Source organism: Diadema antillarum, unplaced genomic scaffold (genome assembly GCF_040938485.1).
Source record: "Diadema antillarum isolate AM-2024a unplaced genomic scaffold, OU_Dant_1.0 scf00000195, whole genome shotgun sequence".
NCBI classification, from domain to species: Eukaryota; Metazoa; Echinodermata; class Echinoidea; order Diadematoida; family Diadematidae; genus Diadema; species Diadema antillarum.
The window spans coordinates 62,573-184,468 of record NW_027271084.1 but is presented as its reverse complement, the minus strand read 5'-3'; the positions used below and the strand labels follow the sequence as shown (position 1 = coordinate 184,468).

General features: G+C 39.5%; 3 protein-coding genes across 3 annotated transcripts; 2 read left to right on the top strand and 1 right to left on the bottom strand.

Annotated features, from left to right (window-relative positions):
• The first annotated feature begins 8,721 nt into the window (after positions 1-8,721).
• On the top strand, positions 8,722-71,917 carry LOC139723596 (ubiquitin carboxyl-terminal hydrolase 24-like). Its single transcript, XM_071634830.1, has 51 exons — positions 8,722-9,117; positions 12,631-12,820; positions 13,948-14,159; positions 16,189-16,350; positions 17,802-17,873; positions 21,489-21,629; positions 22,096-22,254; positions 23,043-23,157; positions 23,805-23,908; positions 24,679-24,786; positions 25,219-25,314; positions 25,861-26,022; positions 28,192-28,275; positions 28,824-28,973; positions 29,641-29,772; positions 30,777-30,965; positions 31,475-31,615; positions 32,200-32,366; positions 33,445-33,625; positions 34,131-34,229; positions 35,029-35,151; positions 36,121-36,245; positions 37,040-37,124; positions 38,000-38,146; positions 38,739-38,935; positions 39,573-39,798; positions 40,432-40,600; positions 41,295-41,447; positions 43,877-44,111; positions 46,595-46,656; positions 48,254-48,445; positions 49,251-49,365; positions 51,987-52,131; positions 53,769-53,885; positions 54,635-54,945; positions 55,763-55,901; positions 57,320-57,439; positions 58,175-58,383; positions 59,438-59,580; positions 60,058-60,190; positions 60,623-60,851; positions 61,527-61,630; positions 62,312-62,425; positions 63,119-63,338; positions 64,466-64,558; positions 66,247-66,358; positions 66,984-67,108; positions 67,867-67,980; positions 68,202-68,340; positions 70,452-70,606; positions 71,558-71,917. The coding sequence occupies exons 1-51, from the start codon at positions 8,845-8,847 to the stop codon at positions 71,915-71,917; spliced, it is 7,848 nt and encodes a 2,615-aa protein (XP_071490931.1). The 5' UTR covers positions 8,722-8,844.
• Positions 71,918-81,306: 9,389 nt separating this feature from the next.
• Positions 81,307-93,031, bottom strand: LOC139723595 (glutaryl-CoA dehydrogenase, mitochondrial-like). The gene is made up of 9 exons (XM_071634829.1): positions 92,879-93,031; positions 91,380-91,550; positions 90,629-90,862; positions 90,003-90,132; positions 88,951-89,173; positions 88,368-88,471; positions 87,264-87,389; positions 83,981-84,141; positions 81,307-81,547 (listed from the first exon to the last, which is right to left on the bottom strand). The coding sequence occupies exons 1-9, from the start codon at positions 92,982-92,984 to the stop codon at positions 81,471-81,473; spliced, it is 1,332 nt and encodes a 443-aa protein (XP_071490930.1). The 5' UTR covers positions 92,985-93,031; the 3' UTR covers positions 81,307-81,470.
• Positions 93,032-110,521: 17,490 nt separating this feature from the next.
• Positions 110,522-117,988, top strand: LOC139723594 (phospholipid phosphatase-related protein type 1-like). Its single transcript, XM_071634828.1, has 7 exons — positions 110,522-110,779; positions 112,887-113,040; positions 113,894-114,026; positions 114,734-114,908; positions 115,646-115,703; positions 116,951-117,127; positions 117,531-117,988. The coding sequence occupies exons 1-7, from the start codon at positions 110,682-110,684 to the stop codon at positions 117,942-117,944; spliced, it is 1,209 nt and encodes a 402-aa protein (XP_071490929.1). The 5' UTR covers positions 110,522-110,681; the 3' UTR covers positions 117,945-117,988.
• The last annotated feature ends 3,908 nt before the right edge of the window (positions 117,989-121,896 follow it).

Sequence of the window (121,896 nt, the reverse complement as noted above, 5' to 3'; positions counted from 1 at the left end):
GTATAGAAATATTTTGGTAATAATCGTCTCTCAATTGCCCTATAATTGATTCATATAATGTTTCGAGCTTCTTCAGTTCAGTTCAATTTTAATTTAATGTTTCGTAATGATTAAAGCCATAATCTACCATTTGCATATGAAAAAAAAAACAGCATTAGTGCTTCAAAATAGTTCGAAAATGTGAGTTAAGGATAGAAACAACCAATGTAAAAATTGAAATCAATGTTAAGTATTGTTCAAGTACAAAATGTGAACAATAGTTATAATGTTTCCAGACTAAACCGTCTATCAACAGTTATGGTTTAATAAGGAAAACAATGGTATAGGATGTTTTGTGATACAATTGTACAACTGACCTACACATATGCATCATAAGTGGTATCTTGAACATTTTTTTAAATCACTGCTCCCAAAAGCAAACGGGACCTTTAAGTCCTCATCACACCTAAAGTATATTATGACTGCACGTGGTGAAAATGCAACCAAAAGTGAAACGGCAGCAGCTCACCTAACAGACCAAGACCAGACGAAACAAATCGGATGTGGCAAAAGAAAAGTATAGACCCCTATACAGAACACAAAACGGGAAATCAGTGCGACCTCCATTAGTAATGTTGAAATCATCACAATTCAATTTCCTATAGGATGTTGATAGGGCCTAAACAAAACTATCCTTGTGAATGTCCCTAAATTTCCCTTCGTGTTTCCAATACTTGCCAAAGCGGGGTGTGCTTATACCGTACGCAGCTAAAAGCACTCCGGGGCACCACTGCACCATTATACATGCTGTCACGAGGAAATCGACTAAATAACGGGGTGTCCAGTTTTACACGCTAGCTTTTATGTAGGCCACATCATGTTTCTATATGGGGTCATCCCACAAGACCGACACCCATGAGTCCTGCAGCCCACGAGTTCGACACTATAGGCAAATAAAGCCCATGAGACCGACACTAGGTAAAAACAGCCCACGAGTTCGTCAGATATCACAACACGGGGTTTAATGTGTCGGTCTCGTGGACCTTGTTTGCTTAGCGTCGAACTCATGGGCTGTATGACTCGTGGGCTGTAAAACTCGTAGGCTGTATGACTCGTGGATGTCGGTCTCGTGATGTGCACCCGTTTATATTACTTCGTTGAGACACCTTACGCCCGCCGCACACTATACGACTAACGACCATACGACTGATAGACTCGTTTGGATCCGAAATAAATCTTCATATCCTCAAAATAAACACCGCTTGTTTAATTCAGATCCAAAGTCTGTCAGTCGTAAGGTCGTGAGTCATATAGTGTGCGGCGGGCTTTATATAACATTTGTGTTCAGTTCAAGGATTCTTTATTTGATGCAATCAAAAGATATGGTTGTAAACATTTTGCATTCTCTTTTTCTTGTATCAATGTCAATGAATTTGAGAAAAATGGAAATACATGTATGAAAATTATAATCACAAGTTCTCTTTCCCCATTACTGTGTTATGTCCCTTGAATTAATCTGTAGTTTCTATCCTATAAGAAATCCCACAATGAGATCCTGCATGTACTTGTGTGTAATATCCCTAATTTAGTACCTCTCAGATCTCAGGGCTTCCCTTAAAACAACAATAATTCGCATAATTTGCATGATTTGCATAAAAACATAACGAACAAACAAAACAAACAATATGCGAGCTGATGTACTCGGACACTTTTCTTTTTTATTTTCGTAAAAGTTCCGTATCATGCTTAATAGCAGACGAAACAGCAAGCGTAACCGGGAGACGGGCTGGGGCATCCCCCCCCCCCAAAAAAAAAAAACAACCACAAAACAAAACAAAACACAAAACAAAACAAAACAAAACAAAACAAAACAAAACAAAACAAAACAAAAACAAACAAACAAACCAACAAACAACAAAACAAAATAAAACAAAAAACGCACACACACCCGATAGCTAAAAACAAAGGGAGATAGAAACAAACAATTCATTTCAACTTCAACTTCAACTTCAATAAGCCCGAAAAAAAAAAAAACACACACACACACAAATGGGGAAGAAAATATAATCGACCAAAAGAGAAAACCATATGAAGGGGCATGACTATCAAGGGTTCGACCCTCTCTCAAAATAATGTCATTAAATATAAAACCCATGTAGCAAGTGAGAGGGAAGTGAAGAAATGACACACTAAGTGGTCGATATTGGAACTAATCCAAGATATTAACTGCACACGTAGTCGATGGAATATTTAACTTTGATACCCCTCGCATGTGAAAGATTAAAACGAGATTAAAAACGAGTCAAAAAGAGAAACAAAAACAAAAAGAAAAACAAACTTTTTACAATATGTATATCAGCACACTAAGTTACTAGTACTCTCCCACCTCCCCAAAATAATTAACCGCACTTTGACCTGTTGACCCGCGGGCTCTCTCCGCGCGGTGTATTCGCGCGCTCACCCTGCGCGCTATGTCTTTCTACACACGAGAGCACAACCCGCACCGTAACTTGCTCCTGTCGGATCTCTCGCGAACCCAACCCACTGAAAATGGCGACCTACAGTGAGTTGATGTAACCACTGTCACTTATTCAGTTGTAGACCATCTTACGGAAAATCTGTTTATCGTCAGTCGTCTTCATAAAGGAGACGTTGCGGCCGTCAAACTTTGCCCATGGAGCCGAGTGAGGAAAATGTCCAAATGCTCAAAATATGGGCTTTTCGGACATGACGCACATTAAAAGGCTCTCCGTCTCGGGCAGAATGATGTTAACGAAGCCGTCGCTATTCTAACGTTGGACTCGAAGAACCACTGTCCCGCCGATAAAGTTAGGCTTGGTGCTGATGCAAATGAAGCTTCCAGTCACAAAGCTGATATCCTCGTTATCCATCGTAGTGATGATGAGGTCGATAAAGACTCAAATACGGAGATTTCGAGATCATCTATTAATGGCACCTCAGCATCGTCCATCTGCTGTGAGGATCAAAGTGAATCTGCACAAACAGACATTTCAGATGACATGGTCTTCGCTAGAGGAGGTTGCTCCTGGAACATTGGCACTTTCTGTAATGAGGAGCAGGTTGGTAGCAGCCCAAAAGACGCTAAGGAGGACATGATCTATTCCAGAGGCGGTTGCTCCTGGAATATTGACGCAGCCGACGTAGAACAGGAGGAGGACAATGACTCAAATACATCCACGTCTGACGGGAAATTATCGGTTCAAAGTGACGTCGAGATTCGAAAGGAAGTTCGAAAGCCTGTGATTAAAATCTCCTACGAAGATGAGGGCAACTTAGAGGAGGAGCTCGAGTTCTTCTGCAAAACAAGCGAAGAAGGCGATGACTTCCTGGACAACGAAAGTCTGCTGGACAGTTGCCCAAACTCCGAAGTCATGAGAAATCTCAACTCGGCACTCCAAGTATCAAAGTGCGCCACTCGCCAGCTAAAGAGGGCCCTCAAGAAGTGGTATCGAATCTCACGTGGCCCCTTCTCCCGACAGCCAGGATCTGACAAGGTCGTTGTCATCGACCAAAAGTCTACGGGTCTAAGGGAAGAATGCTCCAGGTACTTTGACAGCATGAACCAGAGCTTCTTCAACTTCTACAAAGTGACGGATCAGCTCGAAGAGGTGGAGGAGAAGCAGAGACGCTTCGTGGAATCGATGAAGAGGCGGATGGCTGCTGAGAGGTTTGAGCTCCCGAGACGGAACAAAGACTGGGCTGACTTCCTCATGGACCACCTGGATAAAAGAGGACTTAAGGAGTACAAGTTCAAGGCTCTCCTTGGTGACAGGATCCCTCCTACTATTGAGGAGGTGGACTGCTAGGGAGTGGGAGCAGATGGAACGCTGATAATGACAGTAAACCTAACTTAGCTCTATGTGTCTGAGGAACTCGACGAACTCAACATCAGCAGTGGTCAGGGAGCGCTATAATGGAGAAGATTGAGTTAAAAAAGTTACAATCCTTGTAAGAACTATGTCAATGTGGCGTACCGATGGTAGCAAATGGGACAGTTTTGCGACAGTTAAGGCCTGAAGAAGTGTCAAGCACGCTTTCTATAGTAAACAAAGCACCTTGTCTTGAAGAATAAACCGGCATATGATTGAACATGTTCAAGAATCCAAAATTTGTTTCTACGCATGGCAAGCACTACATGTACTTTTTCGTCATGAAGGAAAGGGCAGATTAGAAAAAAAAAGGGGGGGAGACCGCGGACCCCCCGCTCTTCAACGGGAAAAAGCTTCAGAAATCTTTCTGAAAGTCGTAGGATTTGTTGCGATTTTTTTTTTCTGGACTTTTCGATTTTCCTTTCCCAATATGTGTGCGGATAGATGGATAGAGGTAACAGTATTTGTGCATGCAATGTCTTAAATCGTGAAGAATGACAGGTGTTTGTATACTTTACTATTCACACTAAGAAGCATCACTGATTGAGTTTTAGTTTGGTTGCAATAAAAATGAAGCCATATTCCGTCAACACGAATCAAGGAAAGAACTGTGTTCTTTGAATCCTCATTGTGTACGTAGGCCTATGTCAGGGGAAATAGCATGATTATAAGTTTAAAAACAACGTCTGATCTGTATACTATAGAGTCATGCCAAAGTGAAACTTGTTTCATTTTGGCAAAAACAAATATTCGTTTTAACAACTCAATAACACAAGTTCATTTTCAATTCAATCGAACGTTGAATTGAAAATGAAACTTGTGTTATTGAGTTGTCAAAACAAATATTCAAATCATCTTTCTCTAAAATGGTGTCTCATATTAATTGTGCGGACTTACGTTGTCGAAAGAACTATAGTATTGATAAAATTTAAAGAGAATAAATGTAAATAGTAATGGACGCTTAATTTTCATGAAAATAATGATTATTTAGTTATAATGAGTTAACTGTTCGTGCACAGAAAACAGTGATGATTATCCATTAATTTCACTAAATGAAAGCGGTAAATATTGCAAAGTACAACATATCGCTATTGTGTATAATACATGTAGATAATGAAAAAAAAAATGTTATCTGATACGTGAAAACGTGACGTGACATTGGAAATGCCTGTATGTAAAACTGGATATCACTTAAGTTTATTTACGATTTTTCAAGCTGATAGTATACTACAAGAAACATCTTTCACTTGAAACAAAATGTTTCCTGTGAAAAAGAAGGCAAAGAAAAACAATAGCACTGCTTCATATACGGGCGGGAAAAGGATCAAGGATGTGTGAAGGCCCTACATAAGTCATATTTTTATAAATGCTCTGCAAACCTGTGCAGGACGCTCCCGATATCCAACAAACACGATAATAACGAAATGTTATTGCAGAGTGAAGTATTCAGGTCCCAACATGAGTATCACGGTATAACGTCTATGGTGCACAGTTCCTTTTGGTTATAGCGAAATTTCGATATAACGAAAGAAAACTACCCGTCCCGAGGACTTCGTTGGGGAGTCGTCTGATTCATCTAATAACGGTATTAGCATTATAAAACAATTATGTTGTCCGTAATGACAGATTGTATCCATTGCGTTATCACATGCCTTCAGAAAATGTCCTTTAATAAAAGCAACAATACGTCGACGACTTTATCATACCTTTAAATCTCAATGTTTGCCGTATATTATGCAGACGAAATAAAAGTGTCTAAGTGCTTTTATTGCAATGTGATTCATGCTGCCCAACATGCATGTTTACTATCATTGCTTTCGCTGTCACTCTTTAATAATCGTTTATACTTTCTACTGATTAGTCATTACTAACTTCCTGATGGGTTTCTGTAAAATCTGCACATTTTAGTCTCAATATTCTAACTGCTATAATGGTGAGAAAAAAAAACAAGTCAAGAAATGCATTCGTCTGCCGTTGTCCTGATAGCAAGATATACCGTATAGGTATACTTCCTTCCTACTAATTTGTATTCTTTTAACGTAATGATTTAATTTATTTATCAGTGCGGTTGGGTGCAGTTTTAAAGCCTTTCTACTCTCAGCATTATCCCTTATACGATTAACCCTTGAAGAGAATAATCGTATAGTACCGATGTTCAGTCTTGCAACAGGGGCGGATCCAGGAATTCTGTAAAGAGGGGGGGGGGGGGGCGCAACCAATATTCCTGGTGCCACTTCCGGGTTTCATTTCATTTTTTTCTTTCGTTTTTAACGAAAAATAAAGGGGGCGTGCGCCGGTTGCGCCCCCTCTGGATCCGCCACTGTGTATAGAAATATTTTGGTAATAATCGTCTCTCAATTGCCCTATAATTGATTCATATAATGTTTCGAGCTTCTTCAGTTCAGTTCAATTTTAATTTAATGTTTCGTAATGATTAAAGCCATAATCTACCATTTGCATATGAAAAAAAAAACAGCATTAGTGCTTCAAAATAGTTCGAAAATGTGAGTTAAGGATAGAAACAACCAATGTAAAAATTGAAATCAATGTTAAGTATTGTTCAAGTACAAAATGTGAACAATAGTTATAATGTTTCCAGACTAAACCGTCTATCAACAGTTATGGTTTAATAAGGAAAACAATGGTATAGGATGTTTTGTGATACAATTGTACAACTGACCTACACATATGCATCATAAGTGGTATCTTGAACATTTTTTTAAATCACTGCTCCCAAAAGCAAACGGGACCTTTAAGTCCTCATCACACCTAAAGTATATTATGACTGCACGTGGTGAAAATGCAACCAAAAGTGAAACGGCAGCAGCTCACCTAACAGACCAAGACCAGACGAAACAAATCGGATGTGGCAAAAGAAAAGTATAGACCCCTATACAGAACACAAAACGGGAAATCAGTGCGACCTCCATTAGTAATGTTGAAATCATCACAATTCAATTTCCTATAGGATGTTGATAGGGCCTAAACAAAACTATCCTTGTGAATGTCCCTAAATTTCCCTTCGTGTTTCCAATACTTGCCAAAGCGGGGTGTGCTTATACCGTACGCAGCTAAAAGCACTCCGGGGCACCACTGCACCATTATACATGCTGTCACGAGGAAATCGACTAATATAACGGGGTGTCCAGTTTTACACGCTAGCTTTTATGTAGGCCACATCATGTTTCTATATGGGGTCATCCCACAAGACCGACACCCATGAGTCCTGCAGCCCACTAGTTCGACACTATAGGCAAATAAAGCCCATGAGACCGACACTAGGTAAAAACAGCCCACGAGTTCGTCAGATATCACAACACGGGGTTTAATGTGTCGGTCTCGTGGACCTTGTTTGCTTAGCGTCGAACTCATGGGCTGTATGACTCGTGGGCTGTAAAACTCGTAGGCTGTATGACTCGTGGATGTCGGTCTCGTGATGTGCACCCGTTTATATTACTTCGTTGAGACACCTTACGCCCGCCGCACACTATACGACTAACGACCATACGACTGATAGACTCGTTTGGATCCGAAATAAATCTTCATATCCTCAAAATAAACACCGCTTGTTTAATTCAGATCCAAAGTCTGTCAGTCGTAAGGTCGTGAGTCATATAGTGTGCGGCGGGCTTTATATAACATTTGTGTTCAGTTCAAGGATTCTTTATTTGATGCAATCAAAAGATATGGTTGTAAACATTTTGCATTCTCTTTTTCTTGTATCAATGTCAATGAATTTGAGAAAAATGGAAATACATGTATGAAAATTATAATCACAAGTTCTCTTTCCCCATTACTGTGTTATGTCCCTTGAATTAATCTGTAGTTTCTATCCTATAAGAAATCCCACAATGAGATCCTGCATGTACTTGTGTGTAATATCCCTAATTTAGTACCTCTCAGATCTCAGGGCTTCCCTTAAAACAACAATAATTCGCATAATTTGCATGATTTGCATAAAAACATAACGAACAAACAAAACAAACAATATGCGAGCTGATGTACTCGGACACTTTTCTTTTTTATTTTCGTAAAAGTTCCGTATCATGCTTAATAGCAGACGAAACAGCAAGCGTAACCGGGAGACGGGCTGGGGCATCCCCCCCCCCCCAAAAAAAAAAAACAAAACAAAAACAAAACAAAACAAAACAAAACAAAACAAAACAAAACAAAACAAAACAAAACAAAACAAAAACAAACAAACAAACCAACAAACAACAAAACAAAATAAAACAAAAAACGCACACACACCCGATAGCTAAAAACAAAGGGAGATAGAAACAAACAATTCATTTCAACTTCAACTTCAACTTCAATAAGCCCGAAAAAAAAAAAAAACACACACACACACAAATGGGGAAGAAAATATAATCGACCAAAAGAGAAAACCATATGAAGGGGCATGACTATCAAGGGTTCGACCCTCTCTCAAAATAATGTCATTAAATATAAAACCCATGTAGCAAGTGAGAGGGAAGTGAAGAAATGACACACTAAGTGGTCGATATTGGAACTAATCCAAGATATTAACTGCACACGTAGTCGATGGAATATTTAACTTTGATACCCCTCGCATGTGAAAGATTAAAACGAGATTAAAAACGAGTCAAAAAGAAGACAAAAAAAAAAGAAAAACAAACTTTTTACAATATGTATATCAGCACACTAAGTTACTAGTACTCTCCCACCTCCCCAAAATAATTAACCGCACTTTGACCTGTTGACCCGCGGGCTCTCTCCGCGCGGTGTATTCGCGCGCTCACCCTGCGCGCTATGTCTTTCTACACACGAGAGCACAACCCGCACCGTAACTTGCTCCTGTCGGATCTCTCGCGAACCCAACCCACTGAAAATGGCGACCTACAGTGAGTTGATGTAACCACTGTCACTTATTCAGTTGTAGACCATCTTACGGAAAATCTGTTTATCGTCAGTCGTCTTCATAAAGGAGACGTTGCGGCCGTCAAACTTTGCCATGGAGCCGAGTGAGGAAAATGTCCAAATGCTCATAAATATGGGCTTTTCGGACATGACGCACATTAAAAAGGCTCTCCGTCTCGGGCAGAATGATGTTAACGAAGCCGTCGCTATTCTAACGCAAGAACAGCCGGGGCTGAGTTACGACACTGTTGACGAGGTAGAAATGAAAGACGCACCGGGAAGTCAGCGGCGGACTGTTGGTTCTCAGCATCGACAAGCACCTGATCCACCACCACCTTCTTACGATGAAGCTGTTGAGCCAATTGAGGTATTACTAGTACTAGACTGCTAAGTAAATAATTTACTACATTGTGTTCTTGTGGATTTATACCTCTAACGTTAGCTAGAAAATTCAGAAATTTGGTTTTGTTTTCTAACTTGTTAAATTACTTGCTAAAATAAAATGCTAACAAGTTAGACGGTAGACTGCTTCAGGCTCAGCTTCATCCTTCTCTTCACTGTTCAGTGACAAATGCATGAGAAAAATTTACTGTTTTGTAATTCTCAAAGTTTCAATTTTTTTTTTTTTTTTGTTCTTAAAGAATATTGTAGAATGTTGAGTGAATTCAGAGGATAACTGAAAGAGGTGTCCCTTGCATTGCTAATAAATTTACTTAGTTATAGGTCTAAGTTTAGTCAAGACCAATTTTGAAGATTTTTGAGCAGTCTTCAAAGAGATTGTAGACACTAACGTAGTTGCCACTACCTAAAGTCTCCAGACATTCACATTGCATGTAACACGCGCCGCAATCAGAGATCACCTGGGGCGACGATTTTCTTCGTTCTCAAAAGACATTCCCAGAGACTCCAACTCTCCCGTACGGGAGATCTCCCGCCGAAAACCTTTTTGCAAAATCTCCCGTTCTCCAGATTTAATTTCACATGGCTCTTTGTCTCCCGTTGGAAAGGATTTCTTACATATTTCTATCATAGTTACAAAAATAAGCCTTAGATAGCACCAGAGAGCATCTAGAACCCTGGGGCGCTTCGCACACATCAACTTTGAGTCTCCCGTTTGCTAGGGGTTTCAGGCGGGAGAATCTCCAGATCAGAAGGTACTTTGGGTTGGAGTCTCTGCATTCCTAATTCACCATTTTCGTCCTTAACAACACAAATAGACCTCATTGTAATCCAAATGTATTTTACCATATGTAACAGGTGACAAAACCATTTTTAATGCGAGAATGTTTTTGATTTCGAATGGATTTCAGGTGGCAGATTAACAAAGTTTTTCAAATGCGATGATGCACAATGCATCCTACATTGAAGTGTGTGTATAACACACGTACTAATAATATGTGGCGCGCTATGGGCTGCGAACTAATTCAGTGCCTAGTATCGTTAGTTCACCAACCCAGGAGTGCATAGGAAATACACGCAAGTTAGATGTTAGACATGTATGAATATTTTTGCCAAAGTGATGTAAATCCAACCCAATCACACCATTTCTTGAAGCAGCTAGAGGTGGGGAGCAAGCTTCTTTTGTTTTTTTTTTTGGACAAATCGTGGATTACGTGACATACTTGTGTACTTCTTCTTTTTGAATATACATCCGTAGGGTTTTTAAAGACATACTATGTAAATTTTTGACTTTTGACTGTCACTTTGATGTTATGAGACCCGAAACATTGTACACTAAGTACAGTACATATTGTAGCAGTGCGGCATTTCCTACATTCTTTGAAAATGAGCAAGATCATTTTATGTGAGTGGGGGAATACTTGTTTAGGGGGCAGATATTTGTGTAAGTGAAAATAAATAGGGAGTTTTCTCTGTTTACATTAACTTTTCATCTGCCCTTATATGACACTTACAAATTATTAATGGGTTGATCAAATATCATGTGGTACCAGGTAAAGTTGATATGAAATGTTTTCCAATGTAAAGAATATTATTGAATACTTTTGTATGTTCTTTCCTTTTATAATGTTTTCATGTAAATATGGCAAACCATACCATTAGTGCACAATTGTGTTATACCATATTACTGTAAAACGAGGAAAGTTTGCATGCATTTTAATTTTGCGAATTTCACGAGAGCCAAGATTCACAAAATTAAAATGCACATGAAAGGTCTTGTCTACATTATACAGGCGTATGTGACCCGCTGCAACAAAAGGATCCGAAAGTCAGGGGAGGACAATTTTCTGAAAATAACATGACATTATTCCCTTACTCTTCCACTCTAATGTCATATATAACATGACTCATAAAAGTATTCGGTTGCGGAGATATGGATGATTTTATTAGCGCATGTCGAATGGTTTAAGAAATCAGCGTTTCGAGAAAACCGCCTTCAAAGTTTTCATTCCGCCACTATCATGATCAGGGGGAAGCAAGACAGTTTTCACCGTTTGGCACTTGAAGGTATGCTCCTAGCTACCTCCGTGATGTTTATTCAAGCTTAGCGCCAGTGGTCTACGCACGACCAATCAGTAACCAGGATGCCACGCACTGACCAATGAGATCACTCCCTCGTTCGGACACGCTTCTGTTCCGTTGAAAGTCGGAAAATCATGGCCCAGAAAAATGCTATTTTCTTGCCTTTCCTTTGACCATTTAGCTTCGAAATTTCGGCAGATGATAGAAGATACATTAGACTACAAAATTATGTCAAAAACAGAAATCTGAATGTTTTGACGGATTTTGATGATCTGACTTCAAACTCGATTTTCTCGGTTCACTCGTCAGCGACTGTAGGATCATTTTGTGCATTGAATGCCAGTGGCAATTCGCAAAAAAATTTGATGCTGCGGAAAAGGCCATCGGCTCCAATTTGCGAAAATGTCATGCTGCGAATATACCGTGTTTTACAGTTTACTCATAAGGTAAACAATGTTCAAAAGTGAGCAACTAATGGGTGGCAATGCATATGAAAATGTGATTTATATCAGCAGGGCATTACTGTAATTCAAATCCAAGTTTTGGTATGCATTGCACACACGAGTCGCAAAAACTTAGGACCCCCCCCCAAAAAAAAAAAAAAAAATGCTTCTGTGGTGGTGGTCGCGATGCTGTAAAACTGGCTACAGTCTTGTAAAATTTATGTTGAAGGTTCATACGTATTTTGTATGCATTCTTAAAGTTCTATGACTTTCCTAATAAGGATAATGTTGTTGGGTATGTACATGTACATAATTTTCTAACTCCAGGGAACAGTGTGCTAGTTGTGCAGGTTATACATCTCAAGCGGAGGTCGAAATCAGAATTAGGCCAGTCATCATCATCATCGATCTTTATCGTGTTACTATCAAATAAGAAAAGAAGGGAAGAAAAGGATGATAACAATACAATGGCCAAAACATGTGATATCCAAACAAAAACAAATGATTACTGTCAGTCAGTGATGTGAACAGGTACACTGTACATACTATGTGTGTGTATGAGCATCATATTTTATGAAATTGGACAAGCAATTATGCAAGGAATATACATGATCTACATGTATACTGTACTAGTACTGAGATGACTCATTTCTTCTGCACATCAAATACATCCTATGTACTGTTTATACTCTATGTATACTCATTGTGTTAAACATGTTTGTGCATTAGAAGTAATCATTGACCTAGCAGATATTCTATTTGTGGGTGATCCTATATCTTGGTGGGATTTTGAAATTTTAGCTATTATAAATGGAGTTTTAAATGTTGAAGTAGGACAGGGTAGATTTTGCAGTCACAGAGATCTACTGGACTCGGATTTCATCTTATACTGTAAAGGACATGTTCACATTTAGCATGACAGTTTGGTGTCTATGTGTTTGGCCCCCTTTTTGCAGGATGAAGATCCAAGCTCCAGTAGTGTTGATCCTCGGGATGAGGAGAGCATGGAGGTGTCCAAAGAGTTCCCCACAGGGAACCTCTATGAGCTAGAGGGGCGGGTCTTCACCGACCAGTGGTCCATCCCGTACAAGAGGGAAGAGTCCCTTGGGAAATGCCTGCTTGCATCCATTCGATTCGCCAACGATGGTATGAACGAGTACAGTGGACTCCCGTTACAATGAAGTCCTCGGGACTGGCAGTTTTCTTTCGTTATATATCGAAATTTCGTTATAACCGAACAAATAAACAATAAAATTACATAGAGTGAATAATGTTGCGGCTTGAATTTTAAATTTGTTGTAACCGGAATTTCGTTATAACCGTGTTTGTTATAACGGGAGTGCACTGTATATGTCAACTCATTATGATGAAGGGAGGACAGAACATCAAAGTTGCTTCTGATTATCAATCTTCATGTGAAGTTGGATGCTGTGTTTGCCTGTAACATGGATTATGGACTTTTCAACATGTCTCTTGTTTTGTGGCATGAGCTTGATGACAAAAAGAAAGCTTTTACTTTTGTTTGTTTCACTCAGTTTTTGTTTCGATATTGCTTTATAGAAACCTCATAAGCGAGGGAGTGACTGATAGGTTTCTATCTTTAGCATCAAACCAAATGCCAAGGCACATCTGTATGTGTGAGCAATCCGTATTTATAATCTTCCCAGAGAAATGTGAGTGTATGTGTGTGTGTGAAAGCTGATATAAACAAAGGTGTATTCTTAGACCGTGTAACCATAGATTAAAGATTCCTAGATATATTCTTGTTATTACTATTGTCTTAATAGACACTAAGACCCTTGGTAAGAATTTTAGTCTAAAACCAGTTAAATCGTGTATTGATTTCCCTGCAGAAATATCTTGTCCTTCTTTGATGGACAACTTTGAATAATACTGCATGTCCTGTATTGGAGGGAGACTAGAAAAAAAAACTGATTAGATTTATCCCATCTTCTCAAAAGCTCATGAAAGTTACAAAAAGCCGACAATATCAGAGAGATGACTGCAATCTTCTATCGCCAATTCAATGTTTAGCCATGAATTTTGCAATTTAAAAGCTGATAAAGATTTTGCATGCAAAAAAGACAAAAAGACCAGAATGAGTTGAAATGAAAGAGAAGCTTTTATTCTATACCTTTTGAAATGTTAGCATTGAATAGTTTTAAATAAAAGGAAAGAAATCATAATAATAAGCTGTAGTACCATCAAACACAGAAGTGCAGTTTCTGGTACTTGATAGGCTAAACTGAACATGTATCTGTTCTTGAATGCAGGACAAATGGAGGCGGACGAGAACTGCATGCGCTTTGTGACGCGCTGCATGCCGGAGGCATTCCGCAAGCTGATGATGTCAAAGGCGGTCCATCGCTGGGGCGCCGAGATCCACGAGGGCATCTACAACATGCTGCAACTTCTCATGGAGCTTGTCGCCATCCGGCTCAGGTACAAGCCGGTGCCCAACGACCTGCTCGACGTCCTCAGCATGGTGGGTAGAAGCTTTGACAAACTCAATCCGCACCTTGGTTTCTTTGCTTTTATGAACCAGAAGAAAGAAATCCGTAACGTTCGTACTGCATTGAGGTGCACTGGTATGCTTCGTCAGACAGAATCACCTGAAAGAAAACATCATTTTCAGTATTCAAATTAAATGATACTAAACTTTATAGGGTTCACATAGCAAGCTCTCGGCATACTTGTTTCAGTATTTACTTTTGTTTCTGTTTGGTGTCTCTCTTTGTTTTGTGTAAGTTTTGTGTTTTCAAGAGGAAGGGAGATAAAAATGTCCACTCTCCAACAGTCAGTCTGTACACCATCATTTTAATAGGTTTAAGATTAAGCGATAATGTAGGACTTCACTATTGTCTGTGAGCAATTTCAGTCATCACACAGTTTCAAATGAGAAATCATGTTGCGTTAACCCGTCGAGGATGAGTCCCGAGTATACTTGAGCAGGTGTCTATGGGAAATGCATGTCGTAGCAAAATCAAACAGTCCTCAACGGGTTAAGTGAAAATTACTGCAAATAGCTAATCAACAAATAGCAAAGCAAGTAGGAGATCACAGTACCGAGCTGGAAAAAAGTCTTCCCCTACAATACCTACATGTATGCCTCTGCATCAATTTGACCTTTCACAACTCTCTTGAGTGCCTGAAATTTTAGTCGATGAAATTTGGAAGCAGGGATCAACAGTGAACATGGCTCATGAGCAACAACCAATCAATGTCTCACCTGTATTCAAACTAATGACAAATTCTATATCCGTCTTCTTTATACTTCGTTGTTGTCCCCGCCGAACGAATTCAAGCAGGGGACTATGAAACGGGCTCCGTACGTGTGTGTGTCCGTGTGTGTGTCCGTCCGTGTATCCGTCTGTGTGTCTGTGTGTCCTTGTGTGCATCCGTGTGTGATCAAAATCTTCAGTTTGCTACTTCTCTGTCATTTATGAGCCAATTTTGATTCTGTTTGCTTTATATGATAGCACTATGTGGGAGCTTTGAAACTGCTACACAGAATTTCAGTTGTGACCTTTGACCTTGACCTTTGACCTGTATTGTACATTTTGCTACAAAATGCTACTCCTTCGCCATTTCTAACCCGATTTCGATTCCGTTTGCTTTATGTGATGGCACTAGTTGAGGGCTTCAAAACTTGTACACAGAATTTTGACCTTTGACTTCTTTGACCTTTGACCTTGATTTGTGACCTGTATTGTACATTTTGCTACAAAACGCTACTCCTTCGCCATTTCTAACCCGATTTCGATTCCGCTTGCTTTATGTGATGGCACTAGGTGAGGGCTTCAAAACTTCTACACAGAATTTTGACCTTTGACTTCTTTGACCTTTGACCTTGATTTTTGACCTATATTGTACATTGGCTACAAAATGCTACTCCTTCACCATTTCTAACCCGATTTTGATTCTGTTTGCTTTATGTGATGGCAATAGGTAAGGGCTTCAAAACTTCTTCACAGAATTTTGACCTTTGACTTCTTTGACCTTTGACCTTGATTTTTAACCTGTATTGTACATTTTGCTACAAAATGCTACTCCTTCGCCATTTCTAATCCGATTTCGATTCCGTTTGCTTTATGTGATGGCACTAGGTGAGGACTTCAAAACTTGTACACAGAATTTTGACCTTTGACTTCTTTGACCTTTGACCTTCATTTTTGACCTATATTGTACAAAGGCTACAAAATGCTACTCCGCCATTTCTAACCCGATTTCGATTCCGTTTGCTTTATGTGATACCAGCAGGTGAGGGCTTCAAAACTTCTACACAGAATTTTGACCTTTGATTTCTTTGACCTTTGACCTTGCTTTGTGACCCGTATTGTACATTTTGCTACAAAATGCTACTTCCGGCGGGGACATATATTACGCACCGCGTAAATTCTACTTTTCCTCGTTTTACTTTGTTTTTCTTTGTTTGACATTATTTTCCTCGTGGTATTTACCTTCTGCTTCATTCTCCATATATTTTTGTTATTTGTTCATTTTCTTTGTCCCAGGCATTCAATCCAGAGTCTGAGTTCCACTACAAGAACAGGGCCAAGAAATGGGATCACATCCACTGGGAGGAGGTGTTTGGGGTCAACAGCACTTTTGCCATCAGCCCTCCCTTTGACACGTACAAGGACCCGTGTGGCTGGCTGGTCAACCTCATCAACCTTGTGAGTGAATCATTTGGTCATTATGATTATTAAAGATGATGATGATGGTGATGGTGATGGTGATGGTGATGGTGATGGTGATGGTGATGGTGATGGTGATGGTGATGGTGATGGTGATGGTGATGGTGATGGTGATGGTGATGGTGATGGTGATGGTGATGGTGATGGTGATGGTGATGGTGGTGATGGTGGTGATGGTGGTGATGGTGGTGATGGTGGTGATGGTGGTGATGGTGGTGATGGTGGTGATGGTGGTGATGGTGGTGATGGTGGTGATGGTGGTGATGGTGGTGATGGTGGTGATGGTGGTGATGGTGGTGATGGTGGTGATGGTGATGGTGATGGTGATGGTGATGGTGATGGTGATGGTGATGGTGATGGTGATGGTGATGGTGATGGTGGTGATGGTGGTGATGGTGGTGATGGTGGTGATGGTGGTGATGGTGGTGATGGTGGTGATGGTGGTGATGGTGGTGATGGTGGTGATGGTGGTGATGGTGGTGATGGTGGTGATGGTGGTGATGGTGGTGATGGTGGTGATGGTGGTGATGGTGGTGATGGTGGTGATGGTGGTGATGGTGGTGATGGTGGTGATGGTGGTGATGGTGGTGATGGTGGTGATGGTGGTGATGGTGGTGATGGTGGTGATGGTGATGGTGATGGTGATGGTGATGGTGATGGTGAAGGTGATGGTGATGGTGATGGTGAAGGTGAAGGTGAAGATGAAGATGAAGATGAAGATGAAGATGAGGGTGAGGGTGAGGATGTCTGAGGAGTAGGATGAGGATGAGGAGTAGGATGAGGATGAAGATGAAGATGAAGATGATCATGATCATGATCATGGTGATGATAATGGTGATGATCATGATTATTATTATTGTTATTCATCATTGTTGCTATTGAGTATACCATCGATGAGTTTTGATGAATTTGCGAATGCTAGTAGATATGTATGTATGTATAGTTTGGTAATTATGTGTTTTGCAGGTATTATTTTCTTTTGTTAAAAAGGCCTTCTCTTGGGCTCGATGAAATAAATACTGAATGCTCCATCATTTCAGAAAGACTGAAAAAGTGACTTGTGATATTTCCACAGCGATGCCATGACTTGTGCACTGCAGTTGGTCGTGAGTGTATGTTAGAATCACTCACAGTTGGTAGTTATCATTCTGACCTTTGTAGCATTCAATATTTGTCTTCTGAGTGAAAATATGTCATGATCTGTTTCACACAAAAGATTCAAAGTACTTGTAAATTCCGAATGTGTGTGTGCATGTTAGGTTGTATGTGTGTGTCTGTCACTGTCATCTACATGTCTCTTTGTCTGTGCTTGTCATGTTTCAGTCATTGTGCAGGAAGGTTATATGTCATGTACGTAAGGCATGATAAGTGTGACTTGAACTCGTTTGTGATTTTCATAAACACACCTTTCCCCTGTGTCATACATTTAGTTTGCCGAGCATGGCGGAATGGACCAGATCCAAAAGAGAGTTCTGGAGTCCATTGATGACCTAGACCCATCTGTAAGTATATTTGAGTTAGATAGGACTATAACAGGTTTGACTTTAAGCCGATGCAACAGAAATCTTATAATTTGATGTGATATTTTTGTAATATTTTTTAAACCAATTCAAATAGTGAATGGAAAAAGAATAAAAAGTAAGGCAAAAATATCGAATGGAGAAGAGTACCCAATGCTGAATAATGTTCATAAAAGTAGAAGTAATAACATTTTCAGAGTTCCCTGTCTTCCAGAACTTGTTATACCCCCACCCACACATAGTGTGTAGGGGGGGTATATAGGAATCATCCTGAGGTCGGGTGGCCGGTCGGTCGGTCGGTCGGTCGGTCGGTCGGTCGGTCGGTCGGGCGGGCGGGCGGGCGGTCGGGCGGTCGGGCGGTCGGTCCGTTGCAAAATCTTGTGGGTCGAACTCCTCTCTCATTTTTTGAGCAATTGACCCCAAATTTGGCATGTGTGACCGCTATCAAAGGTAGATGTGCAAGACACCTTTTTCGTTAGTATCGCATAATGCGTTGCCATGGAAACGGCATATTTTCGTAAAAACTTGTGGATCGAACTACTCTCTCATTTTTTGAGCAATTATCCCCAAATTTAGCATGTGTGACTGCTATCAAAGGGAGATGTGCAAGACACCTTTTTCGTTAGTATTGCATAATGAGTTGCCATGGCAACGGCAAATTTGTAAAAAATCTAGCAAAATGTTGTGGATCGAACTCCTCTCTCATTTTTTGAGCAATTGACCCCAAATTTGGCATGTGTGACTGCTATCAAAGGTAGATGTGCAAGACACCTTTTTCATTAGTATCGCACAATGCGTTGCCATGGCAACGGCATATTTTCATAAAAACTTGTGGATCGAACAACTTTCTCAATTTTTGAGCAATCAACTTCAAATTTGGCATGTGTGACCGCTATCACAGGCAGATGTGCAAGAGACCTTTTTCGTGAGTATTTCATAATGCGTTGCCATGGCAACGGAAGATTTTCATATAAATCTTACAAAATGTTGTGGATTGCTCTAATCTCTTAGGTTTGTAGCAATTCAGTTTGAATTTGGGATATACGATCAATGTAATGTATATTTGTGCAAAACACATGTGTGTGGTGATGAATCTGTTGCCATGGCAACAGAATTTTTTTTACCAATCATACAAAAATGTGTGGATTAGCCTAACTCCTTCAGTTTTCAAGCATTTGGCTTAAAAATTGGCACATGTGACCACTATTGTATGTAGATGTGCATACTTACTCTTTCGTCATTTTTTATCTATGTGTTGCCATGGTAACAGCATAGTTTGAATGAAAGTCATACGAAAATATTGTGGATTCAGTTAACTCCCTCAGTCTTAGAGCATTTGACTTGAAATTTGGCACACATGACCACTATAGTATAAAGATGTGCAAACTTAATCTTTCGTCAGTGATGAACAATGCGTTGCCATGGTAACAGCTTTTTTTTAACCAAAAAACATACAAAAATATTGTGGATTCAGCTAACTTTCTTTAGTCTTTAAGCGTTTAGCTAGAATTTGGCACACATTACCACTGCGGTACGTAGATGTGCAAAGGTAATCTTTCGTCAGTGGTGATCAATGCGTTGCCATGGTAACGGCATATTTTGAATGAAAATCATAAAAAAAATATTGTGGATTCAGTTAAATCCCTCACTCTTTGAGCATTTAGCTTGAAATTTGGCACATGCAACCACTGTAGTATATAGATGTGCAAACTTAATCTTTTGTCAGTGGTGAACAATGGGTTGCCATGGTAACAGCAGCTTTTCACTAAAATGCATACAAAAATATTGTGAATTCAGGTAACTACCTCAGTCTTTGAGCATTAAGCTTGAAATTTGGCATATGTGACCACTAGAGTACGTAGATGAGCATACATTGTCTTTGGTCATTGTTGATCAATGTGTTGCCATGGTAACAGTATATTTTGAATGAAAATCATGCAAAAATATTTTGGATTCAGTTAACTCCCTCAGTCTTTAAGCATTTGGCTTAAAATTTGGCACAGGTGACCACTATAGCATATAGATGTTCAAACTTAATCTGTCATTATTGTTGAACAATGCGTTGCCATGGTAACAACATTTTTCACCAAAAAGCATGTGGATTCCGCCAACTCCCTCAGTCTTTGAGCATTTAGCCTGAAATTTGGCACACCTGACCACTATGTTATGTAGATGTGCAAACTTAACCTTTCGTCATTGTTGATCATTGTGTTGCCATGGTAACAGCATAGTTTGAATGAAAATCAATATAAAATATTTTGGATTCAGGTAACTCCCTCAGTCTTTGAGCATTTGGCTTGAAATTTGGCACATGCAACCATTGTAGTACAGAGATATGCAAACTTTGTATTCCATCATTGTTGAACAATGTGTTGCCATGGTAACAGTGCATTTTGAATGAAAATCATACAAACATTTCGATTAGATCCTAACTCTCTATGTTTAGAGCATTTTGGCTTCATATTTGGCATATGTTACCTGTACATTACCTAGATGTGCAAAAACTCTTTTGTCAGTGTTGAAAATGTGTTGCCACGGTAACAGTATATTTTGAATGAAAACGATACACTAATATTGTGAATTCAACTAAGCCCCTCATCCTGTTAGCATTTGGCTTGAAATTTGGCACATGTGATGGCTATGATATATAGTTGTGCAAAACTTCATTTTTTTCTTAATATCCAACATTGTGTTGCGCCATGGTTATACAATTTTTAATAAAAACCATAGAAATCTTCAGTTTATTTATCTTGCTCACTCAGTTTTTGAGCTCTTGACTTGAGATGTGGGACATTTGACTAACAGTGAGCAATACATTTATTTACTGTTGGACAGTGCATTGCATTAGTTTTTTTTTTTTTCATTAAAAAGTAAAAAAAAAATCATGGTTGAGCTAATTTCCTCAGTTGTGGGTGGGGGTATATTAATCACAATGAGTGATAGTTCTAGTTTTGTTTCTTTTCTTCTTTTTTTCATCTTCAATCGACAATACCGTGTTTTGCACTGTTAGTGTCATTCATTATTTAGGAAATGCAAAGATATCTCTCAAAACCCTGTCACTGTCATATGGGTTGAAATGAAAGCAGTCAACAGAAAAAAAATGTCACTCTTGAGAAGTAAAAGTGTTTCTCTTTATGTTTTCAAGGAGAGACTGCGTAATTTTCATCAAAATCATTATCTATATTTTTTGATGGGAATAACAGGGGTTGTGTTTCAGCAAAATAGACAATGGCTCCATTAAAGTGGATAGAGATATGCTCTTTATTGATGGACATTCATAATATGGCTATTTCAAGTTTCTTGCTCACATTCTGTAAAAGTGGATAGCTTTGTGTGATTAATTTTTCGTGCTTGGCCCGGTAAGATGAAACTTGCATGTTTTTTAATTCTGAGGAATCAGGACAGTAATTACTGCAACATATGGCGTGCAAAAATATTGGCATGCCTTTATTTTCACACTAGCTTCTGGTTATTTGAAATGTTTGAAAATTTCCACACCGCAAAAATTTCCACTTTTACAGTATTGTGACATTTTCTCTGAGATATAGTGCATTGTATGACTCACCATGGCTTGCATGTCATGTCTGTTTGCCACAGACTCTGTCGACCTTGATGCAGCCCCTAGGACGGTGTGCCGAGTACCTGAACCCGCTGAAGTTTGCCCCATTCATGGGGCAGGTGGAGAAGCAGGTCCTGAAGTACGTCCAGGACCTCAAGGAACACGAGCTCAAGAGAAAGGTTGGTTCAGCCTTCTTTTGTTTTGTTTTGTTTTTTTCTTACTCTTTCAGACACTATCGGTGATATAGCCATTTACTGTTCAATGAATCATTGAGTCAGCCTTTAAAGCAAGACTTTCCTTTAGTTAAGATTGAGAGGCTCCTGTGGAAAATAAAACCTCTGTGTAATGACAAGAAAAAAGAAGTTATTGTCCAGTAGATGCTTCTGAGTTGCCAATTTGAGGATCATTTGAGAAACAGGACTTCTTTCATTTCAAATCCGTGGCCACCAAAATTATGGCTTTTTACCAAATTGTATGCTTTCTGTTTTGTGACATTTGCTGGTGTAGCAGTATTATAGTTGCGCCTTACCCCGGTTTTAGTGTGCCAGGGGCAAGCCACAGACAAGTAAGGCCTTAGTGATATCACAGCCAGGGAGATGAGCAGTTTCACACTTTGCTCTGTCGGTTTTAACTTTGCTGCCGCAGAAAACTGGCAACATCTCAGAGCTGCTGACCACCATGAAGCTCCTTTGCCTGCACTTCTGGGTGGACGACGTGAAGAGAGTGGACGACCTGCGGCTGAGTGTGGCCTTGCGAATGCTGAACTCGCCCCACTTCAACGCCAAAATGAACAGTCTGAAAGAGGTGGGCAGCCAGTCAGGCCTTGCTCACATTGGATGCTAGATGGGAATAAGCATTATGAATGCTACATCTTCTGTTAGACATGAATCCTTCATTCCCCACATGTTTCCCATATTTCCCTTCTCAAGACCATGCTCATTGTTCCAGTGGTACATCACATGATGATATTTTGTCACAATGAAGCAGATTGCCATTCTCATGCGCTCACAAGCTTACGGTTGTCAGGGTAGCCCAATGCAGTCTTCTTTGAGAAGAGAATGGGGGAGAGCAGTTTGGCCAACTTACAGACTTAATATATGAGCTCCATCTTCAAATGAATGCTAGAGATAATTCTGAAGTAGCATACTATGAGTCACAGTTGGCCAGTAGTCTGAAGAGGGTTCTCGTGCAACATCATTACATAAACTATGCATTATCATGTAGTCTGTGAACTGAAGAAAACGTGAACACTGTTAGGCAGGTTAATACAGATGCCGTGAAAGCTGAAATCGCATTTGGAGATAGACTTTTGATAAGTGGTGTCAAGTGGGAATGATATGCACTTTCTTGACGCATTTGTGGATGGAAGAATCTGAGAATTAGTGGGATGGTCCATATTTGGGGTTGATGTCTTTGGTTAGACATAATAGTTCAAAGCCAAATTTCCTTTACCTTTTGGGACTAACTATTTTAAAATATGTCTGCTGTTGTACATGAGTCACATACCTTCTGGCTCCCACTCCCGCTAAATGTTATTCAATACGTGGCCCACTTCTAGTTCCACTAACTGAACAGTCCGCTCTCCTTACCAGATCACCAAGATGATCGAAGACACAGGGATCTCCAGCAAGAATCGCAACGCCATTGAGGAAGACGTCATCCTGTCATGGTTGGTTGACAACAAGGTCCTCTCCATCGCCATGGAAGGTGAGTTTCCATGACGATGTCTCTTTCGGTGCAGTGAATTCCATCTCTGTTGCAATGTGAGCATTTTACCGCGCAGACCACAAGACTGTGATTGCAAATTATTCTGTGCATGCATTTGCTGTCCTCTGTTGCTATGATGTAGGAAACAAATACAGTCAACTCTGCGCAAGTCGACAGCACATATGACGAATAATCGGCTAAGTCAACATAAATGATACTGTAAAACATGATATATTCGCGGCATGAAATTTTCGCGAATTGGAGCCGACAGCCCTTTTCGTGGCATGAAATTTTCGCGAATTGCCACTGGTGTCCAATGCATGTAGTGTAGACAAAAACTTTCGCGTGCATTTTAATTTCGGGAATTTTGGCGCTCGCGAAATTCGCGAAATTAAAATGCACGGTAAGTCCTGAGTTACATTGATAGCCTTACCTGTATGTGTATTTCCCTGTACATGCAGAAGTTGAATATCGCCTAGGTCAATTTGTTGTTCCTCAGTCCCCTCATGATTGACTTAAGCAGAGTTGACTGTAGTTGAATAAAAAGCATGTCCCCGCCAAAGAGTGATCTTGTGTTTGCACTTGTTGCCCTCGATCTAAAAGTTTTTACCTGAAAATCCATGTGTCCTGACCGTTCTACCCTTCAGGCAACATCGACCAGTCCCAGTACGCAGACAAACTGAAGGGTATCGTGGAGTTTCTTGGCTCAAAAATCTCAATAGAGGAACTCACCAAGATCTGGAGAATGCAGGTAAAAGGAATAAAAACTGGACACAAGATGTCTCACAAGATACATAACGGCAGCAGCAGCAACAACAACAATTGCAACAAAGATTGAAGTGAATAGCAAATTGTTTACATTCGAAAATTTGCTTACTGTCAATTAAAAATGATGCAAGTAATTAATACAAATTTACTTAGACATTACAATAACAGCAATTGCAGCAATGAGTGAATTGAATTGAATAGCAATACTGTCTACATTTGAAAATTTGCTTTAATACCGCCATTTGAAAAGGTTGCAAGTAACAATACACATTTACGCTCTTTATAGCTTAGCAATTACCATAATCTAATTCGTTGAATGATGATCAACCTAATCGTGGTAATCTCATATTATTGAACAAGTTTCAGTAAGGATCATGTTTCCTTTGTAAGAAACAAATATGAGAAGAAAATGCTTATAGAAAAAGGATTGAATTCACAAGAACTTACATGCTATGCCAAAGGCTTGCCTTTGATGGTTTAAGTGTGGTTGTGAGAGCCGAGACAAATAAATTTGCCACGCAGAAAGTCGTATGTACAATGCTCGTAAAGCTATAGAATGTCAAGATCGAGCTACAGTAAGTAGAGGTAACAAGGCCTCCTTCTAAAATTAAAGGTATTCCAATTGGTCATTATTTCAGTGATATTTCATCGCACAGTATACCCGTACTTGCCCGTTCTGAACTAATTGGTAACCTGGGTAGATATTTGCGATTTCATCCTGATTGTATCACATCCTCTCAACTTTCCCCACAGAATGACCAGCCACTGACCGTAGTGGACAACATTCACTCCATCATGGCTGCCGCTGCGGTCAAGTTCAACAGCGAGCAGCTGGAACACCTCTTCCATCTGATCCAGAAGGTATGTTTTGGACCGGAAATACCGGCCTCTCCTTCAGGTCATCTTGTGTGATGATCTCTAATTGTCAGCAAAGCTTTGTCAAGCCTACCTCCAAACAAATTGCAGTATGCCTGACTACACATTCATTGTAACCTGAACAGGGCTACCAACTGGAACATTTTTTTTTTTCAGTATGAAATATTAAGAGAATGTACTTTCAAAACTAGAGAAAATTCTTCCTCTTAGATTTTATTCACAATGAATAAGTGGTACTTCTCACATTTTTAAACTAAAACATGATACTGGTGTTTGCTTGGAAAGTGTGTCAGTTTCTGTTTGTGTGTGTGTTCTATTTAATTAATTTTATTCCGTGCATCAGTAAAATTTTAGATGTTCCTTCTATGGATAAGATTTCTGACTTTTTATGCTCACTTTTCGGTTGGAAACTTGCAGGCGTGGAACAACGAAAATGAGCGTGTGCAAGAGAAGCTGCTGAGTCTGATTGGTCGGATAGGGAGGGATGCCCGCAGCTCCAAGACAACGTGCAAGGTAGGGACATGCTGACGTTTTAACAGCTGGTTGCAAGTATCATGCGTCCTCGGCCCTCTCCTCTTCCCCCACCTCTTCCCCCAATGCCACCCCCCCCCCCCTCGAAAAAAAAAAGATAGAGATGCACATGCAAAACAAAACAAAATAGATAAAAACTAAGATTTCTCATAAATGCTCATCTTTTTCTTCAGGCTAAATTTGGCAGGAAACTATGTTTACTGCTATTCTGTTGTCCTGTCCTGTTGCAAATACTGACTCCTCACTTGCAAGGACCTGAAAGCAATCCCCTGTTATATAGCTTCATGTTTTGTTTTGGTGCATTTTTTATTTGTATGTTTTGTTTTTGTTATCTAGCTGTCCTGTTGCAAATACTGACTCCTAGCTTGCAAGGATCTGAAAGCAGTCCCCTGTTATATTTTCAATTGTTTGCTAGTATTATATGGCTTGAGTGTAGTTTCATCTGTTGTTTTGGTGCATTTGTGTGTGTGTGTGTGTGTGCTTTGTTTTTGTTGTCTAACTGTTTTGTTCCCCTTCTCATTATCCCAGGTCCTGGAACTGCTGTGGGACCTGGCCCACCTGCCAGCCATCCCCAAGAACCACATGGAACACGCCCTGGAGGAGCACCTGGTCATCCTGAGCGACTCGTTGGCCGTTGGCATGCAGATCAAGAACAAATACGTCGCCAAGTGTGTCGATGACATCAAGAGGGTATGTGGCAGAGCTTTTGTAAGCAAAGAGTTTGATCGCAAAATAGGCGAAGGGCCATTTAATTTTTTTTTTTAAAGTCCATCATCAGATAGAGCATTTAAAACTTTCCATTGATACTTGTATAATAACAGTGAATATTCTTGAATGTATGATTAAAAATATCCCATATTTTCTTTGGTTTTTTGGTGTTTTTTAGCAGCTTGAGTCACAAATGTCTCAAGTCAACTAAGAATGGAGTTAACCCGTTTTGCCATAAAACTCTTCAAGTCTTGTGAACAACTGGTTATCTCTGAAGGTGGCAGATTCAGACATACCTCTTTAACCCTATTTTAACTTTCGCGCCACGATTCTGCAACGTGCAAAGATTTTGCTGCGTCGTTTAATGACTTTTTTCATTGAAGTCTCCCGCATATTTTGAGACCAAATTTTCGACGTCCAGGTACTTCGTTCTGATGTTACGTAATGTTTTGCATATGCATGTCAACCCGAAAACGGCTCTAATTCATGATATCGTGTGCAAATCCAATGCAAATTGTGTTTTTTTGTTAAGTTGACATAAATTAGATTATTTCAACTTTAAATCATTGAAATTAATTAATTCTAATGTTGATAAGCTTGAAAGAGTGCCTGCAATGAATTTTGGGAAAAAAACAGTAGAAAACAAAAGGTTGAAAAAACAATGAAATACATAAGAAATTAACAAAACAATAAAAAACGAAAGAAATTGATTTTGATAGTGCTATTTTTTACAAGAAAATTGTTTAATGTGTCTTGAGGAATTTTGACACAAAAATTTAGAAATCCTTCAGTCTTTTTAATGGAGTTACAGGGGAGAATATGATTTCATGCATAAATTTGCATAATTAATTTACTAAACATAGAAAATCAACATTTTGGGATCGTATCACTGTGTAATTGCACCATCAGGGGCCGAGATCTGAAGGGGGGGGGGGGGGGGGGGTCAAATTGACCCCCCCCAGTAAAAACTTGGTCTCAAATAGCCCAGTTAGAATAGGGTTAAGCAGCAGTGTAAAAAACAACTGTCACCACACATGGCAGACAAGCTGTTCCATGCCATAGCTGCACTCAAGATTTTCTTGCTTCCAATGACGTATCATTGACATGGAATAAATTGTGTGGAAAGACTTTTTTTTGTTTTCCCCTTCCTATCCTTTCTCCCCCCACACCCCCCCCCCTCCCCCATAAAGAGAAAGTAGAGAAAATTGATAAATGGATTGCAAAAATTAATGATTTTCATTATCACAAAAATGTTTCTTAAAAGGTGTATCTAGAATGATTTTGAAACTTGAAATGATTGCAGTGATGTCAATGGTTATGATGTGATGAAGATAATGTTAATAGTAATGACAGTAAGAGATAAGTCAAGTAGATTATGGTATAGAAATGAACCCTATTTCATGAAATAGCTGAAATCAGGCTGTATTTTTCAGCCATGCAGTGCTAAGTTATGATATCTTGATTTGTCTGTCAAGTTATATACAGTCAAACCTGCCTTAGCGGCCACCTGTCTATAGCGGCCACTGAAAAATCCCCCCGAGAGAAAAGCCCTGTTAAAGACCCTGTGTATAGCGGCCACCTGTCTAACGTGGCCAGCGGCCACAAATTTTGTTTCCCGCCGTAGCTTTTAACCTGTCTATAGCGGCCAAAACCCAATGCAGCCGTAGCCGAGCCGATAATTCAGCATGTTTTTCTCCTTTGTAGCCGTGCGGGAAACGTTCAGTGATCGCCATTCATCCCTCTTTCAGTCATAATAATGCACTAGTGTTCAGCTTTCTTCACGACAGTACACATACTACTGTGCAACAATTTAATATACACCGGCATGGTTAAATGCATGAAACACACGTGTGTATAAGTACGCACATACATGAACATGTAAGGATGCAACAATGATACATGTACATGTAAGCAATGCACACAAAGTTGGATGACCTGTCTATAGTGGCCACCTGTCTGTAACGGTCACTTTTTCTGTCTCCCTTGGGTGGCCGCTATAGACAGGTTTGACTGTATCAGCTAAATGTCTTTCAACAGATCACAAAATCGTTTTCATCCTGGATATTTAGATTTGTTATTATCAAGGTAGTTGCCAGATTCTTTGTTATGATTTTAACATCTTGCCTTTATTGTGGACTTTTGTGAATGCAGGGACAGTTTGTGGTGCCAGCCATGAGGCAGATCCACCAGATAGCCAAGGGAATCACCAAGCAGAGCTACAACAAGAGTGATAAGGTAAGCAACATTCTCTTTCATTCATCCAGCTCCAGGATATGTTTCATTGTTTAGATATCATGGGTAAATAGTCAATAATTGTATTAAACTTTTTGATCAGATACATTGATACATTTTTTTTTAGCCATCCTCTTCTTTTCTTTGAAGGAGGAGGGGGGAGACTGAGCTTGAATTGTGCCTTTGCCAGTCTATTTCATAATTGGGTAATTTAGTGATACTACCTGATCAAGTGACTGCCATAGTCTGATTGAAAAGAGAGCATACTCTTAATTCTATAATATCTTTCTGCAATTATTTTTTTGTATCTGTGATGGTACAAACCCTCATTTTACCCTAATAGAAATCAGTTCGAAAGCATTCATGTCCTTGAAGACAGGTTTTTGTTTGTTTGTTTGTTTGTTTTTTTTTAGGTTTTCTGCAGTGCTGTCATTCCAAATCAATTGATATGTTTGGAAGCACTTTTAGCACTATATGACAGCGCAGAGCATAACATGCATGGTATTTTGATTCAATACTGTGAACTGCTCTCTCTCTCTCCCCCTGTTTAGAGCCTTCCACAAGAGCTGAACAAGACATACGACATTGTCAAGCTGACCACACAGAGCCTGATGAAGTGCCACAAGATGGCCATCAATGCAGCTGGGAAGGCGGGACTGTCAGGTGCAACCATAGTTGACACAAAATACTCACACGGCGAAGTAAGCGTGTGTCTCCTCACTTCTTCCCCTTGTGATATTGTACAACCTCATCTGTGTTAACCCGTTTGAAGTCTAGTCCTGAGTATACGTGGGCTGGTGTCTATGGGAAATGCACGTTATAGCAAAATCAGCTTGTCCTCAGCGGGTCAAGATGATATTTATAATTGATCCATCATACTCATCTCGTCTGTGTCGTCAGTAATAAATCATTCTGTAGATGCCATCTGGCATCGAAATAGCCATTATTGGTCAAGCATGTGTTGAAGATTAAGTTTTCGTATAACACCCAGTGTAGTAATGTGGATTGAAAATTGTCCTCACCCTTCTCATATTTGTGTTGAGTCCTTTTACTAAATAGACTTTTATGCCCTGAGACTGAATTATTCTTTTGTTATCTCGCCATTACATAAAAAGCAGAAATTGAATATAAGTATCTCTGAATATAAGTGCCATTTCTAATGACAATAGGCCCCCGTTTTTTTTCTAGAAAGTGTATACCACATTTCTGTGACTTTCTGCTTTGCGACTTTAAAGAGACACTTAATTAACTAGTTCTCTGCATTTCATGTACCAGGGGGAACATTAGAAGATATGATATGTAAACATACATTACTAATGTCTGACGACACTACATGCCAATGGTCAACCTGTGTTCTATCATTTCCAGCATGTGGAGATTCATCTGAAATTCCTGGCATTCATCCTGCAAGAGGGGGCGCTGTATCTCCACTGGCATCGGGCAAAGGAACTCTGGGATACTCTCGTCGCCAACCCTGAGGCATGTGAATCAGACCGAGAGGTGAGACGACCTTTGCCGACACCATGAAAATGAGCCAGTCTATGAAACTTATGTGATGATTACTGAATAAATAAATGTAGGAATTTCATTCATCCAACAGCAGCTACCATGCACAAATGTGTTATTGATAATATGAGAATGTGCATGCACAATATGGATGAATGAAAGGAGGCGCTGAAAAGCTAGTCAAGTGTGGCGTATTTTTGTCAAACCACCACTTCATTCATATTAAGTATTTTTGTATTCATAGTTTTAACTACATTTTTGTGCATGCACATCTGTAGCTAAGACGGGAAATATTTCCTGTAGTATACTCTGTACTACACAGTGGTTGATTAGAGTAACATGCATGATGTTTTTGTGTATAATTACCAGGTGTGATGATTTTGATGATACCTGCAATTGCTTAATATCTGTCAACGAGTAAAATGTTGTTATCTAATGCATCGATGTCCATGTTTTGCATTTCTATTGATACTGCTAACAGGATATTGATATACTGACAAGTGTCATAAGGAAATCATGAACAGATTGTCATTAGTTTCCTCCAGTTTCATGTACATTGCGGCCACTCTGCTTTGCTTTCCAATGATCACTAGAATGAACGCCTTCTAAAATTGAGTCTATCACTTGTATGATGACTGGAGATAGCGTTCTGATGTCTGAGACTAGGAGAATCATTCATGGGTTGAGATAATACAAATGCATAATATTTCACAGTGGGGAAATTGTCCTGAATTTCACACTCGAATTAACCATTTGCGACAGTTATGACATGCAAACATACCTGAGATGGGGGAATTTTGTACAAAAATGCTAACATCCCTGAAATTACAGAATTTACATTTAAGCACATGAAATTACATTGAAATTGTCCCCGTGCAAAAAATCAATCATGGAAAAGAATCTGCTCTGTAATAGTTGTGATGATGGGTGTAGACTGATAATTGCGCACCTGTAGAATCTAGCCCTGGTGTGTATGTCATCCCATCCCACCCCTCTAGACCTGCTTTGAGTGGTTCCGCCATGGGCTGACAGACCTTGAGGCCGACACCCAGCTGCAGCTCTTCAAGGACAAGCTGTTGCGGCTGGACCCCTCCCACCTCTCACACATGGGCTTCGACTGCCTGCGCGCCTTCTTCGAGTCCATCAACAACAACAACCACTGCTTGCGCAAGGCTGGTGGGGGACTGGTGAGTTGACCCTGTGACATTGTGTCACACTGTATACGCCGTATATGTAGAGTCTAATTTATCGTTAATCAGGACTTCGTACAATTTCCCAAGGGCTTGAATTTGCAATTGTTGAGTGCAGTAATGAACAGAAAAATGTATGTGTGCATGTCGCATTCATGTCGGCATGAGAGTAGATATTTTCGTGTGTTATTCAATTTACAAATTTACTTGCAAAATTCACAAAAATAAAAACCTTACAAAATATGTGGCATATTCAGAATTATAATTTGATTTGATTAGACTGGATCAACTGGATACAAAGTGTTTTGATTGGAACTGATTGATTAAACTTGACTTCTGGTTGTGATGCCTTTATAGGCAAGCTGAGGTTACTCGATTTAACAATATCCCTTACAATTCAGTGTGAAATATGCAGTCAAAATATTCAGGAGTCAGATGTGGCTTGATTTGTGCATGTGAATTGTCCGGATGACAAGCACTGCTTCGATTTGTGTGAATCCACCCAGATTGTGGAGAAACTTGAGCTGTTTGGACTGGACTACATGTGGAGGATAGTGTTGGAGTCATCCAATGAGTCCATAGCAGAGCTGGCCATCAGGCAGATTATGTGCATGTCATACACCAACCTGTCACAGCGACTCAAGAAGGTGAGAATAATTTCCTTGTCCATGGGCTGATTTTTTTTTCCTTTTATGTACTGTAAAAGTGGATATTTTCGCGTGACTAATTTTTCGGGCTGGGCCGGGTAAGAAGAGTTTCGCGTGTTTTTAATTCCGCGGAATCGAGACATCACGCACAGGAATATATGGCAAGCAAAGATATTCGCACGCTTTTATTTTCGCACTAGTTTCTGGTTGCACGAAATGCGCGAAAATTGCAACACCGCAAAAATGTCCACTTTTACAGTATTCACTTTTTTCCCATTCATCTGTGTCAGTAGAGAATACATGTAGGTCTGAATTTTTAATGTGATGCTTTTTAAGCTGTAGCAGGTAGGTAGAAATGAAGGTAAATGCTTCCTCTCTGTATGTATTCAATGAGGAATTCTGCTGATACAGGTACAGTTTGTTACCTGTTTTTGAGTGATTCATTGGCATATAATTTTCTTCATTTCTAACGTTGACAGCCTACGTATGTGTAGTCCAAAATTCAGAAGAAAAGAAAAATATTTGGCGAAAGACTGTTGTTTGTTAAACGAGGTGTTTAATCATCTTTGTACATTGTACCATAGGATGTGCTGGATCTTCACAAGCACTTCATCTCAGAGTGTTACAAGCGGCTCGGCCTTGCCTACATGGCGGTCAAGGGCACGGCCATGGCCGAGGCTGTCGCCATGGCCACCAAGACACTGACTGCGGCCACCGTCCCAGAAGCAGCCATCGTTCCATCCCCGTCGAGGTATTGCTTTTATCATACAGCTCGACATAATGAGCGGTTAAATGTTGAGTTTAGTGATACAGGGTTGTGATTCTAAGTTGCTTTATTTTATTTTCCATGTTTATATTCCATATTAGCTACATTCATTTTGTCCCAGACCAGTCATTCCAAAATAAGAATATAGAGTAGCACTACTTGGTGATAAACTCCAGTTTAAAATGATTCTATTTGTACTGTCACTGTACTTTGCTCTATACTGTACACTTTACATACATACGTATTCGCCGCTGATAAGGCCGCAACACCGGATAAGCCGCAACCCGACATTGTTGATGAAAAAAAAAACACGGAAAAAAAATCAGAGCAATTTTGTTCTGATCAAAACTTCATTACATTCTACTTTTCTACTTTATTTTGTTTTATAAGAAACTTTGTAATTTCTGTGTGTTTCCACACGTTTCCTATATAACAATAACAACAGTCGGCGCATTGCATGGTCCCATACATGATTATGTGTGTCGGTTAGGCAGGTGGATGGTCTCTTGTGTTGAAAAGACAATAGACGTAGAGTAGTGATTTTGCTTATGCTGGCGTATAGGCCTCACCCCGACTTAACTGCTTTTTGTTGAAAATGGCGCGGCCGTATCGCCAGCGAATATGGTATTTGGTTGATTGCATTGCCACACTGTGACAAAGAAGCCAATGTACATATAAATCACTTGAGTAAGAAGAGAGCCTAAAGTTGGCATGTGTTGAACAAGAGGGGCACCTGTTTGGCAGATTGGAAGGAGTTACAGAATAGCAAGGAATTCTACAAAGAATTGGTAATGTTTTCAGGACAATTCTTTGATTATGACATCATCATGCTCAATCGTACAAATTGTTAGGTGTAAAGTAAATCTCTCATGAAATCATTCTACTAGTTTATACAATATTAATTGCCCTCACTAAAATGGCATTGCCCTTGTCTTCGACTCGGGCAATACAATTCTAGTTCAGGCAATAAATGTTGTACCCCCTCAAGGTCAGTCCATGTTGTATAATTATCATCATTATTATTATTACTATTATGTAATTCACCTCCATTTCTGGCCTCCAGGACGGGCAAGCTGCTAGAGATTGAGCGCCTGCTGCAGCTGGCCGAGACCTACGTGGTGACGGTGGAGGATCAGTTTACCTCTCCGCGCACCATCCTGCCCCATGGCGCCTCCTTCCAGGGTCACACCATCACCATGCACGTCGCCTGCACCGACGCCCACCGCACCGAGTTTGTCGTGGTGGTGAGTAACTGTCTGTGGCTTAGGGGAACGTAGGGTATTCCTGTGGATTTGGGATATTCTCTGTTTAGTGAGAGATACTGCACTCCCTTCTTACCTAGACAGCAACTATTGTTGACCATGAGTGAGGTTATGTGATGTTTGGGTTACCCACAAAATTGAATTTTGGAGCACTAGCTGTTCACTTGGGCATCGGTACAGAAATAGTGATGATAAAAGTGTGTTAAAGGTCCACATTATCATTTCCCATGCACTAACCTTTAGCTTGGTTGACTTGAACTTTGTACGACCTATAATTAGGTAATAGTGCGTGACAGTAGTGTAGTGAATGATTTATGTTACTCTTTACATAATTTTGTGATGAATTAGTGTTCAGTTGTAGATGTTGTGCACAGGTATGTACTGTATGTATAGAATGGCATCCTGAATAAAGCGATGTCTAAGTGATGGCTTGTAAATCTGAAATTCCACAAGGTGTTCCATCCACACTCTTCTTTTCTGTCTATAGGGACACAGTAATGAGACACTGCAGAGTGTGAGGAGCAAGATTGCCCAGCGGCTGAAGACGACACTGGACAATGTCCAGATTATGGCCAACGATAGACTGGTATGTTGTGAATGTTTCTCACCATTGTCTCCTGTCTTCAATATGTATGCTGAATGTGTTTTGAAGATTCAATCTGGTGAATGGATGTATAGAAATCGTTTCCCCTAACTGTTAGTGGCACATACATTAGAACAGTTACCGACTGTTCATAGCCTCAAATAGATCAGATGTTAGTACACTGTCAACTCAAGTTCACACAAATAAGATGATGTGCTCGAGAAATTGATAAATTTGCAATTCTTCATAAAATTGTGATGAAATGTAAGAGTTTGAGGTGCAAACCTTACAATGTTTGAATGCATCGATCTTTCTCCTATATCTTATATACATTTCTGAAACTTGAATAGGTTCTCCTTCTGACATTTGTAAACTCCAGCTGCTTTGAATTTGCTTTTGTCACTGTATACTGTAAAAGTGGATATTTTTGCACAACTAATTTTTCACCCTCTGCCGGGTAAGATGAGTTTCATGTGTTTTTTAAGTCCGCGGAATCAAGACATCAACTGCTGGAACATGTGGCATGCAAAAATATTAGGGTGCTTTTATTTTCACGCTAGTTTCTGGTTGCTCAAAATGCGTGAAAATTTCAACACCATGAAAATTTCCTCTTTTACAGTACAACAAAAAAATAAAAATTGTCAGGATGATTCCACGTTAGCACAAATCCTCTTGAACTTCAGGAGAAGTCTAGGAACTGACGATTTGTTTGGAATCTGAGTGACTTCAAGTTCAAGTCCAGGCAAGCACTGACTGAACCTCCAGTAAGCCATCCACTCACATGTTGTGTCCTCCAATGCAGATGGTGACGACCAAGGACCAGAAGCTGCTGTCCGAGCTCGAGTTTGATGAGGAACAGGACCTCAGCGTCAAGCTGCACGTACCGGTCATATCATCCGTTGGCAGCAGTGCCAGGATAGATGACGTAAGTCTGGTCTATAAGAAATGATAGAAATGTTAAACTGGGTTGTTATTGGGTATGAGTTTTCTTCAAGAATGCCCACTTTTGGGTATGAGTTTTTCTTCATTTCTGCTTGATAATCTCTTGCTTTCATTTTTTTTTTTTTTTTTTTTTTGGGGGGGGGTCTTGTTTTTGTGGAATGTTGTGTTTGTGTGGGGTGTTGTTTTTTTTATTCTTTTTGGTGGGAGTGTTTATTTTTTATGTAAGTAGGTTGCTACTCTGTAGAACCCTTGTGTTGCATGTATTATTCCAGCCCCTCCCACAACATTCACCCCCACAAAAAACAACAACAACAACAACATAACTTAGTTGACAGATAGACATGATATGCATACACACCAAGGAGTAGCCCAGATGTAGGTATTTGATAGAAAAATGTGTTTGAAGTATCCACTCTTCTTCTTAGTGTACAAAGGCAAGCCACAACCAGCTCTACTTTCAGAAACATATTAGTCTTTTCCTCAGGATCCTTTGAGGTGCCATGTCAGCATCCTTCAATTATGTGAACAGAATTTGCACTCAAGATTTGTTTCAAGAATGGCATTTCTGTAGTGAGAGGTACATTGTACAAGTTCAACCATACAAAAACTCTGATGCATGATGGGATAGCTGTTCCATCCAAGGGAAATAAAGGCATAGTAAACCAAGGCAAAAGCACATCAGTGCAGTTGCCTAGGCATGATCATTCGTTTGTATGTTTGACTGTATGTATTTTATTTGTTTTGTTTTGCTTTTGTTTTGTTTTTTGGTTTTTTTTTTTTTTTTTTTTTTTTTGGGGGGGGGGGGGGGTTTGGGGTGTTTTTTTTTAATTCTCTTCCAACTCCAGTGCAGAAAAAGGAATATAAACATTGACTCCTCTTTCTGTCTCCTCACACTTTACATCCACCACTGATCATAAATTCATGAAGTGATGCTATGTTTTCTCCCCCACAGAACATGGGATCCTATGGCCACTCCCACGCATCGGAGCTGGAACGCTCGTTGCCCGGCGTAGTCATGGCAACGGGAGGCCAGGTCTTTGAGATGCTGTATCAGCTGGCCGAGCTGGATGAGCCCAGGTATGAATCACTTTCATTTAAGGCAGGTTTTATTTCACCTATGTGAAAACAGCTTGGGTATATTACACTGATGTTTTCAGAGGGGGTGCTACACCTACACGTACATGTACATTTTCTCTCTACAGTGGCACAACCTTCGGTTGGGGTCTATTACCACTGCTTGCAAGCCCAGATGTCATGTTCCCCACGGAAACTCATTGAACACTTTCAAAAACAAAACATAGCCTTCTGTGAATAACACAAGAAGAAGATTGTTAATGACAGGAAATGGATCACTTTGCTCGTACTATTTCAGAGTGCTGTGAAACAAATGAGAGATTTACCTCATGTATTGATACATGTGGAAATTAAAATTTAAAGCCCGCGGCACACTGTATATGGTCCGACATGTTGAATTTCTGTGACTGGTCGTGGGCTTTCAGCCATTCACAATACAGTAAGATGCAAGCGCACGCAGTGCCCGCTGCATGCACTGTAATACTCATTGGTAAAATGTACTGAAGACAGAACAGTTGTAAGCCTACTCGTAAGGTCAGGTCATATAGTGTGCGTTGGCAGGTCGTACGACTGGGTCTTATGGTCCTAAGGTTGTATAGTCGTGAGTCATATAGTGTGCGGCGGGCTTAAGTTTCACCATGAGATGAAAACAAGTAGGTAATGAATATATGCTTGTGTAATACTTTACCGTGGACAAACCTTAGTGAGCAAATGTTGAAGCCATGTTTCAAATTCCGTAGATAATGTCAATATCTCCTGCAGCTCTCCCCTCTTCCTCTCTCCACATTACTGAGCAGGATTACCGAGAGAGTGCGCAAGCTTCTCATGATGATACCAACCGACCCGTCGGTGCCAGAAGCCCTCGACTCCATTTGCAGACAGGTACATGACATGAGTTGCTGTTGAGCACTCGGCACACAGAGCTGCCAGTCGTTACTTTTTTGCAGTGCTTTGTACTGTTTTTCGTCAAAGAGACTACAGATTTTATTGTATTACTATACATGTCTGCTGCAGGAAAAGTGAAAATGTTGTTTTTCTACCAGAGATATGCCTTTGTAGCCCTCAATATTCTGCAGTGCTGTCTCATTTTGGACCTACCCCTGCTGTTGCTATTGCTAAGTAGTGTACTTCACGTCAGTTCATGCCAGTGTAATTGACTTGTGAAGGGTGTTTTATATTCAGATGTAACCTCTCTTCATTGAAATTTCTGAAACAGATTATGTGATTGTCCTTGTTTGAAATTGCCAATTTTGAATTCAAAGATTGTTTTATTGCCTCAGATCTTGCTAGAACAATTTGTGAATAATCTTTAGGTGGATTTTTGATGATGCTTGGACCAGGTATGTTTCATAAGGCATACATGATTATGCTGAGTGAGTTTGGGCAAAGTACCTCGGGGTCAAAGTTCACTTGTCTTTGGCGATAAATGCCATTTCAAACCTACAATGTATATATAAGGAATGTCCACTGATAGTGTAGATTGGCAGGAATAAGAAGTAAATAGGCAGTTATTTGCATGAAATGACAGTTGGGATAGATCATTAGCAATAAGTTATAGACTACTAGTAAACTGACCTTTCTTTAATACGTCTATGACCTACCCCCCCCCACCCACACATGTGTGCACAAACTTTTTAGTTTGTATTCTTTATTTGAATTTTGTTTGATATTTACAAAATCGTACAAACACATACACACATTGCTAAAATACAAGCTAAGCTTTTTTTCTTTTGATAACTTCTATTTGGATACATCAGGGTTCTGAGAGCATTACAAGTCTTTCAGGAGACCCGTCTGGATCAGAGACCAGCACCAAGGACTCTTCCAGGGCCACCCTAGAGGGCCTGTTTCGCGCCAACAATGTGCATGGCATGTCAGCCTTCCGTGTTCTCTACAATCTTGAGGTAAATATTGCGCAGTTCTCTCTGATTAGAGATTCTGTGACATGCGATTAGTTTTTTCCCTGTCACAGCTTTTAGAGAAGTGGTTATTAAACAGCTATTTTCACTCTTCTGTAAATACTGCACTTGTCTGTATAAATGTGAATGGAAGAAATAAATCTGAGTATTAGATGTTATTCATAGACATAGATTTTCTTGATCATTTCTACCAATGATGGCAGGAGAACTAGTGAAGTGATCACAGGTCAATGCTGTATTTCACATGAGTGTGGACTCTTTCGATGTGAGTAAAAAAGGAAGTTGCCATCAAAATGGATGAAATAGTGTCGCAATACAGTGCTGATTCCTGTAAGGTGATAATCGACAGTACAGATTAGAAATGGGATATGTTGTGCAGTCATGTGAAGTACTCTCATCTAATGTTTAATTCAAAAGTTGTGGATTTCCCTACCATCAAAAGCGGGTGTAAGGTATTAAAATAAAATCATTGTTAATGAATAAATGAACAAGTGCAGATTAGATGATATGTCTCAGTGATGTAACTTCACCATCACTTTAATATCTTCATATTGTCTTATCCATCTCTCCTGCCCAGGTGCTTAGTAGCAAGCTGATGCCCTCCATGCAGGAGGACATTGGCACCCAGACCAGTGCCCAGAACTTTCGGGAGAGCTTCCTGAACACCGGCGGCCTGAGCCTGGTCATCAACGTCCTGCAGAGGGACTCCATCCCACAGGAGGTGGATGGTGAGACACGCAGGGGGTGCTACTCCATCTGTCTCCAGCTGGCCAGGTAGAGGGCGCTTTTTGACCCAAACTTTTGCCAACCAACACTCAAAGGGCACTTTTATGTAGATGAAGATTGGCGAGGGTGGCAGGGATGGTGGAGAAACGTACATAATGACTTATCAGAAGGGATTGAAAATGCTATTATTGGCGGAGGTTGTGCTAATAATTCTCCCATAGTAGCATTTCAACCCAGGAGACTTAGATTATGTTGTGCATCCCTGATAACAAAAGTCACCTTCTGTTACATACTATTCCTTCCTCACCCCTCACCCCCCTCCCCTTGTCATTCAAAATTTCCCCCACACACTGTTACATCTAAGAACACTGATTAATTAATAGTCTCTTTAGTTTTGGAAAATCCAGGAGAGGGAGATGTGAGATGGTATTGGTGTGTATCCATGTCTCTCAAATCGGAGTCTGTAGGCAGGCTCTTTTACCCTTAACCATGCCAGGGATATTTGACAGTGTGCATGACACTGCCCTTCTGTGCCAATCACACTTGAAGCACACAGAGAGTTGACAGTAAACCACACCCTCAACATGCCCTGCTTTAAAGATATTTCCAAACCATTGGCAACTATATGTAGCTTCTCTACCTTCTTAAATTTTACTTTCCTCCAATGATCGTTCTCACCTCGCAGGTTCCTGCTGTGCGGTCAGACCACCACCGACCTGAAGGAGAGTGACCTCTCGCTGAACGACAGCAGCGTCTTCGAGGCCTCGGCCACCGACTCCTCGGCCATCTTCTCCTCCAGCTACGGCAGCTCGCCCCGCAAGATGAGCCTGGTGGAGCGCATGTCCAGCGTGGAGGCCAGCGGGGACCTGGCCAACCGGGAGGGCACGTCGGTGGCCAGAACGGTCATTCAGGTGGGTCAAGGCTCCCTAGGGCTACTCTTCCTTTAAAATGCACTGACCACATACTTTGGGCAAACTCAAAGTATTACAATATGCCATTTGTTTCATTTTTTTTTTTAGATCTCCATTTTTATAAATGAAACCCATTATGTCAAATCAACAACATTGTCATCAGACCCGAAAAAGAGACCTTAACTTGTTCTTCTATTCAATAATTTACAATATTGGTGCCAAGTATATTCAATATGAAATTCATTCAGATACAAACTCTAGTAGAGAGGAACAATTCTGAAAAAAAGAATGCAAGACTGTGCCCATTTCTCTGAGTGAAACCTTGCTGCTAACCAGTGGCAGGAAGGAAACAAAAACTGATAACAAACTAATGACGAAGCCGGTGTTTTCTCAAGTCTCACTCTGAACAGCATGAATGCCCAGTTGATATGTTTCAATTCTCTTGTCATTCCAGTCAACAGTGTCCTCAATTTTTTTAGTGCTGGAAGTTGCATGTCCGGTCTGTAAATACACGTACTACAGATGGAAACAACATAAACGAAAAATAACACCATGTGATATGTAATCAAAAAGTTACACCACAGCAATACATATAGTTGACATGTGTTTGCTGTATTTAAACTTCAACTACAGACCATGAACTCCAACGACTTCACTTCCATGGTGACTTGTTTGATGAGAGTGACTTGGGCAGCGGCCGCTGGTAACCTACGCCTGGCCAACACTAGCCAACCCATCAAAGAGGTACCCGGTGGTGGGTTTGCCACTGGCCTGGGCAGACGGAGCAGGCATAGCAGTGCAGGTAACATGTCTAAGTGTCTGTGTGTTTGTGTGTGTATGTGTGTGTATCAGTAAATGCATACACTGGTCTGTCTGTTTGTCTGTGTGTGTGCATGTGTGTGAGGGTGAATATTTATGTGCTTGGGTATGGATACTTGTGTGCATAGATGTGTGTGTTTATGCGTGTGTTTGTGTGTGCTTGTATCCATCTATCTGTCTGTCTGTGTCTGTGACTGTATGTGAGCATGCCTGAGAGAGTTGTGGTGTCTGAATAAGCTGTGCTTTACTGTGCCTTGCTGTTGAATAACTAGCTCTACTGTCAACCTGTACAGACAAGATATTAAGTTTGTCCGTGTCCATGACAATTTGTAAAGAGAAGAGCACCCTGAGACACGTTATTTGTGTCATCATGACAAAGATGTGTTCACATTAACATGACAGTTGTATTACCTCAAGCAACCCTGCTGAATCTCTCCCTTGTGTTTAAAGCAAGGTTCAAATTCAATGCCAGACCACCTACCCAGCGAGTAATGAGCAAACAGTCCAGGACTTTGTCCCAAGGCAGCCTCTAGTTAACTTTACGAGGAAACATTTTTTTTGAAATATTTGATAAACTTTTATTTATTTGTAGTTAACATGTGCCAACCTATGCTACACTCCAGGTACTAAAAGCCAACCTTGCTCATCTTTTTGTTCTTATTTGATTATCTGGACAGGGAGCACCACAAGTAATTCCAGTCATGACAGCGAGTCACTACACGCTGGGATCTGCCTCACTGCCCCTGAGGTGACGGCCAAGGATGCAGCCATCGCTAGGGAGGCCCTGGAACTCCTGGTGGCCTGCCTCCAGCTCCGGACCCACAATCTCAGTGAGGAACCAGTCTAGGAAGAACTTCAGTTCATATCAAAGATATTTCCATTATCACATTTTGTTTTTCAGATTAACAATTACAACAAGTCGATGGAATAAAAAATATGTTAATATACATTTGAAATCAGAAAATGAAAATGAGTGAATGCATAATCTATGTGAAACTATTTGTTCAAAATCGTTGCTATTGGAAAAGAGAGATCCTGAAAGTTAGATTAATCCATCAATTAACTGAGGGAGCAACAAGCAGAGAACCAATTTATTCGTGGATGAGGAATTAGAAAATAAATGAATTACTGATTATTATTTTTGTGATCCTCATACAAAGATTGTACCTCCCAACACCTTGCCAGCTCTTGCTCTTCAGAGCAATAACGTAAATTGAGGCTTCTAACAGAAGAGAAAAATTAATGCTGGGTAGAATTGTCAAAATATCTGTGGGGCCACAAAAATTATAAGAGTGTTAAGTTTGTGAAACTGCACTCAGGTTGGAATGGAACGTCAAAATGGTACCTTGGCCCCGTTTTATCTAAAGATAAATTTAACGTTAAGTCAAGATAATCTATGATTAACCTCTCAAATCAACTCTAAGTCCACTTAATCAATGATTAACTTCCAAATCAACTTCAAGTCCGTTTTATCAAGAGACCCAGAGTTGAAATCAACTCTAACTTCCTCCCAAATCAACATATAAGTTTTTTCAACCGCTCCAAATCCATGATAACTTTATAGTTGATAAAATATTAACTTTAAGTAGAGACAGTCTAGGTAGACTCAATTGTAAGGCAATTTACAGAAGAAAGATGACTGTCACACTTTCCTAGTCTAGCTGGGGTCTTGTCACAAATGTTTGTCTGTTAACTGCTCACTTTTTCTAACATTTAGTTGCATTTCTTTCATGTAATTATGGTCTTTTCCTTGCATGAAATTCACGATCGGCACGCATTGCTTACGCGACTGCTGCGTGCAAACACCCTAGACAGCAGTCTCAATCCCAGCGTGCGCGCTTGGCGCCTCGGCCCGCCCGCCCGCCAATCAAGCCATCGCCAGCAAGGGCAAGTATCATAGCCGAGTAACTGGAACCGCGTCTGTGTGCAATGCATATCTTGACCTTCATCTTTGACCTTTGACCTCTGTCCAATTTCACTCAAAAACTAATCGAGGAAACCAGTGATTTTTGACGTGCGTAGGCCTACGTAGAGCTAGTTCGTCAATAGATATAATTAAAGAGTTTAGCAGGCCTATACAGAAAATAAAGAGTTTAATTATATAGCACCGAGTACGACAGTAAGATCTAACCAGTGAATAGGCCTAACGTTAGGCCTAAGTAACGTTACACTTAACAGCAAGTCGTTTGTACTTACCATAACACTGCAGACTAGAGCGTCTACTACAATGTAGGACTGGGTCTAGAATTTCGACATGTAGACTCGCGATCTATTCTTTACAAAGCCAATCTGCGCCGTAGAGGTAAAAACAAGCTACTGTAGTCACCACACTCTCACAAGTTTCCATAATCCTACACGTAAACACACAACACAAGACTTGAAACAATGCATACACGACCTTCACCTTGGACAGTCAGTTACTGTAGGTTTACTAGTATATCCATGTCAATGAATACTGTTATAACGTTAATACTGAGATCCTACTAGTGTGCGGGATCCTTACGGTACGCGCGTACGCAGATTTTCGTTGAGCTCGAGATGTGCTAGATCTATCGACCTACTCTCTTCAATACAACGCAAAACGGCGTATTTTGCGGTTCTGTTGCAAACATGCTTCTAATTCAGCGGCTGTAGCGCTAATCATACTGCGGCGCACTTGCAGACTACGCTTCCATGGCCGTGGCAAACAATCATGTACATACATGTTTATGTTGTTTGTTTTGTTTTATGTATTGTATTGTTTTTATTAAGCAGACAGTAACGGAAACCAGCCTCGTCCTGTGTTTTTTGTTTTGACTAACTCAATAATTAAGTCATGGTGATCAGCTATAACTGTGATCGACTATCAAAGTCTCTTTGTAAAACGGAAACTTACAGTTGATTTAAAGTTATAGCGGACTTCAAGTTGGATAAAATTAGCGTTGATTTCACAATCAGCGCTAACTTTATCTTGATAAAATGGGGCCCTGATATGTTAGTCAATGAGAACTTGTAGAAATTCACTAAACATGTGAATATGCAATCATTTCAATCCATCTGTATATCTTTCTGTGTATTTGCTTGTCCATCCCTCTCTCTTTCTCTCTTTCTCTCTCCCTCTCCCTTTCTTTCTTTCTATCTATCCATCTATCTCTATCTATCTATCTATCTATCTATCTATCTATCTATCTATCTATCTATCTATCTATTGATCTATCTATTGATCTATCTATCAATCATCTGTTCTCCCTGCTCATCCAACCCGCCTCATTGCATACAGCTTCCTTCTACACCCTGCCCGGCGTGGACGACTTCATCATTGACATCCTGCTGGCCTCGCCCCACCCCGAGGTGCGGTGTGCTGCCTTGGACCAGCTGTTCACCCTTACCTGTACCAGTGTGAGCAATGAGGGCGTGCGTATGCTTCACCCCCGGGACTTTGTCCTGCAGGTCCTGCTGCAGGCTCGCGTGCCCCTCTGGACCTCCAGTTCCCTTGTCAGGGGGGCCAACCACAGGTAAGGCCCATCCCCCTTCTCTCCCCCTTCTTCCTCATCTCGCCCCTCCACCATCTCGCCCCTCCCTTCCCTCTGACTCTTGCTCATTTTTGTGTGTGTTAGTCAAGGGATCTGATAAACTTTATATCATTTACCGATAGTAAAAGGACACTAAATACAAGATGGAGCTTTTGCTAGTTTATAATCATGATTAAGTTCCATTCATTGAATGACCTTTAAAGCTATTTTTGTTTGTTTGTGTAATTATTTAATGTGTTTTAATTTCATTAAATTTGAAGAGGTTTTCTTGGAAATTCGTCCCATTGGTAAATAGCATATTGTGACAGTAACATTGTGCAATGTTATGTCCTTTACTTTTTTATGATTGACATTGCCTACTCTATACGCCATTTATTTAGCAAATCTGATTTTTCGTGAACAGGGACTTCCTCACAATTTCGCGAGTGGTTAAATTCTCAAGCATGGAATGTAGTAATGAAAGGAGAAATGTACATGTTCATGTCTCAGTCATGTCGGGATCAGAGTTTAATATTTTCATGTGTTGATGAATTTTTGAATAGCACCCAACTCACGAAATTAGACAAAATGAAAACTTCGCAAAATATATGATGTATACAGTATTTTGCTATGGAATAATAATAATAATAATAATAATAATTGTTTTGGATATAAACTCCAAATTTTATTGTCCAAGAATGGAAATTCATTTTGCCCAATTGATCGTGGGCCCGGCAGCCACTGAGCAGCGCCAGATCGACGTTGCTCTAACCTTTTCAACTGTTGAACGGCAAACAAGGCAGCAGCAACTCCCATCTTTTAACGTCTTTTGGTATGACGCGGCCGGGGTTTGAACCCACGACCTCCCGATTGTGAAGGCAGCCGCTCTACTCACTGAGCCAACACATCGGAATACACATAGTATTTGATGTTGTGCTTGAAGCTGTTTGCAAGGTTCCAAAAGGAGTTGTTCAGTACCTTAATTACCCACGCCGATGAAAATCGGCAGGGGGTTATGTAAAGGGTTCCGTATGTTTGTTTGTTTGTTTGTTTGTTTGTTTTTTGTTTGTTTGTTTGTTTGTTTGTTTGTGTGTTTGTTTGTTTGTTTGTTTGTTTGTTTGTTTGTGTACAAGATAACAAGAGAACGGGTAAAGGGATTTGCACGAAATGTTCAGGGGATGTCTGGATAATGACAGGAAAGAATCGATTAGATTTTGGTGATAATCGGTTGACCCTTGCAAATTCTGTGCGACCTTTAAGTTTTGACCCCATGGTATAGTGACCACTCCGAAAATTTCCCGTTTCTCACTTTGCGATTTTCCGCTACCATACGAAAACATAAACTCCCAAACGATCGGACTTCGCTGCTCAAATGTTCGTAAGAATTCCGAAATTTACGTTTAGGCCTATTTGAAGGACTATGTCCTTCTGGATTTATGAAAGTTCGTTCTCCGTCGTCACAAACTGGCCCGTATTTTGATGATTTTTCAAATTAAAATTGATTGTTTTTTTCGTTGGAGGAGCATTTGCTCGGTCGCAGTCACACTGCACGATATGCGCGCTCAATGTCAATGCGTGTGCAAGGCCACTGAAAATGCATCGCGCTCTACCCTGTTGGTGCAAAATAGCATCGGGGACGTTGCGGCGCTCGTTGGTGACCGAATACTGGTGCAGTAGACATTTGCATTTAACCCTTGCATTGAATAATTCCCGTAGACACTAATCATAGGGGTAATTGGCTAGGGGGTACGTAAATTTTGTTTTTCTTTTGCGCTTTTGTGGATACCATCAAAGATCGTACACTCATACGACCTTTGATATCAACACACTCTCGGCTTGCTATAAGCAAAATATCCCGCAAGAAAACGGCGTATTTCTCGATTTTTAGCGCTTTTTCGGCGACCCGTCGCGTAGACAATACTCTTAAAACTGGACTTAATTCGCGCGCGCTTGGAAAAGTTCCGAATCTGCACTTTTGATGGTGGAATTTGGGATTTTCGATGGATTTTTGGAGGAGACTAAAGGACTTTCCTGTGGTGAATGAGTGTTACCGTATGTGAAATGATGTGATTTGCGTGTGATGTGACTGTAGAACCAAAGATCGTACACTTCAGTGTACGATCTTTGGTAGAACGCACTGGCTGGTGATAAAGGGCACTGGCAATTAAGTGACCGAATTCTGGTAGATGACCGAATGCACAGTATGTTTACCCCGACTTTGTACAAGGCGTGGGTCTACCGCCTTTGACGGCCCCTCTCTAGTTTGATATTGTCTTTGGAAATAACTTACTGTTTGTTCGTGTATTTTATTGAAAACACCACCCCTTCGTAGTGTATATTACAATACGGATGGAGTATATTACACACTGACCCTTAATTAGTGTGTAGCATGGTTGGTGTAGCAGAACTGACCATAAGATCCTATCCAAGGCTAAAACTTTCTGTGCTTACCTGTTTTTATTGTTGTTGTCTTTTCCTTGCACTAGAATTCTGAACCAGTGTTCACAGTACTTTGAGTTGAGATGTCGACTTCTGGAGGGTCTGAGAGGTAAAACTAGAAAGCCTGTAGATTTGAGGAGTTGTTCTGTTTTGACATGTATGCATTTCCTATAAAGAAATTGTAACTACTGTGTACGCGTTTATGTTAGAAACAATGCAGTGTGATCAATTTTTTTTTTTGATACTTAGGTATGACAGTATATGCAAATGATTTAGTCATGCAGTGTAGGATAGTAATTCAAGTTGCATTCACTGGTCAGATGCACCAAGAGTCTGAATGAAATGCTAAATAGCCGACCTTAATACAATGACCACAGTGTTTTGAAAATGAGGATTGGCAATTGTGCATTCCTCATTATTGATGAACTGAGATATATTTATACCCCCGCCAAACGAAGTTTGAAGGGGGTATATAGGAATCAGCGGACGGTCGGTCGGGTGGTTGGGCGGTCGGTCGGGCGGTCGGTCCGTTGCAAATCTTGCGTCGCGAACTACTTCCTCAGTTTTCAACCGATTCCCATAAAACTTGGCACAGATGTGTGCCTTGGGTTGTAGATGTGCAAGACGTATTTTTTGACAGTACCCAAAAGTACGTTGCCATGGTAACGGCATATTATGGGCAAAAATGGGTACAAATCTTGCGTCGCGAACTCCTCCCACAGTTTTTGATCAATTTTTATGAAATTAGGTACAGATGTTCATCTGAATATGTTAATGTGCAAGACACATATTTCCGCAGTGGCAAAAAGTGCGTTGCCATGGTAACAGCATGTTATGGGTAAAATATAGGGCAAAATGCTTCATGGCAAAACTGCTTCATCAGTGTTCTTCCAATTCTCATGGAATTCATATTGAATGTTTGTCTTAGGATATAGGTCAGCATGACACATTTCTTGACAGTGACAAAAAGTATGTTGCCATGGTAACAGCTCACATATTATGAGCCAAAATGATGGAAAATTTTGTGTTGCAAACTACTTCCTCAGTTTTTGCCCAATTTCCATGAAACTTGGTACAGATGTGTGCCTTTGGTTGTAGATGTGCAAGACGCATTTTTCAACAGTACCCGAAAGTACGTTGCCATGGTAACGGCATATTAATGGCAGAAGATCAAGGAAAGATCTTGCGGATTTAACTACTTCCTCAGTTTTTTGACCAAAGCTTATGAAATGTTGTTTTGACCAAAGCTTATGAAATGTTGTTTGGTGGGGGTATAACCAGTCGCTGTAGCGACATTTCTAGTTCTATAAAAGTTCAGTCTGATGGAAAAGTTTGTGCAACTTCCTTTTGTACATGCACATTATTTTAGCATTGGTCATGAGTTATTCAAAGTGCTCCAGGGAGTGAAACATTCAATTTACCTCAGTTTACAAAATAAAACAGCTTTTTGTCAATCTATGTATCAAAGAGAAATGGGTTCTTCCAGCAAGTAATGATTTTTATGTCTCACTTTATTCATGCAAAAGGCCATGAATATTTGTGAAATGCATCTAATTTGTCTTGCAAAGAGTGGATGTTCAACTCATATATACTTCATTATGATTGATGTTGTGGATTTCTGTGTATTATGTATCACAGAATTCCGAGAAATGCTAACAGGCTAGGGACTGATAAAATACAACTGATTTCTGTGTTTCACACACCAGTGGGCTCGCAAAAGCCCCTGAAGGTGAACCCGATGTCCATGTTGGGAGACGAGATTGACTGGCTGCACAACTTTGAGCCGTGCGACTCAGAGGATCTCAACCTGGGTGCCACGGACAACAACCTGGTGGCCGGTCACCTCCACCTCATCCGCACCCTACTGACCTGTGAGGGCGTGGACAAGAGGAAAATTGGTAAATTTTTGTGCCGATAATAATAATAATAATAGTAATAATAATGATAATAATAGCTCATAACATGATCTATAAAAGCTGTTATTTTTGTGAGGATTTACTTTTTGCACACTTCGCGAATTACTGTTAGGCTGTGAATTTAATAACACACAGAAATATCACCACCCGATCTTGATTGCATTAAATTTGTGACATGAAAATATCAATGTGCTCATTTCATGGCCTTTGGTACCTTAAAAACTTGGATGAAGCCATGGCCATGGCTAGCCGCGTACTTGCTTGCTACAGTTATGTCGTATGGTGTGCCGATACCTCCTTATCAACAAACCCCAAGCGCGAGAGAGTGCGGTGATCTTGTTTGCTGGGTGTGCATGCTGTGTGAATGAATATGTGTGTGATCAAATCGCCACAATGTCAAATTGCGAAAACATCTCACGAAAATATCTGTGACCACTTCAGTTTTACAGTAGTGTACTAGTATGTGTCCTATGTGCTCAAGAAAAAGAAAGACTATAGAATATACAATTGCAACAGTATAGAGTTTCTTGTTTGCTGAAATTGTTAAGAGATGTGTTCAAGGCAGATTTGGTTTCATTGATGTTGATGATTAAGTGGATTCTTAGCTATCATACTTGAAAGGCAAATCACTTGTCAATTTTAGTCAAGTGAAACGTACATTTGGGGAGTGAATTACAATGAACTTATCTAAGATGCAGTTTAACAATATATAGATTCATAGACCTACAAAAATTGAATGTGGAATAGTGATGCCAGACTCGTAATACACCTCCTACATTTTCCACAGGTGATAGACTCCTCAACAGTCTTTTGAACGAGTACCTCTTCCCAGCCTCTCGACTAGTCATGAGCCAAGGACAGAACCATGAAAAGGCAGACCTGAGGAGAGACTACAATTCAAAGTGAGTCCACTTTGGATCTTGTTAGTTTGTACTGTAAGCCATCACTCCACTGCATCTTTCCACTTACTGTGTGTGCTTGTCTGTGTGTATTTTTGTGTTTGTATCATTACACATGCTCCATGAAACCTGTCCCACTTAAATAAAGTTTATTTAGACTGCATGAAGCATTTATACTTTGCAAATAATGTTTGTTTGTTTTGTTATGTTTTCATATCCTGCTACAGTATTCATTATCCATTTTCAGTCTTTGAACTTTGGGTCAACCTTGCTGTGTTTGACAGTAAATTCAAATTCATATTGTGCCCTTAACCCGTTGAGGACGGACTGATTTTGCTACAACACGCATCTCCCATAGACACCTGCCCGAGTATACTCGGGACTCGTCCTCAATGGGTTAAAGTTTGGCTCAGACAGGTAGCAGAGCATTTTGTGTTTTGAATGTATCTTCACAGTATCCCAGTACCTGGTCAATGTGGTATGCAGAAGGCATATTATCAAAAGTAAGTACATGTTGCAAATCAGAAGTTAAAGAAAAGAAAAAGGTTAAATTTGGCGAAATATATTTGAGATATATATTATCTTCCTCTAATGTTTACTCAGCAGCTCACCTCATATTGTACTCCAAAAAAAAATGCTTACAATACTGAACATATCGTATCATATAATCAAGCAAATTCGGGTCATAGGTACAGGGACTTAACTTTGTTCTTTCTTTTTTTCTTTCTTTCAATCTCTGACTCTTTTCTCACTGTGTGATACAACTAAATGCACTGTCCTATGTATGCAAGATCTGGTAGAAGGGTTTGAAGTAATGACAAAAACAATCATTTGAAGAGGATGACTTGTCCAATTTGCATATAAAATTTGCATATAGTGTGTGTGTGCAGATTGACATTTTCATTGCAAACTTTGAGTTTGTCGTCTCCGTATTAATCACCAATGATTCATTCAAGGATAAGAATTGCGCATGCATTTCCTAGAGAGAGCACTATTTTTTTCCATCTTTGTTATGATAGTCCTTAAAAAAAGAATGTTTGTTGTGTTTTTTGATAAATGGTCAATGTGTATTATGGACATGTTTTGGACATTGTTTATGTGACCCCAAATTGCTGAGCCTTTGCTGTTCCCCCAAAAGGAGAAATGCAAAATCATCAGGAGTTTGATAAATTCAGAAGCACACATTTTAATCAACTGCATAACACATACATAATGAAAAACAAAAATGACTCATGGTGCTCTAAATCTGCCTTTGTATGGACTCTTTCTGGAGACAAGTGGCATTTCCAGATATTTTCTCCTGCTTGGACTTCTGACAAGAGCGTCAGCTGACTTCTGACAAGAGCGTCAGCTGACATCTCAGTGATAATTTCCCTCTTTGTTTCATTTAATGGTGTACTTGGCATATTTCTGATTTCATGTCTCACATTGATAAGATATCTATCCTCTTTATTTAGTGAATGGTATCCAGTCAACATCCTCACAAACCATGTCAGCAATTGTGTTCTTGTGATGTGCAATATATATTCAGTGGTAAATTCCATTCCCATGCTATATCTGAAATCAACCAAACTATAACTATACTATTATCTGTAACTAAATGTATTGTATACCGTAACTAAAAATAAACTCTTAATCACTGTCCCTGTATATATTACTTGTATGTCAAAACATGATATCGCACTGGTATTCCTTTACTATTACATAATTTTGTGAGCACTATAGAATTGCATACTATTTCTGTTCTTGTGCACCTGAATGTGCAAACCCCTGTGTGTACATGTACATCATCAAACCCTGCCTGTAGTTGATATTGTCGCTCATTAATGCTCAGTGATAACCTTTTCAAAAGTTCTTGGTTAAATTATCTACATCCAAATGATGCTGAAAAGACTGAAAGATTGTATTCACCATATAACCTTGGGCATTTTGAAGTGTTTCTGCAACAAGACTTTTTTCTTTTTGGACAATACTGCTCTATCTAGAGCACTCACATGACCTGAACCCGAGGTGACTTGCAAATGGAATCCGTATTCTCAACATTATAAATGTGGCCACTGACATTTCTTCAGCAAACACTTACGTGAGCATGCTAGTATCACAAAGCATAGATGGCATTGCCTTTTTGTAAAAAAGCATTTGCAGAATTATTAGTTGACTGATATTGTAGTCTCAAGTGATTTGTCATTAACCTTCCTCTCCTCATGTGTTTATGTGATGCAGAGCCGCCAAGTGCCCCTAATTCTGCAGGAGGCTTCCTGAAAACTGAAATTTCTCTTCTTATCTTGACAATAGAACACAAAAGCCCCTTCGAATTGGGAATCATCTTGAACTATATATTGAGATGCACGGTTACACACAAGTATCTCCCGCATTTGCTCTTTGGAATGTCCATGGTTTTGATGTGTGAATTTTGGCTGCCCTGTGGGATGTCTTCGCTATAAGATGATCTTATGTGCAAACTCTTTTAGCTTGTCTATATGTTTTCAGTAAATCAATCAAAAAGACAAACAAAAAAAAAAACCTCCTTAAGCAGTCATCACTCCCCTTTTCCTCCTTGAATGGCAGCCTAAAAAAAAAATTTAGTCTGACTGACAGAGGTCTTCTCTTCTGTCCGAGTGCAGGATCTCTGGCAAGGAATCTAGGATGGCTGCCTTTGAGCTGCTGGTCGTGCTCTCCGAGGGCTGCCCCTACAACCTGCAGAGAATCGCCACCCAGCTGATCGGCATGCACCATCAGGGAGACCCTTCCATCGCCAAGGAGTGGGAGGTCAGCATCTCCTCTGTCAAGGATTGTAAAAGACAGATTTGCAGGAATAGTGTAGACTAATGGCTATTATTGCATCGCCGGGGTTTGGGCTGATGTGGCATTTGTTTGCTCATTGAGTCAAATGCGAAATGTGATTCCTCTGTCAGAGCATGAATTACTGTAATTGATGCAATTGTTTTCCTCACTATTTATTTTTCTGTCAGAATACCCTCAAATGGTGCACACATTATTTCAAGATTGCTGTAAGCCATAATCCAGATCATACATGTGTATCAGAATGAGTGAAATTAATGGGATCTAGTTAAGAATATAATTTTTGGCTATTCACTGCGTTGAAAAACAAGCAGCCGGTATTAGTCAGTGAATGTTGGGGATCTTAGGTGGACGGAAGGGTAGTTGAGCTCAAAGAGCCCACCAAGAAAGGAGGATATTGTTATACCACAAGCAACGTGTATTGATGCAATTTGCAAGGGTATTTTTTTATGTTCAAGAAAACCTGTAAAGCTTATGCTCAAGATGCACTTTGAACACAATGTAACTCACTTTCTTTTTTTTTATGCCTCCGCCAACGAAGTGGCCGGAGGCATTATGTTTTCGGGTCGTCCGTCCGTCCGTACGTCCGTACGTCCGTCTCGTTTTGTTTTTGTCGATATCTCAAGAACCATGAGGTGGTTTTGCATCAAACTTGGTATGAGGGTATATCCTGGGGGGATAATACTTTGTTTGGATTTTAGGGTCACGGGGTCAAAGGTCACAGGTTATTTTGTGAAAAAAAGGTTGAAATTTCATGTTTTTCTCCATATCTCGCAAATGGTTCAAGGTATCTTCATGGAACTTAGTATATATGCATGTACCGATGGGCAGTGATTATCTAGGGAAGTTGGGGGTCATGGGTTAAAGGTCAGGGGGTCAAAGGTCAAGGTCAACTCCTCAAAATATCACTGCTTTCCTTATATTTATGCAATGCCTAAAGGATTTTTAGCTTTAAAAACTTATAAAACCCAATATATATTCTGTGGGAAGTTTCTTGCCAAAAGGTCAAAAGGTCAAAGGTCAAGTGAAAGTGCTAAATTGCACTTCTTCCTCCATATCTCAAAAGTAACTCAAGGTATTATCATGAAACTTACATATTTATGCATGTTCTACCTAACAGTGATTCTCTTTGGAACTGTGAGGTCAAAGGTCAAAGGCCAGGTTTAGATGATACTATTTTACCATTTGATACTGCAATTATACTTTTTCTCAATACCTTGAAAATTACTCAATGCATAAACTTATAAAAGGGTCAAAAGTCAAGTAAAAATCATCAGTTCCCCCAAATACCTGCACTCTGACGTTTTAATCATTCATCCAATTGAACCTAGTTCTAGGAAAGTGAACATTCAGCACATTTGTGGCAAACCTGTCATTTTAATATTTTGCCAATTGTGTGAAACTTTCATCACACATTGTCAAGACATTGTACTATAGACCTATTAGGAAAACCATGCATTATGGCGGAGGCGTACACCAGTCGCCGTAGCGACATTTCTAGTTTTATTAGTAATGTAGTGATACAAGACACAGCATGATTAGGGATGGAGACACTCAGCCTCTGACAAACTGTTTATGTAATACACTTTTTTTGCCATTTACAGCATTTACCACCGGTTGAGGGACGTACAACCAAGTATGTGGGACTAAAGAATGGAGGAGCTACTTGTTACATGAACTCTGTCATTCAGCAGCTGTACATGACTCCAGGCATCAGGGAGGTAGGTATCCATGGATGTGAGAGATGAAATATAAATATGTATTGAATCTAAAGATACAACGTGTATCATGTTTTGTGGTCTGGTTTGCCATTTTCGTCATGGAATATTAATCCTTAAATCCTTTGTTGAGAATGTACTTTCAGGGAAAAATCAGTGCTGTGCACTCAAGTGTCGTCATCCATCAAGATCGACCTACTTCGTAATCTGGCCAGTATTGCAAACTATTATGTGAATGTGTCCATTGGGGTTTGATAGGGCATTTTGTTGAAAGCACAGACCATTCCACCTCTGATGATAATACAAAACAAAAACAAAGAGAGAATCAAATTTCCAGTTATGAAACTGGAGAAAATTGCTGTAGTTTGATGGCAACATAGACATGCTGTAAAACCAGAATTTTTTTTTTTTTTTTTTGTTTGTGCATGAAACTTTTGCCTATTTGTCAAGACGCCAAGATTTGCAAGAGTAGGCCTAAAATGTGCATGAAAGTGTTTATTTTTTTCTACACAATGCAATTTAATGCCTGTGGCAATCCATGAACATTTCATGCTGCAAAAATGGCCGTTGGCTCCAAGTAGTGAAAGTTTCATGCCGTGAATGTTTCTGGATTTACAGTATCCATCTCTGATATCCACTAAGAGAAGTGAATGAGTGACCACTATAGACAAGTGTTCCTCTCACACAGGCTTCAGAGAAGTTAGCATTGAAGCTGACGCCATGAATGCATCTCAAAACTCTCCGTTCCGCAGGGCATCCTCGCCAGCCACATGCCGGAGAAGGCGGACGCGGAGGACAATGTCTTCTTCCAGATGCAGAACGTCTTCGGCCACCTGCTGGAGAGCAAGCTGCAGTACTACGAGCCCGAGCGCTTCTGGCGGGTCTTCAAGTTCTGGGGCGAGCCGGTCAATGTCCGCGAGCAGCAGGACGCCTTCGACTTCTTTACCATCTTGACCGACCAGCTGGACGAGCACCTCAAGACCACCGGTCAGAAGGAGGTGCTGAAGCCCAAGTTCCAGGGCCTCTACCTCAACCAGATGATCTGCCAGGATTGCCCACACAGGTAATGGAAGTTCACCAGGCCTCCCACCCCCACCCCCTTGTTTCAATAAAGAGTTTAAAAAGAAGTGCATCTTTGCTTTCACAGTAATAGCAGCCTGGCAGCATCAATCAACTGTCACTGCTTTAGATGTTGCTATGGTGACTGCTTTATTGTGAGCTGCGGTCATAGCAAATCTCTCTCTGAACAATTATGCCCCAGATCTGGTGTACTGCTGGTAGCAAATCTTGCTCTTAAAGAAGTGTGTGGATGTTTATTTTCTTTCTATCAACAGTCGCTATGAATCGTTTTGTCGACAGCAGTGATGGGAAATTGGAGAAAGGTATGGACAAAACATTATCTCAGCGATGCCACTCAGCTGTTGTGATGTTTGACTATAGGATGGCATTTTGAATCGGCATGATTGTCATGAAATTATCCATCACACCGCTCTTTTCATTGTTATGAGAAGTGGGTGGGTTCACAATTTGTCTCATTATTTTTTTCTTGACTGTAGAAATCAGGATCATGTTTCTTAAGAGGAGCACACTCTGTAGATTTTCCTCTTCATATTCTGCCAAACACAAATTGATTTACGAATACAATTGAACTTCAGAAGTGTGCTTTATCATCAGTCATTTGTTTGATAGCCATAAGACGTGCTATATCATGCGGGGTATTGATGAACCCTTCAGTTGAGTTGACCAACTTTGTCTTTAAGATTATATCAAAGCCCTCATCCCGCCCCCACAGTAGTTGTTTCCTATCACATAAAATTATGAATTTAGTCTTTGAGGTATTGCAGCATTCTCATCATCTTGTCCATCTCAACATCCCATAGGAAAGAGAGAGAGGAGGAGTTCTTTGCCCTCAACCTGACGGTGAAGTCCAACAACCTCAACGACTCCCTGGAGCAGTTTGTCAGGGGCGAGATGCTGGAAGGGGAGAATGCTTACCTGTGTGAAGAGTGCAATGAAAAGGTAAGAACCTAGTCCATTCCATCCAAATGATGCTTTGTCAAATTGTTGACACTACTTAACATGACAGTTTGCAATTTTTCTGATGATATGATCTATTCTTTTGGTCGTCTCATGTATATATTGTGATATGATTGTCTCGGACCTGTATTTTTCTCTTTCAACACTCTTCCTGACTGTTTTGACGCCAAAATTCATTACCTTGACTTCGATTGACAAAATGATTTTCAAACTCGATATGAAAACTGGTAATGAACAGAACTTGAGAGTTTGATGTGCATGCCATATGTGGTAGCTTCAGCGATGAAGCAAAACCTGGTTTGCATTTTATTTTACTCCTATTAGCAGTAATAAGTGGAGATAACTGGAGATTTAATTTACAAATGTCAGAAGACCTGTGTGTCTTTGTGTTCTACATTTGCTGAAAAGAGATGAAATTTGTGTTTCACTCGTTGGTGATTTAATTACTTCATCTCACACATCATCTCTCCTAACAGGAGATGAAGGGGTTGTCAGCTCATGCCATATTTAGCTTTGATTGGGAGAGTATTAACCCTATTCTAACTGGGCTATTTGAGACCAAGTTTTTACTGGGGGGGGTTAATTTGACCCCCCCTTCAGATCTCTGCCGCCGATCGCGCAATCGCCGCGAAATTTTGCCTGAAGATAGAGCTGGATATCAACTACAAGATTACATGGTCATACAATAGAAAAATATTGCCTTTCTATTTTCAATAAATTAATTATGCAAATTTGTGCATGAAATCATATTTTCACCTATAACTCCATTTAAAAGACTGGAGGATTGCTACATTTTTGTGTCAGAATTCCTCAAGACACATCAAACAATTTTCGTGTAAAAAAAATAGCACTATCAAAATCAATTTCTTTTGTTTTCTATTGTTTTGTTAATTTCTTATGTATTTTATTGTTTTTTCGACCTTTTGTTTTCTATTGTTTTTTAGCCAAAATTTGTTGCAGGCACTTTTTCAGGCTTATCTACACTAGAATTGATTAATTTCAATGGTTAAAAGTTTAAATAATCTTATTTATATCAATTTAACCAAAAAACACAATTTGCATTGGATTTGCACACAATATCATGAATTGGAGCTGTTTTGGGGTTGACATGCATATGCAAAACATTATGTAACTTCAGAACGGTGTACCCGGACATCACAAATTTGGTCTCAAAATATGCGGGAGACTTCAATGAAAAAAGTCGTGAAACGACGCGGCAAAATCTTTGCGCGTTGCAAAATCATGGCGCAAAACGTCGAGGGGGGGGGTCAATTTGACCCCCCCCCTCCCCAGTTAGAATAGGGTTAAGGATTAATTGCATTCTTGTGAATGTATGAAACAGTGATACAGGATAAGTTTCTTGTTCACTATGAGTATCATCCTATGATATATATTTTCAGAGGAACACCATCAAACGGACCTGTATCAAGACACTGCCCCCAGTCCTCGTCATCCAACTCAAGAGATTTGGCTACGACTGGGAGGCGGGCAGAGCCCTGAAGTTTGACGACTATTTCAAGGTAAGAGAGCTGTGTCTATGCCACTTAACAGTTCTTGCAGAGACTGCTCTGCATCCTGCCAGTTCTAGTATCTAGTCATTCTATTGTAATCTACTTATGCTGAGTACTAAGTTTTCTTGATATCTCTCCATTTACCAAGAGTGTCATCTATATATTTTGCTTCTATACCCCATTTGTCTTACATGCATCATATGTCATCACAAATCCTTAATTTGTATATCTAAATACTGTATATACCATATATTTTGTGATGTTTTTGAAAGTCAACTGATATTCACACACACAGACACACACAAAAAAAGATGTGCCAATATATTGCCTCCTATAAGAAAAAGAGAAATTAAGGTCTCCAAATTAAGAAATTGCTAACCTAGCCAGTTAACAACTTGTGAAATTGTCTTTCAAATCCTGACTTTGAAATCTATTGTGCTCACATGATATTTCTTTTTATTTCAGGCCACTACATTTCTTTTTGGGGCTACCAAAACTTTAAAGATTTGAATGGCCTAAGCTGGCAAAAAAAAAAAAAAAAATAGCCCTGCTTTACTGGTTTCTTCTCATCATTTTTAATCATGTTTGCTCCCTGTACTATGCTTGCCAGTGCTATGAACAAACATTCCAAAAAGCGTCTTCTGGTGAACACATGTAACACTGGTATAATAATTGTTCCTCTTAACTTATATGTTAAATATTCTCTCCAACTCTCCCCAACTATCTCCTTGTACCTGTACCTAGTTCCCCTGGGTTCTAGACATGGAGCCCTACACAGCCAAGAGCATGGCCAGGCTAGAGCAGCAGGCTGAGGAGCCCCAGGGTCCCCACGGCCACCAGCGCAGCGTCTCCTCCCAGAGTTCGCCGGACGATCTCTACCACCTGGTGGGTGTGGTGGTCCACAGCGGTCAAGCCAACGCCGGCCACTACTACTCCTTCATCAAGGACAGGAGGTGAGGGTGATCTAAGTTAGAAACCCATTTTAAAAGAGCTCTTCAGACCATAGTTACTGCGACAACATCCGGGCAGTCTTTTTATATCAAGCCTGTTGAAACAGTCCCTGCAAAATGGTGCGCAGATGTTGTCAAAAGGTTTTCAGTGTGTGTGTTTTGAAACAGTATCCCTCGCTCTCTCCAGCAGTTTTCTTGCCTGAGGCAGGAATTTGTTCCATAGGCGTTGTCCTGACATTGTCAGAGAAAGGTCTTTTAAAACAAGGCTTCAGATTAGGATTCTGAACATGACACCAAGGAAACCAAAAGAAAGGAAATATCAAGGGACCGTTTCATGAAACTTTTTGTCATTGATTTACTCTGACAACTGTTAAAAGCTACTGAAATCCTTAAGTCTGATTGGCTGATAGCAAATTTGTCGGTGAAACCCTCCGACGAACTCGTTGATGAAACGCCCCCCAGGATAGATAGAATATGAGATCATGACAGCGAGGACATGTAGTCATACGTCATTTTAGGGCAACTGTCAGGTAAATTGTGGAGTAATCAGGCAATGAAACTACAGGTGTGCATGGAGCGGTTGGGTGATGGGGGTGGGGGAGGGGGTTAGAAGGCAGGTGATAACTGTATTGTAGAATTGAGAATGCAGAGAATACAGCATGTAGATCAGTGTATCAGATTGAAATTTGTTAGAAGGTTTGACATAAGAGAAAATAATTCATTTGTTACCATGCAGCCAAACAAATAGTTTTAGAATAGACCAAGATTTGAGGGTAGACCTTTTTGAGCCAGAAGCTGTGCTGATGCAGCAGCCAGATTGAGTCATGAAGAACCCCTACGATGGTTCCCAGATTTTCCAAGGATCACAACTACATGAAAAGAAAGCTTGACAACAGAAGTTTGGAAATATTCTTTGTTTTTCAATTCTAATGTAATGAAAATTTAAATGAAATTGGTACTAGCGTTGTCTCGTTTGAACGAGCGTTGTTTGTGTTGCAAGCATTGGAATTAATGAGTGCAACTGACTGTCTGGTCTGGCTGCTTGCAATCCCTCCAGTGGGACGTCCATCACCAACATCAGCAAGGGCAAGTGGTTCCGCTTCAACGACACCCAGGTAGAGGAGTTCATCATGACAGACACGAGGTTGGAGGAAGAGTGCTTTGGGGGAGCCTTTAGGGTCAGGTCATGTGAGCCTTCAGGTTAGTCTCTTTTTAGTCTCTCTCTCTCTCTCTTTTCTTTTTGCGTAAACTTCTTCAGGGCCCTGTGGCATATAGTGTGCTTGAAGTCCAGCGTGAATATCAGATTGGCTTTGGCTCTCAACCAATCTGAATGGAGCATTTCATGCTCTTGTTTAATCGTGATATTAGATTTCAGATATAAATTCTTAATGGGGATAGGACTCAAAGGATTTTATGAAGGATTGCATGTGCGGTGTGGAATAATGCTCAAACTTACAGTTTCAGCTTGGTGTAGTATAGTACATTGATGTAGAAATCACTGCTGTAGACAATATTGATGGATTTTTTTGCATGCTTAGTATGAATTACCTCAGCATCACAATGGACAGATGGAGTTAAACTGTGCTCAGATCTGCAAGATAAAGAGTTTTTGTGTTCCAGAGTTAAAATACACAGCCTCTGCCACATGTCAGCATGAAGTTGTTTTGTATTCATCAGGATCGTACGGGCCTGAGAGCAGGTTACGGACGTGGAGCGGCTACATGCTGTTCTATGAGAGAATGGAGGGGATGAGGACGCCCAACCCCATGATCAGGATATCCCAGAAGGGTTTCCATGGCGACATGCATGGGTGAGTGGTTTATCAGAGAGAGGAAGATGTGTGCATTGCAGATGAGTTATAGAGTGGCATAAACTGATGAGCCAATCAGACTTCTACAGTAGGTCTGGACTGGTGTACTGCTCTGACTAAACTTTAAGATTATATCACAGCACTACATGAGAAATCTCTGTCTTGTTTTGGATTCTTTAAAAAAAAAATTGTGATGAGCTCAAACAACAGTTAAATTGTCAACACTTTTATCCCAGCTGGATTGAATTCCCCAAAGTTGTTTTCTTGCTAATAATTGCATTAGGTGCATACACATAGGAACAGGGCAATCTGAGCATGAAACAAAAATCCACTTTCTTTTTAAATATCTTAAGATTTCTTTTGAGAAAATTGTATGTCAAGTGAAGGGAAGTGAAGGTTGTGAATATTTGCTTCTTCAAATTGGCACTCCAGAAGCATGGAGCAGCTGAGCTCCCCGGAGCTCTCGCCGACGACGGGTGACCGGATGAGCGAGCTGTCCGCCCTGGTACACAAGGGGGAGAAGCGTGGCTTCTTCGTGGACAGCATGCCGGCTGCCATCCAGCGACACATTGAGGACGAAAACCTGCAGTTCCTTCGCAACCGGGCCGTCTACAACGAAGAGTACTTCACCTTCGTCAGAAAGCTTGCCTCGTGCAATTTGGTGAGTTCTGAAACACTGAGCAGAATGTGTGGTGTAGATATACAGACTTCTCTTCCCTGGGGAATACAGGAGGGATACAAAGAGCACCAAAGCATAACTCTGAAGTGACATGCATTGAAAATTGAATGGGTGCTTCTCCAGTTATATGGCTTTCTAGAAATTTTGAACCCTTTCTATGCCAGGGACTTTGGACACTGAATAATGCTGTTGGGTTTTCTGTGCCAATTGGCAGTAAACGGTTAAACTGCTGGTCTGACTTACATGTGTAGTTATAACTTGGTTATGCATTTTGCCCGATCATTTTAAGACCAAAAACAACAGCAAAAGGATTAGGAGACTGTGGAGATTAGACACATGTCTGAATATTGATCAGTTTGTGGTGGTTGGATGTTTCTTAATATGCAAAATGTCACACAACATGATTGAAGGATGGGAAAATTCAGCAGTAGATCTGTCATACAGTGCTAATCTCTTTGTTGTTTGTTTGTTTGTTTGTTTGTATTTTCCTCTTTGTATTTTTATGAGCAGTTGATGATTCATGAATAGACAATACTGTTTTGGATGTGCACCACAGTCAAATGAGACTAGGGAATGGGCAGTCTTTCCTACAAGTAGCCACCTGTGATTCCCTCATGATCACTTCTATTGATTTATTTTTCTCATCTCAACATTCAGCATATGACTTACCACCATGCCTACGTAGATATGTCTGTTCAAAGCATTCAGCTTGCGATGCATTTCCTTCTCAACACATTCTTCAGAACCAAGAAGAAACTAAGGTATGTCGCATAGCTCTCTTACAACTGCAGTGTCTCATGCACTAGTATGTGCCCATTCTTGGCTTTGCAGTAGCTGTAAGAATTGCTGTGGAAGAATTAATGATGAGAGTTTGCAGCAAGTCTTTCATGCATCAGATTTCAAACTTATTACTGTTGAGCAAATAGAAATTATTCCTTCATTTGTTTTGTAAATGTGGTTGCCTTTCAAAAAGACCCTGACAGTTTAGTTAAGTACTTCAATCTACAATGTATGGTATTGTTCATGCTTGACATTAAGTAAATGCAATATAGTTCTGTGAGCTGATGTTTGCAATGTGCTCAACAGAGGCATCAGTATCAAATATTATGTGTACTTGCTTCAAATTTATGGAGTTAAATGAATTCAAACTTGGCCTACAAGTCCCATATTTTTAGCCTAGGTATCATTTCATGTCTTGTTTTAGTTTTTGTGGCTGTGTCACATTGATGCATTTGGTGTTACACATTTTTCTGATCTGGCTTTGCAAAGGAGCTGGAAATCCCTGAATTTTCAGGGAAGAGAGTTTGGGTGTGTCTTTGCTACTTTGTGAAAGTCACATAATGTAAAACCTTTGTAACGATAAGAATGAAGTGGACTAATATGTATAGTAGAGGGCACATCCAGGACAGTTAGCCACGCTCATACTGTTGTCATGCCAACAGGTACGACCTTGAGGACTGGAGGGACGTGATAGACCAGCTGGTGAGGGACAGTGCAAAGGCCTGTGAGTGGGCCCTGGAGTTCATGGCCACAACACAGGGAAGGGACTACCTCAGGTGAGTGTGGGATGGGTATGTAGATCAATGGATGGATGGATGAACGGATTGATGGACAGTGTGGAGATGAAAATATTTTCTCTGTATTATACCCCCATTCATCTCATCGGTCACTCAGTGGAAGCTACGTTGATCGCTTCTGGCCACCCATCGAAGTGCATCTGATCGCAGTCTGATGAATCCCACTTGTGTTGGTCAATTATCAGGCTAGTGTCAGACATGTTGGGCGGTGATCCGATGAGGCAAGATCATCCGATGAGGATCACTGCTCGACATGTCTGACACTCACATGGTAGTCGACCAACCGAGTTGGAATCATCAGACTGCGATCGGGTACACTTTGATGGGTGGCCGAAGCAACAATCTTTGCTTCTGATAAGTGACCGATGAGGAAAAAATCTCTGTGGAATGGGGGTATTAGATACACTGAAATCATGTTTGTTATGACTACATAGTTAGGCTTTCTAAACATGTAAGCCCATGATATTTGTGCATATTTCTTCTTTCTCATGTATTCATTAATTTTCTCCTAAAATCAAACTGCTATGTGACTCGTGCTAAGGAAAAGCACAATATAGGCACTATGATGCCTGCAAAACCTATGCCATATACAGTGCATGTCCACATGCGTAAGTTTGTGTTCAAGGAATGACTATTACTTCTCTTTAACTCTTCCCCAATCCACCCACCCAGAGCCTTTCTCCTGGAGTGCCCCAACCAGGAAGTGCGGGTCTCCATGGCGATGCTGGTGAAGAGCATCATGCACGGCCACGTGCAGCGCACCCATAACACCAACCACGCCCACCTGGACGCCCTGTTGGAGCACCTTCTGTCCCTCCTTGACAAGGAGGTCTTGGAACACTGCCGGAGCTGTGTGCAGTACTTCTGGCTGCTCAGCATGTACATGGAGCTGGTGAGATCCTGCCTTGGCCATTTGCGTGCCGTCTGTTTCCCGCAGAGTGCTGGAATCTGTTTGCCATTGCTTTTTCCTTTGCATTGCAATCTGTTTTCCCTATGCACTAAACCTATTTTCTCTATGCACTAAACCTATTTTCTCTATGCACTTGAATTTTCCCTTTGCATTCAACCTAAACCCTAAACCTGTTTTCCCGTTTGCATTTAATCTCCTCTCCCGATGGACTTAAACATATCATCCCTTTGTGTTCAACCTGGTCTCTCAATGCACTTTCCCCCTTGCATTCACCCTGCTGTCCCTATGCACTGAAACTTGTTTCCTCCCTCTGCATTTGTCCTGTTTTCCCTACTCACTTAAGCTTGCAACTTCGGTTTCATAAACCTGCTTTCCCCAATTCACAAATTCTTGGGATTCATTGTAAAGGCTGAATATTGATTCAAGACATGGTCAGGTTCTTTTGATGAGCTGAGGTTGACTAGAGGACACATTTTGCAAAACTACACATAGTAAATACTGCTGCCATCTGTGTTTGTGTGATTATTCAATCCCTGGAAATATATTTGGACTTGTTTTTGCTTTTATTACCTCCGCCAAGGAAAAAGGTCATGTTTTCATAGACGTTTGTTTGTTTGTTTGTTTGTTTGTTTGTTTGTTTGTTTGTTTGTTTGTTTGTTTGTTTGTTTGTTTATCTGTGTGCAAAATAACTCAAAAAGTTGCGAACGGAATTGGAGGAAACTTACAGGAAAAGTTGATAATGACATAAGGAACAGATTATTAAATTTTGGTAGTGATCCAGAAATTGTTTTAATAAATTTTTGAAGGATTTTTGATATTTTGGCAGATAAGGTCAATGAACTTGGGGGTCCAAGCTGCACCTATTTGAGGTTTGCATACGCACTTAAAGCACGTGCTCTGCTCGGGCCAGGCACTGTGCAGCTGGAAGCTGATGACGTAAACAAAAGAGTTTATATTGGGAAATTGGGCAATTTTCAGCATGTGTGTATGGGTGGAAATGAGCTGCTTGGCAGAGGTCAGCCCTCTCAGAGTGCTTCTCTAGTTTCCTTTTTCTTTACTTGTCGAGTTCTAATGTTTATAAAGAGCCTCCTTCATGTTTGTATCAATAGGGTTCTGATACCTGTGAGCACTTGTTCAAGAGGAAGGCCTTCCAGCGACTCATCACATTCCTAATTGGCCCACCGTCAGAGCTCAACGACATGGTAAGAGGGACAGACTACCCAAGAAAAAGCTTCATAAGGCCCTCTTTTCACTGGCCGAGGACTTGCTTAGCCCTTGCAATTAGTGGAGCTAAGGCCTTCACTATAGCCTCACCAATTTCCCAGGGATAATCTGATCACTGCTCCTGTTCTCATTAGGTGTTTTGGTAAGTGGGCTAGTCCTACTAAGAGCCCTGCATTTTGCAGTGATAAGCACCAAGTTGCTGTGCTGTGAAAACCAGTGAGAATAGGAACAGAAATGGGATGAATACTCCTGTACATTGTAATGTAGCTCTGGCTGGGAAATGCTAATGCCATTGCAATAAGATTTACCAAAGTCATAGAAATTTTAATAGTAGTTCACTGAAAATGAGAATGATAGTAAAATGTTGATTTGTCAATATCTCCTTTAAAGCCCATTTGGAAAGTCCTCTAAAACAAAGATTTTTTTTTTTTTTTTTTGTACATCAAGCATCTTTAAAGGGTGTGTACAGTTCTGGTCGAGGTGAGGATTTAGCTTTTAACGTTTTGCGAGATATTCAGAAACTACTCTATGAGATGTCAAAGAGCATGCAATTCTAAGGGGTATCAAAAGTTTATTTGATGAAAATCGGTTTTGAAATGGCTGAGATATCAAAATACAAGGTTAAACAAAGAGATCCTAATAAAAGGCGTGGCCTGTAGTCTTTTATTATTATCACTTTTTTGGATATCTCAGCCATTTTAAAACCAATTTTCATCAAATACTGTATACGCTATAATTTTCGCGTACATAAATTTTCGCGAATTGCTGCTGTCACACATTTTCGCGAGTGGTTAAATTCGCGATTGGGGGACCAGAGAAAATATGAAGTGGCAAAGAAAGTGTGAATTTTCATCTTACTAGCAAATAAGAATGATAATAGTTATACACTGCATGAAAAAAAACTTACCAAACTCTGCAAACTAGTAAGTTAGAATTCAACATTTTTGAAGTGGTTAAGTCCATCGCGCTAGATTTCTGATGAGTGGTCCCCTTGCGATAATGGATTGGCTCTCTACAGTATTCGTAAGTAGACGTGGACGAGCGTAAACAAGCTTAGCCAGTATGGTCTGTTCGGTAAGCCGTGACATGGTATACTAGTACTGAAATGTTCGTATCATCAAGGCAAGGGATTCATTTTGGAAGGTAATATTTTCGCGTGTTGTTAATTTCGCGAATAGCTCCCGACTCGCGAAATTCGCGAAAATAAAACCCCCGCGAAATATATAGCGTATACAGTAAACATTGAATCCTTCTTTAAATTACATGCTCTTTCATATTTCATAAGAGGTTTCTCATTATCTCACTTAGGAATGTTCAAAACATGAATCCCCACCTCAACCAGTACTGTACAGCCCCTTTAATGCCAGTCTGATCAAAATAATCCCAAAGCACTGTTTGACCATAATCCATTAAATCTGCTTTAAATGATATAAAAATTAATAGTGATAAAATAAGAGAAAATTCTTGCAAAGAATGGCATGAAAAAAAAAAAAATGAGCAGAGTAGACCTTTACAAGTTGATCATTTGAGTGCCCATGCTTGCCCTCTTAATGGTCATGTTGGAGTGCCACAAGTCTTCAGTCAACTGCATTCTGCACTGCCTTGATTGACCTTGATTAACAATGATACCCATAATAACCATTTGTGGTGATGCCTTCCCCTGCAGGACATCCAGACGAGGAGGTGGACGTCGCTACAGACCAGAGAGTTTGGCTTCCTGCACACCATGCTGGCTGCCATGGTGCTGCACTGTGATGTCTCACCCTTTAGGACCGTGGGTAGGTATGATGATGATGATGATGATGGGTGGTGGTGGTAGTGGTCATGATGATGGTGGTGGTGGTGGTGGCGATGATGATGACGGTGGTGGTGGTGATGATGATGATGATGATGATGATGATGATGATGATGATGATGATGATGATGATGATGATGATGATGATGTTGATAATGATGATGATGGTGGTGATGGTGGTGTTGGTGTTGGTAATGGTGATGATGGTGATGAGGATGCGTGTGATGATGATGATAATGATGTAGTGATGATGATGATGTCAGATGATGGTGATGGTAATAGATAATGGTGATGATGGTCGGAAATGATTGTGGTGATGATAGTGGTGATGATGATGGTCATGAAAATGATGATGGTAGTGATGATGATGATGGTGATGATAATGATGTTGCTGCATATGGGGTTGGTGATGATAGTGATGTTGATGGTAATGGTGATAATGTTTATGATGTTTTTATTGGTGATGACGAAAGGTGATGGTGATGCTGATGATGCTGATGGTGTTGGTAGTTAAGGAGAGTGACAGTGGTGATGATGATGATGATTATGATGCAGGCAAATTTTTGGCATGTAGTGAATGACATAATGTCCCACCTTCTCCTACACAGATCTTGGAGACAGGCCCAAGAGGCGGCCAATCCTCATCCTGGAGAACCTGAACCGCTACTTGCCAGTCCCTGAGGACATGAAGCAAACCCTCTTTGGCCAAGCCGGCCTCAAGTACATCAAGGAGGTAGGTCTGATTATCAGATACAGTATGTCTGTGGCCAATTCTCACCATTGTGGTTTAGAGTTGAGCCGCTGCCCTACTGGAGTTGCCTACAATTCTTCAGTGGCATCAGAGAGGGAAATTGACTGGAAATTAGTTTCAGTTGAAGGGTCAACCTTTGTGTGTGTGTTTTGTTGTTGTTTTTGTTTAGCCTATGGCATCTGTTACAAGAGATTATTTTCATCAGTCTGACTTAGTTGTGTTACAGAAAAACAGATTGTCATATACAGATATAATAATACTCGGCCTCCATTGGATACCACATTCTCATGAAATATTTGAGGCTTTGAATATCAATTCCATCAAATTCTGCTGCAGCCAGAGAAATTTGGAACACTGTAAGAAATCTTTGATTCTTTAAATTAGTGATTACCTGAAAGAAGGCACCACTTAAGTTGATGCCATTTATCGAATTGATGTAAATCCCGCAAGATTTCAGGGTGATGTAAAGTGGCATGAAACCAGAGGGGAGTCTGTGGACTGGTCCACTTGACATTCTGACAAATGAATGAACAGCACCAAGCCTCTGTTGTTGGTCCCACATGGGTAATACTATGTCACTGAAGAGCATCAGTGGAGTATCCTGCATCATGGAACTTGAAGAACAGGTAGATTTTAGGATTTGAAGTAACTACTGACCTTGCAGTTTCGTGCATTGATCCTAGATAATGAATCGTTATCGTGGTGGGCACCTGTCTTTTTCGTTTTCCTTCCCCTTCCAGTCTGTCCTTGCATTCCGTGAGGTTCATTCCAGCACCACACCAATCCTTGACATGCTGCTTCACTGCAGCTTCTGCAACGAGCGCTTCACACTCAACGTCATGATGATCATTCATGTAAGTCTGAGCTCAGTTTTTGTGTTGATGTAAGTGCTGATGTAAACGTCTGGATTTGCCAAAACCTTTACATAAACATGACATTTAAAGGTAAACTTGATGTTCAGAGGCATTTAAACCGTTTGATATGTGAATTGAATTGTGATGCTTTCTTTCTCCCAAAATTGTGTGAGTACCAATGTAACAAGCTCTGTGATTGTCTCTCGTTTGCCTATGAACAGGGCCAGATCTCGTCAGCACCGGCCAATGAACTGAAGCATATCTTTGTGCTCTTGCTGGAGCTGCTTCTTCTGGACGACCCGCTGCAGCTAGCCAGACTCAAGCTGGCAATGGAAGGGAGGAACAACAACGGCCTGTTTGGTGAGTCATGGTCCTATCTTGACATTCTTAAACTTAAAGGGACTGTATCATGGGGAGACTGAATAATGTGAAGGTTGGAAATGGGAATGGATTCGGGGATCTCAGTAACACTTCAGAAAATGCTTACCCAACATTCTCTTGCAAACAGAAAAGACTTCGAGCGGGGATGGACTTCTTTCAGCTAACCTCCTAGTCCTTGCTTTGGATTTCAACCTTGATATGCTTCGATGCACATATTCACTGATGTGCAGTTCTATTTAGCAGGCCTGTGCAAGTCATTTTTATGCCTCCGCAACGAAGTGGCCGGAGGCATTATGTTTTCGGGTCGTCCGTCCGTCCGTCCGTCCGTCCGTCTGTCTGTCCGTCCGTCCGTACGTCCGTACGTCCGTCCGTCCCGTTTTGTTTTTGTCGATATCTCAAGAACCATGTGGTGGTTTTACATCAAACTTGGTATGAGGGTATATCCTTGGGGGATAATACTTTGTGTGGATTTTAGGGTCACAGGGTCACAGGGTCAAAGGTCAAAGGTCACAGGTTATTTTGTGAAAAAAATTTGAAATTTCATGTTTTTCTCCATATCTCGCAAATGGTTCAAGGTATCTTCGTGGAACTTAGTATATATGCTTGTACCGATGGGCAGTGATTATCTAGGGAAGTTGGGGGTCATGGGTCAAAGGTCAGGGGGTCAAAGGTCGAGGTCAACTCCTCAAAAATATCACTACTTTCCTTAAAATGCAATATGCCTGAAGGGTTTTTTTTTTTTAAACTTGATGTGTGGCATGTATTACCCAATATATATTTTTGGGGAAGTTTCTTGCCTAAAGGTCAAAGGTCAAAAGGTAAAAGGTCAAGTGAAAGTGCTAAATTGCACTTTTTCCTCCATATCTCGAAAGTAACTCAAGGTGTCATCATGAAACTTACATATTTATGCATGTTCAACCTAACAGTGATTCTCTTTGGAACTGTGAGGTCAAAGGTCAAAGACCAGGTTTAGATAATGCTATTTTCCCATTTGATACTGAAATTATACTTTTTCTCAATACCTTGAAAATTACTCAATGCATAAACTTATAAAAGGGTCAAAAGTCAAGTAAAAATCATCAATTCCCCAAATACCTGCACTCTTACATTTTAATCATTCATCCAATTGAACCTAGTAGTTCTAGGAAAGTGAACATTTAGCACATTTGTGTCAAACCTGTCATTTTAATATTTTGCCAATTGTGTGAAACTGTCATCACACATTGTCAAGACATTGTACTATAGACCTATTAGGAGAACCATGCATTATGGCGGAGGCATATCAGTAGCCGTAGCGATATATCTAGTTTTCAAATGTACTGTGGTAGGCAGCAAGTGAAGATCTGTTCAGTTGAAGAACCATATTATTTGTCAATGGGTTCCTTTTCATACAACACTTTTGAAGTCCCCCAATTCCGCAGGACAAGGCGTCCTTTGTCTTGAACCTGCTTTAATACTGTATCGTCTTTGGGATGTATATTACTTCTTTATGATGCGATGATCACCTGATGTCTTTTCTTATTATAATCTGGAGTTGGTTGTTCAGTATCAAAACTTTGTAGTGGACTACTGAATCTGTCAGATATTTTGTTATCAGTTGACGACATTTGACACAAAATTTCTGTAGTGGAATGCTAAATCTCTCAGAAATTTTGTCGTCAGTTGATGACATTTGACATCAGAATCAAATGCAAATGAGGGTTACAGCTGGCAAACATATGTAGCATAATCACAACAAATATAAGATTGATCCTATTTCGACTTTGACAAGTCAATGTTCCCTCTCTCTTTGAATGCCAAACTAATGCACAGTATTCAATCTGTATATGCGATACAATGCCATAGAAGCCAGCTGTTACTTTTCTGCAGTATTTTGTACCATTTATTGCCGAAAGCACTGCAGGTTTCATCGAAACCTCTGCTCTCCCAAATTGTATCACTACACATGTCTATCACAGGAAGAGTTAAAATACTTTTTCCCACCAAATAATAAGCCTGTTCTGCCCTCAGAATACTACAACACCATTTACAAGGTTGTCATCCATGTTTTGCTATAATGTGAAATCCTACATAACTTTACAAAATGACAGACATCATCAGGAACTGCACAACGACTGACAGCAGGCGGTCCTACCAATGCATCAAGTTCCTGGTCCACTTGTCCAACAAGTGCCAAGTGGCCAAGGAGTACCTGACATCTGTCTACCAGAAGTGGCACTGGGCGGTCAACTGGCTCAAGAAGAAGGTAATGGTCAAACCAGATCTCTCTTTTTTATGCCACTGCCACGAACTGTAGCCCGAGGCATAATGTTTTGGGGTTGTCCGTCCATCCGTCCTTCCGTCCTTTCACTTCTATCTCCATTATCTCGGAAGTGGCTGAAGGTATCATCATGAAACTTATTGTTCCGTACGTATTCATGCATGTACTACCTGGCAGTGATTCTCTTGGGAATGTAATGGTCATGGGGTCAAAGATCAGGTTAAAATGCTAAAATTTTACTATTTAATGCTGAAATTACGCTTTTTCTCCGTACCTTGGAAATTATTCAGTGCATAAACATGGAAGGGTCAAAGATGAAGGGAAAAATCCTCAAATTCCCAAATACCTGCTCTCTTAGACAATATAGCCATTAATCCATTCAAACCTAGTTCAAGGAAAGTGAACATTCAACACATTTGTTACAAACATGCCATTTTGATACTTGCCATTTATGTCAAACTGTCATCACACATTGTCAAGACATACTATGGACCTATTAGGAGAACCATGCATTATGGCGGAGGCATACCAGTCGCCATAGTGACATTTCTAGTATTTGTTTTGTTTTGTTTTGTTTTTTCTTTTGCTGGTAACACTGGTAATGATGTTTATCAGACTAGAATCGCATCAGTCATTTCTTTTTCTTTCTGCATTCTTTTCAAATACTTGATAATGCATAAGTGATAAGGCAGAATTTGGTGTCAGAAAAGGTCATACATGAGTGGGATCCATGTTTTTATAGTGTTTTTACTTTTCAGAGGTCCAGATGAATCATTACCTTTCAGCTGTCCAGCACACTGTAATGAAATGCTGCCCTATTATGCTGTATCATACTTATGATAAAGAAGGAGATTTTAAGAGAGATGCTTCAAGATGTTCCCTTATTTGAATGAGAGTGCTGAAAGAGATGCACACGGTTCATGTGTCCTTCTGCAGATGACGGAGCCGTACTGGAACCCGCAGAGCTCCATGTCCAACGAGTCGTCCACCAGCAAGGGCTTCCAGCGCACCATGAGCGCCCAGGACACGCTGGCCGAGGCCACCGCCCTGCTGACCGAGCTCACCACCCAGGATGTGGAGGCCGTGCGGGAGGAGGAGGAGGAAGAGGAGGAGGAGGAGGGCAGGGATGATACTGGGGAGGGTGAAAACACCGAAGGCACCATCACCCCCCAGGTGGAGGTCAACGGGTCATCGGAGGGGTCAGAGGTCAACGGCAATGGTCAAAAGCGAGGGGACGGTGGCGAGAAGAACAAGTTGATAGAGTCCATCACTGGGGTTGATGATGTTGATGGATAAAAATGTGCAATGTCATTCCCTCCCCCCCCCCCCCTCCTTTCCCACCTAAGTCCAACCCCAACCCCCATCCCCAGTCCGATTTGTTAAGTTGATGAAAGATGATGATGATGATTAGAGTAAGGCACTGATGTGGATGTATCGTCATATCTTGTTGTGAACAGGTACTGACTATCATAATGTGTGATACAAGGTGGGAGTGTGATCAGACTGTTTGCCAATCTTTTGCTGAGAATGTTGGGAAAGTTTGGAATCTGTTCAGAGTCAGTAGAGAAAGTTCTCCTCTGCATCTATATCGATGATTGAAATACTTAAGAAAAAACAAACAAACAGAGAGGCGGTTAGGAGGAAGCTTTCAAACATGTGGATGTAGAATGCCGTGTACAGGGGCTGCTGGTGAATTTGAAAGAGAAAGAGACGGAACGGACTAGACTGGTCTCTTCTTGTTCGAAACTGAAACGAGTTATCTTGTCATCCTGGCCTGATCAGCAGGTTGATAGAGAAAACATGATGTATTCTGTTATGATGAGACTAATTGTGATTACACATTGATTGTGGTCACATATTGTCGTCGACTGTGATCACTGTGTCACACGTACTGCGAGTGTCCATCGTCTTTGTCCATCCTTCCTGGACAAGGTACGGGTGACCATTGGGCATGGAATGTGTAAAGCCTGTCACCCATAGGTAAATGAGGTATACAGTACCAGTGAGAAGTGGACCAGTCTGAAATAAATGGTCAAATGACATGTATGTTTGCCCATTACTGTGAATTTTTTCTTCAAGGCAGGAGGAATGTTTAAACTACGTGAGACGAATGTTAGCAAAAAACTTAAATGTTCTCTTCGTGAAATTGATGGAAATCGGCCCTAGTACTGATATTTTCATTGTATGTATTTTGTCTGACACGGTCACAAATCAGTAAGTCTTATGTAGCAGATTTGTATCTGGAGCTGGTGATTGAAAGGGACTAGAGGAAAAAAAGTAAAGCCTGTAGATTATTTGAAATCATACAGCTACTAAAACTCCTTGGAAACTACTTTAGAATGGTTTGAAAATGTTGTTGCCCACTAGGTCAATTTTCACAGTCTCATTATAAGTCACATTTTTCAAGTTCAGAGTATATAGGCTGTCAAAGGTTGTTATTAGAAAGAGTATCTTTGCCATTTTTTTTTTATATGCAGCAAGTGTGAGGGGCATCTTGCAGTCAAGGAAAAAAAAACAGTAAAAAAGTAAGATATGTCATATGGTAGGTAAGAATTTTTTATATGTATCTTATATTCCATTCAGTTCAGTTTGTGAATTTGATAACAGTAATGCAAGTAATATTTTGGATAATGTGCTGGAGAATTAACAGGGAAAGCATAGACTTGATAGAAGTAAAGAATTAAAAAACATGCAAGTGAAAACACAAACAACAACACAATTATAAGCTTTAAATGTCCATCATATGGGACCAGCAACCCAGGTTTTAGAGTACCCTGTCGCATTTTGATGTTAAACTTGCATCTGTCTTTGAATGAAGATTTTTACCAGTATAAGTCCAACTTGGGATTTCCTATCTTAGTGTGGTGTTGTGTCACCAGCTGAGCCAATCAATTCTACAGGCAAAGTCTTTAACTCTCACGTTTGAGTAAGGGATTCCTTTGCAGATGCAAGTCAGCTTTTCTGAAACCAAGTTCTTGGATGTAAAGTGATAGTTCATGTTGGCCTGGGTTACGCCATACCATAGTCTGCTGCTGTAGGGGAGTGGTGTTTTTTAGTAGATGGTGCGCAGTCATCCTTTTCTAGTTTTGGAGGATACATTCTGAATGATGGTGGTACTGTATCTTCAGTTGTCATTTGTTACCACAGGTGTCATCATTTTATGGAGTCTGAAAGGAATAACTTCGAATTTTTGGCCTTCAGAAGTCATTGCAATGTAGGATCTTAGTAGAGTGAAGTCTCAACTTACAGGAATAGATTGACATGCACAAAAATGTCTTGTATTTTGCAATTGCCAATGAAGAGACGAACTGTGATCTCACAGTTGCTCAGAGCTGAGGCATGGGCTGGCTTTGAGATGGAAAATGAGCTATTTTTATAACCAAGTTCTGAGTGTTGTCATGTTGAGATGTGATCATTGTACCCATAGACACTGTGACTACACAGCGAATATAATGCAGACTGAGCTATTGCATGCGTAGTATACTGTATTACAAGTGATATGTGCATTTGTACTACGAGAATCAGAGAGCAATACGACACAAGCCAAGCTGTCCCGAACAGCACACATCACTGTCATACCATGATTCAGGTAATTTTCCTATCAAGTTTGGACCTCTTTTCATGAGGAGAAACAAAAAAATGACTTTGTATTCACCAGCACATATGAAGGTGCAGTGCCCTGTGTACAGAACTATTATAGATGATGCCTTTTTATACCACCTTTGACTCAAATTGGATATCAGGACTGCATGTTTTTGCTGTTTAATCTCATGAAATATATTGAGAAAATCAATATCAGTGTGTGCACCAGGTCAAGCCCCTTTCCCCCTTTGCAATATTGCACAGTTGTGGTGCATTGTGTGCAGGTCACCATGATGGGTGATTCACATTGCAGATCTATGGAAATTTGTGCCCAGCAAAGTGTATTCGTACCAATAAAGGAAATATTTTTAAAAAGATATACCTGGTATACATGTATATCATGCGGCTTCAAGTGTCATTAAGAGCTGGGATTGCATTAATGTGAGGAATTAAAAAAACTAATAGAAAGTGGTCATTGCTGCCATCTCTTGTCCTGTGTCTGAAATGACTGCCCTTTCTCGTTATTCATGTCGCGCCGGTTGTGGAAGTTTTGCATTATGCTGGCAGCTTCATATGCTTGGTTAGGGAGAACATGAAGTTTGTGTGTTCTTCTCAAATTAGTTTATAGTGAGGGTGTCATTTCGTGTGCGTCTCTATATGGCGAGGACGTGTAGTCCCTTACCAAAGTTTTGATGTTATTGCGTTGGTGTGATATGGTCCTTTGAGGTGTCATGCTGGACTGGTAACAAGACTTCAGTAGGGAGTTATTCCATGCAACGATGGGTGCTTTTCCTGCCATATGTGACTATCTCAATTCAAGAGCAGTCTAGCATACGCCCAGACTTTTGAGATTTGACTTGAGTATTTGTAATTCATATCTCTGTGTTGCATTATATGTTGTGATGCAGACTTGCATACCCTCGTGAATCAGCTTTTTTTGAATTCTTGTTTTTTCCATGGATAACACTGTTTGTCATGATGAGATAAGTTTGATTAGAATAGGAAGGTAGTTCATATCTTTTTTCTGCTGGTCTGAAAACCCCAATGCTATCACTGTGTCACGGATTAGGCATCCGCTGTTTCATGAAAGTTTCATGCCGTTGAATAACTGCTGTGCATCATACATGAATATATGCAGAGTCAGGCGTGCATTGTTTGAAAAGTCAAAATTGCTTTGTCTGTCTCCAATTTGGAATTGTGTTTGAAAACGCGGACTGCACAAGGGAAGCCACAATTAACATCATTCAGCTCCTAGCCCTGTATCTTAAGAATGTGTGCAGGTTTAACACTATATGGGGAAAGTGGAGCTATGAAACTGTGTTATGGTATTAAAAGTGTAGAAGCATGAGCAATATTATATTACTATGTGACACAGTATGCCCTCTGCAGCATACTTGACATTGCCGAATGAACAAAGTAGAGAACTACAGAAGGATTAAGTAGAGCTTTGCTCCTTTTCCAGGCTCTAGCTAATATTGCCCAGCCGATGCCACAATGATAAAGCTTTCTTGTGTATATTTTGAGACAGGGCATTCATATTACAACAAAAACAATGGTACATCAGGGTCTTTAAAAATGCAACAAACAAACAAAAGACCAAACTCAAACATAACAAAGGAGGAATACTGAGAGAATATGAACTTATGAGATTATGAGATATATTGATGCATGCATATTTTTGTCTCAAGTGGCTGGCAGTTTGTTGTGTGTCCGTTTCCTCATACCAACGGGTTTCTCGTATTAGTATTCCCAAGGAAAGATTGTATAATGGTACGAATGTAGTTTGTGGTATAATCGCAGTTCGGTGTTGCCCTGTGATTTAACGTTCTTGTGTTGACATACATTCCAACCACCTCCCATTGATCGCGGAGCTGCATGGCAGGTTCGAGGAGAGCAGTCACGGAACCAATCACGCATGAGTGAAGGGGAGACAACAGACCCGCAAGAAACATAAAAATTCCACAGAGACATCGACAAATATTTAAAGTGGCTGCCTCCTCCAGTGGTATTCATCCAATTTCTGTTCTCACATACTACCAGAAAAATCAATAAAAATGATGATAAGAATTTGCGATGATGCACAGGCGTTGACATAATGAAGGAGCAATAAATGTCTGGTTGCCAGGAGAGAGTCGTGGAGTATGTATCAGAGTGATTCGTGTGTAGTGCCTTTAAAGTTTCGAAGAGAGTCATCACGTACAAGCGAGTAATACCATTCAAACATTCGTGTCGAGAAATGGCAATATTTTCATGTTTATATGTGTATTGCATGTGATTTTACAAAGTTGTACTAAATTGAGCAGAAATGAAAGGGATGAACTATCTATCGGCCATGCAGCGAGGAATGTAATTCTTTCTTTCTTTATTCATTCATTTCTTTTTGAATGGCTCTGATGAAATACTTGACATAAGAGCATGTTTGTGAATTCACTTTGAATAATCTAGTAGTTTCATTTAAAAAAATGAGTGTTTCATTTTATATGTCACATATCAACAGCACATGGTTATGGTAATTATTTTTAGCCTGATAAATGCAATGTTAATTTTTTTTTTTTCGTACTTTTTCTCAGTTTCTGTTGACTACGAAGATATTCCTCTGTGCTTTCATGTACATTTCAGAGAAAATATGGATTTTTCTTATGCAGATGTGAGAAAGTAAGAGTATGCTTCACATTGACCGGAATACATTTTCACATGCGTGTTTATTAGACATGATGTTGGATGCAAACGTTCCAAATACTTGCAAAGTACGATGTCGTCTTGTACATCACTAACGTAGTCACAATCTTTTTAAATGGGTTTTGGGGAATAGCTGCATTGGGGGAACAGCTGGTTTTGAGGAACAGCTGCCGGAAATTAATGCACATTTTGTAGGGGATTTTTGTCGCTGTTTTTGTCAAAATATTTTGAAATGTACATGTACAGGCCGCCTCGCAAGGACTGTACAAGCAGTAATATTGTCTTCTAACATACGACAAAGGGAGTATAGAACAAAACTTTACTAAAAACCAGAGATAGTAGCTATTTTGAATACTTACTTGCTTTTGTTTATCATATCTGAGAGTACTGTGTATTTACCTTAGTTTACTGTAGAGATCCGCTCAGGAAGATAAATGCCTGTAAGTTGAACAGAACATAATCCTGTCGACTGAATATCTTTTCTACAATGTCGCCTGTGTCTGATTGAGGAAAAGAAAGGAGCTAAAGGCAAGGTCAATTTTTTTGAAACGACAAATTTTCATGTTGCACTGGACATGAAATTGCTTTTGATATTTCGTCGGAAATACAGTGACGCAGAGTGTTGTACAGAGTTTGTGATGAATGTAAGATATGAAATTAATAGTTATGTGCCATTACACAAAATTTTCAAGAGAAATGAAATATTACTTGACACTGAAATGTCTTTGTGTTTCTTTCATGGTTTTTCTACTAGTCTGTGTGTTATGCATGAGATGTTTTCTTACATGAAATCTGATGTGTGGTGCTGCTGTTATTGTAAAAGCTGTTATTGTTGCGAGGGTTCAAGTTTTGCAAATTTGCGAATCATTGCTGGGCTGCGATTTTAGCAACACATGAAAATATCACCACCTGATCTGGATTGCATCTGATGGAATGAATGGACAGGCATTAGTGCACTCACGATAGCCTTGGTGTCAAATTGCGAAAATGTCTGCGACCTCCTCATTCACGATAATGTCTGTACACAAAAATGACAGCTTTTACAGTAATATTAAAGGGATAGTACAGTATTGGTAGAGATGAGAATTGGGCTTTTAACTTTTTGCGAAATACCAAGAAAACACTTATGATATAGTACAGAGCATACCACTTTTAAGAGGAATTCAAAGTTTATTTGATGAAAATCGGGTTTGGAATGAATGAAACATCCAAAAACAAAGTAAAACAAAGCGATCGTAATAAAGTGTGGGTCCCACACTTTATTAGAATCGCTCTCTTTTGGATATCTCAGCCATTTCAAAACCAATTTTCGTCGAATAAACGTTGAATTCCTCATATAATTACATGCTCTTTCATATTTCATAAGAGGTTTCTCATTATCTCACCAAAAAATGTTAGAAACCTGACATTATGTCTCAACCAAAACTGTACGATCCCTTTAAGTTCAGGACAAGAGACTTGTGTGTTGTGCAAATTTTAATTGCACCAAAAAAAAAAGATGTTTCCATCGCATTACACTCATGCCAACGCACTCAACGCACAAAACCCTGGAGGTAAGATACCGACATATCAAGAGGACATACAGACTGAATGCAGTCTACACAGTTGAACACAATAAAAATGTCTCAGAATGCACATTCATACATATGCACAAATTGAATATGTATTTTATTCACACTCAGAAGAGAAAACCTTTAGAAGTTTGCATAAAAATAGACATCACAGATTTGACTGCCTTTCAGCCACCGTTAGTGCATACATTTTCTACAGCTTCACGTAGCAAGCAAATGCCCCATGTGTTTGGCTTCAGTATGCTTTTCTCTGTCAGACTCGCATAATTTTAATTACTACCACAGAATTCCACAATTAATTGCAGTTTTTGTACACAGATTTTTATGATTAATTTTCCCTCGGTATTTTTGAAGATGTCTACCAATTAAAAGGGAACGTGTACCCAGAACAAAATAAATGAAAGATCAGAACATGGATTACTGGAAATACAGTACAGTGTAGTTCAACATTTTCATGCTTCTACTTAGAACAAATCAATTACAATGGTATGGAATCCCTTTTCTTGTCCAGTGTCATCACAGTAAATATATGTACAGTTGTACATGTACCTGAAGAAAAAAGGACACATTTTGCATCGCATTGCTGATGATTACTTTCAATCTCTTGAGCTTCCTGACTAGTCTTACTTCAAGGTCAACACAAATTTTTACTAGATTTCTGGAACAGAATTTTATAGTCTGTGAATATCTCCCCTCTTGTGCATATCTTCACACTTGTCACGGCAGATGTGAGTCAAACTCGAAAGCCAAACACGTTTGTAAATATCTGACATTGTTGAAATAGGTTTTTTGATTATCACAGCAGCACATCTACCAATTACAAATGAAGACAATAATCACTACTTGGCAAATAGATGTATTAGCATACAATGAATTTGTAGACCATGAAGTGTTTGATAGTGAATGCCATGGTTACTCACAGTGGACATGGACATTACACTACAGAATTACACCTCTAACTTTCCTCGCAGGCAGAGGTATATAAATACTTTAGCACAATTTTGGAGGTACTCTCTCTCATTACCGTAATGATGACATAAAATTTTTGCAGTGTAAATTCAACTCACAGTGAGGCGTGAGTCCATGAACAGTGGACACCAGATAGTGAGTTATGACCTTCTTGCACTGTCTTACGCCCAAATCACACCCTCACACACACCATTACAAGTACAATCAGCCTTACTCACACTAACCTCACTAATGTAAAAGACAACAGCCAAGACTTTCAGAGCATACGTATTCATAATTTACAATGACAAAAACAATATAACTCAATTCAGAAGTCATTGCCTTCAATGACCAGTGTTTTTCCTTGGTCCTGCTGGGTGTCGTACACTGTAACTACTCTTAGGACAACCAGTAACTATCAAGCAGAAGAAATGCCAGGCAAACACAAACAACATGATTATCCCATCCCACCCCACCCCCCCCCCCCCAAAAAAAAAAAAAACCACAACAACAGCAACAACATCACACAAATAGTTTGATCACATACACCATATGCACTCCTTCAGCCACAATCAAATTCTCTCTACCATGTTAAAAACTGAATAGAATCGGTACAAGAGGTGCATCAAAAAAAAATTATCCTACTTTACTAATTATCTCCACCTGACATTGTAACATCTCACTATCATTTCTACCTCTCAAAGCTGACTCTTTCATCCCATACAAGTTTTGCTTCTAACTTGACACTTTATCTTGCTGGCATGCACATCTCACAGAAGATACATAACTCAGAAACTATTTCAGACAATGTTATAGATGATGTCCTTGTAATACTCCAGAGCAGAGGTACAGAAAGTTATCTTAACTACAGCAACATCAGTTCCCCCACCTGACCAATAATACAAGTGCACATATATCACTCAACAGCAGTGAAGTTATGTCATAGAAATATTGATGTTATTCCAGTGCTTCTTGAACTGAGAGAAAAAAAAAAACTATAACAAACACACACACACACACACACACACACACACACATACATGTACTCACATGCAGGTCCACACAAATATGAGACACAATATTGTAGTCATACTCTGCCAGGTATTCATTGTGTGAAACTTCTTTAAACATCCAAGTGAAAGCATGGTTCATATTTGACACCTTGTTTGATGATATACTGTTGTGATATACCTGATACATCTGCCACAAGAACTTGTAGAATACTTTTAAAAAACAGGAAGTTTATATTGCTTCAACAAATACAGCAAAATCTGATATTCAAATAGCAAAATATCCTGTGGTCCTTGATTTTGCTACCACAACATTTAAGTGTGACATGTGTACAACGTACTTCTCACAGCACAACCCAAAAACAGCATCCATACACTGGGATAAAAATGTGGTGACAATACCCCTGTGCAATAATCTATGGCAGAAATACACCCTGCTTTTTCCCCTTTTTCAATCATCCCTCACTCTCCATGTACCAGTCATCAATGTCACTCCTATATTTCTACACTGCAACCTCTCCTCTTTCTTCACAGCTGAAGAATATCCGAGGTCTTTTGACTGACAGCAATATCCCTCCTCCACTCATATAAAAATACCATGCACGAAAACCACCACCAAAACGATTACACTTCCATGAGATTGACTACAATATGTTGTGGACTTTTTAATCCTTGCTGATAAAACTGTCTGGTACCGTCCATCAAAAAAACTGATTTCTTTCACTCTTATGGCATACATCATACAAATTCTTTGACATGCAAACAGATCCCACAGCGATGTGGAGTCTCACTGAATTGGTTTGTTTTATCCATACAGTATACTTCACACACAATTTGGCATGCAGATGGATCCTATACCACAAAAGGGGAGTCTCATAGAAAGAGTGCCTTCCACCAACACGGCATACATCAAACACAGGCGATGACATGCAATTGGATCCTATGGGAGTAAGATAGAGTCTCTTTGTTTAAAAAGGTGAAGGGGTCATGGGGGTGGGGCTGGTCTGTATAGGGATAGAGTGGGGGGAAAGTGTCCATACAGTTGACATGGCACAAAGCCTACTTGCTAGTTGCCGTAAATGACTGCAGTCCCGTGATGGCTCGGCCAAGGATGAGAGCGTGAATGTCATGTGTACCTGGAAGAGAAACACGAACATATATGTACGTCAGACTAATGCAGTCAAAGACAACAGATATTAAATTGTTAATTACACCGAGTGTCACTAATACTAGCAGAAGTATAGACAAGGTTTAATAACAAAGAAAATGATTCCTATATAACCCTTATGCGGGGGTATAGAGTATACAAATATCGACTGCTACAGAGGGAGATGGTAAATCTATTTGCACCGAGGTGATTTCTCAACAGTGCTATGCCTGAGACGGAGTCGAGGGGCATGGCACTGTTGAGAAATCACCGAGGGCAAATAGTTTTACCATGGCCCGAAAGAAAGCAGTCGATATTTGTTTTATATCCCTCTCGAGCATTTTACTAGAGTGATAACAAGGTTCCCTTTTGGAAATGTGCAGGCTTAACATTAAATCCATTTAGGCCGTGGCAGTGCAGCAATGCACGCAGTGCGTAGCGAACGAAACCGCTGCTCTGTATGTATAGGCCACCGTGTATTAAACCGTTGTTGATTCCTACGAGCTACACAGCGCAGAACTTCGAGAGAAGGAGATCCAGGACTACAAGTAGGCTTAACCCTATAAAGCCCAAGGGGGGGCACATTGTGCCCCCCCCTACCAAACGAAATTTGGTGACTTTTCCTAAAATCTTATTGCAAACATTTTGATATATAATTTAGCTATGTCCGATATTGCTGGTTGCCATGGCAACCATAAACTGACGACCATGTTCATCAGATTTTGCTTGATTTTCTGTTCCAATTTCAGTTAACAATATGATAATGGATGAAAGGGCGGTTTTCTTGGCTGTAATTTACTGAAGGACGAAAATATGAAGTGATTATGGTTGTGAATTACCCTGAAATGGTCTTCTTACTATTTCCTTCAATCTTTATATAATATAGGCATCAAACAATAGATATAATACAAATAATCGGAAATACAGCATTTTCCAAAGACTTCCCTTTTATTTTGTGTTATCTTCACACAAGCTTTGCCGGTAATATCATTTGTTTATCTTATTATCAATCTACAAACTCAAAATTTCAATATTTTGGAAATATGACATATGATACCGATATATGTACCCATTCCAAGCAATACATCATAGGTTTCATATATTTCCTTATATTGCAATGAATAGCGCCCCCACATGTTGACCTTGAGAAAGTTCAATCATAACAAATAGTGAAGGTTGACTTGCTTTTCCTTCGTGGTAAATATGAAAATGATTGATATAAAAAAAAACCATATATACTGCGGATAAAGAAATATAAAGAAAAAACCTGATTTTAGTGTATTTTCTATGTATTTCTTTATATTTTGGTGAATAGCGCCCTCAGTGGATGACCTTGAGAAAATTCAAATATTGGGTCATGTAGAGTATGAGTTGCTTTACTCATGTACCAAATATGACGGTCATACATCATATAATAAAAAAGTTATATAGGGAGGGCACAATGTGCCCCCCCTTGGGCCTGGAAGGGGTCAAAATAGCTTGGGCTTTATAGGGTTAAAGTGGCTTCGTTATCTAGATCATCTTCAAAATCTGTTTTAGTTTATTAAAATGATTCCTAAACCGTACCTGATATGTTGTACTTCTACTGCAATTTACGAAACTCCTCCATTACTTGAAGCAGTCACTTTGTCAACTGAGCTGAACTGCATTGATCACACACACACACACGCCATTGCACCACAGATTTCTGCAATGCCATCGGCACCGCTCTAGCTAGCCACTGTCGCTAGCTAGTATCGCTACTACGCGCACTGCGTACATTCTAATGTGAGAAATTTACATATCGATCACACAATCACGATTGCATGCAGATCATGGATTCCCAAATGTACTATATCACGCTAGATAGTAAGCCTTTGCACCGCATCCAGCTGCTTGTACATAGCTAGTAAAACTACACCCTTTTCGTGCGCTGCACAATCATATTGCAAGAAACTTTACATGAGGGATATAATAAGAAATAATTGTCTTTTTTTTATCATTCAACAAAGCTCATCAGTAACACAGACACTTTATTCTTTATATTTCACAAGAAAAAATGTTGAAGCTTCTTTGCAGTTGAAACATGCATGCACCTCTGCACTGGATTAATGTTACACTTCCTTACAACTTCCTTACAGGCTGAACTCACACTAATGATTTTTGACTGAGGAAAATATAGTAAAGTTAAAGACCATGTATTTAGCGAGTCTAATTTTTCATGAATAGGGACTCACCGACAACTTTGCGAGTGGGTCAAATTTACGATTGTTAAGTACAGTACTGAACAGAAAAATGCATGCGTGCATGTCACATTCATATCAAGATCAGAGTAAAATTTTATCACATTTTTACATTTGCGAATAGCACCCAACGAGCAAAAATTCGCGAAAATAAAAATCTAGTGAAATATTCGGCGACTACAGTACATTCCTGTCCTCACCTTCATATGTGTTGACAGCCTCCAGATTCATGACATGTCTGATGACATGGTACTCGTCCGAGATGCCATTCCCACCAAGCATGTCCCGTGCCACGCGGGCTATGTCCAGCGACTTGCCGCAGGAGTTCCGCTTGATGAGAGAGATCATGTCAGGAGTTGCTCTGGAGTAAAATAAAGAAAAATAGTGGACAGATATAAACACCAGCACAAGTAGCTTTCATTCTAAACTCACAGGGGACAGGTATAAACACCAGCACAAGTAGCTTTCATTCTAAACTCACAGGGGACATGTATAAACACCAGCACAAGTAGCTTTCATCCTAAACTCACACAGGGAGCAGTCTCTCTATTCCAAAAGCATGTCCAAACATTAAACCAGTGGCTTAATTTGGTAGAGGCAATTCAGCTCACTTCTCCATAAGTGACAATTTTCCTGCATATCATGCAACATGATACTTGCACGAAAACAGAAGACAGCAAATATTTTAAAGAGCGATTTGAAACAATATCTGACTTCCTTGTTTCCACGGAATTTAAAACACACAAAATTCTTTTACCCGGCTGAGCAAGAAAAATTCCACTTTTACATGACTTCTCAATGTTGATCTCGACTGGTATTTGCCCGACAGTAAATCCCAGTTCTATCTTGACATTTACAGTATCCTAATCCATCCTGCACACACAGTGAAAGAAACAAAGAAAATCTTATTTCCTCCTAAATATGACCATTTTCACATAGTGTGCTTTCTCTTTTTATTATGATTTGCTTTCACAACAATCACTATCAGGGTATTTCTATGGCATCCCCAGGGTATTTCTATGGCATCCCCAGGGTATTTCTATGGCATCCCCAAGCCAAAATTGTGCTATCCCTGCAAAGGGAAAACATTCTGAACTAGAAATGTCGCTATGGCGACTGGTATGCCTCCGCCATAATGCATGATTCTCCTAATAGGTCTATAGTACATGTGGACAATGTGTGATTACATTTTCACAAAATTGGCAAAATATTAAAATTACATGTTTGTCACAAAAGTATCAAATGTTCACCTTCCTTGACCTATGTTTAATTGGATGAATAGGAGAGCATGTATTTGGGGATTTAAGAACTTTAACTTCGACTCTGACCCTTTCATAAGTTTACGCACTTGAGTAATTGTCAAGGTATAAAGAACTAGAAATGTCGCTATGGCGACTGGTATGCCTCCGCCATAATGCATGATTTTCCTAATAGGTCTAGATAGTATATGTGGACAATGTGTGATTACATTTTCACAAAACTGGCAAAATATTGAAATGACAAGCTTGTCACAAATGTGTTGAATGTTCACCTTCCTTGACCTTGGTTTAATTGGATGAATAGGAGAGCATGTATTTGGGGATTTAAGGACTTTAACTTGACTTTGACCCATTCATACATTTATGCATTGAGTAATTTTCATGGTACCGGTATGGAGAAAAAGTGCAATTTCTGTACTGAATAGTAAATTGTTACCATGTTCATCTGGCCTTTGACCCTAAAATTCATAAGATACTAGTAATAACTTTCAGGTAGAACATGCATAAATATGCAGTAAGTTTCACAATAAATTGAGCCACTTCTGAGATATGGAGGAAAAGTTAGTTCAGCACTTTCACTTGATCTTTGACCTTTTGACCTTTGAGGCAAAAAAAAGAAAAAGAAAAAAAAAAACTCTCCAGAGAATTTCTATTAGGTTACACATGCATACACCAAGTGTAAAAAAAAAAATAAATAATCCTGCTGGCATTGCATGAACATGAGGGAAATAGTAAAATTTTGAAGTGTTGCACTTGACCTTTGACCCCTGACCTTTGACCCCATGAACCCTACATTCTCTAGATAATCACTGCCAGTCAGATGTTCCATGAAGATACCTTGAACAATTTTCCAATTTACAGAGAAAAAAAAAGAAGTTTTAATACTTTTACTCAACCTTTTGACCTTTGACCTTTGACCTCCTGACCCAAACTTTCACCAGAGAATTGAAATTGGGTAATACATGTATACACTAAGTTTCAAGAAAATATCTTCTGGCATTGCATAGATATGGTGGAAATAGTAAAATTTTACGAATTTGACCTTGACCTTTTGACCTTTGACCTTGAGCATGTGCACCCAAAAGTTGATAGGCACAACTTCATCCCCTAATACACATACATGCCAAGTTTCATTAGGATACCTCAACAGGTTTTGATAGTTACCTTGTCCACAAAATTCATTACGGACGGACGGAAAGACGGACGGACGGACGGAAGGACGGACGGACGGACGGACGGACGGACGGACGGACGGACAACCCGAAAACATAATGCCTCCGGCACCACTTCGTGGCGGAGGCATAAAAAGTGCAATTTCTGTATTGAGCAGTAAATTGTTATCATTTTCATCTGCCCTTTGATTCATAAGAGAATCAATGTCAGGCAGAACATACATAAATATGTACTAAGTTTAAAGATACAACTGTTGTAACTTGAGCCACTTCCGAGATATGGAGAAAGAAGTTCAGCACTTTCACTTGATCTTTGACCTTTTGACCTTTGACCTTCTTGGCAAAAAAAAAAAAAAAAAAAAATCCCAGAGAATCTCTAGTGGGTTATACATGCATACATCAAGTTTTAAAAAAATAATCCTGCTGGCATTGCATAAATATAAGGAAAATAGTAACATTTTGAAGTATTGCCCTTGACCTTTGACCCCTGACCTTTGACCACATGAACCCCAAATTCCCTAGATAACCACTGCCAGTCAGTACATGCATACATACTTTGTTCCATTAAGATACCTTGAACAATTTCCAAGATACAGAGAAAAAAGTGAAATTTTAAAATTTTACTTGACCTTTTGACCTTTGACCTTTTGACCTCATGACCCCAAACTTTCACCAGAGAATCTTAATTGGGTAGTACATGTATACACTAAGTTTCAAGAAAATATCTTCAGGCATTGCATAGATATGGGGGAAATAGTAAAATTTTAAGCATTTGACCTTGACCTTTTGACCTTTGACCTTGAGCATGTGCACCCAAAAGTTGATAGGCACAACTTCACCCCCTAATACACATACATGCCAAGTTTCATTAGGATACCTCGAAAGGTTTTGGTAGTTACCCTGTCCACAAAATTCATTACGGACGGACGGAAGGACGGACGGACGGACGGACGGACGGACGGACGGACGGAAGGACGGATGGACGGACAACCCGAAAACATAATGCCTCCGGCACCACTTCGTGGCGGAGGCATAAAAATGGCAAAACCTACTTCCCGGCATCTTTGAGACGGCCGACTTGGATACAGGACTGGAGAGCGATTGAGATCTCTGTCAACATGTCTGCCATCTTCTTCTGCATCAGCTGGTTCCTGGCCAGTGGGTTGCCAAACTGATGTCTGATGATGATGATTAGGATGAGGATGAGGATGATGAAGATGATGATGATGATGATGATGATGATGATGATGGTAATAGGATGGTAACGATGGCGATGATGATGAAGATGATGATGATGATGATGATGATGGTAATAGGATGGTAACGATGGCGATGATGATGATGATGATGATGGTCATGGTCATGATGAAGATGATGATGAAGAGGAGGAGGAGGAGGAGGAGACAAAGAGAGAGAGATAGAGATGATACTAACATATGGAACACATCATATTATCCTCTCATATGGTGATGCCAACTCTCCTATTCTTCATTCATATTAGTATAAGCAAGCTCATGCAATGAACAATTTGGCAGAAGATGGTTCTGTCCTAAAAGTTTAAAAGACAGTTCTTCCCTTTAATATTTCAAATGCCATTCCACTTAGTTGTTTTAGAGCATCAACAAAAATCAGCAGAGAAAGGAAGCCAGTAAATGGATGCACTAATCCTAAAATGAAGTAAAGTAAGTGTGCAAACACAGCAAGGGGACTAAAAGAGCACTATGGATACGTTTGTCATTGACAAATTTGCATGATTACACATGTTGATTACAGGGTAAAACATTTTAGCCATCAATATCAATTGTGCCTTATTGCGCTTTACAATGTTCCTGGTGAGGTGAAATTTGCCGACAAGACGGTCCACAGTCAGTCACAGCTTCGTCCAAATTTAAGCCAAAGCAATGCAAATATGAGATATGTCATGGTCATTAGAATTACATCAAGTAACACCCATAGTGTCTTGAGCACTTAAATAGTTCCAGTTGTTACAAGTTTGTGACATCAAGTTTTGCCTATTGAAAGCCTAGCTAGCCCCATGACTCTTCTTATTGCTGAACTAACCAGGCATGAGTGCTATTGTTTGAATACAGCTCTTGGAAAGAACACTTTGAGAATTCGTTGGTATTCCATGGCCTACAAAAGGGGGATAAACTCACCTATCCAGTGTATACTGCCTCGCTGTGTCCAGACAGAACTCGGCTGCCCCAAGAGTACCCCAAGCAATGCCATACCTGGCATTGTTCAGGCAGCCGAACGGTCCCTGTAAAGAGCAGAAGGGCAAAAAGAATGATCACACTGATTCCCCTTGCAGGGAACAAGCACCAAAACAGGGTGTTACATAACTCTTTTTTTACTACAATTTGCCCAGTTGGGCATGCAGATTTTCAAATTATTGTCCCATGACTAATGAATGTCATTAGTGCTGTTAACATCTTAAAATTCTAGGTTGCAGTCACTTTCTTGCCACTATCTTCACCATCTTCTTCTTCTTCATCATCATCATCATCATCCTGATCATCATCATCATCATCATCATCATCATCTTCATCATCATCATCATCATCATCATCTTCTTTATCATCGTCATCATCACCATCATCGCCATCATCCTGAAAAGCATTATCTTCATCCATATGATCAAACATCATGACCATCATAGCCATCAACAAATACATACATACAAGTATTGTCATATTTATAATGACAACCACCACATCATCTGCCTACGACCTTACTCACCCCGAGACCTTTGACATTGGGTAGCATGTTCTCCTCTGGCACCTCCACGTCTTCCATGACGATCTGGCCTGTAGCCGACGCCCTCAGTGAGAACTTGCCGTCGATGTAGGGGGCCGACAGACCCTTCATGCCTTTCTCCAGAATGAAGCCCCTGATCTTGTTGCCCTCGGCAACATTCTTGCCCCATACTACGAATACATCGGCAATGGGAGAGTTGGTGATCCTGTCAACAAGAGAGAGAGAGAGAAAGATGTCTGGGATGTACAGAGTCAAAGTATATATACACACACACACACACACACACACACACACACACACACACACACACACACACACATATACACGAAACATAAAAAGTAGTGTATCCCATGTACGTTAACCCGTTTAGGACAGGCTGATTTCGCTATTTCCACTCATTTCTCACAGACACCTGCCGGAGTATACTCGGCGGGACTAGTCTTCAAAAGATTAAAGATCCAACAGGTTTGGAAATTCAACATTACAATGTATTTATTTTGTTAATCATGTTTGGTAGCTGGGAGCAGACATGAGCACAGTAAAATACGAGAATCACCATTTTTTGCGCTGATGCTTCAAAAATATATATTCCTATTCCCTGAAGTTTATACACTTATGTTGTTCAGACCTCCAACAAGTGCTTAAAGACATAAACATTTGTAGTCACAAAGAAAGTTTTTTTTTCTACACCTGAATTCAAAGAGATTTACAGTTGTACTACCAGTAACCTGTCATTAACAGATAAATTTCAGTGCTGAAATGCTTCAGAAAGGCACAAATGAAGGACCACAGGCTATTGTACTGTATGGCATTAATGAAAATCTTCCTCTTTCAAAATGTTCTGCTTTAGATATCAGAATCACACTCTCTAAAGATTTACAGGGATAAAACACACTGACCTAAATAACGCTAGGTTATTACAAAGTCACATATCTAAGTAGAATGATTCAAGGGGCCCTTGCTCAGTGCGTTGCAGATCAGTTGAATAAGATTACAATACTAACATTGGTCGAATAAGCTGTTTTTACGCTTACCAAGACTTGCTTCCATTGAGTGTGTAGGTCTTTGACGATGGATTGTACACTGCCTTGGTCTCCATGCCTGCCGGGTCACTACCATGATTTGGCTCAGTGAGACCAAAAGCACCAACCAGCTCACCCCTAGCTATTTACAGTAATGGATAAAAATAAAAACATGTAAACAAATGAGAGAGAAGAGATTTTAACCCACTGAAGACAAGTCCCGAGAATACTCAGGCAGGTGTCTATGGGAAATGCGTGTTGATAGCAAAATCAGTTCGTCCTCAACAGGTTGATAATTATCGAGTCTTCTGATCTACAGCACACAGAGCAACTGCTCATATATGGATGAAATCATTTCTCATGAGGGCTATACTGTTTTATGAATATGAACGAAGCATTCAATCTGGCAAGAGAAACATATCTTTTATGACAGGCGTAACAAAGTTTGCATTTTAATGATTGATGCAATAATTTTACAACTTTGAAAAGTGACTGAGATTCTGCCGTGGATAAAGTACTCAAATGATTTTGATTAAAAAAAAGAACAAGAACTTCACACCAAATATTTCCTTCAATGCAGAGTCATGTGACAAATGTTCTTTTCTACTGACACTGTGCACTCTTAGGTCTAAGCTTACCGAGTTTTGGCAAATATTTTTCCCTCTGAGCCTCCGTCCCGTAGGCATTGATGGGGTGCATGACGAGTGATGACTGGACGCTAAAGGCTGACCGGTAGCTGCTGTCCACTCGCTCACACTCCCTGGCAAGGAGACCGTAGGCTACAGATGACACACCAGCACAGCCATATCCCTGGATGGTTGGTCCAAGAACTCCCAGTTCACCCATCTCATAGAAGATGTCACGGTCAAAATCTGAATCAAAGAGGAGAGTTTCATATTGCACAACATGACATATAGCTATATATAAGATAATTTTACATTATGATAAACTATGACAATGACAGATTTGTCATACTGGCAATTAGCAGGCATTTCATATTCCAGTCTTCACTTCTCAAATAATATATATTTCTTGCCCTCATTCAATGAAATACAACAAGTGTTCCATGTTCTCCAATATGCTCCTCAAAATACAGAGCTAGAGTTAAATGAAGCATGCTATGCACAAAAAACCCTGGCACTCTACATGTAGGGCCCCATCTCATAAAAGTTGATATGATAGCAACTCTTGCTAGAATATCAACTTCCCATAGCAACAGCCCATCAGCAAGCTGGATTCTTGTCGTTAAACACAACAATTGCCATTCCAGCAAGAGTTGCTATCATATCAACTTTCTATGAAATGGGGTCACAGACATACAACTTCCTTTCGTACAGACAGACACAATGAACATGAAACAGTTTGCCCATTTTCAAGGTGATGCCTTACGTTCGTGTCTGTTGGCCATGAGGATTCTGGGCATGAGTTTGTCCTGGCAGTACGCCTTGAATTGATCCCTGACCAAGATTTCCTCCTCGGTTAGCTGGCTCTCAAGGTTCAGCGCATCTCGCCAATCAAACTCCACCTTTTCCTTTGCTGATGAGGCAGGTTTCCTTTTGGCTGGGTGGATTCAATGATACCAGTCAAGAAAAAAAAAGAAGAAGAAATTCCCTACAATGTATACACTTGTATGTAATGTACGGTATGCTTATACCTGTATAACTGCAACCAGCGTTGGGGCTGCGCATTGTAAGATTTTGGATCTGGGAAGGCCTAGTATCGCGGTTAAATTTCACCTTAAATACTACAAAGAGCATCAATTTGAATACTTACTGATGTATTCCAATTACTGACCAGAGGATACGCGGAACGTAACAGTCCGCTAATAGTCCATTTCTGTCCAAATCGATGACTTTAAATGATTCGGTCAGGAGGGATATGCGAGATCGACAACTGCTCAGATAAACAAGATTTGAAACCAAATGTGCTTGCTTGAGTCGGTAGCAGTGTAGCCTTTTTTGACCAGGCACTCTTGCTGCGCGACATCGTGTGGCGCCCGATTGCTCTCTGCTGGTGTGGGCGCGTTTCATAACTCTTTCGCTCGCCACTACACAGCGCGCAGCGAAAGGGCCTTGTTCAAAGACTAAAATCATCGCAACTCTCATGCGCATTCATATCCCCAATGCACAAAGTGCCACGCAAGGGTTGCATCGAAAGCCAAAGAATGAATGGGAGGGATGGAGATGAACTCGTAGAAAAATGTCTTTTCAAGACTACATGGGATCAATGTGGAAATTAACAAGTGAATGTATCGTAATTCATATCAACATGGTAAGAAACATACATGTACATGTACAATGATTAAAAGTAAGCCTTTTGCTGGTAAAATATGAAACTTATAGTGGCACGAAAATTTGTTTGGTTTTTTTTTCAATGTAAATTTACATGTAACCAAATTTCCAAATGATCCACTCTGTACCATAGCAAAAGAAAAGGCATATAATATACTATATCATTTGATTGACCACATTCTGTGATACTTGTCTTAAGTTGTATTTATTAATATAAATTTAATCATGGCCCATTTATGCATTTCTTGGGGAGCTCTCTATTGTCATTACATTGACATCTAACGGTTAAAATGACAAAGAATAAATTCGTGCTTTCCTAATGCTCTTGAATGAAATAAAAAGCCTCTACGTCTACTGTTGAAATCGTTTATTCCGAAGTAGATTCTTCTAGACCTACACTTTACAAGTCATCAATGTACAACTACAATTGTGCCGCAGCATGCGCATGCAGAGGATAGCTAGAGGCCGCATATTAAAAGGTTACTTGTACGTCACTACCGCAAACATATAACTCGGTATGTGGGTCTACGTATTTTGTTGCGCGACTAAAATCTGATTGCGTAGCTAGGTGAGACAACCATCAACGAAAAAGGATACGTTCACTAGCCGGAGCGGCGGTTCCAAGTTGTCTGCATTGTGAAGTGGCACTTGGCTGGGTGATTTTCCTCACAAAATCGGCACGTATTAATCTCCGAAGGGCCATAATTCTCTAATACTGCAAATTTGCGGACGTTCTTGAACTGACCAGTGTGTTTTGCTGTGAATACAGTTGTGTAACTTTCGCGCTGATGCGATACGATGCGATGGCGATCTCGTGATCTACATGTATTAGCATATTACGCAAAATGAAAGCGCAAGGTCGCTTGGAATCTATTGAGATCGCTGTCGAGTGAGAGAGGAAAGGGCTCTTGCGTCATTTACGTAACGCAAGAAGTTGACCAATCAATACTTCGTGTTGGAGACATGCCCTCTTCTAACTGGCCAATAAAAACGATGCGATGCGTAAACGCCCGCGAGCTGGTTGTCAAGTTTTGGACTGGTCTCGATAAAAAAATTTAGAATATAGATTAGATTTCATTTTAAATGAAATCTAATCTAATCTATTCGCTTATATACTATCCGATATCGTGATTATCAGCCATTGCAATCGATGTTCATGGTGCACACATGGGATGCATGGCCTTAGCATGGCCTTATAGGCTATTAGAAAACGATTAAAATACAGAACGCCATTACGAACATATACATCTGTACGTGAACGGTACAATCACTGCTTGAGGAGAAGTTATGATTTTGGTGATGTTGATGATGATGATGATGATGACGATGATGATGTCGATGATGATGATGAACATGGCTTATATAACAGTGCCATTTACAAGTATCTGTGAAACATTGAAAGGCACCCGGCTCCGACAATACTTCACATATCATTCTCAAAGTTGCTAAAAATGGGGTAAAAAAACAAACAAATAAACAAACATACAAACAAAAACTTCAATATGATAATATCTTATCAAACAGCTTTGAGGAAAAACAGCGACCACGATGCGATTATTAGTCATACAATAATAAACATCAACGCGAAATATTATTTTCATGATCATATCAAAATCAATCAAATCTGTGACTGGGTCAAAGCTTAAAAGCCTGCTAACGCCTGCGCAAAAACAAACAAACAAACAAAACAAAAATACTGGCCATTGGACAATTAAAAAAAAAGTAGTTTGGTGATAATTCTTCCTGCCTGTATAGCAACTCGAATTTCACACCGTATGATTTTGAATATAGGTATTATGATTATATACAATGTGAGGGAAAGGAGACGTATAGTTAGTCATACTATTCTGACAGAGCGATAAGCTCATGAACATAATATGTGAAGTATTTATTTGTTTAGCACGTAGTCATTTTAGTATAGTCCAACATAAGCTTTACTAATACATAGTAATTAGTTATTGGTAGGGAGAAATGTCAGTATTCAATTTCAACCACGCATCATTTTTATATTCTTATTTTCTCAAGAAAATGGCATACAATTAAAACAACTCAATTATGTACAAATGCAAATTAGATAAAACATTGAACTGGATAATCTCTCGATATAAAAATAAACTTAATGGTCTGTTTACATTGATATTGGTGATTATTAATCAATCCTGCAAAGTAGGAGAAATGTGATGAGGGCATTACCGAAATTTCCCACAGGTACAACATAATGATCGGATGATCGGGTAAATTCACTATAAGAGAAGACACCTAATATAAAGCTTGGTGTATGTACATTGATATAAAAACTAAGTAGAGTGACGATGATAGCGAATGTGTGTCTCATGTCCTCATTAACTGAGACAACTTAAATATCACATGGACAAAGAGAGAAGGAACCATAATGGATGCCTTATCCTGAATTAAAATTCAAATTCCCTTGATAATATGAACACAACAATCCTTAACAGATAATTAGCTCTCTCATAATAGACACAAAATTATAATATCATAATAGATTTGATATTGACTGAAACATATAACTTCGGAGCACATAAAACCCATAAACAACCTGCAAAGTTCAAAGCAGGTTTTTAACTTTGATCTCGTCATCACTTTATCAACCACTCTGTCCCATAAACTGGGAAGTATACATTGAAAATAGAGGTTGTGTGTCGGCCATGCAGATGACGTTTCAACATAGTCCTCTCGGATGGAACAACGTTCATTACCATTTGTAATGTACAAAAGTAAAAAAGAAGATAATGTGATAGACATGAAAATGAAAAAAAAAAATCTAATACCAGTCGACATACATAATATAATCATGATAAAGGATATATCATAATATCTCATAGTTATTTGTCTTTACCAATGGTATAATGAGTTCGAGAATGGGCAGGTTTACAAGATGCACATGATGCTTTCAGTTACAATTCATGTTCAGTGATTCTATACGAGATCATACCAAAACTTTGGCAGCTATCTAGATGCCCCTGTGGAATGAGCTGGTATAAGTATCCCTGTTAGGTAATCTTATACCCTCTGAAATAAGAAGCATGTTGTCACAACAGCATATTATGAATTAATCTTCTCACAATTTTTTTATACTTAATGATTGGGTCACTAGTATGTAACTAACGTGTTATCTTAGAACACTTTAAATACATTGTGTTTATCATATGTATTGTGATAATGTATATTTAATGTTAATAGAAAAATGCATGTATAACAACACAGGGAGGTACCGCCTGAAACTCAGTAAATATGCGATTTTACAATGGTTGCTCATTTCATTCTCCAGAATAACATTTCCGATATATATATATATATATATATATATATATATATATACACATATATTATATATATATATATATATATATATATATATATGTGTGTGTGTGTGTGTGTGTGTGTGTGTATAAATATATAAATATATATATATATATATATATATATATATATATATATATATTCAATATACTCGTATAGTATGTTTTAGTAGTACAGTATAGTGACATTACAGTAATGTTTATGAGCATGATAATAGCCTTTGTAATAACTTAGTTTACTATTCATGCATAGTGAGTGTGTAGGTAAAGTTGGATATAACGAGTTAAAACAATAATAAGTTATATATGCTAAATTATGCCTTTACATAGGGTCTACTATATTTTTTTTCTCTCTCTCTCTGCTCGCTTTTATTTGTTAAGGCGGAGTATACCATTCTTATTTCTCATCAAAATGAACGCCCATTATACAATTTCGACATTCATCATAAGCGCAATGTCCCATCCTAAAAGGAGATAAAAAGCTAGAGGGGAGGTTTCTTTTCGGGTTCAGTTAACTTCTGAGAAGAAGGTAACGTAAAATCAGATCAAAGGCGTCGCCTCATTCTCAAAACCGCTGTCGGATGTAGAGCCTTTCATGTCTTTCATTTCTCTACCTAAACACACATTTACCACTACACACACACACACACATACACATACACACACACACACGCATGTAATACGCTCTCTTGCAGAGCGTCTTTTGTGCGTTGGGTGTGGTTGTCAACAGAACGGAGTACAAAAGCTGCTAAGCTAAATTTCTATTGGAAGGGCGCATTGTTATCTCACTGCGTGATCAATCGCGGTGAAAAAAAAGGAAAAGGTATACCAGATCACGAGCGAGAGAACGCACTGTCCCAACATAATGTTTTCCACCGCTTCGGAGCGACAGTGAGATCCAAAAGGAAGCAGCTTGGGGACATTAATCGTAGCACTTAACGAAAGTGCACATTACGATTATCTTGTAGGGAGAACATCATCCGTGTACAAGCGGCAGATATCCACCATTACCTTTGCAGTCGGTAAGTCAGCATTTTGGCGACATTGAACCGCATTTTAGGAGCATTCTATCTGTGGTACGTACAATGTACGTTCAACCGTCGCACGTAACAGGTGCTATCTCCGGGGATCATTCCCCCGCTCAGCTCGCGAAGCCATAAGCATAATCGTTGCTGATTCTCGTTGGCTGCGGCGGAGCTCTTGTCAGTATACTCGACATGGCATAATTTTGATTAGCACGAGTGGTAATTCTTGATGAAAACAGCATATCGAGTTTTTACGGCGTTAAATTGTGCTTCTTCTTTACTATAGGCATCACATAGACATAAAGCAGAATATTCATTTATCGTATAGACACAGCTGTACCTATTGATAGGGCTTATTTCCCTTTTGTTTTTCTTTTTTTGATTGCAGTTGCAAAAGTGTGTGTGTGTGTGTGTGTGTGTGTGTGTGTGTGTGGCCAGTCGTGTATGTGCATGTGAAAGTGAAATGCATCCATTTTCTTTATTCATGGCTTTCTTTTATTGGGGGGGGGGCGGCTATTCAAATCACCACCAAGGGACACAGAAGAATAAATCTTGAAAGAGAAAATGATACTACCAAAAGTGATATATATGTCTATAGTAAAAAAAAAAAAAAAAAAAAAATATATATATATATATATATATATATATATATATATATATCATAAATATATCTGAAAAACCCCAATATGACATGCTTTTGTGTTTTATTTTCCCGAATAAAAAGCCTCAATCAATCAATAATCATATATATTGAAACAAAGAGAGGGAAAACCCATTTTCTTTACTCAAAGTTTTCACTTTTATACATATATATATATATATATATATATATATATATATACATATATTTTTTTTCTTTTTTTGCGGCAAATGAAAGGGTAATAGTTAAAGTTTTCTGCAGCTTGTCTTTCTGTGTCGGTCCAATATAATGAAAAAGCATACTTCCATTCCGACTGAAAAGATTTGATCTTTCTTAATCATTTTAATGAGAGAAGAGAATTTTCAATCATCCATCAGTTGATTACTCGCAATCATACTACAATATGTGGCTAAAAGGTGATCACAAACTAACATGTGGTCGCCATGAATCCTTAAACCAAAGAAAACAAAAGAGAGTATTGATTCATAATAGTGTTTATACAGGTAGACACGATTGTTGTTTGTAGTAAAGGCGGTTCAAATGTTCATTATCTCGGCCTAAACCATCTGGAGTGCAATATCGCACCGTGTAGAGGAAAACAATGGTAGAGGTTTCATCAGGATCGGGCCTAGAATGAGAAAGTTATTGCATGTTAAAGTTCCACAGGTGTTTTCACCAATTATCACTCACAACCGCAAAATATTGTGCCATGTGAATTAGATGCCAACATCTCACAAGTGTTTAATTTACTGTCACGTGACTATATTCTTCACTTTTATGTCCCTTTTCATGAAGTTGTTTATCTTTGGTATCGTTTTGTTATTATTAAAGTTTCAATAACACAACATAGGATGATGACTTTTAGAGAGAAAGGGATTGTACGTTGCTACGTCGTAAACCAGAGCATTTATGATATTCTGGTGTGCAATCCAGTGAGAGTACTGTGAGGTGATGACATCATTGTGTCTTTTAAGTGACGTAATCAAACGCGGTTGCGAGCAGTATACTCAAGCGATGAAAATGTGATCTTTTAACTATATTTGTCTCTATCTTCTGATTGATTATCATGTTCTTCTAATATCACACTATTTATTATGTTCAAGTTAACGAAGATGTGGAATTACAACATGTAAGCTTTAAAGCACCTCGAGAATATACATTCATAAAACTTAACTTGCACAATCGTGGAAAGATGATTATAAGAAGTGGTTTGCTGCTACATAAGTGCACATGTCATAATATTTCAGCTGCGTTGCAAAATGGGGCCTACTACAATTGTAATTCTGTCTCATAATGTTTTGATAGCGCAAACAGAGTTTACTTCTACTCATCAGTATGTGTTTTCAATAAAGATTTCGGTAAAAAAAAACAAAAACAAAACAAAAACAGTTGGGCAAAATGCGTATAATCCTCACAAGTATTTCGCTAATCTGCGAAATACTTCATAGCCTTCACAATGTATACAGGGCCGTGGTTGAAACATTTCGGATTATACGATAAAGACTCACATAAACCTTTCAGTGTTTTAAATAGCGATTAGTGGCTTGTATATGTTATTTGCAGAAAATCAGCTCTGTATATAATGCTTGCTGATAACCGGAGAAAGACAGAGAAAAAAAAAACAACAACAAGGGTACGCGTAATTGTAACCTATAGAACGAAACATAACTCTACAGCGGAATTATAGATATGTTCTTTCATTGTTGGTCTTGTCTTGATTACACAGTGACACGTAAATGACCATGAGAAGTGTTTAACTTACGTGTCAATATTAGATGCTAAAAGGTTTCAGTTTATATGAATGACTTAATAGACTTGAGCACACTTTTATATTTCGCTCTAAATTACATTTAACACGAGCTGTCAATTAATAGATTCGACCGCTAAAGAAAAGGAACATAACTTAAAGATTTCGTTAAAATTACATTTTCATGGCGTGAAACAGATTTGTCGCAAGAAACGTAAACACGACGTTTGGTAATCAAGAGAACAAACGACAAACTGAACGAAAGATTTCTGCAGGTTTTTATATAGGGGTGGACTGCCACGGAATGGCTTCTCATAATCTTAAGAGAAGAGACTGGTTCATCGGGCACCAACAGTGAAGTTTATTGGGAAATTAGTCTCGCTTCTACCTACGATTATTTTGACTATCTCAATCTAGTGAATTGCCGATTTGTTCTCGATATGTCAAACCGCCCACGACCCCCAGATAATAGATTTGATTTCTATAACATTGTAAAATATGGTACGGTCGGTGAAACAGATCTGAAAAGAAGTTATCTGATTGGATCCGTAGTCAAAAACTTAAAAGGGTCGCCGCTAGGTCATACCTGTGGAACTTTGTATAGGACCTACAGAAGGTCGTTTGTATAGTTTTAGGGGCATGTCGTCACAACACAGTCGTATTTGAGACACTAAATGCATAGACTTCAATGTACATTTCATCGTATTGTTCTTTTTTAGCATTCCTCTTTGGATTTCATTGTTGAATTCACTTTTGGAAGAACACGTCGGCTCCAGTGGTATGCATGGAATGTAATGGCCACGGCTATGACATGGGCAATATACGGAAACAAAATTTACACGAACAGTAGTTATATACTTGTACCAATAACAGTATTTGTACCACTGCAATGTCTGACTATTCAGAAAAAACACAATTCACGATTCTTTTAAGTATTTAAGCGATTATTCAGTGTTTACTTTCTCGACCAAGATCGTGTTTGAAGCGCAAAAATATTTTTGAGGTAATTGCCTCCTTAGTGCGCTGTTGACATTTTTCTCAGATGTGATATTGACTCTGCTGACGAGGAAATGTGTTGTTATAGCATACTATGTAAACTGAGCTCTGGGTCATAAAGGTGATAATCCGTGAAGAAGAAAAAAAAAAACATTTCAGGAAGTGGGTTTGTGATAATCTTTGCACATATCAAATCTGCACGTTCATCGCCCCGTGCTATTTTTTTTTTTGTCTATTATACATGTATGATATAATTTGCTTAAATACTCTTGTAAGAAGTATAAGGCTCCCAGTAGAATATACGGGAATGAGAGATGCGTATAAGGACCGTTATTTCTGTAAAAGAAGAGACAGGACAGATGTAGGGATGAATTTTGTCGTTGGAGGATGGTCTGTCAGATTATGATCATGTACTGAGCGTTTCGGCATGACAAAAAAAGAAAGAAATACAGACGTTTGATAGCTTAATAGATTAGATTAAACACATATTATATTTATGTATATGATAAAATAAGTATATATGTATATATATATATACATATATACATGTATATATATATATATATATATATATGTGTGTGTGTGTGTGTGTGTGTGTGTGTGTGTGTAATCGTTATCAGAATGGTTTGTGTAGATTCAGCATTTAATGTCAAAAGCGTAGCAATGAAAATGTACGGTTGTTCCATTATGATATGATTACAAAGTTAGGGTGTCGTCGAGTCGTCACAAGATTTTACCGTGGTGATTTCTGATGTAAGTGTTACATTATGAACATAAATGACATACAACTGTGAGTCACCAAGAAAAAAAAAGATATCAAGGAAAAGGAGGTCGATATCTGTTGCAAGGCCCACACAATATTTTGCGACAGAAGCCAGCCTTCTTGAAGATACATAGACAAAATAAAACAACACAAAACAAAATGAGTACACTGTGATCTCGGAAGGCGTGAGGTGGTGTTCAACTTAATGAAAGTTAACAAGTAACGCTTGTGTTTGTAAACACCAAGCTTATCCCACACCATTGAGCTATATATTCAATGCTTGCACAGCAGAGCGAGCTGTAAGCACGGCGGCCGACTAATTGGCGCCGTTTCATGGCCACGTAAAAATACAATAATCCTTCGTCTAAAAATTATGTGGGTGGCTTAGTTCTCCAACCGAAGATTTGATGAAGGTGCCAGAAAGTGTGAGTCTTTCAATAATTTCTCACCTTTGTTTTCTCGACTCAAATAAAATGTCTTCTTCTGTCGCTCGCGTGCTATGCCCGTCTGGTATACAACGAATATAACAATCTTCCCGCCTTTTGATCACATTCCGGATCAATCCCACGCGTGGTTATGGCCATGTGAACGCTACATACAAGTAATGGCAAATTTTCTCTCTTGTTTTTACATTCCTAGTGAAACCAATGAGTTCAGCAATGATAAAGTAAACACTGTCATTCTTTCACATTTTCGTTCAACTGGAACCTCCACACCCCAGTGCATTTTTTAATCCTTAAGATAGATCGTTTTTATTCCGGAAAATAGTAAAAAACAAACAATGTGAGGAAGAGCTGAAGGTATGTTTTAGATTACCTTCTGATTGGTATCAAATTGCATGCGACAAAACTTGCTAAGTCCTTCTTGCCCATGGTTTTTGCTTTTTATAAGTACTTAAGTCCTTTTGTCCTGTTTGTGGTCGTAGTATTTTTTTAATCTTAATTATTCATAACTATAGTTCAGTTTGACTTTTTCATATTCTTAATCAGAAACTGGTAAGGCAGTATTTGTGTGAAGATTTATCAGGGTTAATTACTTGGTTTTGCAACCGACATTGTCATTTTGGTTTTTATGTTCACCATCACTTGAAAACTGGAACATTCCAGTGACCTATAGTAATTATCTGAGTTTGGATCGTTTTATTAATATCCACGAGTCGTACAAGCCACAAATAACGTCAATAAGTTCGACACTACGTAAAAATAGCCCAAGAATTAGACATTGCATGGGGCTTAATGTGTCGGGTTCGTGGGCCTTGTTTGCTTAGTGTCGAACTCGTGGACTTCATGACTCATGGGTTTATGACTTGTGGGCCGCATGATTCACGGGCTGTGTGACTCGTGGGCTGCATGATTCGTGGGTGTCGAACTCGTGACGTGAACCCATAATGAATTGTAAGAAAAGTAACTGATGCCGAAAATGATGTGCATGGATCTATAGGCCTACAAAGTATCTACGTGACTGCGTGTTTTTTCTCTCTGTCTATTTGCCAGTTTGTCTGTGTTGATGAAAGTGTGTGTAAGTTTGGTTTGACACCCGTCAGTGTAAAATAATTTTAATTGTACCCTTCGTGAAAACCCTATCTCTGAAGGTATTATAGAGCTCCTATGGAGTTAAGGTGCGCGAATGGTCCTTTTTATGAGCAAATTGTAAAGCTGTAAAACTGTAAAGGTAAGGAAAATGTAATCATTTCAAAGTGAGCGCTTCCATTGAGAACTCCCTTAACGTGACTATCCTATAGAGGGATCAACAATGCACAATGCATATAATATTAAAGCCGATCCAAGGATCAATTTGTTCCTGGTTCACTGTTTCATTTATGAATTTGGTACCACCGCCCTTCTTTCAAACAACGGAAACCCTGCTTTGCACGAGTTTGACCCTTAAATTTGCAGAGTACAGATTTAGGTTCAGTCTCGCAGCTGGGAGCAAACATTTACAGAAATTGCAAACATTACTCACGTCCTACGGCTGACATTTCAACCAAGAATCCGCCAAAGGGTCACATTCCAAGGGTCATTTCTATATGGTTAATTCATATTCAGAGCGTTTAGATAAATTTTTAGTTCAAGAAAGAAAAGATCGACTGCCCTCGTGTTTAATTTGCACTTATGCGCATGCACACGCACCTAATACACACACAAATTGTGCATATTCCTCAGCGCTGCAAAAGACCCTGTTTATGTGTACCATTATGTGTTTTAGTTCATAATTTGTATATATGATGCTATACAGTCGAACGCATATAGACTATTAAGATAAGGTTATTTATATGGACGTGGAGGGAGAAAGCCTACACGATACATCATTGCACATAATAATGTCGTATAAAGCGAAAAGTTAAGGGGACATGCAGAGAGAGGGGGGGGGCAACTATGTTGCTGAATTATGCATGTTTCAAACACACGATAAAAATCGATATCCTCTCCATTTCTCGTTAATTTGAGGTTTACGTGTGTACATTACACGATGTAATGGATAACATCTGACTGTAGCATACAAAGCAACTTCATTTCTGTATGGAGAAAAATGAAATTCAGTGTGTCGCGCGTAAATTCGGGTCGTGCTTGCTGAATGCCAGCTCTGCAAATTTGCTAATCAATTAATCATCCGGTTGCTCACAGAGAGCAGAACGGATGGTAGGTTTTTCCGCCATGAAGTAATTGTGGGCTCAGAATCTGGCATATGAAACCATAATATACTTAGGTAAACCACGGCATCTCTTTATATCGGCATTAGTTGTCTGGCGCCGGTGGCCCGGGGCCACTTAAAATGAATGATGTCGGGCCACCAATTGTAATTTTCAAAAAGGTTATCCCATTCTCTTGGTGGCCCGATCGGGCACTGAAGAATCGAAATGGATCGTTATGTTTCCTTTTATTTTGGACCACCAAAATTTCTAATGATATACGATTTTTAGTGGCCCGAACTGGACCAGAGCCATCGACACTCCGTCAGTATATCCTTCCTAACAATTCCTTTCATCATAGCGTTATCTGTCCTTTCCTTGATTTTTAACCCACATGTAGACGCTTAAAAACTAAAAAAAAAAATAGAATATAAACAACTTGACAGCATCCTATAGGCTATGGAATCGTATTCTGTGATTTATGATGTGTGCCGTACCATCTGTACACGAGACGTCTTGTGCAAGATTTTTGCCTCGTGCAGAACGGTCTGATGGAAATTAATGAAATTGACCAGTGTCCACTAATGAAGGAGGAAGTTGGGTCAATTAAAGTCCATGAAACCTGCTCGGTGTACCATAACTAATACCAACAGAGCACAACAGTGACCGTTCTGCTACGAAGCTGACTCGGGTTTCGGTTTCGTCAAACAAATAAAACGAAATGACAAAACCCACGAGATAGACAAAAAAGTCAATCATACAAAACAGCTTCACAAAATAGAGCGAATGAGATATGAAAATATCTTCATAAAAACACCTGCGTTTTATCTTTATCTTTTTTAAAGTTGACTGTGCATGTAAACAGGAACAGATGCATAGATTTATTGCCGCCTATACAGTTTTGTTTTATTGTTCTGTGCCTGCGTTTGTCTATAAACGACTGTAGGTGTCCAACGACATAATTCACGTCGAATAACATGAATAGTGACTTTCATATGTTTTGGTTTACACCCTAAACATACCGTGCACATCAATTTGTACCATTATCATGATGAAAGTTCTACTCAAAAGGTGCTGAAGTGATTTCCCATTTCAGTATGCCACTATCAGTATTTCCCACACTTCTATGCTGATAACCAGGCTTTAAAATGGGCTATCTTTTTGATGTGCGTGTATCTTGGATATCTAATTTGCCCATGGAAGTGTATCACATTGTTGTTGTCTTCTGAGAGCTTTTAGGTCTTTCCTTTTCATTCATTAGCCCCACCCATCACATGTCATGTTTGTTTCATCATGCATCTACACAATAGCTGGAGATACAAAATCGTGTGTTACGAGGAGACTCAGAAGTTTGCGGTAGTTGAAACTACCACAATGACAATTACTTCTCAGCTTTCGCAATATTAGACCATTTCCACAGTGGTTGTCATAAAATTAATGCGCATCACTGCCACGGTTAGTCAAAGGGGTCGCTTAATTATATTCATAATCTACAACTTTAATCGGAGCTTGACATCATTAGCAGAGGCAACGCTAATGTACTTATACAAGGCCACTTTGTATTAAGAAAAAAAATTACTGTGGGATATGACAATCGCCATGGTATTAAAGATTCAGTCCTTGAAAGCTACAATTGATTTAACCCTGACATGTCTGACTTTCCTTGATCTCTGTCCATATCATTGTTAACCAAACATAACAGTGTGTGCGACCTTCATCAACTGGTGTAATTTGATACGACATTATCTTAATGATGCTTACATGTAATGGGTGATTATCAACACCTGTATATCTTTGTGTACAAATTGGATAGATTGGATTAAAAAAACGTACACATCAATGCTCGAACTAATTATCTAACAGAATATTATGTGCGATATACCAACTCTGCTGCCACTCATAAAGACGGGAAAATAGGCTAAATTTTGTCCTCTGTAAGATATGCCGTAAATACACATGTGATGTTTGATGTGATATTTGAATTCTCGTCTACGTACCACTCATGTTGATGCTGATTGATAATCATAATGATGAACGAGAATTAGACAGTTATGCAATTCTATATAGAAACAGAGAGGATTCCACACGTATTACACGATGGAATATTGTCATATTCTAACTTTAGTCCAAATATTGTCGTATATACGAGCTTACGACTTGCATGATCAAAATTAAGTTAATTCTTAGTTTTTATCGTGATTTTCTTTTGTTGTCTGTTCGATTTGAAATGCTCCAGCAAGAGACGCAAGTTCAAATAGCTCTTTGAAAATAAACACAGACACTGAATATAATTATATACTTTTTCGCATGAAAATAGAGACGTCTCTTGTGAATTCTTTTGATTTCTTTTGTAACTTTTATCAATCTGTTTGGCCCAAAGTTTCCTGGGCACTGTTTTATGAAGAGTTATAGTTGATTATTATTAGTTGATTTCTATGGTAAGTCTATGGCAGCCTGTGTGGTAAGGAAATTTATAATCGATTACATCTTTTGATAAAACGGGGCCCATCAGGTGTGTCATGTTAACACAGTACTTGTTTGTTGAATGCCATCGGTAGTTTGGTACTCCTTTGTTTTCACCATGTGAAATTCTTCCCTTTTAGTGCATTTAGATGTTATTTATTTTAAACAAGTGACAAAATGTTCAATGTATATATATATATATATATATATATATATATATATATATATATATAAATATACATATATATATATATATACATATATATGTATATATATATATATATATATATATATATATGTATATATATATATATATATATATATATATATATATATATAGGGCTCGACACTAACGGTGGCCCGGTGGCCCGGGGCCACCAAAAATGAAAGTCGGGCCACCAAATTTCAAAAAAGGGCAAATTTGGTGGCTCACCTCGGGCCACCAATTTTTTTTGAAAAGTATGTCAATAAATTCGTAACTTTTTGCGCCGGAAACTAGCAGTTAAATTTGTTTAAAGGATGGATGAAAAGGACTGAATGAGTGCCTGAGAGTGAGTGTTGCAAGTTTGTTGAAGTTTATTTATGAGTAGATATGTCCAACTTCTAATTCTTACTATCATAAAACTTAAATATTTGACTCATTTTAAAAAAAGGACTTTTAATTTTTTTTATTGTTTTTTGGGGGGACACCAAATTTTTCTCTCGGGCCACCAAAAATTTGAAATTTAGGATTTTGGTGATCGGGCCACCAAACAAAAAAGTTAGTGTCGAGCCATGATATAATTATATATATATATATATATATGCGTAAGTATAGGGCGTTGTATGTGTATGCACACGCGAGCGAATTCAGAGTTTCGATTATGATCATAGTGATCATGGCATGCGTGGAATTCTGAGCATTTCATTCTTTTTCTTCTCGTGCAAACAAGAGGTGAATAGATTGATGCTGTGTAGACAGTTCACCACTTTATCTGTGGCATAATACAATATTGATGCATAAACGCCTCTGCGTTGGTTTTCCGTCAATGTGCGAGACTTGTTGAACGTTTTTCATTTGTCTCGTATATAATGCCGTCGCGGGTGATAAAGTCAGCGAGTAGTTTCGGCATTTTCCGGTTTTGTGCGTATTTTTTGTATTTCTGGATTTTATTGATCAGATCGAAGAACATCGTGCTTTTTCACAGGGTATATGACAAATACATTTTTGAAATCACAAAACAAAAGTTTGATAGCATTCAATGATAGTAAAACTACCAGGCGTCTGATCCTTTTTTGGACTATAGTCTCTAATACACGTTAACACCAATAGTTCTAGAATCGTAAGGGCTTTTTACACTTGTAAAATTTTGCTTAGCCCCGGACCAACGGTGGGGCTAAGGGGGGGCCTTAGCCCCACCGTTGGTACGGGACTATCCTTAGCCCACTTTCTGTTTACACTCGTTTTTGCCAAAGTGGGCTAGCCCCACCGATAGTACGGTACTATCTGGCCCTGCAAAATAGCAGGGGTTAGCACCGCAATTGCGGTGCCAAGCAAGTGAGTGTAAACAGAACGAAAAAATAATCCTGGGCTAAGCGACGGAGACGAAGTCCGACCCTCACTGACCAATCAGAAACGAGGTAATCAAGTGCTGCCGGTGCGTGCGTGTACGTGTACAGTACACAGCGTAATTATGAATATTCATGTGGTTTGGAAAGTCCGGGGCTAAGAAATACGAGTGTAAAAAGGTCAGTTTTCTCCTTAGCCCCGGACAAGAGATAGTACGGGACTAATTGGCGAGTGTAAAAAGCTGAAAAAATTGGTACGGGACTAACGATAGTCCTGGGTCAGAGAAAGTCCGGGGTTAAGAAACACAAGTGTAAAAAGCCCTTTATACACAGAAAACGAGGGGGAAAAAAATAAAAAGAAAAAAAAATAGGCTTCAGTGGAAACACCAAATATCACCAAAGACCAGACAAAACAAAACCAAAGGCGTAAGAACACACACTACAATCTTAAAAAACCAAACCACACACAAAAAAAAAAAACAAAAAACAAAACAAAGGTACTATTCACCTAGCTCATTTATGCACTCTCCGTAACTTCCTTTGTACGATAACATTATTATACACCCAGCCCTGGGCTGAAGATGCGAAGTCTCCTGTCCTTTCTCCCGGCATGGGGGGGGGGGGGGGGGGGGTATTCGACGCAGCAAATCTTTGAGGTGATAATGCAGGACAGAACAATTGTTTTATGAACATAAAATACCGTGAATGCCATGACAAGAGAGAGAGATAGATAGAGAGAGAGAGACAGAGGGAGGGAATTAGAAAAAGGAGTATAAACCGCGGTGAGGAAGAAAGGACCACCAGAGCAAGGGAAAAGAAGAAGAGAGTGGGAAGGGCATTTGACTTTCTATAAAGATATTATTTGTTCTATTTTCCTCCACTTTGCTCCATGCAAATCAAATTTATTTTTGCTTTTAGCTATTTCTTCTTCAATCAAACTATATTTTTTTACATATTGCACAAAATGTTGCCTTTGAGGACATAAACTTTGATATTTACAACTTAAAATAAATTGTTTACCCAATAATAGTATGAAATTGTATGAAAAAACAAAATCGTTCCTCGGATGTATAACGCCATATAACACCTTTTGACATGAAAACAATTGCAAGGAATCCATTTTCCTTTTTTCCTCTTTAAACAATGATTCCCAGAATACTGACACCTTCCGACAATCAAAAAACAAATGTTCTATTGTCTCCGGTTCACTTTTACAAAAGGAACATCTTGAGTCGTCTTTTCTTCCTATTCGAACAAGCCACGAATTAACGGGGATCAAATTATTCAATATCTTATATTGCGTTATTCTTAATTTTGTATCAATTGTCAAACGGGCAGGTAATTTGAAAAGAGATTGAACATCTTCAAATCCAATGTCATACATAACGTCAAAACGATCAAAAACACTAGATTTTCCAGGGTTATTCAAATGCAGATATATATTACATAAATGCTTTGTTGTTACGTTATGTAATTCCAACCATCTACCCTTAACCCAAATTAATGGAATAATACTCAGGGGTTTAATAAAGGGGTGATAATTTTGACGAAGAAAAAAAAGCTTCCATTCACTTGGCATCTTCTTGAAGCAATCAAGAAGAGTGAAATACTGAGTAAACTGTAAACCTTTACCCTTACAATCCTTCCAACGCAGAGGTCGGCCGTATTCATCTAACATATCAGTTATCAGTTAACATATCAGGTTTTGTGCGTATTAACAACGGCGCAAAAGCAGTCATTAAACGGAAATTAAATCCAGATCAAAGTTTTGGTACAGCCATTGCTGGATTAGCAGACTACAACAATTCATAAAGTCACACCTGGACAACGATATACAGAAATTACGAAGGGAATTCAACATATGATTTATTTTCATTTTTTATAGCATAATGGGAGAGCACTTGGCTTCCCTCTTTCGGAGGGCAGGGGAGTAATATTACCCTCAGCATAATATGGCATTAACAAGTTTAAGGAATGTGTACTATTCAAGATTTTGTCGATTTTTTCTTTATATTTTCTTTATCACTTTGTCTGTGTGACACATCACGAACTGTCGTAATTTTTCTCACTCAGCCATTGCTGTACCGAAGCTGTAAAAATCTATAACTTTTGAGCGAATCGACCTGTTCATTTCTGCATTAACTCAATCCGCCTACATTTAGGTTTCATTCCCCTTAATGTAGGGAATGTTGAGGAACAAAATGACGTCACCAAGCTGAAAGGCGTCAAAATAGGCTTTAGTAGGCATATAGTAAGTGCTGGTCTTAAAAAATGAAAGAAGAAATAAACACAATACCAAAACCGCTACCCATTTTCACGTACATGTTAGCACTATTAGCTGTAGGCTTCCCAAATTTCCATCTCCCTGCTCACAATGAACGAGTGACACTGGTCGCCATTGTACGATTGATTACAGTTCCCCCAAGCATGTTAGCTGTGGAGCTAATGGCGTCGTTCGTTATTGACAATGGTCGCCGAAGAACATGATACAGGCAGACTATATAAGGTCTGACCTGTAATTCCGTATTAGTGCAATCGAGCTGTTCTCTCCTGTACTGGATACAGAGTAAACTTTCATAGGCTTGTTATTGTTTCTGGATGCAGCGAAAGAATATCAATGGACCAATTCACAGTTTAGTAAGATTCTGCAGTGACCTTTGAAACAAGAAACTTCACAAAACATCAATGTAAACAGCCAAGCTAAAAAGTAGCAATTTACATCATGGTAGGCCTATGCCCCATGAAAGACTTGTTTATCTGCATGGTTGAAAAGAATACACGATCACCTGTGCATTCCGATGCACACCTGGGTCACATCTGAATATTAAACGTAGATTTCATGAGACCTATTCAGTTTTGTCCTCTCGCTCTCTCTCTAAAATACCACAGATTAAGTCAATTTTAAGGAAAAGTCCGCGATGACCTTTATCTGCACATGCTCAGATTTTAACTGTGAACTGACCTTATATTGGAAAATATTGTGTGCTTATGTGTGTATGTCTATATGAGGGTATATTAATACCGTAAAATTAGTACATTTTTTCTGATTTTGTCCGTAAGTATATTTTTCTCTCTTTATGACTCTCTCTAATAAATCATAGATTCCAGCTGAGCGAGTATACAACGCTTGCAGGCACAAACACCGCTCACGGCCCATTGGCACAATATACCCGTGCCATCTGATCCCTTACCGACTCACCAACCCAATTCTGTTCTCTGTCGTCGCATAGCAACGGTACGCTGCCGTGCACGAGACCTCCGACATAATGAGTGGTCGCCAGAGCAACCCGACAACCAACAACTGCCTCATACCATGTTTCTTCCTGTCTGACTGCATCCTGCTCGCCGGAGTGGTGATACTATGGTAAGGGGCATCTCGTCCGTCTGCCGAAAATTGGAATCCAAGCCATACTTAAATATCAACCGCCAAGGGATTGGTTGGGAATGACGTACGGGCAATAAAATCTCAGCACGGCAGATGTTCGAGATGTGCTGGTTTGAACCACTACAGAAGATTAATATGAACTCACGCACGTGTATACTTATATCAACCAACTTGTGCTTACGTTAATTTTGTACACGCGAGTGCATTCGATTAATTAATAACAATTTAATTTGTCACGACGTACCTCGGCATAGAGGTAACGGGCAATGAAGTATAATAATAGACCACTTTGTTAATTGCGTTGTGAATCATGAACGGTCTGTGATGTCGTAAAATATCTAAAGATTTCACCTATAGCTCCGATTACAGCTCCATCATGTCGTCTATATCTTTCCCTTTGTCCGAGCTGCTCACCTGACTTGCATGATATCACCTACCACCTTTTTAACGTCCTTAAATACTTTGGTTTTCCTCAATTCTTGATCTGTCTGTAATCTAAATTCCCCTGTATCTACTCTGCGATATGTTGCTTTCTCCCAGTTAATTGTGACACCATTCAGTACCATTCTACATCCGATGTACTCGTGTGTCTCATCAATCTCATTCTAACAGCATGATGGAAGGACCGTGTTTACTCGTAATCTTATGACGTAGTAGATAAATCCTCTCTGCGAGATTGATAGGATAAATAAAAAGGCATTGAATGATATGCGAGAATGACAAGTGTTGATGATAATATAATGCAAATCATCTTTATGCGTTCATAAAATCCACTTGCACGATTTTCCCTTTCCGTAATAAAAGCAACTTCCTCTTTGGTTATTAATTTCTGTCGTTTTTCAATTGGGTGGTCCTTTTGGGGGTAAAGACTGTTTTTCAGGAGAAGTCAGTATCGTATGAACACAGTCATAAGTAGAATCAATAAAGACACATGGTAATAGCTTTAACTTGCATTGAATTCATATATTCATAAGAATATATTTCGTCATGAAAACCAATGCCCCCATTCTCCCAAACAATAATGAACAAAGATCATTTTATTTTTCACTCAATTCAAACTGATGTGCACAGCAAGTGATTGCTAAAAAAAAATTCATGTTAAAAAGAAAACAAACACATCTGTGATTTCTTTTCGAAAACATTTTGTCCTTCCACGGAATAAGTGCGTACCACATAATATCCTTGTGAACGAGAGGGAAAAAAATGCTCCTAAATCTGATACAATTATGTTTGTCCAGTCGTAGGATCATGGGCGTTCCTACCGAACACAGTGAGCCCAAAGAGTCTGAGTCAAACACCTAATACGGATGAATTATAATGTCCTCGATTTTCTTACGTAAGAAACGATGTTTAGCTCTTCCTCGAAGCTAGCAATAATTGTGGTTACGACAATATTATCTGTTGCTTTTTATCCCGTAACTCACCCTCCGCCCCCCCCCCCCGCAAAAACAAAAACAACAAAACAAGATTCAGACTGCGTACTATAGTAGAGCTAACAGGTACAAGGATGTCCCATGCCTTCAATTCTAAGTGGATGGTAAGAATTACGCTACCTCGGTGGCAAATGGTAGGACGGAGCACTGCTTATCAATGTTCCGAGTTTTTGCTTTTATGTTGTCATTGCTTCTTGGCGTAGGAAAAGAAGTGTAACTTCTCATTCATAAGCGAGTGTTAATTATAAACGCTGCATATAAAATATAAGCATTTTAGCATTTTCAAACACAGTGTATACAAATTTCCATTTTTTTTTAAAGCAAGAGAATATTGAGCAGAGGGGTGAAGGTTGAGGTGTAAATTTTCTCTGATTTGTCTCCCTCTACAATACAATGTTGGAATTTCGGAGCTCTGGTATCTGTTCCAAGTTCATCGTGTCACTGCTGGCAACCAGGGATAGCCTGGTGGCAGTGTCGCTGCCAGGAAAGCAGTAGATGACAGGTTCGAGTCCCTTGGTTCCTTTTTCAAACATGTTCGTTAAATTACAGACCAGCAGTTGCTATCGACCTTACAGATTTCATTTGTAGAGGGAGACATAATATCATTATTATCGTCATTATTATCTTTGTCCTTCTTCGCCACTGACTTACAGGTATTTCATGCAATGGTGGGACCAGACATTCACCTTACACCTCGCCACGATCGTCTGCAGTGATCTCGGCCATTACAGCTTCCCCGACACTGGCGCCGAGCTCATCCCCGAGATCATCGTCTATGTCCTCGCCTTTGTCGTGCCTCCCATCGTGGTGAGTTTCTCCGCCATACTAGTGACCTATGATCTATCATATATCAGTCTCCGTTTGTGTTTTAAAGTCCAGATACTGGTTGTGATGTATTAATGTACTTACAGTGCACGAGTGTTTCTCTCTCGGCCAAACTGGTTGTCTCAAACGTGATCCCATGATCCCATTGGTATGAATGCTGGGTTCCCGCTATCGTGTGATCCGCTAAGCGCCCCACGATTGGCCATTAGTAGCTGATCGTGAAATTTTTGTTATTGTTGTTGTTGTTGATCACAATTTGCACCGTGAAATCGTGGTCTGAATCGTGATGATCGTATCAGATCTCATCAGATCTTGCAGTCGGTCGCGTCAATCGCGATGATCATAGAACATTCAGAATCGTCCACAACTTTTCTTCGATCATCAAGATTGCCACGACTGACCTCAAGATAATCACCACGATTACTCCACGATTCAAACCATACTTTCAATAATAGTGCAGATTGTGGTAGACCATGGACGTGTATAGGTTCATGGATAGACAGAAACAATTATTCCGAGATCAAATACTAATGGCCAGTCGCGGGGTGCGCAGCGGATCGCACGACAGTGGGAACCCAGCATTAGGTGTGTGCAAGTCCATCTGTGCTTGCACGTCATTCATTTTTCTGTTTTTCAACTCTGTAATGTCTTCCCCTCACCGTCTCTATCTCTTCCACTTTCTTATCTTTATCTCTCTTTCCATCTCTTTTACTTCCTATCTTTCACGCTCTTTCACCTCCTCCTCTCTCCTTTCCCCTTTTCCTACCTATTCTCCTTCATTCACTCACTCTCCTGATAACAAAATAATGTCTGTCCTCTTTCCTCTCATTGGCAGGTTCTATTTGGCGAAGCTGCCGTGGCCCTGTACTACCTCCAGGGAGGGGAGAAGGAACTCACTCGGGAGAAGACAGTCAGAACGTTCGGCATTAAACTCCACGCTCTGCTCAGACGGACCGTGCGTTTTACCGGTGAGGGCTTGGTGATAATAGTGGTTATGAGGATGAGAAGGATGATGATGATGATGATGATGATGATGATGATGATGATGATGATGGGGGTGGTGGTGGCAATAATTGTGTTGGTATTGATGATAATGACGATGATGACATAATACTGATAATGATGGTGGTGACGATGATGGTGATGATATTGATCATGATGATAATGACAATGATGATGATGATGATGATGATGATGATGATGGTGATGACAGTTTCGATGATGATGATGTGAATGTCGAGGATGAATATTTTAGGAGTGACGAAAATGACAATTTGGTGGTGGTGATGATGGTAATTATGAGGAAGATGGTGATGCAGAAGGTTATGATTGTGTATTGTAATAGAGATTTTTTTAAATTGTGATGATGCTATTATCAACAGCGTAACTCTTCTTTTCAACAGCATATCTGATAAAGATGAGGGCAGATTTGTAGCAATGATGATGATGATGATGACCGTGATTAAACAATCATGATGATAGTAATAAATCAATAAACAAATTTGACGAACAAGTGTTACTAATCAATGAATCTGTCAATGTCAATCTGTCAATGTCAATCCAACGATAGATCGATACATCAATCAATCCATCTATCTATCTATCTATCTATCTATCGATCAATCAACCAACCAACCGACCGACCGACCAACCAACCAACCAACACTCTCTACAGGTATATTTCTCCTTGGTGCCTTCTTGACATGGATCTTGACACGAGCTGGTAAGATTATCCTGGGCCGGCCGGCTCCCTACTTCTTCTCCGCTGCCTCCTGCCTCACTCCATGCGCCAGCGGCAGCGTATTCACCATCACAGACTGTGCAGATACTGAAGATGACGACCTGGCAAGGTATCTCTTAGCTAATAATCATCATGACCATAATAGATAAGTATAATGATAATCACCAATATCTTGACCCCTCCCCTCCAGCCTCAACCCCCCCCCCCCCCCGGTGACCAGCATCTCTTTAAGGTAGAACGTATTTTGTTGACTTTTGATTAGTTTGAACCATCACATACATCCTTCTCAAGCCAACGACACTTCCTTTGACTGCTTGGGATTAAGATCTATCCCATATCTCATGTTTGCAAATTTTATGCGGATATGGCACCTGGCACAGTTTTCTCTAACTAGTTCAGAGCAGTTCGTTTGAAAATAGTGTACGGTCAAAAGAGGAAGGCCCTTTGTTTGAAATCAGACCTTGTGCGCTGCATTTAATTTCCTTTCTTTCATGACAAGAGATCTGCCTTAGTTTTAATATTTAGAATCGCAATTCATGGTGTGGGTCCTCGCTGAAATTTACAGAAGTCACAATCCACGGCTGAAAATTCTGATGAATAAACATTGCAGAGCGGTGAGCGGGTGATACTTGGTCTAGGACCTCCGGGAGTAATGTCAAATAGTATTTGTGTCAAGTTCTATGACGTTGCGTGCACTCCGGGCAGCGATTAGTGCCTGGACATTGTCTAAGTCCTCGCGGACTCAGTTATTGACAATAATGTGCGTTCGAATAAATGAGTATGATGTATATGATGTTGTGGGTGTTTTACTTCATATTCATGCCTGTGTGTTCACGTGTTTTATAGGCAATCCTTCCCGTCACTCTACGCCTCGCTCAGCGCGTATTCGTCCGTCTTCGTAGCGGTGAGTATAGGCCCTATCTATTAATATGTATACTAACATTTTACACATAACAACTTAAGAATTCAAAACTGCAGTTGCGTTAAATCATCGTCCGCAGGCACTAGAGTAGTATTTTGATCTCATGAGAGAAAAGAGAGGAGAGAGAGAGGCAGACAGACAGACACACAGACACACAAGCACACACACATACACATAATTGTACTATGTGTGAAAAGTGAATGTATAATGTTAATTTCATTCTTTTATTCATTTATCTATTTATTTTTTCCATTTCCTTGAACAAAAAAAAATTGATACGCGGTCCATTGTGCGTTTTATCGAAAACGAAAGAGAGCCTTGTTCGATATTCACAGGCAGAAGCAAAACTGATAGTTTTGTCAGAGAAATACGCTCACATGTTGAAGAGCAATGTTGATAGTGTCATCTCTTCCTTCACCCAATGATACACGCTGAATTCAGTGATTATCATCTGAACATAAACGGGACGTGGAACGAAAATGCCAATAGTTTCTTCAATAATTTTCCCTTGCATGCATACTTTGGTATATTCATCAGTTTTCGAATACAGTGTACACGAGCTAGAAATTATCATCATAACATTATGATTATTATGCTAGTGAAGATGGCCTCTTTTCACCACAATGAGGTGTTCGCAGCGCAAAGTGCTGTACTTTATCTATTCTTTATGCTCTGTGTATTCCCATGACAGATATTCCAAAGCAAAGTTGTAATCAGCCTCCAAATACATTACTAAGTATATTGGCGAGGATTCATCTCTGTCCACATCACTGCGAGATATCTTTCGAGTTTCTAAATATGTATACAGTGTAGTTGGCAAAGTTTGAATGTACTCGATGCGAAGTACTTGGGGATATGCAGGGCCGGTGCACTGTTTTCAAAAGTGTGGGGGCCCACTTCCGGGTTTCATGAGCTAACAAGCAAAAAAAAAAAAAAAGAGGTCCTCAGCTCATCTCTCCCCGTCCCCGTCCACTTCCGAGTTTCTTCAGCTGACAAGCAAAAAAAAAAAAAAAGGTCCTCAGCTCATTCTCTCCCCTCCCTTTGTAGTGCCTCTTACGTACTTCCGGGTTGAAAAAAGTGTGGGGGCCCAAAGTGATGACACCTTATGTATTCCTTTGTATGGTGCACAAAAAGTGTGGGGGCCCGAGCCCCACGGCCCCCACGGCCCCCACGGCTGCGCCGCCCCTGATATGTTATAGACGCGTGTGTCTTCTTGTGCCTTTTGTTAGGTTTACATCACTGCGCTGATGAGGCTGAACTCTGCGCACGCGATTCGGCCGTTCGTCGGGCTGGCGGTCTTCTCCGTGCCATTCCTGCTGGGTGTGGAACAGGTCGCCTCGTACAAGTCACACTGGACTGACGTCATCGCCGGATGGATTCTTGGTGGCGCCATTGCTGCGTATCTGGTATGACGTTCTGTACTTATTTATTCATTCATGATTTAATGTATTTATTTATTTATTTGTTTGTTTGTTTATCTATTTTATTCCATTCCATTCCATTTCATTTCATTTTATTCTATTTTATTTTATTTATTCATTCATTCATTCATTTATTCCAGTCACCATGTCAATTGAACCGATTTTTTACCGAGATGACAGTAAAGTCACAGACCATGCAGATTCCCTTGAATGTACGAAGTTTCTGAAGAAAAAATATCGCTGTGGATGTACGCCACATAGATACATAGGCCGTACACGTGTGTGTGTGTGGTTTTTTTTTATGTGAATGTATTTGTGTGTATTATGTTGGACACTATGTATTCTGATATATCTCCATGTCCATTGTTCTTGGTCTTTTCTCCTTCAGATATTCGCCATACTGGACACGTTCAGAGGCCCGCTGCTGCCGATGACCGAGGAAATGGTCGTTGCTCCCGTCGAAGAATACGACACCCAGGACGATTTCGTGATCGGTAACGGCACTGCCATGCGAAACGGGATGGATAAACCGCTGCAGATGAACGGACTTCGCCAGAGCAACCGCGGCGAGCTCGGTCGCGACCGTGAACCCATACGAGACACGTACCTTGACCGCGCCATGGAGGTAAATGAGGGTGGCGGTGTCTTTAACCGCAGCGAACCCGCCACTAACCGCGGCGAAGCCATTAACCGCGGGCCAATCCCATGGCCTAACCCGCAAATGCCAAGCTCCATAAGCGGACAACGCGTGGCCGATTCGAAGAGAGGAGCAAGCGGGAATGTTGACCATTACATGTACTAATATTTGAATATTTGCTGTGCTCGTTAACATTGCGCTGACAACTTAACACAAGTATCATAACGTATAAGAAACTGATAACCAAAAGCAGTGCTTGCTTTGCTCTTGGCAAGTTTGCAAACAATGGGATTAGCGCTTCCTGCATTCGTCCCCATAAATTTGAAGACACCACAGAAACATTTTATTTATATCCACTGAAATATATAGCTAAATTGCCTCATAATAGTATTCGATTGAATTGTCTGGTTCTGCTAACTCCTTACTTTCCAAAATCAAAAAAAAAAAATGCTGCTGATAAACTCTGAATAATTTTGTGTACTGACCATTTTAGATTTCAGTATTCAACCATCTGAATTATAAAAAAAGAAAGGTTCTGTGTAGACGTCTTCCATTCTCGTATTAAATTGTATTGTTTATCTCAAAACACAGTATTAATACAATTTTGTCTCTCAAAGGTTTTCCACGGACTTATGCAATTGCGCCAAAGATTTTATGCCATGATCCGTGACGTATACTAATATAGATTAAATCACTTCATTTACTTATTTATGTATTTTAAAAATATATTCACGTATGGGTAAAACATTCAGCAAGTCGCTGGTTTGGAAGTTTAATTTTATTTTCCCCTCTGAAATCAAACGTTTGGAGTTACCTTTCCTAACTTGGATTAACAGTGAATTTTACTCTTTAGAATGCCCTTTACTTGTGTGTGTGTTTTAAACTTCGAAGGTTCTTTTTCTAACAACTGTATATCGATTTAATACATGAACAAAACCAAAGGAAATTTTCAAAGCCTTTAAAAATTATGACAGTTTTTAACCTTGAACGAATCTCTTCACCAAAGTATCAAGATGTTTATTTGAAAAAAACAAACAAACAAAGAAACAAATGTATATAATATCATATATATATATATATATATATATATATATATATACCCAATGGAATCAAGTAAAGTACGTCATTGATAGATTGTCAATAGCAGAGTTTGCTTTGCAAAATAGTATTGAATCAGTACACGAGCAAGGCTGAAGTATAACTAGGAAGATTGGTTCAGCTTTTTGTCATTTATTGGGTTGATTGAAAGAGGAAGCCATCATAAAGCACTAGTAATCAGTAAATTCACTATCATTTTCTATTCCGTAGATGGTTTGACGTGTCTTTTAACATGTATGTATTTTACTTTTCAAACGATTCGAAATGGATCAATGTCTTGTGTACATATACACCCTTTGTATACTAAACGACTTTACAAGGATTTAAAGACATAACCTGCGTCCAAACAATGTACAAATGGAAATATTGTCAACATGTTGTATTAATACTTTCAATTCTAGAGTAGTACACATCGTACTTTAGTTTCTTATTTTTATATGCTTTGCACCTGTGCTAATTTTTCCCTCTTTTCATTGGCATTTGTTTGTGCACTTCTTTGTCATATTATTTGACATATCAACATATCCCTTCCGTATAATGATCTGAGTGGAAAGACAAAAAGAAATCTTGAAAACTTGAAAGAGGATGCGTGTCTGCCTCAGTTAGATTCAATGCATATCATGTTATCAATTAGTAATTTGTATTTGATGTCACATTTTATCCACGTTGAGCACTTCATTAATGCAATAAATGCAGTAAATGCATATCAATTTCATCAAGGATTCTTCCCTAATATCTGTCATTTCATAACTCATTCGATAACTACCGTTCATTTTCATATTTTGTTGTTTGCAATGCTAACATTGATGTATACTAATCGGATAACATATCTTTGTTTTACTTTCCGCTTCCTTTGTGATTAAATCTCAGATGAATTCAGGTAAATGATTGCAATTGTCCATTTTCACTTTGAGCTGTACGAACCTTTTGCCAAGCCCTTTGCCAGTTGCAATTTTTTCGGAGAACAAAAAAAAAAACCCGAATAAACATATTTTACATACAATATAACAAATATATTTGTTAAAATTGCGATATTTTCCAAATGTGAAAATGTAATGTCATCTTCACTACAAAACCAAACATTGTGTAAATTCATTCCAAAAAGATTTGCAACTTTTCTCTGTCCTGCTGTTGTTCATTTTATCTGGTTTCGCTTTGTTTTTGGTGCTTTGGTTTGACGTGGTGCCGTGTGCAGTGTCCTTCTGCAGTGGTGCCGTGTGCACGTAAAATGGATTCTATATCCCTGACATTGTTTCTTTCATTCCTTCTTCTGTTTCCATTGATAACTATGTTTGCGGATCGTCTTGCGAAAAGATTCAGTATCAGTTTGATAAATCATTTGATACGCATCGAATGTTTTGTGATACACTTTGCTCAATTACTTTCTTGTCAAGTATTCTGATTGATTTCCTTTTTTTTAATCAATTATCGATAAGCAGTATATGCTTCTTTCCTCTTGAAGAAGATGAATTATAATTTTTTTAATGATCAGGAAATTATATAAACATACAAAACTAAAAATCAGTGATGAATGAATAAAACTAGTTTGAATTTATTCCTTTTTCTTCCAGAGGGAATTCTGTATCACAAATTTCTGCCTTTTCTCATTTTGTTATGCGTGGATGTTTGGCGTCCAAGTATTATGGTCATTTCCGTGCAACTCGAAGTATGAGTAAAGAGTGTCGAATAAAAGGGGGTAGACTGATGTATTGCAAATCCCCATCCTCATCTCACCCCGCCCCCAAGATAAAGAAAAAAATAAGGAGAATAAACTAATAACTACAATAATGATAATGTGATTAAAAAGAAACAACAACAACTGGGGAATGGTCCCCAGATAGTTCATTACTCACAAATCAAGATGTATACTTCAGTTATCTAAAGGCACTTTTTAAAAGTTAGTGAAAATAAATGACTGTCTTCTAGCAAGATTGTATAGTGATTACCTATACCTATGTTAAAGGAATACTTGCAAACACTGACCTACGATGAATACATTTCTCTCTAGATCAGCCTACAACTATCTTGCCTAATCCGGTTGATGAGATCGTAAATTAGCCAAAATTTGTATAAAGATGCGACCAAGGACATTCTTAATGATCAGCTTAAGTGTATACCTTTAATTCAGTGACCTCCCTGCCTGCCATTCCAAACAATTTTCTACGGGATGGGATAATCCATTCTTATCATATCTAACGTAGGTGGTTCTTTTGATAACGCAGGAGTATACTGGGCACAGGCTATATATTAGGCTATATTTGATTACATATCACAGTAAGGACGTTCTGCTTCGATTCATGGGGTTGCTGTTTATTGGTAAACTGAAGAATAAATATTCTGTCCCACAGCAGATGCCACAAGCACTTGTCTTTTTAGCTTCTCGTTCCTCAACTTCACAAAATAGTGATCACAAGTGAACAGAACAATAGTAGATATTTCTATATTCTAAGCATGGCTCTGTCGTATTCTGGATAACATAAATCCGTCTTTAAAAAATAAGAAAATTACAGTAATGCTAATACAGCTATAGTGCTTATTGTCGTTATCGTGATCTTGGGTTAAGAGATCGTAAATCCTATAAGCTTTAGCGTCAGGTCCGTGTGCAACTCTTTGAGATATTTGATTTTGACTGTTTTGTACATATTCAAAAATAAATGACTATTTCAGCAATATCCCCTCCCCTTTTCCTCGTCGAAAATACTCCTCCTCACAATAGTCATGTTTATTACTGTAGTTCTTGGTGAGTTTCTGGCATACACTGATTGCATACAGATCAGCGTTACTAAATAGAAGTATGCTTTTTATTGGCGGAATCAATTATATGGTCCTCTCTTTAAGAATTGTCAAAGATCTGGTATTGTCTAGCGGTCATTTGTTTCAAAGCTTGCCCTTGTTTTGTTTTGTCATGTCATGTTAGGCCTTTTCTACATCGCACCTACACGTATAAGTAGCATCCATGATGTTGTAAGTTATATCTATTTTTTTAGGTCGTATAATTATCTCAATGAGGTCATACCTA

Coding starts and splice junctions, on each gene's coding strand:
- LOC139723595 (XM_071634829.1), bottom strand. CDS start 92,984: ATGGCCCTTCGGAGATTAATACGTGCCGATTTTGTGAGGAAAATCACC. Junction 88,472..88,950: donor CCAATGTCAAAGGTCTCGGG/GTGAGTAAGGTC, acceptor TGCTCTTTACAG/GGACCGTTCGGCTGCCTGAA. Junction 81,548..83,980: donor GGCTGTCAACACATATGAAG/GTGAGGACAGGA, acceptor TTTCTCTTCCAG/GTACACATGACATTCACGCT.
- LOC139723596 (XM_071634830.1), top strand. CDS start 8,845: ATGGAGCCGAGTGAGGAAAATGTCCAAATGCTCATAAATATGGGCTTT. Junction 25,315..25,860: donor GCTCCAAGACAACGTGCAAG/GTAGGGACATGC, acceptor TCATTATCCCAG/GTCCTGGAACTGCTGTGGGA. Junction 31,616..32,199: donor TGTCACAGCGACTCAAGAAG/GTGAGAATAATT, acceptor ATTGTACCATAG/GATGTGCTGGATCTTCACAA.
- LOC139723594 (XM_071634828.1), top strand. CDS start 110,682: ATGAGTGGTCGCCAGAGCAACCCGACAACCAACAACTGCCTCATACCA. Junction 110,780..112,886: donor GCCGGAGTGGTGATACTATG/GTAAGGGGCATC, acceptor ACTGACTTACAG/GTATTTCATGCAATGGTGGG. Junction 117,128..117,530: donor GCGCCATTGCTGCGTATCTG/GTATGACGTTCT, acceptor TTTCTCCTTCAG/ATATTCGCCATACTGGACAC.